The sequence below is a fragment of the Poromitra crassiceps genome, assembly GCF_964638095.1.
Source record: "Poromitra crassiceps genome assembly, chromosome: 5".
In the NCBI taxonomy this organism is placed as follows: Eukaryota; Metazoa; Chordata; class Actinopteri; order Beryciformes; family Melamphaidae; genus Poromitra; species Poromitra crassiceps.
Window position 1 is genome coordinate 3,902,547 of NC_139642.1, and position 105,019 is coordinate 4,007,565.

General features: G+C 44.7%; 1 protein-coding gene and 1 pseudogene across 2 annotated transcripts; one reads left to right on the top strand and one right to left on the bottom strand.

The window, feature by feature from the left end:
- Positions 1 to 3,890: 3,890 nt before the first annotated feature.
- On the bottom strand, positions 3,891 to 97,525 carry LOC310776261 (intermembrane lipid transfer protein VPS13C-like; annotated as a pseudogene). Its single transcript has 43 exons — positions 97,514 to 97,525; positions 95,011 to 95,178; positions 93,740 to 94,044; positions 92,105 to 92,255; positions 89,968 to 90,100; positions 89,748 to 89,866; positions 89,306 to 89,475; positions 88,319 to 88,398; positions 88,011 to 88,243; positions 86,050 to 86,142; positions 84,736 to 84,969; positions 79,128 to 79,259; positions 78,684 to 78,773; positions 78,258 to 78,413; positions 77,313 to 77,580; positions 76,300 to 76,460; positions 74,996 to 75,117; positions 73,641 to 73,942; positions 72,789 to 73,178; positions 70,501 to 70,605; positions 69,072 to 69,242; positions 68,695 to 68,820; positions 62,986 to 63,119; positions 51,136 to 51,262; positions 50,387 to 50,622; positions 33,118 to 33,262; positions 32,161 to 32,301; positions 31,826 to 31,907; positions 30,720 to 30,789; positions 30,260 to 30,371; positions 29,176 to 29,289; positions 25,391 to 25,515; positions 24,401 to 24,482; positions 23,959 to 24,072; positions 22,777 to 22,852; positions 21,090 to 21,253; positions 18,454 to 18,499; positions 17,569 to 17,692; positions 11,165 to 11,279; positions 6,192 to 6,280; positions 5,241 to 5,362; positions 4,415 to 4,498; positions 3,891 to 3,992 (listed from the first exon to the last, which is right to left on the bottom strand). The product of its transcript is annotated as an intermembrane lipid transfer protein VPS13C-like (transcript).
- LOC310777124 (putative nuclease HARBI1) lies at positions 34,877 to 40,141 on the top strand. The gene is made up of 3 exons (XM_083637386.1): positions 34,877 to 35,859; positions 36,085 to 36,199; positions 39,652 to 40,141. The coding sequence occupies exons 1-3, from the start codon at positions 35,066 to 35,068 to the stop codon at positions 40,066 to 40,068; spliced, it is 1,326 nt and encodes a 441-aa protein (XP_083493512.1). The 5' UTR covers positions 34,877 to 35,065; the 3' UTR covers positions 40,069 to 40,141.
- Positions 97,526 to 105,019: the final 7,494 nt, after the last annotated feature.

The following is a 105,019-nucleotide window of genomic DNA, read 5'->3' on the forward strand; positions in this document are numbered from 1 at the left end:
CCCGGGCTGGCCCCTCCTAGGCCACACATGGGTAAAATGTGGCCCCAGGGCCGGACCTAGCCCCTGGACCATCTCAATCCGGCTCCCCAACGTCCTCAAAGAAAAACAAAACCCCCGAAAAAGAAAAATAATTATGTTAATAAATCTCATCTGCTACAGCCATTGGATTTGTATCACTATTATATCGGGAGATTAACAAGAAATTACCAATCACAACGGGAGAGAGGGTTAAAAATAGGGAGGCAGGTATAATCTCCAATGTGTGGCCCTTGGCTTACTTCAGGCATGTCCAAAGTCCGGCCCGGGGGCCAGATGTGGCCCTTTGACCGATCTCAAGTGGCCCTCGACTTGTCTCTCAAAATACATACTATGTGGCCCTCCTCCACACAGTATTGGTTAATCAAGCAAGTTCATTTCACATTTTTTCCATTCACCTAATGATGACAGCACTATCATACAGTTTGTAGACAAGCACCAAGTAGGAACAACACAGGCAAAACTAGTGTTTTCAGATGGTAAACAAAATCCTTAGAGTAGCCATTCATTCTCAAATACACTACTACCGCATGCACTAGGACGTGTCATCAGTGATGTTATCTGGGGTCGTAAGGTGTTTCGGGTCTGTCAACATCATACACCCTCGCCCAGTAGACCCAGCCGAGGCCAATTAAGACCCCGACTCACGTCCCAGAAGCCGCTACGGATCAGCCTTACTACTCTATCTGCAACGTTGCCCGCGGGAGGGGTAAAAGAGAACCCAATCCGCTGCAATAGAGCTAGTGCTACGCCGCAGTATTGGCCCTTCGGTGCATGGAGGATCTAGGCTCTGTGGGTTTCTCCCGGCCGTGCTCCTCCTTCGTCTCACCAGACCCCCCTCATGTCAAAGGCAATCCAGAGGCTGAAGGGATTCCTCAAGGACGCCTCAAGAGGGCCTGTGCGCTGCACGTCATTTACCTGCGTCGAGCACCTCGCTCTAGCCTGGAGGACCCCAGGCCGCGCCGATCTTGCGCAGATTTTCAGGAGGCTAATCCGTAGCGTTTGTGGATTTCTCCCTCACGAGAGAGCCAAGATGGGGCCTACAATTGTATTGTATGTGATTTTTATTTGTATAAGCCATATGATGTGAGAAGCAGCTGGCCAGCCCCCCGGTAATTTCACATTATCTAATCTGGTCCCCATTCAAAAAGGTTTGGACACCCCTGGCTTACTTGATGTACTGTAAGTCAGTGTGGCCCTCTGGAAAACCCCTGTCCTAGGCCTACACAAGAACCGTTGGGGCCGCAGCTGCTATCTATCTTCGTCACCGGCGGTCCTAGCTGACCGTGATCGACCCCTCCCCCCGAAAGCCTAGCAGAGCGCTGAGCTACAGCAGGTGCTCCGACTCTGAAATGTGAGTTGAATGTTCAGCGTCTTGATGCACTGTACTGTAATGTCTGAGATGATGAATGATATATTACAGAGGGATAGAATGTTATAGAGTTCATGTAGTAGAAATAGCTAGTGCTGAAAAAATAAATGTAAAAAAAGAAAACAAAATATTGTCCATATTGGCTAAATAGCTAATGCTGTTGTCAAAGTTTTTTTTGCAAAGTTTGCTGCTCATTTTCTTGCTGGTGCATTATGTGATTGCTGTTTCAGAGCAAAGTAATGGAATTAAACGCACTGAAAGTGACAGAATTGTGTCCGTCTTATTTACATGCCAATATCCAGTTATAGTCACAGCGCCACCTACTGGCAACAACAAAAGTGGTGTGTAACTCGACTGTACAGGATCACAGCTGCTCCAAATGTCATATTTTGATGAGCATGCCAGCCAGAAGAGGCCCACCTGCCAATATTGAGTTGTAGGCATAGCACCACCTACTGGCCACATGAAATCAGCCATACATCTGTGACAAACATCATTCTAATACAAGCAGAGATGTGACTACTGTGGGCCAGGAGGAACAGTACAGCCTCTGCTACACTGTCAGAAATATTTGCCAGAAAGAAAGTAGCAGAATTCAAACCTCAGATAAGTGAAAGTAAAGTACACATAAATCTGGTGTTTGAGTATCATACCACTGCCCCCCCCCACTCCCCCAAGGTGCTGTTGCCATGGCAACAAGGACAATCTCCCAAAATGTCGGCGTGTTCCTTTAACCATAATAACCAACCTTTGGAACATAATTCAACATTTTCAAATAATAACATTAACAATTTAAATATAGCAGCAAGCATGTAAAAAAGTGTATGAATGGGGGAAAGGGGAACGGGCACTACACTAGTAATATAAATATTTCATGAGCAATATAACAGCCTAGTCTAGTAGGACAGGCTGATGTATAGGCCCCTGCCTGGTGGCCGGCGGGTGTTGGGTTTGCGTGTGGGCCGGGCGGGTGGGGGGAGTGGCTGCCTGGCTCGGAGGAGGGGTGTTTGAACAGAATGGGACGGATAAAGAGTGGGCTGGTCGGATGGAGAAACAAACGCTTTTTCCATCATTTTTTCCAGTCAGTTTCAGTCTAACAGGAAAAGCATCACATCTCGTCACATGATGCAAATGATCACATGATGAAGAGCCAACACGGAGGAGAATATGAGAGGAGGAATCACTTCATCAAGAACACAGCTCATTTCCAATATATATTGATTTTCAGCAGAAAAAAAGTGGAAAAAGAGTATCTCTTTAATATTTGTGGTAAAAAGCATCATCTGTATATTAAACTGCTCGGCTCAAGTCTTTTGGCAAAATGGAAAGAGCAAAGTCAAATGAGTGACTGAAGCAGGAATTATGTTGTTTAAGTATTTGTGATGAATCCTTCTGTCTCTTTCACTCACTCACTCTCAGACACACACACAGAATTGTCAGCTTTTAGATCTCGCCAAAATTATTTACTTTAGTTATTTCTTCCAAATCATCGGATCTATCTCGATATTTTCCAGCAGCTTGTTTTTTGACAGAGATGCTCACCAAGCACAAGAGCAGCTGAAACAACCAAGACTCACAGGTGCAGCAGACTTAATAAAATGACTTTATAGAAAATTACCCAGGTTACATTTCATATTCAACTCTTGATATTTTAAGCCTTCAAAGTTCAATTGCTATCAGACATTTACCCATAAAATCAAGTTTAGCTAATAGTCTCGCTGGCCAGCCTCGCCTCCCTTCCGTGAGAGGAGTCTGGCAGCGCTGGTCACCATTGTGGAATTGCGATGGGCGGCGCTTAGCGGCAGTGCCCTTGGAAAATAGCTTCCAACAATCCAAATCTTCGTCAAAACTTGCCATTTTCAGTGTGTAGCAACGAGCTAGCCTGTAGGTTTCTGGCGTTAGCTTGCTAACTAGTTAGCGTTGTTGTTTTTATTGCTGCGGCAGGGGACATTTTCAGCGACACACAGCCGTTCTGATTGACATGGTCGGAGCCAATGACAGAGCTTCTTAAGCGGGGAGGGGAAATGCCCGGCAGCGACTGAAATGGTCGCTCCAATGGGAGAGCAGCTGTAGAGCAGGGGGAGGGCTTATGAGAGAAGCATGTTTCCATGCAGCCAGACTCCTCTCACGGAAGGGAGGGGAGGCTGGCCAGCGAGACTAAGCTAAATACAACCCAATACATCTTTTGAAAATTAAGTTGACAATCATTTTTTTCATTTTGGAGAACAGCCTTGTTACACGTTCTGTAAACATAAACAGCAACTCAACAGTTTGGACTCACTGTTCTCTGACTGCAGCAGATTATAGGACTCTGTAATCTTCATAGGAAGCTAAATAGAAAATCTCTTCAAATCAAACAGTCAAAACAAATAAAACTCTTGACATCTTAGTGCAGAAACATGAAGAGGCAGAGACACACCATGAAAATGGTCCAATGTAAAGATATGGAACATAATAGAATATGTACGATCCTTCTGGTTCTTCAGGGCTTGTTGGAGGTTTTGAGGAAACGTTGAGACTTCTGCCTCGACATCTGGTGCTGCTGGCGTGCCACCTGGGCGTCCGAGATCACCTCCTGCAGCTTCTACACACACACACACACACACACACACACACACACACACACACACACACACACACACACACACACACACACACACACAAAGATTATATTCGGGCCATAAAAAACTCAGAAAGAAAGACCCTGACGACGGCACTAGCAGGAGGGTTTCCCACTTCTGTGGTTTCATCATGCAGCTGCAGGCTAACGCTGAGCTCGTTAACTAGCATCTCGTTAACTAGCATCTACGCTGTGTCCTCATTGAAATGTTTGTTTTGTTTTGTTTTTCTTCAGACGCATGCAAGTAGGCGGTGGTAGAAAGAGAAAAAAACACAGGGAGAATTGCAATTTTGCTTGTTTCGATTTCGATGATCGAAATCGGAACACCCATTTCGATCAATTTTCGATTTAGAATTGAAATGGTGACACCGCTACCGCACACACACCTGGGCAGCGGGGGGGTCTTTCAGATGGACGGTCCTCACTGGCTCCTGTCCGTCTCTCTTGGGGATTTTCAGTTTCTGTTGCTCCTGACAGAATAAAACAGCAAACAGAAATCAATAGAAACGCTGAAAAAGACAATTGTAATAATAAATGGGACCCATTTGCCTCCCTGCTTGGCACTCAGCATCACAGGGTTGGAATTGGGGGGTTAGATCACCATATGATTCCCGAGCGCAGCATTGCTGCCGCTCACCGCTCCCCCAGGGGATGGGTCAAATGCGGAGAACAAATTTCGCACACTCAGGTGTGTGACAATCAGTGGGACTTTACCTTTACCTTAATCATGTGTCTGACAGACAGAGGCTAGTGTGTCGCTGCTCCATCCGAATCACGCACGGAATATTTGAGGTTTTATCTGCTGCTAAGCTAACATTGATGAACATATACTGTATGATTGGAAAGTAATATCCAGTTATGGAATTATATTTATCACCACTTTGGCAGATGTGAAACATGCTGGGTTTGTTTGCTACATCAGTTAGCTAGCCAACTCACTAACATGATGAATTAATAGAAAATGGCCATGGCAACATTAAAGCTATAGTTGGCTAGTGAGTCATCAGCCTGATTGCTATTTACGTGTGAGATGATTACATTTGCCTTTCTAAATGAAGATACACATTAAGCTGTGGCAGTGAGCTAATGGCTAAAGGGGCGTCTGTGCCGTACAACATTTAGGCTCGCGCAGCACGACTCGCATCTACAGCTGGGACAGTGACAGGGCACATGATGCGCAGCTCAGATCAGTGTATGGGTTTGTGTGTGTACCTTGCAGTAGATCTTCAGGTCAGACCCGCTCACAGCCGGAGGTCTGTAGAAGTTCTCAAACAGACACCCACTCCTTACTGAAATGTCCCACAAAGTCCATCTCCTTCACACACAGAACTTTCCTGGGGGACAGACAGAAAACAACAACAATAACAAAAAAGTTATGACAGACAACAATAAAAAAACAACAAACCTTCAACAGCAAACCAGCCCGAAACTCAAGGGTTTATTGGTCGACGCCTAGACGGAGATATAAAATAGTTCTGTGGAAGATCTCGAGGGTGATCTGACACAGGAGCAGGGTGGTGAACCGGTGGAGATGTACTGAGGGAATGTGGATTCCGAAGGAATATAATTCACAATCCACTGAGCAGTTTTAGAACCATCTCGTATAGGGTTGCAGACGTGCCTGGATGTGGTTAATCAGCTCATCAGGGACGCTTGTGAAGGGAAAGGAGAACTGGCTCAACCTTGCCAACAGTGTTGGGCAAGTTACTTTCAAAATGTAATATACTACATATTACTAGTTACTTTCATTTGAAAGTAATAAGTTACTTTACAATATTACTGCCTGTGTAGAGTAACTGGTTATTTATTACACAACTTTTGCATTACTTTCACTGTAATAACAGCAGTAGCAGAATGACATCGTCGCCCGGGAACAACAAAAATAATTTCAACCATCTTGAAGTCAGTGTAAACCGTCCAAAATTCTAAATGTTATCTTTTTCCTTTGTTAGTGTCATCTATAGTGGTTATTTACATAAAAACACACACTTTGATTAGGAAATGACAGTGCTTTCATTAAAAAAAAAAAGTAACTCAATTTGTAACTTGTGTTACTTGACAAAGTAACTGGTCTGGTATAATAATACTGAAATCCTATTGGTAATAAGTTATATTACTGAGTTACTAAAAGTAATGTATTACATTCCGTAAAGTGTCTCCTACCTGTTGGTGATGATGATGTTGGTCTTTCTGTGTCCGGGGTACTCACAGTGACCTCTGAACACCTCGCCCTCCAGCTGCTTCTCTGACCGCTGTACGCACGCGCACGCACGCACGCACGCACGCACGCACGCACGCACGCACGCACGCACACACACACACACACACACACACACACACACACACACACACACACACACACACACACACACACAGAGGATGTCAGAGTGAACGCACTCACTCACTACCAATCTACCATGATTTAATTTCCTTCCTCAACGTCATTTAGGGCGTTCTCACACTGGGAACGATTGCTTTTGTTCTGTGCCCAAAGTACGACTGCCTATCTCCTTCCACATGTTTTGTTCAATTAACACCAAACTTTTGGGAAAGTATCTTCAGACCGTCTTCTAAAGAACGACCCGTCCAGATCTTTTGAATGATCAAAGATTGAGTCCACAGTGCAGCAAAGTGTTGAACTGAAGATGGTACTGTAAACAGTGAGTGCGTTTACATGCAGACAATAAACAGTTTATTAGCGGATTTCTGGAGTTACCTGATTATTCAAATGGTCATGTAAACAGCATAAACCGATAAGCTTTATCCATTTATGGTCGTTATCAGGTTATGAATAAACAGATAAACATACCTAGGTTTTTGGCCAATAACCTGTCTTTTGAGTGCATGTATACAGCGTATCAGGTTTCTTGTGGGTTTATACATCTGCGCATGTACAAGTTGCATGTAAAAAGTTGAATTACCGCCGCCTTCTGGAGAGAAATCCGACTAATTGACTGAATCATGTAAACCCGGGTTTTTCCTATTGTCGGATTATTAAAGTGCAGGTAAACGCAGAAATCAGATTATTGCCATAAACTGATTACTCACAGTTATCAGTTTATTGGTGTGCATGTAAACGCACTCAGTGACTACAAATTCTCGCTAAATAAATCTTTAACGTTCATGACTTTTCTTTTCTTTTACAAAACTCTGCTAGCACGGTAGATGAAGTGTGTAAAATTCCAGAATTTTTGACAGTATTTCATGTCCTCATGTATACTATTGCAGTCAATGGAAATAGAGCATCTTTAAACATCACTTTTTCCATTTATGGAGCAATCAATCTGTGTACAAACAAATGACAGACATCTCTTATGTTGTATAGATGAAGTATGCAAATTGTCAGAATTTTGTCTTGAATACTGAATATTTGACACTAGTTTGAAATCTGCCTGTAAATGCATGGACAGCTGTTAGCCCTCGTTCACACCATATGCCGAAGCTACGCTGAAGCGATGGTTTCAGCTTCTATTCTTCTATTTCTATTTCTATTTTTCAAGTGTGGAGCGCACTGCACCTGAGCTGCCAGGCATGAAGCCGAGCGAGGCGCTGAGGAAAACAGTGCTTCTGGTGTGAGCGGTTTAGCGTGGCACTCAGCTTCTGCATAGCGCCTGGTGTGAACCAAGGGTTACACTGCACCCTGGTGGTTGGTCAAGTCATAGTGTGAAGCTTCCGCTGATTTTCCCACTTCCCAAGTTGCTCGACTTGATCACAACTTGCCATTGGTGGCTAAGGTTGTAAGGTCGAGCCTTGGGGGATGTAGAGTAATCGTGCTTTTAATGCGTTTAAGCAGATTTTTGGTCTGTAAAGTTCTGCTGATGGACCCTCATGTAGGTTATCTCTCATTTGTTGTTGTGCTCTTCCTCCTACTTCTTCATCTACCTCATCTAAATGAATGCTTTCAACAGGAAGTGAGCAACCATTTTCCTGAGTTGACACATAAACGCCATGTTGGCGACATTTTATAGTTGATACTCTGATGTCCCGTTCCCGTGAAAGCAGCATGAAGCTATACAGATTTTAGAATGTGGCAGACCACATTTCTTCTGTAGTAGTTGCAAGTTTCAACTCGTCTCGTTGCAAATCTTTGGTGTAAACTGGCCTTAAACAAATGGGGCCCTATTCTCCCACAGGCCGTCGGCGCTAAAACGGGCCTTAAACGCAAAAAAACGTGCCTTGCGCCTGTTTTGGGACGATATCAATATGGCTTAACGCTGCCAAATGCGCTTTAGGCCGAATGGGCGTGGCGCAGTCCCAGAATGGGCCAAAGTGGGCGTGTCGGCGCTAACTACCGGCCTACTCATATCTTCGCACCTGGCCTACATTTAGCGCTTTGCGCCTTTGAAAAGCAGGCCTATTCAGTGCGCCAGTGTCAAGGAGTGCTCTTCTGCCTCTCCCCTGTCACCCTTCTCTGTCTCTCTCTGAAACCAGGCCTATTCAGTGCGCCAGTGCTCTTCTGCCTCTTCTCTGTCACCCTTCTCTCTCTCTCTCTGACTCCCTCGCTCAGACAGACACAACACATAGCAGCACCCAGCTTCCCATAGGAAATAGCAGTTGTAAGTTTACTGCCTGCATGTCCCAGCATGCAATTGGGTCCTCCATTTCGCTACTAAATAGCAACCAAATGAGCCGAAATAGATATAAAAGGTAGATCTAAAATAATGTGTAATGGTAAGACAACCTGCAATTGTAGAACATTTCAATATGGGACCAAATAAAACATCGAAATGAAACCACCCTATGTGAAATATATGTCCTCTTCAGCCTATATATACCCCTTGTGGGTTTAACGTGATTTAGATAAGTGACAGGGGAACGCGCTGCCGCTCCAATAACTTGGCCCTATTTCACATTTAGTTTTACAATAAAAACACATTTATGCAATGACTTCACATAATGTAGGGTATATTTATGTGCATCATTCTACCTGCAGCAGGGGAGAGAAAACGATATCTTTCTGGACAAACTTTCACCAATATAAAATGAATCTCATCATATAGGGATAGGCTATATTTTTCTAGCTGATGCATTTAGAACATTCTTTTCACTTTGATCTTGCTATAGTGTAGCGTATTTACATGCTTGCAGTATTGAAACTGCAGTTAGATTGGTTTGAGAAGCATAATAATATGGAATAATAGCCTATAATGCAGACACAGACTGGATGAAGGGAGGGGGGGGGGGCAGAGCGTTTGGCTTTCTCTGGTTTTGCGGGATCACTGGAATTGGAGCTAAAAAGGCAAGCGTGCGATTCGTTTATTGCAGTTATCCAATGAGCATGACGGTGCATAATTTTACGCTTAAAAGGCGTGGTTGTAATGCTTTAGGCTGCGTGTAGCGCCAGCACGACGATATCAAGTGCGCTGGTCCACGCCCACTGATTTGCGCTGCGCCAGGCGCTCGGCCTAGAAACAGCGCCGATGCAACGATAGGGACCATGCTCCCCACGGACCTCAACGCTAACCTGACATTGCCAGATGGGGGCGGTATTACCATTCTCTCGCAAATCTCGCGAGGGAATCCAGCTTGCTTGCGAGGTTACCTCAACGCCCCCCTTTCAAAAATATTGCTTCCAGCGCCGCCTGACATTCTCCGAACGTCTGCTAGGGGGCAGTACTGCCCCTGTTGAGAAACACTAAGTTACAGTGACAAAGTGAAAACTATGAATAAGGAAGATCTGTTTATTCATCAGGTTTGAACACACATCACACACTTCACACTGAAGGACACAAACACACGTCTACATCCGTGGATTTTAAAGGAACACTCCGCCCATTTTCAACCAGCTTTGTATCATTAGAACACCAGCAGTAGCCTATATCAGAAAACTGTAAACTGTTTTGAAGTCGGTCGTTTAATTTGAAATGTATAATAGAGTCTGTTACATTATGTGTCATTGCTGCTCCTCATTTTCATTTAAATATGTAAGGAGGGTGCTCTGCTCGTTGTTAAGCTGTCTTGCCATTTGCCAAACAAAAAAAAGTTTGTCGCGGTCCGCCATGTTTCTTGGTTGCATTTTGCCTTTGTGCTCTGGAATGCTTTGAAGGTGGGGGGTGGGACTTTTCCACTGGGAAACACCCACGTCCCATGTGTCTGGAAGGCAGCATGACACACAGGTAACACAGATGCAGAGAGCTAACAGCAGGAAACAGACGCGCAGCGCTGACAGACAGGAAACAGACAGACACACAGCACTGACAGTAGGGAACAGACAGACGCACAGTGCTGACAGTAGGAAACAGACAGACAACAATGGACGATATTGAAGGGATGGTGTTCTTGATTCTCGGGAGGTCCTTGCTCATTTGACCACGGCTTAGTTTTGCGCGTTGCCATTCAATAGTAGTAAAAGTCGTACGATTATGGTAGAAAGAAGTAGTCAGTGGAAAGGAATTGCAGCTGCTACAGTAGCCTGGCTATTTAAATATGGCAGGTTTTTGTGCAGGATATCTCGTGTCGCGCAATGATGACAATTCTCTCCAATCAGCAGTCTGCAGTGTTTTCACCTCACCTTTTGGTCTCACCTCAGCTCGCTTAGAACCTCGACGGAGGTGTTACCAAAAAAAAACTACCAGGTAATAAATGTATGTACCTAACGTAAAAACAAAAAAAACGAGTAGAGTTGAGTCGAGCCAGTGGTGGAAAAGCACCATTAAAACAGAGCTGTACTGTGTGGTTTCACACTCGTTTAGAAATGTTTTGTGCAAAAAAGTGAACTTGTTGTTTAATCAGTTGCATTGTGGAATAACAGATGTAACATCACAGAGTTTGTGCCACACATGGTGTGCAGCACTACAACCCTTGAATAAATCATCTTCTACTCCTCGTGTGTTTCAGAGGCTGTAGAGAGCTCAGGTTTAAAGCCAGAGTGAAGATACTGCTCTCATCTGAAACTAGAAGACCTGTCAGGGCATCCAATGGTCATGACATGTTGTCAGGAAGGGGGCTAAATAATGCTCTAAAGTTAGGCTAAGTTTCGCAAGGAAAAACCAGCATGGCCATTTTCAAAGGGGTCCCTTGACCTCTGACCTCAAGATATCTGAATGAAAATGGGTTCTATGGGTACCCACAAGTCTCACCTTTACAGACATGCCCCCTTAAGGGTTAACCCCCCTTAAGGGTTACAGTTAACTCACCTGGAACAGGTCGAAGCCCTGCGACTCGGTCTGGTCGTACGGTCTGATGACGCCGTCCTCCCTGATCAGCCTGACCGGCCGCAGCTTGGTCACTTCCTCTGTCGACTCCGCCGCCCTGACCACACACACACACGCGCCACACACACACACACACACACACACACACACACACACACACACACACACACACACACACACACACACACACACACACACACACACACAGATGTCAGCCTAAAGACAGTGGCTCTGCCCTCAGTTTGATGGTGGAGCCTACGAGCAGGCAGTTTTCTACTCTGCTTTAAAGATCATTGCTGGCAACTTAAAGGAGGACTTTGCCAATTTTCAACCAGCTTTGTATCGTTACAATGTGGGTTTACGTTGATGAACAATATGTAACTTCCCTCCATCTTCATTCTCAGGCACGGAGGTGAACAGATGTTCTGCTCGAGCGCTGTTGTTTAAACTGCAGATTTGTTATTAGTCTTTTTTCTGTATGCGTTCATCCACTGGAGAATCACATGGAGAGCCTTAATGAGCGTTAATGAGCCATACCAACTGGCAGGGGCGGAGTTTCTGCAGGCAGTTGAACGGAGATCTTCTCGGAGAAGGTAAACATTGTTTATCTGCATATACTAGCCACACTGTAATGATACGAAGCTGGTTGGAAATGAGCAAAGTCCTTTAAATAAGGAAAGTGACTGGAGAATTTGGGGATTTAGCAAATCAGCTCGACAGTTTTCTGCCCAGATTTCTGCCTTCACACTGCTGCCAGCTGCGTGATGCTGCTTTCGGGATCCATCCATTCTCGTAAACGCGATATCTCAGGAACACCTTGAGGGAATTTTGCACATTTGGCACAAACATTCACTTGGACTCAAGGATGAACTGGTTACAATTTAGTGGTCAAAGGTCAAGGTCACTGTGACCTCACAAAAGACCCTTTTTGGTCATAACTCAGCTAATTATGGCAAAATTTCACCCAAATGTCTAATAAGATGAAATGATGACATTTTAAGTTCAGAGCTCAACTTCACTGTGACATATACAGTATATTTTAGTCATCTGGACAGACATGTTAACTGCAACTTGACTTGTTGATGGAGGCATACATCTACAAGGCGGTTATTTATATATATTTTTTTATATACAATGGATTTTGTATAGGTGTTTGTAGGTTACAAACATCTACAGTAAGTTACCATGGAAACTCACAATAACACTAAGGACCACAATGCGTTAATTATGCATTAGTAATTACCTATAATCTCAAGCTCATGAGGACTTTTGACAAGCAGGTCTGGATTGACATTCAGAGAGAACATGAAGCAACCGATGCAGAACATCTCTTTGCAAAGGAAGATGCTTTGTCAGAGCGTGCAGGCAGCGCTGAGCGAGGTGCCACAAGCAGCCACCAGGGAGCGCTGAGCGAGGTGCCACAAGCAGCCGCATTCTCCAACTCAGAGGGACCAAACTCAAACAAAGCAAACTATGTAAAGGCCAAACGGGCGAGTTGCAGTCAAATGTTTGCTGGAACATCTCACCTTATGTTACCTCTACAGTGAAAGCATGGAACAGTAAGTTCATCAGGTTATCCAGAATCCAGCGAGTGGTCACAGTAAAGGATGCAGATTACATGACGGATGGGTCTCCAGTACTGTGGAGGCGGGGGGATGGGGCGGGGGGGGCAGGGGGGTGTCTTTTGAGGTGACGTGAGGTGAGTGTGTGGGTGCATGAAAAGGTGACATATGTGATACCACTGAAAGGTGATTAACTTTACCTGCTGAACTTTACCTGACTTTTTAAAGCATGATTAGCAGGTCAGAAGATTTTAGAACAATATCTATTTTAGCCGTGGGCGGCGGTCTTGGTGTTTCAGGGTTAAGAGACCTACTGTCTGATTTAGCTCCACAAACAGCTGAAGGTACTGATTGGGTTTTTGATCAAACTGACACCTGCATTAATCAACCATATAATGTTGCCTAAAATCTAACTTCAAAGCTGCACTAACCTAAACCTCCTCACACCTAAATGTCTTCTTGTGGGGGGGTGGAGGACTTCATTACCCATAAAGCCAGTGTGGTTCACCCTGTATATAAATGCTGTGGCAACGTCTTCGAGAGCCTGAGATGTCAACCTCTATGCAGATGACACTATTCTTTATTGCTTTTCACATTCTACACAAGCTGCCATTTTTCATCTTCAACATGCCTTCGGTACTTTGCAAAATCACTGTTAGATGTTAAATTGGTTTTAAATGTATTTTATAGAGCAATAAGTTCAGCTTCAGCTCTGCACTTTAACTGTATTGAATGGGTTGTTGTGAAGTTGCTGAAGTGAACTTTGGAATGAACTTGGCACTATGACTGGTGGACAAAAAGTGTGTTACTATTTAGATATGTTCTGATTGGTCAACAAGTTGTCGTAGAAGAAGCACGCCAAACTCAGCATGGCCGTGCCATGCGCTCATTCAGTCAGTCAGCCAATCTCTGAGGAGAGAACAGACGAGGGGAGAGGAGGCAGGGCTTGGATGAATGTTTGGTGTTCTATGTGACTTTAAGACAAAGCTTTTCTTTTCATTAGAGTCTACATGATTCATAAATTTGAAATGTTTAGGAAGTATATACGGGTGTGGGTGCGTTCAGACGACACCTTTTGCACATGTTTACAAAGCAAAGCGCACTGCAAACAACTGAGATGCGTTTGAGGTATAACTTTGCTAGCATTTAGCTAGCATTAGCCTAGCTTGCAGACACTGTTCAGTGTTTACAAGTTCTTAAAAACTACCTTATTGCTGAAATCATAAACACACAGCTAGCCCCCAGTGCCTTGAGTTTTTTTTAACATTCATGTCGTGATGATCATTGAAATGGTAGCACAAGCTCATCTTCCATGTTTGTTTTGCCGTTACTCATGCTTATTGTTTATTGGACAATGCACAGCATCCAATTCCAGATAGCATATGACCAAAACAAAACACAATCATATACCAAATATATTTTACAGTGTACAGTTTTCACTTAAGTGGGTCAGAAATTAATTATTAATTAATTAATCCTCAATCTATCTATTGTAAAGTTTAATATCGCTTTGACCTTGGTTTTCTTCCAGTCTCTACAATTGGATGATAGCACATTTATTATGAGATTCAAAATTCATATCCAATTCCGGACACTTATTTTCCACTGTGTTGTGTATTCATATACTTAATATTAATCAACCCTTCCTCTACCTTTACAATGTTACAGATACTTTTAAGAAGTGCAGGCTATATACTCAAAGCTCTTATTTTTCCATAAATCTACCAGCCAATACCGACTCTCTCCACTGTCGCCCAATGTGGGATGTTGTCCGTGACTAAGTTCATAAGTTAGTGCTTGATATTCTTAAATGTGTAGGCTATAGATACTTATGAAATTTGAGACCTAGGCAGGGCAGATGTTACACATTGGTGGTGGATGACTTGAGTTCCCTCCCATCCCTCCCCTGATATGTGAAGCATTTTGAGTGTCTAGAAAGGCGCTATATAAATCCAATCAATTCTTATTATTACTTTTGTTATTATTATTATTATTATTAAATGTGTAAGAACTTATGTAAATTATCTTTCAGTTGGGAACTCTGTATAAAAATGTTGGTAAACACTGGAAATTACGTGTCCGAAATTCGATACAATTCCGTTTCCGTTTCAAACGCAGAGAGCTTGTAAAAATGTGAGATGCATCACTTTGGCAGAGGAGAGCGCTGATCCTCTCAACATGCTGAAAACGATGAGAAGGAGCGAGCTCAAACATGCTAATGTGCAGAAGGCGTCTGAACGCACGCTGTGTCTGTAGTGAAGGAGCGGTACTGTCGGCTCTTTCCTCAGGTCGGGTCTGCTCAAATCACAATGCTGCAGCATGGCAAGGGGGGCGGGGTTACTCAGGGGGGCGGGGTTACTGGCAGCGTTAAGAGTGATGGAGAGGTGTGTGTGAGGGCGGGGTTACTGGCAGCGTTAGAGTGATGGAGAGGTGTGTGTGAGGGCGGGGTTACTGGCAGCGTTAGAGTGATGGAGAGGTGTGTGTGAGGGCGGGGTTACTGGCAGCGTTAGAGTGATGGAGAGGTGTGTGTGAAGGTGGAGTGTTAATCCAGTCACTTCTCTCTGGCCGCTCACTGAGCACAGTAGTGGTTCAGTATGGAAACACACGATGGATGGAAGTCCTTCAGGTTCTACACAATGCAGACACTTACCTGTCTTGTCTGCGACCTGCGGGGGAAAAACACCTCATGCCAGCACGCTTCCTAGCAAAACTGCAGTCTGACATACAGTTTAAAGCTGCTCTCCTCAATCTGACATACAGGTAAACGAGGGCTGCACAATTAATCGAATCGATAACCAAATCACAGGAGCAGCTGCCGTTTGATAAATGTGTCACAACATACCATTAAATGCAGCATTGTGGTGCTACAGACAGAGATACCCTGGAGGGGCGTTTCTAGGGAGTGGCACTGGCCACCCCTGAAATCTAATTGGCCACCTCAAAATCCTGAGGGTGCTGGCATCTGTGGCTGACATGACTGTATTTCTAGAGGCTGTGGCAGGCCCAATGTTAAAGCTACAGTAAAGATACTGGCATCATATTAAACTAGAAGACCTAAAGCATCCATTACTACCAAGCATGTCATTCTAGCTTGTTGGCAAGGGGGGTAAATATGGCCCCAGATTTAGGCTAAATTTTGGCGAGGGAAAACCTGTCTACATCCTTCCTAAATGCCGCACTCAGTGCCACCCGTGCTTGAGTCTGTGCCCCACCTGGGCCACCCCAGTCAAAATGGCCTGGACACGCCACTGATACCCTGGCCTACAAATCATATTCTCCAGAGGCAAGGGGACATGCTTGTTGGGTACAGACCTCAGTAAAAATCCCATCATCATTTATATATTTCGGTGAAAATGCAAAAAAATTGCATTCCGATAGCTTTGATTCATATCCAATCAATCACAATACCTGTCAATATAATTGCAATAATTTTATTTTTTTTGCTTATGGTGCAGCCCTAGTTTAACCTCAATATGAAATGCATTTTAAAGCTGATCTCCTTAATCTTTATCTTTATTTTTATACTGAACTGAGGAGCTGTGCATTTTCCTGCTGGCACAGCAGTGTTTCCTCTGTGTGTTTAGTGATTAAGGAACGCTGCTTTAATAGCAGTAGCTATGAATGAGTGGACATTCCTTCAAATACTCACACAACAACAAAAACAACAACAAACAAACAAAAAAAGTCCCAGGCATTAACTTATGAGACAAAAAAACACAAGCAGAATGTCAAAATTAGACAGCGCACAAGAATAAGAACAGAGGAGACAACATGGTTAGCACGTTACACTACATGACATGTTCAACACAAAATACAACAAACAGAATGAGCACCGCGTTGCTATGTTAAAGAAGATGGATTTAAAGAAATTCACACAAAACACTGCAAAAATATTTAAATACCATATTTCCTCTAATAGTCGATTAAAAGCCTGGTCACTGATACTGGCCGGCCCCAAACACAGGCCGGGTAAAAAACAAAGGAAAAAAACAACGGTGAATACAGTAAACTCCTGAGCCCTGATTTATCAAGCCAACGTATGATAAAAACTGTGTACGGACTACCGTACCCCCTGCTGCAACACTTGTGCATTATGCTTGTGTACGTGAGCGCAGGACACGATGATATAGAGAGGCAAAGTGACCGCCTACTTCCTGCTTCAGCACTGTACCAGAGATTTTCATCCGCCATTTATTTTCCCTTAGACATTTCGTAAAATGCTTATAATTTTTTTTTTACTTGTTCAAACCAAACGGTACAGATATATTTAGGAACATGAGAGACCACATAACATTTCACTCAGACCAAAACGTAAAAGAATTGCGGATTTAAAGAAAATATTTTTTCAATGTAGTTTTTTTAAGTGGTAAATGGTAAATGGACTGCATTTATATAGCGCTTTTATCCAAAGCGCTTTACAATGTGCCTACATTCACCCATTCACACACCGAGGGTGGTCAGCTGCCACACAGGGTGCTGGCACAGCCATCGGGAGCAATTCGGGGTTCAGTGTCTTGCCCAAGGACACTTCGACATGCGGACTGGAGGAGCCGGGGATCGAACCACCGACCTTCTGATTAGTGGACGACCCGCTCTACCTCCTGAGCCACAGCCGCCCCCTTAAGTTTTGGTCCGAGTGGAATGTTCTATGGTCTCTCCCGATGTCTGTCTCTAATATAAGCCTGCTTCTAAAAAAACTGTAGTTGAAGTTGAGGTAAATAAAGGCCAATATTAGAGGAAATACGGTATTCACACCAAAACACAGAAATTAAAATGACACATTAACTAAAGTAAAGGAAGTCTTAAGGAGCGCTTGTTTCGTACCTCTGGATGCCCTGGAAGGTGGAGCTGGCCATGTCCACGATGCCGCCAGTGGGCCGGGCCACCACCCCCACCAGACCCTTCCCGATGCCCTTAAAGAAGCCGGCCGCTCCTTCCTTCTTCGCCCCTGCAGCCACACAGCAACTCAATCAGTCAAGTCATCACCATCACAAACACCCTGCACTCACTCAGTCAACTCATCACCATCACAAACACCCTGCACTCACCCAGTCAACTCATCACCATCACAAACACCCTGCACTCACTCAGTCAACTCATCACCATCACAAACACCCTGCACTCACCCAGTCAACTCATCACCATCACAAACACCCTGCACTCACTCAGTCAACTCATCACCATCACAAACACCCTGCACTCATCCAGTCAACTCATCACCATCACAAACACCCTGCACTCACCCAGTCAACTCATCACCATCACAAACACCCTGCACTCACCCAGTCAACTCATCACCATCACAAACACCCTGCACTCAATCAGTCAAGTCATCACCATCACAAACACCCTGCACTCAGTCAACTCATCACCATCACAAACACCCTGCACTCACCCAGTCAACTCATCACCATCACAAACACCCTGCACTCAGTCAACTCATCACCATCACAAACACCCTGCACTCAATCAGTCAAGTCATCACCTTCACAAACACCCTGCACTCACCCAGTCAACTCATCACCTCAACAAACACCCTGCACTCACTCAGTCAACTCTATAGAGTAAACTATAGAGTCTACTAGAAATATTGCGCGCTTCGCATGGTCATTTCTAGGTTGTGTGCTCATATCTAGCACGCTTCGCGCTCACCCATCAGCAGGTCAGTTGAGCAGACCCTCCAGCTCAGTGTGTCGTGAGGAAACTTACCCTCCACCGGTTTGGTGATGATGCCTGTGACTCCGCCCACCATGCCCTGCAGGGAGACGAGAGGCGGTGAGTTTGAGACCAATCAGCAAACACAGCCAATTATCTCTGTGTGTGAAGTGAACCAATGCATCAGACTTAATGTTTAAAGACTCTGGCAATCCACTCTCAAATATCTCTCTTTTTTTATAGGATATCACAGCTGATCACATTAATTACTCACCCAAATAAGTCTAAAAAACTTTCACAGCTATTATAAAACCAGGTGCAAACACCATGGACACAACAACCCCTCAGTGTTTATGTCCATGCTGCATGCCCATATCTAATTATGATTGGTTGGAGATTGCTGACATCAGCAATCTCCTGAGATAAATCTGTTCATTTTACCTCTACTTTTTCAAACTGCCAAAAACCAATGCAAGGTCAATGGGGTCACGCTGCTGTATGTACGAGCTGACTGAAGCTCACTAAAACTTTATTCACAGTGCACACAAAGTACATTTCACTGAGCTTCAGTCAGCTGCTTTGGACGCGGGAGGTCGGCGGATCGAATCCCGCTCCACCCCTGTGCAAGCCCTTAACACAGGGGCTCACTAAAATGATAAGGGCTCATATATAACACATATGAGCAACTATTTTTCATGGGGGGCCACATGAGAAACCCAGATTGTTGCCGGGGGCCGAACAAATATTGTCATGCCGTAACCCATGGATGGGCAACTTTGATGATAGAGAGGGCCACAAAAAAATGTCCTCGCTACCAGGTTTTGCTGAGGGCCGAACAGCGCCAGCACGAAAAATGTGGTGCATTTGAAGCCAGGTTTAGAGGAATAACTAATTTTAAATTAACAGTTGTGATGTCATTATTCAGTCTTAACCACCAATATTTTATCCTTTTCTCACTCACTCCTATGTCACCACCTGCTCTGAGGGCTTGAAATTAACTTCTTTGACCACCTGCCAATATGGCTGCTAGATTTTAAAGTTACCAGCCAACTATAATTTCCACTAGCCGAAATGTTTTTCTTGAAATAAACCAAAATATGAGTGGGTTAATTCAAGCATAAGTATCAGTAAGTGGCCCGGGATTCTCAAAGCCTGTGTTGAGGGTCACACGAACAAAAATGCACTCTAAAGAAATCCCAAACCAATGAGTTAATTATTTACATTTCTACTTCAATGTAGCCTTTTAGTCATAAAGATTATTGAAAGATATTCCATATTCCAGACTGAAATGCTATAACAGAAGTGGAGTATTGGCCAGAATGACATGAACATTTGGACACTTGGTATCTTGCATGTTGCGTTCAGGTGCACTGTAATTTTTTTTTTTTGCAATTCGATCGCGGGCCACACAGGTGGCACTCGAGGGCCGCATGCGGCCCGCGGGCCGTATTTTGCCCATGTGTGCCTTAACATGTCAACACAACGCAGGTTACATAAACACAATGGGTCTGTCTGTAACTCAAGTGAGCTCCTATCACCTAGCTACCTAACTAGATACTTGATTAATTAGGTAACTAATTTTAATATAGGTGGATGAAAAAGTAACTAGTTTCAGACGTCCTCATGCTTGAAGGTAGCATTGCACGCGACAGGTCACACTGGTGCTGTTTCCATTGAATATACAAGATTTTTTCTGACCAAGATTGATCAAGTTGAATCTCAAAGCATTTGGCAATAAATTTGTATAAAACTGCATGGCTGGGGGCTGTTTTCTCTAACGTTATACTACTTTTATAATCCAGAAAGGTCGAGGCTTCACAGGCTACAGTGAACACTTTTAATTTGAAGGCGAAAAAGGGAAATGGTACATATGAACTGATAGAATTGACAGACCAGTGTCAATTCAATCTACGAATACACCATTTCCCCTTTCCACCTTCAAATTAAAAGCGTAAAACCCAGCTAACGAAAATGTTACAAACGCTACAAATGGGAAGTAATGACAGCTTATCATTTAATAAAGCACAGTTAAAACGAACTCCACTTACTGTACACTTGAAGGTTTGCAATGGTGCTATCATCCTGGCTGTGTAGTCCTGCTTTGGGGCGGGCGGAGCGAGTTCTCTAACGTTAGTTACATGTATATTAGCAACCTAACTAGCAGCTGCTGTCCAGAACAGTCAGGTAAGATGCTTCCTACTATTGTTCAAAAGTGACTTTCCTGACACTGTACAAACATCTGACTGCACTAAATTTAAGTAAAGGCTGACGTTATTGACTATCCTAGAATAAAAACGAAAAGAAAGTGAAATATGTTTGTTATTTAGCCAACATTGTTTCACTTTTTTCTGATGCGTCAGCTTTGTGGGCGTCGCCATTAGGGGCTCGCTTCGTTCTTCTTCGTCGGTTGTAAGGGTCGCAAGGTATCATGGGATACCCTAACCCACCAAAGTGTGCATGGTATGGTTCCTCGGAAATTATCCATAACCAGGTACCTAGAAAAGTTGCAAATTCAGTGAACTTATGTATCAAACTGGTTTCAGACAGCCTAATTACAACTTCTTACCTAGAATGCCACCTATATTGCTCGTTCACTTGAGAATCAGACAGACCTGAAGTAACAAAACAAACAGAGTGAACCTTGGTTTTGGACTTTCAGGTGTGAAAACACATCCTGAGCAGCAGCATACCTTCAGAAAGCCTTTTCCTCCTTTAGCCAGACTCTCTCCAAAGTCTTTGTGCGGCCGGTTCATCTCCTCCCGCCGTTTCTGCTGGTACTCCTTGTCCATGGTGATGGCTGCCAGGCCCTTCCCCACCGAGCCCGTGATCCTGGACACCATTCCTGCAGCACCACCTGGTGGACAGATGATTCAGTTAAAACAGACAACACTGGCAACACTTGCTTATACAGTAGCATACAGCAACACTTGCAGACACAGGGAGTTAAGTTCCTAACCCGGTTACACAAGGAAACTGGTTTTGAGGTGACGTTAGTCAATCCTGGTGCTTGTATGGCGTGTTCTGCCCCCAAACGGAGTGGGATTCTGCCTGTTCTGCACCTACGCGAGTGGGATCCGCAGAGAACTGGGCAAATGGCCGCTTCCCTGCGTACTACCGTTTCCAAGCTGAGGCAAGAGTGCTGCCTGCCGGCTTGAAGCATCGACTAGTCAGAGAATATGAACTTGTATATTGCTGTAAAACATGTATATTGCTGTCACGCTCGGCAACTTCACAATAAGACAGTAGCCTATTCTGAGTGTTATGGAACACATCTGCAGCCTACCAGCATACCAGCTGGCAATAACAATGCCACAGCAACAACACACTTCGAGAAAACATGTTGTAAACCAGAATCTATGGGAGTATCTGTGGAGAAAAGAACATTTTTAAATCTAGTTGTTTTGTTGTGGATGCGATTTGGCCATACCGGTGGTAATTGTAATAATTTGGGTCTTAATTATGCATCCTAATATTTGATTTGATGGTTAGATGTGGCCTTTCTTACCTCATAGTGTAAGTTGAGCTTTTTATGTGCTTTGCCTACATTTGGTCCCATAATGCAGATGCCCTCGCGCTGCCTATGATTTTATTGACACTGAACATTGTTTCACAAGTGAAAATAGTCGGCTATAACATTTGTTCGGGGAGGGTCAAGCATATATTTCCACGGCAATATTGTGGGATCTGTGTGTGAAAGTAATAGATTACATTCAGGCAGAAGGTCTGTATGTACTTTAGATTAGATTAGATTTATTTCCAACATGGTGAAAAACAAAAGACAGATAAAGAATAAAATAAATATAGGCAAGAAAATGGCGAGCAAGAATAGTCAATTAGAGTTCACAGCATATACAGCAAATTCTCAAGCAATTTACTTTTGCATATCAGGCCCAAAAAGGAGTAGGAAGAAGTACAATACTTGTCAAGTCCTACGCCTTGTTTTTACATCTATAGGTTTAATATGAAGGTAGTATTATAGTACTCATCCATAGTACTCATTCAGCAATATGTTTTTAATCTAGGCAGATGAAGTGTCAGTTGCTCTTGATTCCTACAGCAAGGCGGTCAGACTGAGACTGAGTCTGCACTTTACAGACAGGAACAGACTGGAAACATACTTTAGTGATGTTTGTGGCTGCTCTTCAGACCAGGAGGGAGAAACAGACTGGAAACATACTTTAGTGATGTTTCTGGCTGCTCTTCAGACCAGGAGGGAGAAACAGACTGGAAACATACTTTAGTGATGTTTCTGGCTGCTCTTCAGACCACCAGGAGGGAGAAACAGACTAGAAACATACTTTAGTGATGTTTCTGGCTGCTCTTCAGACCAGGAGGGAGAAACAGACTGGAAACACCAACAGGTATAAATGTCCTTACCCACAGTGTGACCCAGCAGACTCTGCACTCCAATGACGAAACCTTCAGCAAACTCCTCTGGGCCCTGAACAGCTCCCTGAGACACACACACATGCACATGCGCACACACACACACACACACACACACACACACACACACACACACACACACACACACACACACACACACGCGCGCACACGCAGACACACACACACACACACACACACACACACACACACACACAGCACTGTAGTTAAAGTTGGAGTTTGGTGGGCTGATCACATCGTTGCTTTTCGTGGACGATGTGATCCTGATGGCATCATCAGTCTGGGACCTTCAGCACTTCACTGGATCAGGTCTCAGCGGCTGGGATGAGGATCAACACCTCTAAATCTGAGGCCTTGGTTCACAGCAGGAAACCGGTGGATTGTCTCCTCCAGGTAGAGAATAGGTTCTTTACCCCAAGTGAAGGAGTTCAAGTATCTCAGGGTCTTGTTCTCGAGTGAGGGGACGATGGAGCAGGAGATGGGTCAGAGAATCGGAGCAGCAGGAGTGGTATTGTGCTCGTTTTACCGCACCGTTGTGACGAAAAGAGAGCTCAGGCAGAAGGCAAAGCTCTCGATCTACCGATCGATCTTCGTTCCTGCCCTCACCTCTGGTCATGAAGGATGGATCATGACCCAAAGAACAAGATCACGGATACAAGCGGCTGAAATTAGTTTTCTCAGGAAGGTGGCATCTCGCTTAGGGAGAAGATGAGAAGCTCAGTCATTCATGAGCGACTCGGAGTAGAGCTGCTGCTTCTTCACGTAGAAAAGAGCCAGGTGAGGTGGTTCGGGCGTCTGGTAAGGATGCCACCTGGTTGCCTCACTAGTGAGGTGTTACAGGCACATCCAGCTGGGCGGAGACCACGGGGCAGACGGAGGGCTAGGTATCTAGGTCTCCACACTGCACTGGGAACGCCTCGGGGATCCCCCAGTCAGAGCTGGCTAATGTGGCCAAATTTGGGGTCCCCTGCTGGAACGGCTACCCGATCCCGGATAGGACTTGAGTGTGTGTTTATGAGTGTGAGTGTGTGAGTGTGTGTGTGTGTGTGTGTGTGTGTGTGTGTGTGTGTGTGTATGAGTGTGAATGTGTGTGTGTGTGTGTGTGTGTATGAGTGTGTATGAGTGTGTGTATGAGTGTGTGTGTATGTGTGTCACCTGGAAAGGCTCGTAGAAGAAAGCCTCCACTCCCTCTGACAGACCTCGGATCAGTCCAAACGGGTTTCGCAGCACGTCCAGACCCAGGACCAGCACATACATCTGCTTCAGGAACTGCAGGGGTCAAAGGTCACGTCAGTACAACTGGTCACATGACGTCACGTCAAGTCATGTGAGATCTTAGCTAGTGATTTCATTGCATATAGGATAATGAAATTAAGTCAAGAGCGCCATCATCTGGAGTATTGTCGTAAGAGATAATATCCCTAAGATTAAAAGAGTTGACAGTGTTAGCAGCTTTAAAAAAGTATTCCCGGATAAGTAGGTGACATTTTTTCGATATTAAGTTCACAAAAAGTACACAAAATATCATTGTCTGTAAGCTTGAGACAATAAAGACAATTAGCAGCGTGTATCATGTAACATTTTGAAATGTACTTACCTGTTCGCTGTAATGTCGGATCACCGCCCACATCAGCTTGTCTCTGCGGTAGAACTGGTACTTCACCTCAAAGAAGGCCAGTCTGCAGGGAGGATGGTGGACAGAGGACAGAGGACAGAGGAGAGAGGAGACAGAGGACAGAGGAGAGAGAGGACAGAGGAGAGAGAGGACAGAGGACAGAGGAGAGAGAGGACAGAGGACAGAGAGGACAGAGATGACAGAGGACAGAGGAGAGAGAGGACAGAGGACAGAGGACAGAGAGGAAGGAAGTAGGAGAGATAGGTACAAGAGGAAGGGAAGAGAAAAGACATATCACAGTACTAAGTGATGAAACTAGGGAACAGTTTGAAATGTTTATATTATCAACTTTAAATCATGTATAGCAACCGTTTTATAAAAGCAATAAGCCCCATGAGGCTGATTTTACAACGTCCAAGAGGTGTTTATGGCACGCCTTGTTGGCGACGGTCAAAATGCCAAACTCGAGGTTTCAAAACAGGAGTTTACAAACCAATGGGTGACACCACGGTGTCTACGTCCATATTTGTATACAGTCTGTAGACCCACTTGAAGATGAGGTCATATTTTTATACGGTCTGTGGACTCACTTGAAGATGAGGTCATAGTTTTATACGGGCTGTGGACTCACTTGAAGATGAGGTCATAGTTTTATACGGGCTGTGGACTCACTTGAAGATGAGGTCATAGTTGTATACGGTGAAGATGAGGTCATAGTTTTATATGGTCTGTGGACTCACTTGAAGATGAGGTCATAGTTGTATACGGTGAAGATGAGGTCATAGTTTTATATGGTCTGTAGACTCACTTGAAGATGAGGTCATAGTTTTATATGGTCTGTAGACTCACTTGAAGATGAGGTCATAGTTTTATACAGTCTGTAGACTCACTTGAAGATGAGGTCATAGTTTTATACGGTCTGTGGACTCACTTGAAGATGAGGTCATAGTTTTATACAGTCTGTAGACTCACTTGAAGATGAGGTCATCGACATCGGTCAGCGTGGCGCCGATGCTCTTCAGCAGCAGGTTGAGCGACTGGAGGGCCGCCGCCTCCTGAGGGGCGGAGTCAGAGCCCAAAGACAGGCTGAGGTGCAGCTGAGATACAGACAGACAGACAGGTCAGACAGACAGACAGACAGACAGACAGGTGTGTGTGTGTGTACAGCAGGGGTGGGCAACTATTTTTCATGGGGGGCCACATGAGAAACCCAGATTGTTGCCGGGGGCCGAACAAATATTGTCATGCCATAACCCATGGATGGGCAACTTTGATGATAGAGAGGGCCACAAAAAAATGTCCTCGCTACCAGTTTTTGCTGAAGGCTGAACGGCGCCAGCGCGAAAAATTTTAGGCATTTGAAGGCAGGTTTAGAGGAATAACTAATTTTAAATTAACAGTTGTGATGTCATTATTCAGTCTTAACCACCAATATTTGATCCTTTTCTCATTCACTCCTATGTCACCACCTGCTCTCCCTGCTGGGCTTGAAATTAACTTTTTTCACCACCTGCCAATATGGCTGCTACATTTTAAAGTTACCAGCCAATTAGAATTTCCACTAGCCGAAATGTTTTTCTTGAAATAAACCAGAATATGAGTGGGTTAATTTAAGCATAAGTATCAGTAAGTGGCCCGGGATTCTCAAAGCCTGTGTTGAGGGTCACACAAGAACAAAAATGCACTCTTGAAGCTAAATAAATCCAAAACCAACAAGTTAATTATTTAAATTTCTACTTCAATGTAGAACAGTCATTTCTTACACATGAGATTACTTTTAGCCTTTTAGTCATAAATATTATTGAAAGATATTCCATATTCCAGACTGAAATGCTATAACAGAAGAGTATTGGCCAGAATGACATGAACATTTGGACACTTATTCAGCGGGTATCTTGCATGTTGCGTTCAGGTGCACTGTAAAAAAAAAAAAAAAAAACTTTTGCAATTCCTTCGCGGGCCACACAGGGGGCGCCCGCGGGCCGCATACGGCCCGCGGGCCCGCGGGCCGTATGTTGCCCATGTATGGTGTACAGTATGGCCCCTATTCTCCCACAGGCCTTCGGCGCTAAAACGGGCCTTAAACGCAAAAAAACGTGCCTTGCGCCTGTTTTGGGACGATATCAATATGGCTTTACGCTGCCAAATGCGCTTTAGGCCGAATGGGCGTGGCGCAGTCCCAGAATGGGCCAAAGTGGGCGTGTCGGCGCTAAATACCGGCCTACTGATATCTTCCGACCTGGCGTACATTTAGGTCCCTATCGTTGCATCGGCGCTGTTTCTAGGCCGAACGCCTGGCGCAGCTCAAATCAGTGGGCGTGGACCAGCGCACTTGATATCGTCGTGCTGGCGCTAGACGCAGCCTCAACCATTACAACCACGCCTTTTAAGCGTAAAATTATGCACCGTCATGCTCATTGGATAACTGCAATAAACGAATCGCACGCTTGCCTTTTTAGCTCCAATTCCAGTGATCCCGCAAAACCAGAGGAAAGCCAAACGCTCTGCCCCCCCCCCCCTCCCTTCATCCAGTCTGTCTGTCTGCATTATAGGCTATTATTCCATATTATTATGCTTCTCAAACCAATCTAACTGCAGTTTCAATACTGCAAGCATGTAAATACGCTACACTATAACAAGATCAAAGTGAAAATAATGTTCTAAATGCATTGGATAGAAAAATATAGCCTATCCCTATATGATGAGATTAATTTTATATTGGTGAAAGTTTGTCCAGAACGATATCGTTTTCTCTCCCCTGCTACAGGTAGAATGATGCACATAAATATACCCTACATTATGTAAAGTCATTGCATAAATGTGTTTTTATTGTAAAACTAAATGTAAAGTAGTCACAGTATAGCACATGACAGTGGAAGGCGTTCCGCAGCGCGTTCCGCTGTCACTTATCTAAATCACGTTAAATCCACACAGGGTATATATAGGCTCAAGAGGACATATATGTTTCACATAGGGTGGTGTTTCATTTCGATGTTTTATTTGGTCCAATATTGAAATGTTCTACAATTGCAGGTTGTCTTACCATTACACATTATTTTAGATCTGCCTTTTATATCTATTTCGGCTCATTTGGTTGCTATTTAGTAGCGAAATGGAGGACCCAATTGCATGCTGGGACAGGGACATTCACAGGCAGTAAACTTACAACTGCTATTTCCTATGGGAAGCTGGGTGCTGCTATGTGTTGTGTCTGTCTGAGCGAGGGAGTCAGAGAGAGAGAGAGAAGGGTGAGGCAGAAGAGCACTGGCGCACTGAATAGGCCTGGTTTCAGAGAGAGACAGAGAAGGGTGACAGGGGAGAGGCAGAAGAGCACTCCTTGACTGAATAGGCCTGCTTTTCAAAGGCGCAAAGCGCTAAATGTAGGCCAGGTGCGAAGATAGCAGTACGCCGGTAGTTAGCGCCGACACGCCCACTTTGGCCCATTCTGGGACTGCGCCACACCCATTCGGCCTAAAGCGCATTTGGCAGCCTAAAGCCATATTGATATCGTCCCAAAACAGGCGCAAGGCACGTTTTTTTGCGTTTAAGGCCCGTTTTAGCGCCGAAGGCTTGTGGGAGAATAGGGCCCGTAGCGCTTTGCGCCTTTGAAAAGCAGGCCTATTCAGTGCGCCAGTGTCAAGGAGTGCTCTTCTGCCTCTCCCCTGTCACCCTTCTCTGTCTCTCTCTGAAACCAGGCCTATTCAGTGCGCCAGTGCTCTTCTGCCTCTTCTCTGTCACCCTTCTCTCTCTCTCTCTCTGACTCCCTCGCTCAGACAGACACAACACATAGCAGCACCCAGCTTCCCATAGGAAATAGCAGTTGTAAGTTTACTGCCTGTGAATGTCCCAGCATGCAATTGGGTCCTCCATTTCGCTACTAAATAGCAACCAAATGAGCCGAAATAGATATAAAAGGTAGATCTAAAATAATGTGTAATGGTAAGACAACCTGCAATTGTAGAACATTTCAATATTGGACCAAATAAAACATCGAAATGAAACACCACCCTATGTGAAACATATATGTCCTCTTGAGCCTATATATACCCTGTGTGGATTTAACGTGATTTAGATAAGTGACAGCGGAACGCGCTTCTGTCATGTGCTATACTGTGATGTCCGCTCCAATAACTTGGCCCTACTTCACATTTAGTTTTACAATAAAAACACATTTATGCAATGACTTTACATAATGTAGGGTATATTTATGTGCATCATTCTACCTGCAGCAGGGGAGAGAAAACAATATCTTTCTGGACAAACTTTCACCAATATAAAATGAATCTCATCATATAGGGATAGGCTATATTTTTCTAGCTGATGCATTTAGAACATTCTTTTCACTTTGATCTTACATGCTTGCAGTATTTAAACTGCAGTTAGATTGGTTTGAGAAGCATAATAATATGGAATAATATCCTATAATATGGAGACAGACAGACTGGATGAAGGGAGGGGGGGGGGCAGAGCGCTTGGCTTTCGTCTGGTTTTGTTGGACCACTGGAATGGAGCTTAAAAGGCAAGCATGCGATTCGTTTATTGCACTTATCCAATGAACTGACGGTGCATAATTTTAAAAGGCGTGGTTGTAATGGTTGAGGCTGCGTCTAGCGCCAAGACCAAGATATCAAGTGTGCTGGTCCACGCCCACTGATTTGCGCTGCGCCAGGCGCTCGGCCTAGAAACAGCGCCGATGCAACGATAGGGGCCTATGTGTGTGTGTGTGTGTGTGTGTGTGTGTGTGTGTGCGTGTGCACCTTGATGGGGGAGATGTGGAAGTGTTGGAAGAAGTTGATTCCTGACGTGTCGGTGAGCGACGCCTCCATCAGCTCCGCCTGCAGCAGCTCCAGGTCACGCTCTATCAGCCGAGTCTGCACACACACACATACACACACACACACACCCACACACACGCACACATACACACACATACACACACACACACACACACGCGCACGCACACACATGCACACGCACACATACACACACATACACACACACACCCACACACGCACACATACACACACATACACATGCGCACACACGCGCACGCACACACACACACACACACACACACACAGGGTGAAGAGGGTGAATTGACGCTTGACTTGAAACTAGGGTTACTAAGTATCGCTAGTATCGAAAAGTATCAATACTGAACATTTTAATCGGTTACAATACTCATTTGCAACAGGTATCGATAGTATCAAAAGTATCAATACAATTTTTTTTTAAATGATACAATACTCATTTGCAACAGTTTTGATACCATCAGTGCTTTCTTTTAATGAAAAATCACTGATTTTCCCCTCTCTATCATTGGGTATCTGTTGCTTCAACAAGCTAAACGTGTTGTGAGGGCTAGAGCAGGGCTAATCTGCTGTCTAAGTTCAAAGTTTGATCAGGCCTAGATTATGGAGAAGTGTGTGTCTGTCCGTCCATCTGTCTAACTTTATTTTTATGCCTCTTGATGTGTTGTCACCCCCCCTTCCCGTGGTATCGAAAATGGTATCAAGTATCGATATTTTCCTGGGTATCGGTATCGAAGTAGAAATTCTAGTATCGTGACATCCCTACTTGAAACAAACAAACAATCAGAGCCCACATACTAAATTGTAAAGATAATATGATTTGTCTTTCTGTCTGCTCCATGTTTTGTATTGCTGTGATCATTGCGCTGCATAGTAAGTAATCTTGTTATAAATGAGGAATTAGTAATACTAATTCCTAATTTGTAACAAGATTACTTACTACGGCTATTAAAATAATCTAGAATCTTATATCTTATTTCACATTCTATATTTGTAATTTCTTCCCTGGTTGAATCCTGTTATTACCCACCTTCTGCTGGTCAGCCTGCGGATCAGCAGCTGGAGTGAACAGAGCCAAGATGGCTCCCAGGAAGCCCTGATCGATCTTCACTGCCATCTCCTGCACCAGAGCCATGAAGTACCTGCACACACACAAAAAACACAAAAACACATACACACACACACACACACACACACACACACACACACACACACGTAAGCATTACGTGACGCTTCAGAAATCATAAAAGTGGTCCTTATTTGTGAAGATTATCTTGCTCAACACAAATATCATATTTCATAAACCTTTGTTAACCACAGACCTTACTTCAGGCATTTAACCAAAATCCCCATGCAAAAATCCCATTGACTTCCCGACGAGGGAACCAGGAAGTGCGATCATCCGACTGTTAGGACTTGCGGTGCTCTACAGATGGACTAAAACATGAGGAAGGGTCATGTGACCTTCACCACAACATGACTGGACTCACTTGAACTGCAGGACCTGGCTGTGCTCGGTGAACCTGGTGATGATGGAGACGTCGATGAACGGCTTCGGCTCTGAGGAGAAACACCGTTCAGGTTAATAGGCGAGGCAAGGCTAGGCTAGTGTGTGTGTGTGTGTGTGTGTTTGTGTGTATAGCCCTTTTCCCACATGCGCCTTGTACCGCAAAATGACCAGAACGTGGTCTAATGCCTGCATGTGAGAAAGGCGCCGTGCCGGTATAAGCGCGACCCCGTCATCCCCGACATTTCACCACTTTCGACCCAGTCAGAAGAGCGGTATGCGCTTTAGCGGATACTAGTGAGAAACGGGTGCAGTCATTTTCCGTGACACTTTCATGGGCGAGGTGTACACACGTTGCTTAATGTTCACACGTTGCTTAATGTTCCAGCGGGCATAATCTAATCATTCGCGCACATTAAAGCAAACTGGCGAAATGATCTTGTGATAATAAGAGCAGTAGCCTATGTCAGCTTCATGTGTGGGTGTGCTGATTTTCCCCTCTCCTCTCTGCTCGCTCTCTGGCCACAGTCCGTCCTCCTCCTTCAGTCACAGCCCGACAGGGACTAAGCAAATGCACGAAGCGAATTGTGGATGTATTTTGCTTACGTTGCCGACAGCGAAGGCAAGCCCGGACACATCAAACGAAGCCAGTCTGTAAAAAGTGCTTCAACGCGACGCAGGTGAACGGATAAACATGCAAACTTATTTCACCATTCGGAGTTTTGCCGACACGTCACTCCCCACCCGCTCTGCAGTGCCGCCCCCCCCCACATACAGGCAATTTCGCTGATAGATTCCGACATGCGAGAGGAGAGGTTTGAAGGGAAATGTCCGATATTGACTTACAGGTAATTTTCCGGTACGCATGTGGGAAAACGGCTTATGTGTGTGTGTATGTGTGTGTGTGTGTGTGTGTGTGTGTGTGTGTGTGTGTGTGTGTGTGTGTGTGTGTGTGTGTGTGTGTATGTGTGTGTGTGTGTGTGTGTGTGTGTGTGTGTGTGTGTGTGTGTGTGTGTGTGTGTGTGCGTGTGTGTGTGTGTGTGTATGTGTGTGTGTGTGTGTGTGTGTGTGTGTGCCTGCATGGTCTACCTGAGTCCAGAGCGATGGACTTAGGAGGAGGAACAGGGTGGAACACGATGGGAAAGATGGCTCCAGGCAGCTGGTTGTCCACCTGAGAAACACACACACACGTACACACACACACACACACACACACACACACACACACGTACACACACACACACACACACACTTGTTACCCCTTACATCAGACTGTGTATGAGGGTGCGATGATGATGATGATGTGTGTGTGTGTGTGTGTGTCTGTGTGTGTGTGTGTGTGTGTGTGTGTGTGTGTGTGTGTGTGTGTGTGTGCGTGTGCGTGTGTGTGTGTGTGTGTGCGTGCGTGTGTGCGTGCGTGGTACCTGTAGCCAGTGCAGCTGGGCCCTCAGGCTCCTCTGGTGTTTGGACTGTTTGAACTCCACCTGGATGCCAGACAGGAAGTTCCTCCTCACCGGGCACGAGAAGGGTGCACGCATCACCATGGGAACCCGGCCGAAGTTCACCTGTAACGCGCACGCACACACACACACACACACAGTGATATACACTTGGGTCATATAGTCCCACCCCCCAAAATACACACTACGTCACATATGTAGTGTGATTGGTTGCGCTCATGAAAGGTCAGCGATAAGCAGGTCCAAACAGCAGAGCTGTTTTACCGTGGATCATGTGTAGGCGCCTTAACAACGGTAAGCAGTGAAATAATGGTCAGCAGCAGGGCAGAATGTGCAAAACTGGTAAAAAAAATATATTTTTCGAAATTCTGTGAATATTGTGATATCCAATATTATTGAAGATTATGTTGACTGGTGGAGTAGACGATGATGTCATGTACAAATGTACTGTAATACCCCGTTCAAGACAACTCGGAACACAGGAAAAAACTAGCTCCGACCTGTAAAACATGAATTGAACAGTAAGTCGAGGTCGGAATTACAGGTTGGAAATTCGGGTATCATTTCAGAGCTCCGGTTTGTGATTTGACGCCATCAAAATGTTTGTTGACCTACATGTAATTTGAGGTGTAATTATGCAATATGTGTTTACATTCGCTCTGATTATAGCAATATGTTGAATTCAGCTGCTATTTTACCAATTAAATTAGCTAGCTGTGTATGTTTTTGTAACTCCGATTTAAAAACGGCATGAACGCAACTATGCCATAGACCGGAAAATCCAAGTTGAAAGTTCCGAGTTCCAAGTTGTCTTGAACACAGCATTAGCCTGGACATTAAAGCATATGGATAGGATTAGCAGTTAAGACGTTATGTAACACTTTTAGAAGCATAGCAATTTTTAGCCGTGTGTGTGCGGACCTCCAGGTTGCTCTCCAGGCGGACCCAGCCCGGGTCAGTGTCCCCTGCCTGGTGCTTCTGGAAGGCCTTCTCCAGCAGGAGGATGTTCTTCTGGTTGAACGGCTTCCAGCGACTCTTGGGCCTCATCTCCCACACCACACCAGAGCTGAGAGAGAGGGTGTGTGGTGTGTCCATGTTTAAAGTCACAGTGAAATGTTAACTGACTTCCCATGTCACAAAATGAACCTATTTAACAATACATAAATACATGTTCTCATTGTAAAACATCCAATTTCTTCTGTATGGAAGCCCGGTGACGCAAGTGAGGAAAATATTTCTAAATGTCTAATTCTGATCTAAATAGTTTTCTCTCCTGTATTTATGAGTTAAGAACATTTTTTTTTTTATATATATAATTTTTTGGGGCATTTTTGCCTTCATTGGACAGGACAGCAGGGAGACCGGAAAGGTGGGGAGAGAGAGAGGGGGCGACACGCAGCAAATGAGCACAGGCCAGACCTGAACCCGGGTTGGCCACACAAAGGACCAAGCCCCTGTGGCACGCGCTCCACCAGGTGAGACACTGGGATGCCCCGACTTGAGAATATCTGAAAAAAGTTTTGTCAGGATCATCTTAAGTTCCTTGTTCATTTATTTTCATTTGTGGAAACAGTGTTTGTTGTGATACTTATTTTGGCTGCAAGAGTGCACTAATGCTTTTAGTCAAGATATAAGACAGAGTACTGCATTGCAGGAAGGTTGGTTCTGATCAGAGAACTGCACCCAGTTTGACCCGGTTCAGATCCAAACTTCCCTGGTATAGGGCAGAAAGGCATGATGGGACATCTATGCAAAGCAGCCATGGCGTCAGGCGCTCAGGACTGGTGGGCTGCGCGGCAGGGGCGATATTTTTTTTCCCATGATGGCGAAGGCTAGGCGAAGGCATGACCCGCCCCTCTCTGCCTCTGATTGGCTGACTGCACTCGGCTGCTCTCGCCAATATATTTAATTCAGTCACTAGTTGTTCATAAAGTGAGCAGCAGGTGCAAAACAATCGTTAAATCAACAAGCATGAGATGGCAGATGGCAGCATAGAATCAAAAGGTTATGTGTGAGATCAATAGCCTACTTGAATGTGTATTTTTTCTTTTCATTCTAAATGTCATCACCTTGTTTCTTCTGATTTATATTTCAATTCAAATACATGTCACTTGTGTTACAATGAGCTGAATTAAAGTTCAATGTAATGCAGTGACCCTGTTCTTATATCAGCCTTGATCATTCTCATGAGTCTTTCATCTTTTTTTTAGATTTCCCTATAGGCTACATACGTGCACTGCCAAGAGTAGCAGCAGTGTTATAAACCACAGGGCCAGACTATATTAAAACATAAACACACATGGCGTCTTTCATTCAGGCTAGCAAGCAAAACTGCTGTCTGTCTGATCCACTGAGTCTCACCCATTGATGTCTCACCACAGACTGTAGAAAGAGATGCAGGATAGCTAAGCGAATGTGATTGGATGAACATTTGACGCTAGGCCAATCAGAGGCAGAGAGGGGCGGGTCATGCCTTTTTTTCATCATGGGAAAAAAATATCGCAGCCCTCAAAGGATCCAATTCACACTTCCTCCTCCTCCCCCTTTGATCACATGACTCAAATTCCCCAACTCCCCTCCTCCCCACACCCACACACACACAGTCAGTATTCATGCAGCAGGCTGCTGCATGAGGAGAGAGAACATGCGGTCTCTCCAACACAGAGAGAAAGAGGAGCCCTTTTTGCACTGAGAACACGCGATACTGGTGTGAAGAAGGTCCGCCATTAGGAGCTCTCTGTCCTTTCTTTACACAACAAACCAGAAGGAAAGGAGGCGTGCCATGAACCGACGTTAAAAGACAACAGCGTGGACGTCTAGTGTGACGTGTAACAAACGCGCCGCTTCCCAAAACAACAACAACAACAACATGGCGCCGGAGTCGCCGCCAGACATGGCTGCTGTGCTTTTGGTAGCCGTTCATGTTCTGCAAATGCGAGTGAAGTTGCTGACGCTCCTGTTCCACATGATGGGAACAATGGCGGATTCGTGGGAGCAGATCGAGGCGAGGTTTGAGGAGGACCTGAAGAGGAGCCGGGAGCGCTTCGAGGAGGCGAGGCGCGCCAGGCTCAGGAGCCGCAGGCGGAGACGTTTGCTTCTCCTCGCACAGTGCGGACTGATCTCGGAGAGACGCATGTGGAGGAGAGAGAGACCACACGGGCCCGTGTTCTGGTCCAACGTCCTCAACAATTTCAACGACGACGAGTGGCGGAGTCACTTCCGTATGTCGCGGGACACCTTCGGCTTCATCTCGGAACTCGTCGGGCCACACCTGACGCGCAGGACGACAAACTGGCGGCAGCCTCTGGAGCCTCGGCTGCGACTCGCCGTGGCGTTGTGGTGGTACGCTACCCCGTGTGAATACCGCTCCATCAGTTGTATCTTTGGCGTCGGTGTCGCCACGGTGTGCGTGTTGGTACGCCAGGTTACCAGAGCGCTGAAGACGCTGCTCTATAAGCGCTTTGTTGACCTGCCGAGTGGCGCTCGTCTTCAGGAGACGGTGGACGCATTTGCCAGCCGGGGCCAGGGGTACCCACAGTGTGCCGGTGCCATCGCAGGCACACACATTCCCATCCCCACCCCCAATGTCGACGCACCGGCCTACTACAATCAGAATGGGTGGCACTCTATTGTCCTACAAGCTGTTGTTGACCACAGATGCTGGTAAGGAGCAGGGCATTTGTGCTAAAACAAAAATCAACAAGTTGGCCTTGCTAACTTTGTACTTTGTCACTTTAATACTCTGTTTATATCTTGTATTAAGTTGTAAATGTATTTGTACGTATTGTGTTGTCTGTGTATCTTATATAACTTGTACACCAACTACACCAAGCCACTTTCTGATCGTGATGAATGATCTGTACGCGTCTTGTCTTTTTGTCTCTCCAGCTTCACACATGTGTTTGTAGGTTGGCCTGGTCGCTCTCATGCTGCTGAGGTGTTTTCCAACTCGCCCATCTACAGGAAGGCCGAGGAGCAAGACGGGTACCTCTTCCCACGTGAGGTAAATACATATGTACCTCATTTTACAGTCATATTATCTGTAGATCAATCAATTTATTCAATTCTTAAAACTAACTTCTTTATCTCTCTAAAAAAAAAAAAACTAACTTAAACTTTACCACTATTCCTTCCGAAGTTGTAGTTGTCATAGATTGTGTTGCATAGTTAATTGCTCTATTGCTGAAAAAAATGTGTTATTGTAAGTCGCTTTGGATAAAAGCGTCTGCCAAATGTCGTAATGTAATTTCACATGTTGGACATCACCTGGTAGAACGTGTGCCATCAATGCTTACTCCTTCACCCAGCTGACCCGGGTTCAAATCCAACCTGCAGTCATTTGCTGAATTATTCTCTCTCTCTCTCTCTCACTCTCTCTCTACACACTTATGCTCCAAATAATGCTTTACTTCTTAAGACTAAGACAACGTCACTTTTCACATGTAATAATCATACAGGGTATGATAAAACACATACATGTAAAAATCACAGTGATACTGTGGCATATATCTGTACAGAGCTGACACACCTTACACCTTTCTGACAAACTTTCTGACAAAACTGTGTGTGTACTGCTACACGTATTTAACAGAGCTGACACACCTGACACCTTTCTGACAAAACTAACTGTGTGTTTACTGCTACACGTATTTAACAGAGCTGACACACCTGACACCTTTCTGACAAAACTAACTATGTGTGTACTGCTACACGTATTTAACAGAGCTGACACACCTGACACCTTTCTGACAAAACTAACTGTGTGTTTACTGCTACACGTATTTAACAGAGCTGACACACCTGACACCTTTCTGACAAAACTAACTATGTGTGTACTGCTACACGTATTTAACAGAGCTGACACACCTGACTAGAGGTCGACCGATTAATCGGCCGGCCGATTAATTGGGGCCGATTATTGGCATTTTTAATTAATCGGCATCGGCCTGCAAAATTTTTTTTTTTTTTTTTTTTTTTTTTTTGGCAGGCCAGGCCAGGCCAGGCCACCGGGCATTTGCCCGATGTGCCGGATTATGCAGTCCGCCACTGAATGTGAGTCTTCTCATGCACCCATGAGCCTACTGTAACGTTACGTTTCCTCAGTCACCACCATCTTCTGCAAACACACTTCTCCCATCAAATGACAGCAAATCTAAACAGTTACATTATTATTATTATTATTATTGTTAATGTATAGAACAGTGCATGAATGAGTTCTCTGACATACTGCTCTCTCGCTATAGCCTACCAGTCACTACTGAAATCTATACCGCATAACCCAATGTATTTTTCTATTTAATAAAAAGAATAATCAAAAACATGTTACTGTACTGGCTAAGATAACATCTTATATTAGATGTAGGCCTACAGTATAATGTTATATTCGATTTTCAATGTGCATGAATGGATAATGGAAATCTAGGCTACTAGATTTCTTAAAAAAAAAATACCAACAGAAGAATATTGCACATTTTTTGGGGGCGCTACCCACACGTTTAGCTGTGTGTTTCTCATTCCACAAATGCACAATCCTTACAAGTTGTACCCCGTTGTAAAGGTGACTAATCAGGCTTCCAACTCTATAAAATACAATACCAATTGGTATTATTAAAGGGGAGAAATAATCGAGCAAATTAACGTTTCCAAACTTTTTTTGAGGAGTTTATTTTAATCGTATTTTATCGAATGAAAAAAATAATAATAATCGGCATTATATAGGCTATCGGCCATCGGCCGCCCTGCTCTCTAAAGATCGGCATCGGCATCGGCCATTGAAAAAGCAATATCGGTCGACCTCTACACCTGACACCTTTCTGACAAAACTAACTGTGTGTTTACTGCTACACGTCTTTAACAGAGCTGACACGCCTGACACCTTTCTGAGAAAACTGTGTGTGTACTGCTACACGTATTTAACAGAGCTGACACACCTTACACCTTTCTGACAAAACTAACTGTGTGTGTACTGCTACATGTATTTAACAGAGCTGACACACCTGACACCTTTCTGAGAAAACTAACTGTGTGTTTACTGCTACACGTATTTAACAGAGCTGACACACCTGACACCTTTCTGAGAAAACTAACTGTGTGTGTACTGCTACACGTATTTAACAGAGCTGACACACCTGACACCTTTCTGACAAAACTAACTGTGTGTGTACTGCTACACGTCTTTAACAGAGCTGACACACCTTACACCTTTCTGACAAAACTAACTGTGTGTGTACTGCTACATGTATTTAACAGAGCTGACACACCTGACACCTTTCTGAGAAAACTAACTGTGTGTTTACTGCTACACGTATTTAACAGAGCTGACACACCTTACACCTTTCTGACAAAACTAACTGTGTGTGTACTGCTACATGTATTTAACAGAGCTGACACACCTGACACCTTTCTGAGAAAACTAACTGTGTGTACTGCTACACGTATTTAACAGAGCTGACACACCTGACACCTTTCTGAGAAAACTAACTGTGTGTTTACTACTGCTACACGTATTTAACAGAGCTGACACACCTGACACCTTTCTGACAAAAGTAACTGTGTGTGTACTGCTACATGTATTTAACAGAGCTGACACACCTGACACCTTTCTGAGAAAACTAACTGTGTGTGTACTGCTACACGTATTTAACAGAGCTGACACACCTGACACCTTTCTGAGAAAACTAACTGTGTGTACTGCTACACGTATTTAACAGAGCTGACACACCTGACACCTTTCTGACAAAACTAACTGTGTGTTTACTGCTACACGTATTTAACAGAGCTGACACACCTTACACCTTTCTGACAAAACTAACTGTGTTTACTGCTACACGTATTTAACAGAGCTGACACACCTGACACCTTTCTGACAAAACTAACTGTGTGTGTACTGCTACACGTATTTAACAGAGCTGACACACCTGACACCTTTCTGAGAAAACTAACTGTGTGTGTACTGCTACACGTATTTAACAGAGCTGACACACCTGACACCTTTCTGACAAAACTAATTGTGTGTTTACTGCTACACGTATTTAACAGAGCTGACACACCTGACACCTTTCTGACAAAACTAACTGTGTGTTTACTGCTACACGTATTTAACAGAGCTGACACACCTGACACCTTTCTGACAAAACTAACTGTGTGTGTACTGCTACACGTATTTAACAGAGCTGACACACCTGACACCTTTCTGACAAAACTAATTGTGTGTTTACTGCTACACGTATTTAACAGAGCTGACACACCTGACACCTTTCTGACAAAACTAACTGTGTGTTTACTGCTACACGTATTTAACAGAGCTGACACACCTGACACCTTTCTGAGAAAACTAACTGTGTGTGTACTGCTACACGTATTTAACAGAGCTGACACACCTGACACCTTTCTGACAAAACTAACTGTGTGTTTACTGCTACACGTACTTATACATCTGCGTTGCTCTCTCCACAGAAATCCATCACTGTTAACGGAGTGGAAGTCCCTGTGCATCTAATCGGAGACACAGCGTACCCCATCAGGAAGTGGCTGATGACGGGCTTCACACGCGACCACCTACTCGCTGAGCAGCAGAAAGCCTTCAACTTCAAGCTGGGCTCGGCGATGACGGTGGTAGAAAGTGCATTCGGACGTCTCAAAGGTCGCTGGAGGTGCCTGGCCAAACGAAATGACATTTCTACCTCCTTTGTGTCGGATGTTGTGGTTGCCTGTTGTATTCTACACAACATCTGTGAGATCCATAAGGAGCACTTCTTACCAGAGTGGAACACTGAGCATCCAGACCTCCCTGCTCCTCACAGTGTTGCTTACTATGGTGAACATGAACCGTCTCATGAAGCTATCCGGGATGCTATTATGTCCATTTTGTAGCTGTTTACACACGTCAGATGTCAGACCAGACAACAACAAACATGTAGGCTGTTTACACACGTCAGATGTCAGACCAGACAACAACAAACATGTAGGCTGTTTACACACGTCAGATGTCAGACCAGACAACAACAAACATGTAGGCTGTTTACACACGTCAGATGTCAGACCAGACAACAACAAACATGTAGGCTGTTTACACACGTCAGATGTCAGACCAGACAACAACAAACATGTAGACTGTTTACACACGTCAGATGTCAGACCAGACAACAACGAACATGTAGGCTGTTTACACACGTCAGATGTCAGACCAGACAACAACAAACATGTAGCCGTTTACACACGTCAGATGTCAGACCAGACAACAACGAACATGTAGGCTGTTTACACACGTCAGATGTCAGACCAGACAACAACAAACATGTAGGCTGTTTACACACGTCAGATGTCAGACCAGACAACAACGAACATGTAGGCTGTTTACACACGTCAGATGTCAGACCAGACAACAACGAACATGTAGGCTGTTTACACACGTCAGATGTCAGACCAGACAACAACAAACATGAGGGGGAAGCCAGTGAGATGTGTTGTCCAGATGTCTTGACCCATGTTTTAAGGCATAGCTGCTATAATGCACTTGCTATAATAAGCAAGTTGGATGTGTGTGTGAAAATGACTAGGTGTGTGATGTGCAAACACCTTCCATTATAATTGTGCAGAAGTGGATAGGAGGCACCCGAAAAACAAGCTTTACATTCAATGTGATGCTAAGATATTACTTGAGATTTTTTTTCCCTGCTTGAGTATGTAAATATTGTATATCATATTGATACATTAGTTTTTCATATTTTACTTTTTTTACAGCGTGACATTCTTCAAGACGTTGGCTTTCTTTCTATGTATCTTAACAGCCATTGTTACATTTGTTACAAATGTTGTGACATTTTCTAAGTGGGAGGTGGCTATTTCCTGTAAATAAATTTTTTTGATGATTCTTTCTTTCCTTGTTCTTAAATTCTAATCATGGTCAATCACATGTGTGGTGGTCTGCAGAAACATGTTGCTGCTGCACCTTGTTGGCAATGAGCAAAAGACGGTTGAAAATCAGTTTTTCATGTATTTTGAGTGATTTGGTTACTTTCATCTCCGTAGTACTGTTTAGTACATCACGGTGAATAATTATTTTCATAAAACAAGGGGAGAAGTATTGATTTTTATGGTTTTGGTGGAATGCCACTCTAGAAAATAAAATGTGGAATGTTTAAAGCCTTTCTCACATTTTACTTTTAGACACATAACATTAAAATACTAATAACTTTTGATCTGAGAGCTATTGCAGTCATTCAATAAGTTATATACTCTATAGTGGAGAGTTTCTAATTTATGAAGATGTCTAATTCCCTCCATGTGAAGGTTTTTGCAGACCACACATACCAGTGGTTCACCAACTTGTTGATGTTAAAGGAACCATAAACTGATACTAATCAAACCCCCGTTTGACAAGATTTTGTGCCAGCGTCCCCCATCTGATAAGATTTTACCTTTAGATGTTTTATTACAGTGTGTGAAACCCATGAGCAAAACAGCCATACATGTCCTGCTTCCCCTCTCAAATGTCCCTCTATAATATAGATATTATCCTCTTGTCTGCCTTCAGTATGACTTTAGCATATAGATTCTATATGCTAAAGTCATACTGAAGGCAGACAAGAGGAGGATCATTGTTCATGTAAATGAACCACTCAGCCGTTGACGTCACCATGTGCTTGATGAGTGTCTGCTACATGTCCTGAATGTGCCCTCGTCACATCGGCTTGGAGAAAGTTCTCCTGCTTTCCCTCTGAAAGACCATGATACTTGTTCATAATGTCCCTCTATAGATATGCTGAAGACACTGAAGGTGGACAACAGATAGAAAAGAGGATGATCATTGTTCATGTAAAGTGACTTCTCTCACTCATTCATCTCACAATGTGCTTGATGGCTGGCTGTCTGCAACAGTTTGGGGAAGAAACACAAGTGTCCATGAACAGTAAAGGCTGAATTATGCTCACCCTGCCGTGAAGGGCGCGGGGGTGGAGCGAGGGGCGGGCGCGTCAAATTACGTAAATTTGTTGGGCGTGGTTATTCGCTAGCTCCAGCGGCCGCTCGCGTTGTGCCTGACTTTTTTTCTAACAGCGCGAGCTTCTCTCCAAACATGGCCGCATTCAAACCATTGAGCCCTGAACACTGAGTTGTGTTTTCGCCACATTTCTTGACCCATGTGGTAGGCTATAAACTTAGATTTGCAACTGTTCGTTTTTAGTCATTTCACCAAGTAAATGTGTTGTGTTGAGAGCATTATTGAGAGAGATTAAAAGCAGCACAGAGTAGTAGGCTATCAGGGCTGAGTAGTAAAAACGGCTTTCAGTAAAAACAAGTTTGGTGAGTCCTTCATGTGCTGATGTGCGGTCGTTTGAGAGTGAAAGCGCACTCAGTACTGCACAGCGTTTCATTGCGACTTTTCACGGGCTGTTTTCACCATTGTACAATTATGCTGATCACTTTCTGAGTATAATGGCATCTGCCCCAGCGCGAGGTCTGCACGGTGACTCACGGAGACTCGCGGGGCCCCACCCCCACGGAGCTTTGCTCGAGCATAAGAGCACCTTAACAGTGCTCCAGCCTTGATGTTGCAGTGGAACAAGGTATAAAGCCTGGATTATGCTTGACGCTTTGGCCGGCCGCACGGAAATGAGAGACACGGAATCCGACGAGGAAACGTGTGGAGCTTGTATACTCTGTGTGGGTTTCTGCAGGCGGAATTGAGCGCGAGTCTTGAAAACTCCACTTTGTCCGCCCGTCCGCGTCCGCGTAGTTACAAATTTCGGCGTGCGCACGGCCGCTCGAAAACCGTCCGCACGGAGCCTTGCGGAGGGGCGTGTCTGCTGATTTGACGTCACTTTTCCGCGCGGACACTCGCGTTCCTCGCTGATGCGGAAAGCATAATGAGACCTTAAGCCAGAGGTTCTTACCAATAGACGATCTTTGGCGCAAATGCTTAGACATGTGACATAGTTTATTACGGTGCAAGCAGCTTTGTGTTTCCACTGTACACTGAGGATTGTACACAGCTGGAAAAACTGTCAGGAGGGGGGCTTTAAAGTGGAACTGAACCTGTTCGTGCATAATGAGTCCGTTTCAGACTGAAAACATAGTTTGTCTAAGATGACAGGTTGAGAGGCGGGTCATAGTATCATGTCGCTGATTTTATTTGACAATTCTGGGGACTGGATTGGGCTTTGGCCAATCCTGGCGTGTTCCGCCTCCAAATCGAGTGGGATTCAGTGTGTTGTGGCGCTCCACTCGGGAAGAGCCTTTTGACGGGAGGTTAGTGGAGCTCAGCGACCCGCAGGCAGCCAGCTGCCTTCGTGTTGCCGAGCGGAGAGTGCAGCACGTCGGCCTGGAATCTCCGAAGTGCGACCCCTGACAACCAAGCTCTCGGATGCGCGCGCCATTATCGCTGCTATAACGATACGATATCCCTGGAATGCGCGTTTTAACGAGCCAGTTACATTTCTTTGCATTCTTAGAGATTATAGTTTTTGTTTTTTATCCTTATAACAATTGGCCAAGTTAGTAGTTAGTTTATGGGATAGGAATTCTGCCAGATGACAGGCACTAGGCGCCATTTTCGACTTCATTTGGAAGAGAAAATTATCCAGAAATGAAGATTTGATTGACAGCTGCATGTCGTGATATGATTGGTTGAAATGGGGTAGAAATTTGATAGTAGGCTACTGGGTGACGTCAGCAAACTGTAAATTACTGTTATCAATGAAATCTTGAAAAACGAACTTTTGATGTGAAAAAGTGTGAAAAACTAAAGAAATTAGATTGTTGTGATTTGTTTTGCATACATTATTAAATAGGTGCACTGCATACCCAGGTATTTGAACTAAAAGAAAAGAAAAGTCATTCTTGGGTTCAGCTCGACTTTAAGACCCCTTTTGTAACATTCACCAAGTCATATAGTCCATGGGCCAAGGCAAAAATCGGTACCACCTGAGGTGACCGCACGATTTTGTTTTTTTTGTCTTCCTACATGTCTCTAGTTTATATTTTGGTATGATAACCCTGCCGATTTGGTAGCTTAAGGATAGTTATCACTCTGTAAACAAACCTACCCCCATATAAATGACAAAACCCTGATTTCTGTGTATTAGTCCAGATGATATGTGAAAATGATGTTCCCTTTTTCGTAAAAGCATGAAACTTGGTAGGCTTATAGTTTGGGGCCCTGTACAGTTTCAGAAATTGAGCCATCGCAGAAATGCCTTGTGGCGGCCATTTTACTTCTGCCATAAGCAAATTATGTAGTTTGCATTATATCTCCTGAACCACACATGCTAACACTGAAAAGGAGATGTCTATCCCAATGTTTTCATGGTCAAGGATTACAATGATACCATATAGAACATCATAAACTGTTAAAGTGACTAATCAATGGTGAATTTGATGACGTTGTGAGAAGGAAATGACAGTATCTGATAACCGATGCTATAACTTCAAAGCCATGACTATTCTCTGGCTAAGATGTTTTGATGAGTGATTTGACTTATATAGACCTTTTGTTAAAATAGCGCCCAGGTCCCTCCTAAAGATCCTGGGATTTTCCTTGCCAGATGGCCAAATCCAAGATGGCCACTGGCGCCATGTTAAAAAATTGACTTTTGACCCAGAGCACATAGAATAATGTATGAAGACACTTTTCGGTGTAAGTCAACCACGAGGAATCCGATTCTGACATCAGTTTGACATTATGGCATAGTTTTGACCCAGAATTCCAAGATGGCTGCCATCCAGTATTGTGGAAATGTAACTTTTGAATGGGAAGGTATACTGTGCATTTGGGGTTTACCACAAGGAAGGAAATTAACAATGGTGGATGTTTTGGGAGTCATTTCAGAATTATGTTAACTGAAAATATGTTAATGTCAACACCCATTTTACCTTGGTACTGCTGTACCAACTACCCCCAGGATTTCTTGCATTAAAATATTTAAGGAATGTATGACAAGATAACTAAAATAAGCTCTAGCTATAGATTCTGAATCATCAGATTCTGCTCATCATCTTTAGCCAAGTATGCTGTGTCATACCGGTCGATCACACAGATGATATGTCAACATCACCATGGCGGGCAAGGATGATGGATGACACCTTGTGGACATAGTCTGACCACTTGTATGGGGTGCCATCTTGTGTCTGCCGATCCAATTGCTGATGGAATTGCCATCCTCTAGATCATGCCCATGTCAACGAGAGTGATGTAGGGTTCTTGCAGCCCTACAGATTGGAGATAGAGCTTCTTCTAGATGCGCTTGCTCTTCTGCGTCTTCCTGTATGTGATGTTGGAGTTGAATAAGGCCACACATTCATCAAAAACACAATGTTCCAGCAACTCGTGGAGGTTTACAAGTTGACCACAACCAGGTCAATCACTGCCTTGGAGCGCTCCACTCCATCTCAGCAGCTCCTACCTTGAGTTCCTCCCCGGGTAGTCTCGCTTGCCAGACTCCCTCCCTACAATGGCAGAGTCTGGCTGCTAATACCTCCACCCTGGTATAGGGGAAAAAGGCTCCGTTCACCTTTACAACTATCCACCAAAAGTATCAAGCAGGCCTGCTTTATTGCACAATCCAGATCCAACCGTTTTCAGCATGTAGCAACGAGCTAGCATTGTTGATGTTGTTTCACAGTGGCACAGGCATTTGAGATAGACAGATTCGACACGGAGGGAGTGGAAACGAAATCCATAAATGGTCGCCACCAGTCAGTCAGAGCGGGTTGGAGCATGCATGCAGGGAGGAGGATGGAAGATGATTGTGATGCTGCAGACGCAAAGTGCCGCTGTGTGTAAATTCAGCTCGAGCAGGACCCTGGCCATTCACACCAGACGCACTGCTTTGCTCCACGCCGGTGACAACTTGTACTGACTTCCTATCTGGCTTCACACAATCACTCGGTGCCGCGTCTATGTGCCGACAGGCCGCAGTGCCAACAGGTCGCAATGCCGATAGCCCACAAGCAGAACCAGCTGAGCGAGGCGGCGTGCAGCGTGTCGGTGGAGCTAACCTCTCCCAGCCCCCACGCCAAACCTAACCTCCCCCCATGCCTAAACCTAACCTCCCCCAGACCCTAACCCAAAACCTAACCTCCCCACCCCCCACGCATAAACCTAACCTCCCCCAGACCCTAACCCAAAACCTAACCTCTCCCACCCCCCACGCCTAAACCTAAGGTCGGCATTGCGGGTGGTCTGCATAGTGGGTGGACACCAATCACTCGCGGGTCTCACACAAAAATAGATCAGACGCCGAAACAATCTCTGCATGGGGCGAGCTGGCCGCATCACGGCTGGTCTGACTGAACGGTCTAATGTGCTAACAAGTGTGCCAAAATGAAACTGGCTGCGCTTCCAGATGCTTCGTCACTTCAGCGTCTGGTGTGTTTGCACCTTTTCGCATCCATTTTGAGCCATGCCTGCATGCATGAGTTCAACTCCTTCCCGTTTGACCTGGCCTCCCCAACCCTCCGCACCCTACAGTCTGCCTGCCTCTGATGAACTCATTGCAGACTTAAAATCAGCCCATGCTGCAGGAGAGGAGAAGTTGACCAGATTCTTGCAAGTCCCGGGGGCCCTATCTTTGCAAAAGCGGTACGCCGCGTGCAATGCAAATTGGGGGCGTGCACAAGCACATGCCTGTTATAATTTTACTGGACATAGGCGTGCCACAATCAGGCGTTTCTGCGCAGAATATGGGGCAGCACCTCTTACGCGCAAAAAAAAAGCACCTCTTACGCGATAAATACTCCGCTGCGCTTGAGCGCACCATAATCTCTATGCTGCGCAGCGCAGAGTAAAATTCCTTTTGGATATGTCATTACACACGGACGTGCCACGCCAGGACATCAAATTCTGCTGCTAAAATTGGATATTAGCAGATAATTTAGTGAGGCAATCAACTACAACTCACTGAGAAACTTTTATCACATCGCAAAGAGGGAAATTAATTGAGAAAACTTGTTGGACAATGGACATAGGCTATTCACCTTCACCTATCCCATAGTCTCGCTGGCCAGCCTCCCCTCCCACGCAGGTCTCCATAGTGGGATTGCGATGGGCCGCGCTTAGCAGCAGTGCCCTTGGAAAATAGTTTCCAACAATCCAACTTGCCCTTTTCAGCGTGTAGCAACGAGCTAGCATGTAGGTTTCTGCCGTTAGCTTGCTAGCTAGTTAGCGTTGTTGTTTTCACTGAGGCGGTAGGGCACTATTTACAGCGACACACAGAGGAGGGAGCGGAAGCTGCTCTGATTGACGTGGTCTGAGCCAATGACAGAGTTTGTAATAAGCCGGGAGCGGACATCCGGCAGCCACTGAAACAGTCGCTCCAATGGGGAGCAGCTGTAGAGCAGGGAAGGGCTTATCCCAGTTGCCTGTTTCCGTGGCGCCAGACTCCTCCCCCTGTAGGGAGGGGAGGCTGGCCAGCGAGACTAACATAATTATGAAATTACCCTCAAAACACAATAATTGTCATTACTAAACCATGTTTGGTAGGCATGGATTTGCAATTAAAATAGCTATAATTCACCATTGTTAATCTCCGTCCTTACTCTAAAAATGGTAAACCCCAAACACCACATACGTATATGTTGCCATTCAAAAGTTAAGTTTTCACGCTACTGGATGGTAGCCATCTTGGAATTCTGGGTCAAAAATTATGTCAGAATGTTAAACTGATGTCAGAATCAGATTCTTTGTGGTTGACTTATACCGAAAAGTGTCTTCATACATTATTCTAGGTGCTTGGGTTCAAAAGTACATTTTTCAAGATTGTACCAGTGGCCATCTTGGATTTGGCCGTCTGGCAGAAAGTCGCAGGATGTTTGGGAGGGGCCTGGGGGCTATTTTAACAAAAATCCCATAGAAGTCAAATTACTCATCAAAAAATGTTAGCCAGAGAGTGGTCATGGAATTGAGGTTATAGCATCAGTTATCAGAAACTGTGATTTCCTTCTCACGTCATTAAATTCACCATTGATCAGTTACTTTAACAGTTTATGATGTTCTATATGGTATCATTGTAATCCTTGACCATGAAAACATAGGGATAGACATCACCTTTTCTGTGTTATCATGTGTGGTTCAGGAGATATGATGCAAACTACATAATTCACTTATGGCGGAATTAAAATGGCCACCACGAGGCATTTTTGTGATGGCTTAATTTCTGAAGATTTAGGGGGCCCCAAACTATATGCGTACCAAGTTTCATGCTTTTATGAAAAAGTGAACATGATTTTCACATATCATCTGGACTAATACACAGAAATCAGGGTTTTGTCATTTATATGGGAGAAGGTTTTTTACAGAGTGATAACTATCAATAAGCTACCAGATTGGCAGGGTTATCATACCAAAATATAAACTAGAGACATGTAGGAAGACAAAAATACAAAAATTGCGCGGTCCCCTTAGGTGGTACCGATTTCACCATTGGCCCATGAACTAATTGCATTGTATCCTTCTCAAAACATCACTGAATTCATCAAAACACCACTGAATTCACCATTAACTATTCATGTGAACAGTTTATGATGTTGTATAGGGTGTCATTGTAATCCCTGACCATGAAAACATAGGGGTAGACATCACATTTTCTGCGTTATCATGTGTGGTTCAGGAGATATGATGAAATCAGGGTTTTGTCATTTTTTGGGGGTAGGTTTGTTTACAGAGTGATAACTATCCTTAAAGAGCATGGAGCAGGGTAATTCCTTTGCTAAATGTATACTTAACCTTGTCCCTATGTCCATTTGAAAAGTTAATGCATCATTCAAAAAAAAAAAAAAAAAGTTTGAAAAAAAATATGGAGAAAAACACCTTCCTTTTTCAGAAGGAAATAACAGACTTTTAATCTGACAAGAAAAAGCCTGCTACGTCACAGTGGGGAGTGGCTCCCGCGTGCGTGTCTCCCTCTCCCCTCCCACTGTGCTTGTCTGCGCTGTGACACGCTCTATCTCTCGCGCTCTCTCGGTGTGTGTGTGTGTGTGTGTGTGTGTGTGTCTACGCTGTGTGATACGCTCTCTTTCTCGTCTCTCTTCACTCGAGGGAGGGGGAGGCTGCGGCTCCTTCCTCCCCAAACAGCACCGCTGCTCTGCTCTGCTCTGCTCTGCTCTGCTCTGCTCTGCTCTGCTCTGCGCCGGGCTGTCTGCAGCCTGGGGTCCGCTCTGCTGTGCGGGAGAAAGAAGGAGGAGGAGAAACCGCCACCTCCACAGCCAGCCACCTCACACACCCCAACTGTTTAATAGTGCCCGGCTCGCATGCCTCTCGGTCGGCTGGCCGGACAATATGCACCCCGCTGCAGCAGCAGCTTCGGGAGGTTTTCTCACTATGTTCGGGACTTTGGCTCTAACTCGGCCAGATGGCTGGACACATACGGCACTTTTGCGCGCGCGCGTGTGTGTGTGTGTGTGTGTGTGTGTGTGTGTGTGCGTGCGTGCGTGTGTGTGTATCGAATTACAGTCCGCACCTCGGCCCACCTCCGCTCGCTTGCTTTCTCAACTCTCTCCGCGGCCCGTTGTTTCGTAGCTGGGCTAGCCTGTTAGGCTGAGGCCATCATATGCATGTGCATAAACATTTGCTACCTCCTCTTCCTCCTGAAAACCGGCGTTAGCATCCATAGTGTGTGACTGACAGCCCTGACCTAAGTGACGACAGACAGAGGGACAGACAGAGGGACAGACGGTCATGCCTGGCGACTCCCCACTGTGACGTCAGAGTTTTGGGATCCAAGATGTCAAAATAAAAGTTAAAAAAGTAAAACGACCCCAGAAGTCACTGTAGTGTATATGTAAGTGTCTTAATGTGAAAATCGAGTTCCTCCATAATTCACCTACAAATTGACTGATTGGGGTCTCTAACCTGCCCCATGCTCTTTAAGCTACCAAATCGGAAGGGTTATCATACCAAATTAAAAACTAGAGACATGTAGGAAGACAAAAATAACAAAATCGTGCGGTCACCTCAGGTGGTACCGATATGTCAAAATTTCAGCCTTGGCCCATGGACTAATAAACACAGGAGAGAAAACTATTTAGATCAGACTTAGAAAATGGATCGCCAAATTATTTTCCTCTCTTGCATCTCAGGGCTTTGTAGATCACGATCCCCCTGAAGATTTTCCATGGTTGCTCTTGGCCCCGCCCCTGCTCCCTGTGTCTATGTGTGTGTGTGTGTGTGTGTGTGTGTCTATGTGTGTGTGTGTACCTGGTGATGCCGACGTAGGCGATCTCTTGGCGGTTGGTGTTGTTGATGAGCGACAGGCCGAGGTTCTGCAGCGACACGTTCACTTCCTGCTGGAACTGCTCCAGCTCCTCCGCCTGCCGCGCCTTCGTCACCACGGCAACATCCTCCGTGAACAGCAGCACCCGCTGACGCCCATCCAGGAAGGACACCCAGTGCACCTGAGACAGGCTGTCATACGCAAACTGACCACACTCATCCTGCACAGACACAGAGTCAGACGGACAGACAGACACACGCGCACGCACACGCGCACGCACACACACACGCACACGCACACGCACACGCACACGCACACACACACACACAGACAAACAGACAGATTAGATATTTTATTGATTCTTTGCAGGAAATTACTTTGTCACATAATGCAGTGACATTCAAAATCATACATATATATATATATATATATATTGTATTGCCCTACATATTTTGGTATTTTTTTGTACTAAAATACTGACTTCTACTAAAATGCTGAATGTGCAAAAAGTGACTTGAATATCTAAAATCTAAAAGAATAAAAATACAAGTGCATAACTGTTACTCCCACAGCCACCGACTAAAAACTAAAAGTATATATGTTGAGAAGTGCATGTATACACAGCATACAATTATTTATAGTGCAAATTGAATAGCCTGATGGCAGCTACGGGGGGAACATTTTTAAAGTGAGTCAGAAGGGTTTAAAAGTATGTACTGTAAGTGTCTCTTACCTTGACCAGGTCCAGCTGTCCAGAATGTTCACTGCAGCTCCAGCTGAGGGTCCGAACGCCGGCCGGATTCTCCCAAGAAAACCTCTGAGCCTCTCCTGGCTTCAACTGACGAGTCACAGAGGAACCACTGAGAGAGACAGACAGACACACAGACACACAGACAGATAGAGAGACAGACACACACACAGACAGACAGATAGAGAGACAGACACACAGACAGAGAGACAGACAGACAGACAGATAGAGAGACAGACACACAGACAGACAGACAGACAGATAGAGAGACAGACACACAGACAGAGAGACAGACAGACAGACAGACAGACAGATAGAGAGACAGACACACAGACAGACAGACAGACAGACAGAGAGACAGACAGACACACAGACAGAGAGACAGACACACAGACAGAGAGACAGACAGACACACAGACAGAGAGACAGACAGACAGAGACAGATAGAGAGACAGACACACATTCAGACAGACAGAGAGACAGACACACAGACAGAGAGACAGACAGACAGAGAGACAGGCAGACAGATAGAGAGACAGACACACAGACAGAGAGACAGACAGACAGAGAGACAGGCAGACAGATAGAGAGACAGACACACAGACACACAGACAGACAGACACATTCATATAGAGAAAGATAAATATAGAGATACGTATATATTAGGGCTGTCCCAAACGATTATTTTCTTATCGATTCGACTAATGATTATGTTTATGATGATTATTTTTTCGATTAGTCGATTAATCTAACGATTATTATTATTTCATTTTTTTTATTATATAACAATAAATTTACCCAAAACAAATAAATAACCAAAAACTTCTCAATTTCTGTATTTTATTTAACCATCTCATTCTCTTTAACACTTTCAGTGCCACGGCCCTTGGGCAAAAGGTTGCTTGCTGTGCCACATAGGCCGCAATGCATTTTAAAACAGTCATATCATTTCTTTAATAATTACTATGTAAACACTGAACACGCACAAATAACGATGAGACTCTCTTCTATCACCTGCAAAAAAAAGTTTATTGATCCCATTTTCCGTTCTTTAGTTATGAGCCGGAGAAGATAGCTTGATTAGACCAAAAACATCCCTTTTTTTCTACGAGCTGAGATAACGACCCTTTTGTGAAAGGAAGCATTTCAAGCACATCATTGACTCATTGCTAATATTTTCTGATGTAATGCTGCAGCTGCCTGCGGGTCTGTTGTATGCTGTAGTGTCCTGCGTGCCCCACCTCCCCCCCTCCTCCTCCCCCCCCCCCGTTGTGGGAGGAGTAGCTCTCTGCTCTGCTCTGCTGTGAATGCGTTTGCTCTCTGCGTGTGCTCAGCAGTGAAAAGTCCGCTAGTCCAGCTTTTTTACACCCGCGTGTATGTCACCATGCTTCCAGTTGAGAACTCCACGGCTGATTATGCGAATGCAGCGAATGCAGCGGACACGAGGTGCTCAATTGTGACAGCAGATTGGCTGCTGCAGGGGCACAGCTACGTTATGCTTCAATGAAGCAGCTGCATACGGACGGATGCGATGCGATTTCCTCTTCCCAAACGACTTCTTCTGTGTGTTTTACTCTATGGTTTTACTCCACTTTCTCTCATCTGGAGTGCGCTGTCGCCACCTAAGGGTTCTGTAAAATAGGTTAGACACATTCAATAGCTATCATATTGTAAGAGGCGATGTAAGAGGCATAGATCGACACCCCCCCCGTCAAAAAAACAATTTCGAGTTACTGACGCCATTTGGCGTCGCTGGCACTCTACGGTAAATTTCTCTTGACGCCATATGGCGTCGCTGGCACTGAATGTGTTAACAGTCCAACATAAAATCTCTCAAATAAAATTAAAGCAAGAGCTTGTCCTCAAATAAAATGAATATAGTGCAATTCAAAATAAAATAGTAGAATAAATTAAATTCAAGTCACTTTCAGGAGGAATACCAAAAACCTTGTGCCATGTCAACTGAGTTTAGCAGCAGTCCAACATAAAATCATCATCTTACAGTACAATGGTGTGCAATTTTCAGTAACAGTGCACTTAATTTTGGAGAAAGACAAATGCTCTTATAACAAGGCATTTCGTGGCATTTTGCGCATACAAACACTGCAGCCTCATGTCCACACAGATAGAAGTAGGCCATGCTGTGTGTACAGCTGATTTAACGAGACACAAACAAGACAGAAGTGCTAAATAGCATTTATACGATTATAACTACTGTTGTTGCGCGGAGCAGCCATCTTGGATTTTTTTTAGGTTGGGGCTGCTGAGACTCCTACGAGTTTGGAATGGGAAATACCAGCTCTAGTGACGTCACGTCCCAGCTCATGAACTTTGAACCGGTAACATTACCAGTTCCCAGTTATAAAGGAATGCACGAATGGAACATTCAACACTTAATGGAAGCACTTGATATACCACGCCAGGACAGGTCAGGGGAATTGAAAATGTAATAAACACTTCAATATTTGTCAAATTACACAATTATTAATTGTTGGCTCCCCAATGTGATGAATGGAAATGTGAAACCGTTTTGATGTAATTGTGGTGGCCCACCACAATTACATTGGTGGCTATGGCTCAGGAGGTAGAGCGGATCGTCCACTAATCAGAAAGGTGGTGGTTCGATCCCCGGCTGCTCCAGTCTGTATGTCCAAGTGCCCTTGGGAAACTGAACCCCCGATGCTTGCGCCAGCACTCTGTGTGGTAGCTTGCCACGATCGATGGGTGAATGTAGGCATTGTTGTAAAGCACTTTGAGTGGTCGGTAGAATAGAAAAGCGCTATATAAATGCAGTCATTTACCATTTAAGTAAATGCCACTATCATGGTATTCAAGTGTACTATATGTGCTATTGACACTGTTATTGATTACAACATTGTTTACAACATTAGTAAAGTGAACTATTGCTTAGATTTAAGCGTGTGGAATCCCTTCTTTTCATATTGATTACAACCAGGGCCGTAGCTAGCTATGAGGACGGGGAGGTCCGGACCTCCCCTAATATTTCAGAGATTTTTTTAATATTTCAGAGATTTTTTTTTTTTTTTTTTTTTTTTTTAGCCTTTATTTAACCAGGTTTGTCCCATTGAGATCAAAGATCTCTTTTACAAGAGAGACCTGGCCAAGAAACAGCAGCAACACAAAGTTACAACAAACAAACACATAAACACATACAATTGAAAAACATTAAAATGATCAAATAAAACATTTGCATACAGACAGCCTGTTCTCAAGAGATTTTACCATAGCCTTAAAACCATTTAAGGTTACTAAGCTATTAAGTTTAAGATCAGACTGCAGACTGTTCCATGCGGTGGGTGCAGAGAACCTAAAAGCTTTCTTCCCCAATTCAGTTTGCACTTTGGGAACAGAAAATTGTAGAGTGTCCTGAGAACGAAGATTGTAAAAAAATAAAACAATCTGCATGGAAAACAGGAAAAGCATGAAAAACACAGGATCGCTTTTATTTTGAAACGAAAGGCAGGTCAGGCAGGAAGTCATCTGACGCCGCGTCCGCGGTAACTTGATTCTGAGAGAGCAGCAGCATGGTGGTGAGTGATGACTGTCTGTCTGCCTGGCGAGATAATTGAAGGTGAGCGAGCTGCGAGACAGTGAGCGAGTGAACGACAGACAGTGAGTGACACACACTGACAGATTTTTTAGCAACAACCAAGAAAGTAAGTGTCTAGTCTGTCTAAGTAACTTTGTGTGTTGTGTACGGCTTGGGTTGTGTACCTGTGTTTGTAGGTGTCATTTTGATATGAATTTGGCTAAAACAGTTTGTGTTTGTTAGTTACAATTATGTTGACAGGAGAGCTGAGCAGGTGGTGACATGAAAGAGAATATACTGAATAATGACATCACAACAGTATAATCCTAATGTTGATTTAAAATGATATATTACTCTAAATATGGCTTAAAAAGGGGAAAAAAAAAACTCAATTTTTTTTCGGCCGCGCCCGACCTCCCCTATTTCGGAACCCTGGCTACGGCCCTGATTACAACACTATGTTCCTGTAAACTCTGATAATATGGTGTATAAAGTCTACACTCTACAGTACTGTCCTCTCCTTGCTCCTGTTCACAGGGCCACAGGCTGACTTTGCTGTGTGTTCTGGACTGTGCAGCTCATCTTCTGGCAATACCTGAAGAAGTGGAGACCGCTTTTCTTAACCAAACGATACAAATGTTTACCAAGGTGAGGAGTACCTCAATATACAGTGTATATGGCCTTTGTAGCACTATTCTGTGGGTGTTAGTGATATACTGTGTGGGTTGTTTTTTTATTTGTTACATGATCTAATATTTCCTTTTCTCTCCAGATTCACGCTGCCTCTGAGAACAACCAGGCTTTATACAAGACTTTGAAAGCAATCCTGACACCAGTTTTGCACGAGATGCGAGAGAAAGCTGTGGAGGAGAACAAAAGCTGCTGATTCAGCCCTTCAAGTTCATCTGTATCGTCATCTGCGTCATAAAATTCATTTCAGATATTTAAGTAGAAAACACAACAAAATACTTGGGCTCCGGCATCCTCCGCCTTGGACAGAAGGAATAAGACACAAACACCAGACACAACAATCAACCAATAAGACGAGACAGTTGTATGCACCGTATTAGTATGCAGTACCTGTGTGAGTGCAAGTTTGTCCGTGTAGGGTACTGTCACTGAACCCAGTCCCAAACAATGTTCCACTCTGACTTCTGGCTATTATTGCTGGCATCAGATACTGCTGAGTGCCGACCTTAGTCCCATATATATTTTCTTCTTTTTTAACTTCAAATCTGGGGCTCATGCATTTCATCTTTCTTTGAAGCTCTTTGTAGACTGTTTTTCTAAGCACTGCCATTCTCTCTGTTCATGTGCCACAATGCTTGGTTTGAAAGCATTCCTTTGTCATTAAGTGTCCTGTTCCATTGTAATACTTGAGGGATTATATATATATATATATATATATATATATATATATATATATATATATATATATATATATATATATATATATATATATATCCATATATAAACTTTTTTATTAGCATTTATTATCTGTTAGTTGGTCACAAACGACTGAGAAAAAAATCTCATGACGTGAATGGAATGTTCAGCTTATTTAAAATGTTTTGCCCAGCTGTTCAGGCTGTTTAGAAAAATGGAATTTAAACCAAAATATGTTTTTACACTGTGCAGATGCTACAGAGTGTCTTATTTATTTGAATCTTCTCATTGTATGATAATAACTATAGCCTAGATGACAAAATGCAACGTTTTGTTTTAGATTGAAAATAAGGAGTTCATCCTAGAGTGAATGCAAACTGATGCTACTGTTACAGTAATGCAAATTAGCAGGCCACAGTGCATTTTCTTTTCCAAGCAATTTTATGTCCTTAACGCTATGTGCACCAAAAATTACAATTTCTGACTGTACTGTTGTACATAAAACATTGACCTGCTGCGTCTGCTCTGCCTCAACTTAAATGGCCTATATTTGAACTTAGTGTAAAACGCTGCTGTGTGTGAAGTAGGCCTGCCGGTGTTATTTGCATAGCTGTGGAGACGACTCGGACAACGCGGCTCTGACCTCGTGTGGACGCAATGTAATGTAGATCTGCTGACACGTTGTGGAATACTTAGAGAGGTCACCTGCTCAAGCCTCTGAAAGGAAACGAGACATTGTACTGTGGGGAATTTTCAACAAGCACTATTTTTTCATTGTTACACTGGGCTACTTGTTGAAAAATTAAACTTAACGTAAGCCATGTGGATTGAGTCTTTTCCTTGATAGAAATGAAAGGCCAAGAATCCTTCCTTTTTGCCATCTTTGTCAGTTTGTCAGTTTCTGTCAACATCAGTGAGGAGTTTCTATTTCAAAACTCAGAAAGGAAGCATACAGCGCCTCCTGGTGATGCCTGGTGCCGCTGGCAGCGCTCTCCTCCCCTCCTCTCCTCTCCTCTCCCCCTCTCCTCTCCCCCTCCCCTCTCCTCTCCCCCTCTCCCCTCCTCTCTTCTTCTCCCCTCCTCTCTTCTCCCCCCCTCCTCTTCTCCCCTCCTCTCTTCTCCCCCTCTCCCCTCCTCTCCCCCTCTCCCCTCCTCTCCTCTTCTCCCCCCCTCCTCTCCCATCCTCCCCCTCTCCTCTTCTCTCCCCCCCTCCCCTCCTCCTCTCCCCTCTCCACTCCTCTTCTCTCCCCCTCTCCTCTGGTTCCCCCCACCCACCCCGGTCAGCGGTTGCCTTTTATACACGTCCCAAACAGCCAGGACAACGCGATTGGCTGGCTCAGATTTGAACAGATCTGAGCCAGCCGATTGGCTGTTATCCTGTGATGACGTAATGTCCTGTGCCCCATGACCGGATGGACCATATATGGACTTCCTCCCCCCGACTGGCTGTGCTATCATAGCTGCTGACTGTTACTGCACTATCCGTCTCCTCCCCCCTCCTCTCCCCCCTCCTCTCCCCCTCTCCCCTCCTCTCTTCTCCCCCCTCCCCTCCTCTTCTCGCCCCCTCCTCTCCTATCCTCCCCCTCTCCTCTCCTCCTCCTCTCCCCTCTCCACTCCTCTTCTCTCCCCCTCTCCCCTCCTCTTCTCCCCTCCTCTCCTCTCCCCCTCTCCCCTCCTCTTCTCCCCCTCTCCTCTCCCCCTCTCCCCTCCTCTCCTCTTCTCCCCTCCTCTCTTCTCCCCCCTCCCCTCCTCTTCTCCCCCCCTCCTCTCCCATCCACCCCCTCTCCTCTCCTCTTCTCTCCCCCCCTCCCCTCCTCCTCTCCCCTCTCCGCTCCTCTTCTCTCCCCCTCTCCTCTCCTCTCCTCTTCTCCCCTCCTCTTCTCCCCCCCTCCTCTCCCATCCTCCCCCTCTCCCCTCTCCACTCCTCTTCTCCCCCCCTCCTCTCCCCTCTCCTCCTCCTCTTCTCTCCCCCTCTCCTCTGGTCCCCCCCACCCACCCCGGTCAGCGGTTGCCTTTTATACACATCCCAAACAGCCAGGACAACGCGATTGGCTGGCTCAGATTTGAACAGATCTGAGCCAGCCGATTGGCTGTTATCCTGTGATGACGTAATGTCCTGTGCCCCATGACCGGATGGACCATATATGGACTTCCTCCCCCCGACTGGCTGTGCTATCATAGCTGCTGACTGTTACTGCACTATCCGTCTCCTCCCCCCTCCTCTCCCCCTCTCCTCTCCCCTCCCCTCTCTCTTCTCCTCTCCCCTCCTCTTCTCTCCCCCTCTCCTCTGGTTCCCCCCACCCACCCCGGTCAGCGGTTGCCTTTTATACACGTCCCAAACAGCCAGGACAACGCGATTGGCTGGCTCAGATTTGAACAGATCTGAGCCAGCCGATTGGCTGTTATCCTGTGATGACGTAATGTCCTGTGCCCCATGACCGGATGGACCATATATGGACTTCCTCCCCCCGACTGGCTGTGCTATCATAGCTGCTGACTGTTACTGCACTATCCGTCTCCTCCCCCCTCCTCTCCCCCTCTCCCCTCCCCTCCTCTTCTCCCCTTCTCTCTTCTCCTCTCCCCTCCTCTCCCTCTCCTCTCCTCTTCTCTCCCCCTCTCCTCTGGTTCCCCCCACCCACCCCGGTCAGCGGTTGCCTTTTATACACGTCCCAAACAGCCAGGACAACGCGATTGGCTGGCTCAGATCTGAGCCAGCCGATTGGCTGTTATCCTGTGATGACGTAATGACCTGTGCCCCATGACCATATATGGACTTCCTCCCCCCGACTGGCTGTGCTATCATAGCTGCTGACTGTTACTGCACTATCCGTCAGATCCCTTTGCAATACCAACCCCGTGCAATCCATAAAGGTACATGGACGTTACTCTGCAGAAACTACAGTAACAAAATCACGAATTGCTCTGTTTTTGGAGCTCTGCATGTCTGTGTTTGTCTAGTTAACGTGTTAACGTTAGCTAACGGCTAACATTCGCTAGTTAGCCAACCAACCAGCAGCTAACATTAGCTAGCTAGCTAGCTTACCGGAAGCGATATTTTTTTCGGATGATGGCGAAGGCGAAGGCACCCCTGGCCCTCTCTGCCTCTGATTAGTGGCAGCGTTATAAACCTTAGATATGACTATATTAAAAACATAAACACACTGGCGTCTTTCATGCCAGTGCGTCTTTCATGCAGGCTAGCAAGCGTTAACTGCTGTATGTCTGTCTGACCCACTGAGTCTGACGGTCTGACCACAGACTGTAACAGAGATGTAATGCAGGATAGCCAAGCGAATGTGTTTGGATGGAAGTTTGACGCTAGGCCAATCAGAGGCAGAGAGGGGCGGGTTATGCCTTCGCATAGCCTTCGCCATCATCCGGAAGAAAAAAAATCGCCTCCGGGACAACAACGCTACCCAGCGTGTGCACGTCTTTCCGACAAGGGTGGTTGTTATGGCAACTATCAACAACAACAACAACAACTACTACTAACTACTACAAGACATAAAGACCAAAATAGGCTACCTTGTTAATGTGTCTGTCGGAGACACGGCCTAATGTTAACATTTAATATGAGCCGAATATCAGCCTGCGCTCAGCTATGTATACAGGAAGTAAACCGGATATTCAGGTGGGTTGTGATGTGTCAGTTGTGTGAAAATCGGCCTCGGAACTATTGTAATGTGTAATGTCATCCATTACATCCATCCAGACTGGACTCCCTTGATGACAATTGTTTATGAGGGGCTTGTGGTGTAGGCTTTATGGTGTAAGAATTTTAAATCATTCCAGTGTGAATGTGTTGTTCTCATCCTAACAGCAGTCTCCTCAGGACAGACATCTTGAATCAAAGTGAAAGTAATCTACCTCACTAAATTAAATTGCATGAAGGCAAATTTCCATTTGCCCTTTGCCGCTCTTGTCAAAGCTGACATCTTAGGCTCTAAGATTTAAAGTTGGATTTAAAGTTACGGTGATTATTAATTTAAAAAATGATATAAAACATAACCGCAATGTATGGGCCACCATTTCATCCCACAGACTGAAATATAAGTGCATTATAATTTATTCGAAATTTAATTTCCCCCCAGACAGCCAGCATACCCTCCGACCACTAGGTGGCGGTAAAGGGCCTAACCAGTTTGTCAAACGTCAACTAACATTAAAACAAGACGACGAAGAAGAGCAGTCAGAATAGTCAGCAAAGATCAGGACCAAGGAAACAAACAATGATGCAAGAATTTAACAAATATATATATATTTCTACACATGCCGGACGGCCTGTATAACGGAGTCTAAACCGCTGACGTCTAAACCAGTCTGAGAAAGATGGAGTTTGTGCCGTCCTGTGGAGGGCAGTAATGGGTCTAGTTGCATGTAAACTGCTGCAATTTCCAGAAGAACAAGAAGAGCACTCGCTCTATGTTAGCGGCTAACTGTTACTTGTCGTTACTTTAAATGGCAATAAAACGCCACTGAATGACCAAATTGATTTAACTTTTAACACATTCACTGCCAGCCATTTTTTTTTTACTGTAGGTAGCTTCTGCCAGAGGGTTTTTTTGAGGATTCTGGCTCATCTTTCAAGACCCGAGGATTCTTTTCTGCTAAGATTTTGTGAACACAAAATATCTCAAAAGAACTAATAGAATGTGTGCTTTCTCTGTCTAAAAGAGTTAGTTTGTAGAGTTAGTAGTTATGTAGGCATTAGCACTTGAATACAGCATGGTTTCAGCGTCTGAAAATTTAAGCTGAGATAAATAACTTTTTGTGAAATTCGATAGAACAGTCACTTTAACCATTCATTTTTGGCATCAGTAAGACGTCAGACATCTAAACAATAGTTTTGAACAGTAATTTCCTCTATAACAGCAGGAAACCCCCCTCTACTTCAAACTCCTCCCTCCGTGTGTGTTCTTCTTGGCTGCAGCGGGCGTGTCACAAGCTCGTTTCTGCTGCTGCTGCTGCTGCTCCTGTCTGCTGGCGGCCGCTGGGCGAGGATGGGCTCGCTCGTTTCTTGGGGTTTCGGTTGAGAAACCCCAAGAAACGGGGTTTCTTTTGTGATTCTGGTCTTATTTATGCTGCGTGTTTCAAAGTGTGTTGCACCCATAATCTATTATGCAAATTTGCAATCCCCCACCGCCAGCAATCAGCGCGAAAGCGAAAGCGTTTTCGCCAATCCATTTTACAGTATGAGAATGGTTTCATCGCGCGTTCCGCTGCAGTTTTGGCTCGGCTTTTTCTAGAATGGAGAGCACTGTCGCCACTTAGTGGGTTGGTGGAATGGGTTGTACACGTTCGGTGGCTTCAATATTTATATAAGAGATGTAAAAGGGTTAGATCAACGTTTTTTTTTGACGTATTAACACGTCATTGGCAGTCAACCGTTGGATTTTTTTTGACGTGTTAACAACTAACCAATGCTGGGGGTCCGTATTGAAAGTGGAAATCGAAATGGTTAAAAGTTAAATCAATTTGGTCATTCAGTGGCATTTTACTGCCATGTAACGTAACGAAAAGTAACAGTTAGCTGCTAAAATTAGCCACACGTGACGCGTCGAAGCACGTAGCGTGCGTCGACGTAATTACGTAGTCGACGTCATCGATTACGTCGACTCGCTGGGACAGCCCTAATATATATAGACGACAGTGTGGAAACAGTATTCTAACACTAGCCTGGTTAAAACCATCCAGATGTGTGAACTGTTTGGTTCTGTGGATCCGTCTGGACTCAGCGCTGTGCACAGTGATTTCAGTGGGTGGAAGTAGCCAGTCCTTCAGCCAATCAGCATCAGATCCAGTCAAATCTAAATCCACTCAGAACAACGGCGAAAACATATTTTCTGCTGAGAAACCTCGCTGGTGCAACTCCTGCTCTTGTTTAATTGTTGTTATGGAGTCTATTTCTGCAATAACTGCACTTATGGCTGTTTAAACTCAATGAACGTTGATGTTACTGTTCGAGCCGGAGAGCCACGGAGGCAGCCATTTTTACTGCCATGGTTACTGACCTGTCTGTAGCAGACTGTGACCCAGGGTGTGTCGTTACTGACCACTGGCGCCGGAACAAGGGGGACATGGGGACATTTTGTCCCCCTTAAAATTTGGTCCCCCTAAAAAAAAAAAAAAAAAAAAAAAAAAAAAAAAAAAAAAAATCTGAGGGGGCAACTGCCCCTGACGCTTAGAGCCCACTTTACACTGTTTACACAGCCTGTGATGCTTGTTAAAGCTGTGATCATTGTGGGATTATTACACCTGAGACAGACAGACCCAGGGATCAAGTTACAGAGAGCCCACTTTACACTGTTTACACAGCCTGTGACACTTGTTAAAGCCATGATAATTGTGGGATTATTACACCTGAGAGACAGACAGACCTGGACTCTGTACTGCACTCACTGTCATTGGCTGCTGCTATAATCGTATACGGTTATTGTTATTTTATTTTTGTGTTGAGATGACAAGTTTTGCACTGTGTTTCGAAGTGATAATAATAATAATAATAATAAGTTCAGTGTTTCTGCCTGTGTTGCTGTCTGTTGTAGTGTAATTATAAAATTACCTAAAGGGAGAGCAGGTCACCAAGTGAGTGAGAAAAGGAAAAATACTGAATAATTACATTACTACAGTATAATCCTAATGTTAATTTAAAATGAGATATTCATCTAAATATGGCTAAAAATCATCCAAACGTCCATAAAAACGTTAATTTTTCGTCTGCGCCCTGACGGGCGCCGAAAAAAAAAAAAAAAAAAAAAAAAAAAATTGTGTCCCCCTTATTGCAAACTCGTTCCGGCGCCACTGTTACTGACCTCTGTCTGTAGCAGACTGTGACCCAGGGCATGTTGTTACTGACCTCTGTCTGTAGCAGACTGTGACCCAGGGCGTGTTGTTACTGACCTCTGTCTGTAGCAGACTGTGACCCAGGGCGTGTGGTTGACGATGAGAGCCGGAGCCGCTCCTTCATAGTAGTCAGTGAAGCCGATAACAGTGGAGTGATCTGAGATGTTCACGTCCACGATGATCCCTCCATACTGTGAGAAGAGAGAGAGACAGATATTTGTTATTTTTTTAACCCCCAAAATCAAATGTGCACAATATATTATATTATATTATAATATATTATATTTTTGTATAAACTAAAACAGCTTAGTTGGGTTAATTTTTGTTTTTTATTTGGTGTGTTTTATTTTTGGTGTGTTTTTTATATTTTACGATGGAAAATAAATATTTTCTTTTCACCTTTTCCCTGTTGATGATATTTGTGTGTGTGTGTGTGTGTGTGTGTGTGTGTGTGTGAGATTGTGTTTGCGGTGACACACCAAAGAAAACATCATCATCCTGCAATGAAATGTTTGAAATGTTTTATAGCGTTTAGGTGATTGATCTAATTATCTATTAGAAAACATTCCCTTCAATTTCCCTGGCAAAACGATGAGACAAGTAGCTCCACCCAAGCGGAAAAAAAATATACTTAATTATATTTTACAAAAGTATATTTAATATACTTATTTGTACTTTTAACATATTTAAATAAAGTTGTGTTAAATTGGAACCACTTAAGTTGTACTTAGTGTACTTGAAGTTGCACAAAATATATGCTAAAACATATCTTAAATATATTTTTTATGTACTTCGATGTACTTTCCCCCCCCAAAAAAAGTACAATTTGTTTTAAAATATACTTAAAGTATCTGAAGTACACTTGTGCTAATGTGGAAAAAGTATACTAACATTGAAGTTATAGTGTACTACCAATATGTTTTGAGTATAGAACAATTACACTTACAATATACTATCAATGTATTAACAATGTACTCAGAATACAAAACAAATTAACTTGAAGTATATTGTTGGCTGCTTAAAATATACTATCAATATATTAACAATGTACTTAGAATACAAAACAAAGTATACTAAAAGTATACTGTTAATTTAAAAAATATATACTACCCTACAGTATATTATTAGTAGTATACTATTATAGTACTAAAAGTACATTAGTACCTAATATACTGAAACATAATATACTGAAAGCTGCTTATACCGACATTGGATTTATAGTGCATTACCAATATATCCCAAAAACAAATTTACTTAAAATATACTGTCAGTGAATTTAGCAATGTCACTATAGTAGTAATATGATTTTAAAACAATTTTAACATCTACACAAAGTGGGCAACAGAATTCAATCAACAAACCACTTATTTACCCATTCAATGCAGCTATTCAACATAAACTGAATGGGAATAATAGTCTGACTGCAGCATTGGTTAATGACAACAGATGTTTTGTGCGGTCGAGTGTGGCAGGAACTTATGTACACCTTCTCTCTTTGACCATGTGGGTAATTTATTTTGCATGTGCACGTCTTTCCGACAAGGGTGGTTGTTATGGCAACTATCAACAACAACAACAACAACTACTACTAACTACTACAAGACATAAAGACCAAAATAGGCTACCTTGTTAATGTGTCTGTCGGAGACACGGCCTAACGTTAACATTTAATATGAGCCGAATATCAGCCTGCGCTCAGCTATGTATACAGGAAGTAAACCGGATATTCAGGTGGGTTGTGATGTGTCAGTTGTGTGAAAATCGGCCTTGGAACTATTGTAATGTGTAATGTCATCCATTACATCCATCCAGACTGGACTCCCTTGATGACAATTGTTTATGAGGGGCTTGTGGTGTAGGCTTTATGGTGTAAGAATTTTAAATCATTCCAGTGTGAATGTGTTGTTCTCATCCTAACAGCAGTCTCCTCAGGACAGACATCTTGAATCAAAGTGAAAGTAATCTACCTCACTAAATTAAATTGCATGAAGGCAAATTTCCATTTGCCCTTTGCCGCTCTTGTCAAAGCTGACATCTTAGGCTCTAAGATTTAAAGTTGGATTTAAAGTTACGGTGATTATTAATTTAAAAAATGATATAAAACATAACCGCAATGTATGGGCCACCATTTCATCCCACAGACTGAAATATAAGTGCATTATAATTTATTCGAAATTTAATTTCCCCCCAGACAGCCAGCATACCCTCCGACCACTAGGTGGCGGTAAAGGGCCTAACCAGTTTGTCAAACGTCAACTAACATTAAAACAAGACGACGAAGAAGAGCAGTCAGAATAGTCAGCAAAGATCAGGACCAAGGAAACAAACAATGATGCAAGAATTTAACAAATATATATATATTTCTACACATGCCGGACGGCCTGTATAACGGAGTCTAAACCGCTGACGTCTAAACCAGTCTGAGAAAGATGGAGTTTGTGCCGTCCTGTGGAGGGCAGTAATGGGTCTAGTTGCATGTAAACTGCTGCAATTTCCAGAAGAACAAGAAGAGCACTCGCTCTATGTTAGCGGCTAACTGTTACTTGTCGTTACTTTAAATGGCAATAAAACGCCACTGAATGACCAAATTGATTTAACTTTTAACACATTCACTGCCAGCCATTTTTTTTTTACTGTAGGTAGCTTCTGCCAGAGGGTTTTTTTGAGGATTCTGGCTCATCTTTCAAGACCCGAGGATTCTTTTCTGCTAAGATTTTGTGAACACAAAATATCTCAAAAGAACTAATAGAATGTGTGCTTTCTCTGTATAAAAGAGTTAGTTTGTAGAGTTAGTAGTTATGTAGGCATTAGCACTTGAATACAGCATGGTTTCAGCGTCTGAAAATTTAAGCTGAGATAAATAACTTTTTGTGAAATTCGATAGAACAGTCACTTTAACCATTCATTTTTGGCATCAGTAAGACGTCAGACATCTAAACAATAGTTTTGAACAGTAATTTCCTCTATAACAGCAGGAAACCCCCCTCTACTTCAAACTCCTCCCTCCGTGTGTGTTCTTCTTGGCTGCAGCGGGCGTGTCACAAGCTCGTTTCTGCTGCTGCTGCTGCTGCTCCTGTCTGCTGGCGGCCGCTGGGCGAGGATGGGCTCGCTCGTTTCTTGGGGTTTCGGTTGAGAAACCCCAAGAAACGGGGTTTCTTTTGTGATTCTGGTCTTATTTATGCTGCGTGTTTCAAAGTGTGTTGCACCCATAATCTATTATGCAAATTTGCAATCCCCCACCGCCAGCAATCAGCGCGAAAGCGAAAGCGTTTTCGCCAATCCATTTTACAGTATGAGAATGGTTTCATCGCGCGTTCCCCTGCAGTTTTGGCTCGGCTTTTTCTAGAATGGAGAGCACTGTCGCCACTTAGTGGGTTGGTGGAATGGGTTGTACACGTTCGGTGGCTTCAATATTTATATAAGAGATGTAAAAGGGTTAGATCAACGTTTTTTTTTGACGTATTAACACGTCATTGGCAGTCAACCGTTGGATTTTTTTTGACGTGTTAACAACTAACCAATGCTGGGGGTCCGTATTGAAAGTGGAAATCGAAATGGTTAAAAGTTAAATCAATTTGGTCATTCAGTGGCATTTTACTGCCATGTAACGTAACGAAAAGTAACAGTTAGCTGCTAAAATTAGCCACACGTGACGCGTCGAAGCACGTAGCGTGCGTCAACGTAATTACGTAGTCGACGTCATCGATTACGTCGACTCGCTGGGACAGCCCTAATATATATAGACGACAGTGTGGAAACAGTATTCTAACACTAGCCTGGTTAAAACCATCCAGATGTGTGAACTGTTTGGTTCTGTGGATCCGTCTGGACTCAGCGCTGTGCACAGTGATTTCAGTGGGTGGAAGTAGCCAGTCCTTCAGCCAATCAGCATCAGATCCAGTCAAATCTAAATCCACTCAGAACAAGGGCGAAAACATATTTTCTGCTGAGAAACCTCGCTGGTGCAACTCCTGCTCTTGTTTAATTGTTGTTATGGAGTCTATTTCTGCAATAACTGCACTTATGGCTGTTTAAACTCAATGAACGTTGATGTTACTGTTCGAGCCGGAGAGCCACGGAGGCAGCCATTTTTACTGCCAGGGTTACTGACCTGTCTGTAGCAGACTGTGACCCAGGGTGTGTCGTTACTGACCTCTGTCTGTAGCAGACTGTGACCCAGGGCATGTTGTTACTGACCTCTGTCTGTAGCAGACTGTGACCCAGGGCGTGTGGTTACTGACCTCTGTCTGTAGCAGACTGTGACCCAGGGCGTGTGGTTGACGATGAGAGCCGGAGCCGCTCCTTCATAGTAGTCAGTGAAGCCGATAACAGTGGAGTGATCTGAGATGTTCACGTCCACGATGATCCCTCCATACTGTGAGAAGAGAGAGAGACAGATATTTGTTATTTTTTTAACCCCCAAAATCAAATGTGCACAATATATTATATTATATTATAATATATTATATTTTTGTATAAACTAAAACAGCTTAGTTGGGTTAATTTTTGTTTTTTATTTGGTGTGTTTTATTTTTGGTGTGTTTTTTATATTTTACGATGGAAAATAAATATTTTCTTTTCACCTTTTCCCTGTTGATGATATTTTGTGTGTGTGTGTGTGTGTGTGTGTGTGTGTGTGTGTGTGTGTGTGTGTGTGTGTGTGAGATTGTGTTTGCGGTGACACACCAAAGAAAACATCATCATCCTGCAATGAAATGTTTGAAATGTTTTATAGCGTTTAGGTGATTGATCTAATTATCTATTAGAAAACATTCCCTTCAATTTCCCTGGCAAAACGATGAGACAAGTAGCTCCACACCCATGCTCCATGCATTCCTACGGGCTTCGGAGATGAACGTATTCCAGTGTGCAAAGATTGATGAGCAGTGCATGTAAACACTGCAGACTAGAGGTCTTCGGGTATGCCCGACCCCCCGAATACCCGAGGTTCCGACCCAGCCGGGTCTGGGTCCATTCAAAAGAAGTGACCCCGGGTATGGGTCGGTTCCGGTAGCGATTGTCACGGGTCTCGGGGTTCTGACAGTGAAATGCCGGGTCCAATAAGACCCGAGTGGACCCGGCGATCAGCGCTGATCACGAGAGAAACGCATCAAAACAGCACACGTGAGGCTTGTTGTCACAAACTGCAAGTAAATCCATAGAGAAAATAACTGGCAAAGAGCGTTCCCATCTGCAATGAAAATGACTTCCTCGTTTACATGAGGCGCATGTGACCACATGCGCACACATGTGCCTCAGGCAAACGAGGAAGTGATTTTCGTTGCAGAGAGGTAACCCTCTTGCTGGTTCCTCGCTATGGATTTAATTGAAGATGACTGTTTCCCGTACTTTTGGATTATTATTCGATGATCGCATGGTGAGTACACAAGTCACAACATGTATGTGATTGTTTCTAGCGCTGTTGTGTGTGTTTTTGGGCGAAGGAACGGCGGTAGCATAGAGAGTGAGACTGCCACTGTACTATCTAACTAGCGTTAGGCAGCATCAACCAGGGGAGAATGCTATAATGTTAGTTAATAAAGATGCACAAAGTTTCATTTGATATACAACTTGTAGCAGTTAACAAGCAACTTTGACGTCGACACCACTAGTCTCTGCCTCGGTATGTCTCGGATCTGAACGGGGCCAGGTCTCAGATTTCTAATAATAGACGGGTCCATTACAGGTTCGGGCACAAATTCCCCAGGTCCATTAGGGTCCGGGTCCGTGATTTTGGACCCGTGAAGACCTCTACTGCAGACTGACCTGGTCCATGCCCAGTAGGGTGCCGTTGTCCTGCTTGTTGAAGAAGAAGGACTTTGAGGAAGATTCAGACCCGACGACTCGAACACAGAGGCGGCCCCCCACGCTCTCCGGCCACAGAGGCAGACACTGAAACACACAACAGACAACAACTGACCGTTGGAAACACACACTGCAACACACAGACAACAACTGACCGTTGGAAACACACTTGCAACACACAAGACAACAACTGACAACAATTTTCCTCATTTTCGGACCCAGACCGCCTGCGGGGCGGGCCAACCCGCGGGACGGGCCAACCCGCGGGACCCAGTGGGTTCTGGGGAGGCCGCGCGCATCACTAGCGGAGAAGTAAAGGCAGCGTCCGGCTCACTGACCTCAGTGGAGGCGATGTAGTGCCACCTGGTGGCGGAGGCGTGATCTCCATCTCCCTCCTGCAGCTCGCCCACCTCCAGCTCGTATGAGGACTTGTTGACCAGCGTGAAGAACGGACTCAGGGTCACGATACGGGTCAGGTTAAAGCTGCTCATCTGGATACTCACCCCCACCTGCACGCACACACACACACACACACGCACACATGCACACGCACGTATGCACATGCAGACACACACACACACACACACACACACACACACACACACACACACACACACACACACACACACACACACACACACACACACACACACACACACACACACAGAAGTCTGATCTAAATAGTTTTCTCTCCTGTGTTTATGACTTAAAGGATAAGTTCACCCAAAAATGAAGATCAAGTCATTGCCTACTTACCCCCATGCTGATGAAAGGGTGGGTTTAAGTTGACTTGAACAGATGTGATTTACACCCTGTTTTAGCTGAAATCTTCACTGTAGCCACGGATGTGTGTGTGTGTGTGTGTGTGTGTGGGGGGGGGGGGGGGGGGGGGGGGGGTAGCAGTGCTGCTACAATGAAGATTTCAGCTAACAACATGGTGTAAATTACATATTTTCAAATCAACTTGGCATCTCAGGGCTTGTGGAGACTTGGATTAAGCCAAAGTGAGGAGTATATGGAGCCCTTTTTTGAAAATTTTAAGTTGGTCACCATCAACTTAAATTGTTTAGGTCACAGGATGCTGCGACAGTGTTTTGCTGTGAAACTCCACAAATATTTTGAGGACTAAAAACCCTGTCCTTCACTGTCCTATCAGCATGGAGCTGAGTAGATAATAGATAATTATTTGTGGGCGATCTTATGCTTTAAGAACAGGTGACAAACGTTTTGCCAGGATAACCTTTCTAAGTTCCTATTTTTTTCCATCTGTGTAACATATGTAGAATTAAATAGTGTTAAAATATATTGACATTTAGATTGACTAAAGGAGGTCCAACTACAAAAATACACAGATGGGGGGAATACTTGTATTCCTATAATTTGTATATTCCCATTTGGTCTTGCTACCAGTTCAGTTTGGGAATAACAGACCAGTTTGCTTAACAGTCTGCCTCATACTGCTCATGACACAGACATTAACACACTGTCTCTCTGTCAGACAGACAGACAGACAGAGAGACAGACAGACAGACAGACAGACAGACAGACAGACAGACAGACAGACAGACAGCCAGAGAGAGAGACAGACAGACAGAGAGACAGACAGACAGACAGAGAGACAGACAGACAGACAGACAGAGAGACAGACAGACAGAGAGACAGACAGACAGACAGAGAGACAGACAGACAGACAGACAGACAGACAGACAGACAGACAGACAGACAGACAGACAGACAGCACCCTGAGAGGAGTGTATGAGATGTTACCAGGTAGTCCATGGTGGTGGAGGGACAGCGCACACAGCCGTAACTGCCCACCGTGTCCAGAGAGAAGCCGTCTGACCAGGAGGAGGTGGAGACACACAGCTGCACCTGCACCAGAGGAGGAGAGACACAATGTTAACACACTGTTAGCACACAGCTGTTAGCACACAGCTGTTAGCATACAGGTTTATTTGCATACAGTAATCTAGTTTCCCTTTGGTTTGTCTTTGATGGTTTTGCTTTAAGTTTGGTTGATTGTCTGTTTGTTTGGTTGATTGCATGTTTACAGGTATTTATATGTTTATGAGTGCATATTGGGGGTTTTTAATAATAAAAGATAAAAAGAACATCCTGCTGTTAACTCATTGAGTGCCATGGACGAACATGTTCGTCATTTCAAATAGTAACGTAGAGTGCCAAGGACGAACATGTTCGTCAATTGCGTTTTTTGACGGTGGGGCGTCGATCAAAGCCTTCTGCCTCTCCTGTACAAATATTATAGCTATTGGAGGTCTATAACCTATTTTACAGAACCCTTAGGTGGCGACAGTGCTCTCCAGGTTAACAGAAAGGCAGAGAAAAACAGAGAATAAGTCGTTGGGGAAACGGAAATCGCATCGCATCCGTATGCATCGATATGCATGAAGCGTTTTAACGTTAGATGTGCCTACAGCAGCCAATCTGCTCCCACAATTGAGCTCCTCCATGTCCGCTGCGACAGCCCATTCGCATAATCAGCCGTGGAGTTGTTATTATTCTCAACTGGAAGCATAGGAGCCGGTGACAAACACACGCGGAAAAAGCTGGATGTCGCGCACCCTTCACAGTGCAGAGCAAACTCAGCAGAGAGCCACCTCCCATACAGGAGGAGTGTGCAGTTGAGGCGAAGCGAGGCGGGGCGGGGCGGGGGGGGGGGGGGGGGGGGGTGGCACGCAGAGCAGCACACAACACGCAGACAGACCCAGGCAGCAGGACAGGGTTGGCAAACGCAAGCCAGAATATCCGATGCCCACCAGCAGCAAATCAAGACCAGCAAGGAGCTGCAACCAGCAGCGCACGCAGGGGCCAGCGCTGCTGGTTGCAGCTAAAAATATTATTCTGCCAAACAAAATTCCCTGGCCTTCACTGTTTTATTGAAGAAAATTATTTTTGAGGTGTGACTACATCAGAAAATTAGCTTCAGAGTCAGTGATGTGTTTGAAATGTTTAATTTCACAAAAGGGCCATTATCTCAGCTTCTAGAAAAAAACTGCTCTTTTTTGTTAAATCAAGCTATCTTCTCCGGCTGATAACTAAAGAACGGAAAATGATATCAATAAACCTGTTTTTGCTGATGATAGAAAAGAGTCTCATCGTTCTTTTTGCGTGTTCATTGTTTACATAGTAATATCACACAATATTCTGTGGGCCTCGAGAAATCACTGAAAAAAGCTCTGAAACTCTGGCACTGGGAGCGTCCGTTCTCCAAAAGTGGCTGGCACTCAATGAGTTAACACAATGTTTTTTTGTGTGCATTTTTCTATCAGAATGATCGCCTGCATTAACTGCTGTAACCACTTGGCAAATAAATACAACGCAGAAACATCTCTTGCTTTATAATGTCATTGTTTTGCACTTTTTTCTGCTGCAGCAATGTGGGAATGAAAGCCTTTCTGCATTCATCTCAGTATGTGGCCACGCCACACCACGCCACGCCACGCCACACTACGCCACGCTACGCCACGCCACACCACGCCACACCACGCCACGCCACACCACACCACACCACACCACGCCACACCACACCACACCACGGCACACGCCGCATTGATGCAGTCATTCCTGCAAAAGGAGTATTGAGTGTATTTTTTGATTTTCATGAGATAAGCCATAATCATCCAAATTTAAACCAAAAAAGGCTTGACATATTTAACTTTATGTGTAATGAATCTAGAATATATGAAAGTTTCACTTTTTGAATTAAATCATGAAAAAAAAAAAACCTTTCAATGATTTTATTTTTTAGATGCACCTGTACTCTGGTCTCCCTTCAAGCTGTGTCAGATCGTTGAAATGACTTATGATTGGTATCGTGTCATTATCCTAACCTCTTCCAAGGAATTTTCCTATTGACTTTCATCTGTGTTTTTTGGAGTCCAGTACTGATCTTGTTTTTTTTCTTGCTTCCCAGGAATCCTGATTTCCTGCCTGACAGCCCGCACCACATTTTGTTAATAAATCCTTTGGGTTTGTTCAACCACCAACAAGTGTCTGCATTTTGACTTCCACCTGGGTCGTGCGAACAGGCCTACCTTGCTCTTGCTGAACAGGGCCTTCTTCCTGAAGGAGAAGAGCACCACATCTCGGTAGTCTGCGGGGTGTTTGACGGACAGCTCGTCGGCGCGGTACTGCAGCACGCGCGACGTCTTGTTGATGATCCAGTACGGGCTGAAGACCGACAGCAGCAGGCGGCCGTGCGCTCTCGTCACGTGCACGCTCACGTCGGCCGTCAGCCGGGGGTCCGAGTCGCAGGTGAAGGAGACGGGGAAGAACTCGGGCAGGTCCGGGTCCAGGCGCACATGGCCGTGCCAGTCACGGCCCTGGTACTGAGACGGCACCAACTCCATCATCTCTCCAGAGATACGAGCGTTCAGGATGTCAGAGGAGCTGCCCTCCTGCAGCTCATAGAACTCTGCTGAACCCTGGGGAGGTGATTATAAAAACACCTTAGATTTACACATCAGAGTCAATTAGAATAGTTTCAATTAGCTCACTACGGAAGCCCAGAGAGGCAAGTTGTTGTTGTTGTTGTTGTTATTTACTGTATACATATACAAACAATTACAAAAAATACAATATAATCATCATTGAATGTGAAGGAGAATTGCCTAAAAACCCTCCAGGGACTTAAGTGTGGCATTCTCCAGGTAGCATATTATTATAGTAAATAATAAGTGAGAAAACAAAAATAATCTAGGAAATTCTGAGCTTAATATTAATATTAATTATTAAATAAGTATTACAAAGGCCACGATTAACCTGGCAAAAAAAGAAATTTAGAAAAATGATCCTGGCAAAAACCTTTTCCCCACCTGTTCTCAACTCATAAACACAGGAGAGAAAACTATTCAGATCAGACTTAGCAGCATGTGTGGTGAGCGTACCTCCAGCAGGTAGCGCAGCGTGTAGGGCAGCAGGTTGCGCAGCGTGGCCACAGGGTGCAGGTGGATGATGTAGGCGGGGTCCCAGTCCTCCTCTCCGGCGCTGGTGATGTGCTGCAGGCTGTCGGGCTGCGCCAGCGTGTTGAGGCTCAGAGGCAGGAAGCTGCTGTCTGTGGCCGGGCAGCTAGCGCAGCACAGAGCGCACCTCAGAGCTGCGGTGCACCTGCTCCTTCCACGACACGCAGGTGGAGGAGGCTCCGTATAGCCCCTCCAGATGGCCTGCCGGGCGCACAAACAGCTGGGCCCTGGGGAGGGGAGGGTGTAGGCAGAGGTCACACATACTGAATAAAATCAATCAATCAATACTCACTAACGGCTGCCTGCAGGGCTGCAAGGCTAAAGCCCATGGTACACCAATCAAATGTCCTACAACGGAAAATGTCTCCAAACAAGGACAGACAGCCATGGCACACCAAACAAACATCTGTGTTTCTTTCATGTGCCATGGACTTAAAACTGTCTGAAGCAGGCAGAAAACATTTCTGTCTACTGGACACAAAAGTTGAGGATTTACGGTCTGCTTTACAGTTTCACCTGGAAACAAATACATATACATATACATATACATATACAGATCCTTTCCAAAAAAAAAATATATCATGAAAAGTTATTTTTTTTCCATAATTCCTTTCAAAAAGTGAAACTTTCATAGATTATAGATTCATTACACACACAGTGAAATATTTCTAGCCTTTATTTGTTTCATTTTTCATAATTTTGGCCTACAGCTCCAGAAAAACCCCCCAAACAGTATTTCAAGAAATTAGAATAGTGTGAAGAAAATCAGCAGTTACTTCTCAGTTATGACTGAGTCCAGCCTCAGTCCACTCCCTCTGAATCTCTGCAAATTTTTGAATCGTCTTTGCTTGACAAACTGCTGAAGCCCACGTTCATCCATGGTATTTCCATGATATTGTAATTTTTTGGAAAGGATCTGTATATATATATATATATATATATATATATATATATATATATATATATATATATATATATATATATATATATATACACATACATTTTCAAATTCTGACAAACATCTGTCATGGATCTGCACAGTATAACACAAGGTCATTCTGAACAATGAAATTCTTAGGACAAGGCAAGCAACAACTACATGTGGTTACTACAACTGCTGTTTCATGTGGGTTTATGGTCCAGCGCAAGCTATGACTGGAATCTGGAACGGAACGTATTTTGGCGACGTCCGTCCGATATCCGATGTGTGAATTACATCAGTATCGGCATCCAAAACCGATATCCCGAAATATCCCATCACTAATCTGGATTGTATATACCTGTAGGTTTCCAAGGCGACGTGGAACTCTTTCTCGGGCTCGGCGACTCCGAGCGTCAGCAGGCTGCTGGAGGACGGACAGTACTTCAGGATGGAGAAGGGCACCGAGAAATGATTCTTAATCTGAAAGCAGAGGCAGAGGTCTCAGCAGAATTATTACCATTATCTTCCTTTCTATTTTCAAGGTTCTCAATGCATTCCAGAGAACTGAGTACATCACATTGACCTGAGAAAGTATATCAAACTATAACTAAACAGCGAACATGAATGACTGAAGTGTTACAAATTGAACTAAAGGGTATACATCTGCCGTGGCCTGTTACGCCCCCTTGTGGCTAGTGGGTGTGGAAAGTTTATGACTTCTAAGTTGGCACATAACCAACCTTTCTGCCAAGTTTCGTGCAAATCTGTTCAGAACTGTTCCACAATTGTGGATGATTTTTTACAGTGGTGTGAAAAGTCCTTTCTTAAACTTAATGTGTCAAAAACAAAAGAAATGTCAATCGACTTTCGCAGACAGGCTCCCGTCCCCCCATCACCTACCCTTATAAATGGGAAACAGGTAGAAGTGGTCAGCCAGTACAAATATCTGGGGACAATTCTGGATGACAAACTGAGTTTTGAGCCTAATGTGAAGGCAATTCTAAAGAAAAGCCATCAGCGCTTGTTCTTTTTAAGGAAGCTAAGAAGTTTTAACGTAGACAAGTCACTTTTGAAAATGTTCTACTCTTCTTGTATTGAGTCAGTCCTCACCTTTGCATTTATTTCTTGGTTTGGGAACATAAACTTGACAAACAAGAACATGCTAAAGAAAATTGTCAGGATGAGCTCCAAAATCACAGGCTGTAACTTGAATGACCTCTGTCTTCTATATAAGAAGAGGGTTCTTAAGAAGGCTCAGGGTGTCCTGCGTGACCCACAGCACCCTCTTTACCCTGAGTTTTCCCTCCTTCCTTCTGGGCGCAGGTATAGGATGCCCCGCTGTTGCAGGAACAGATACAGCCATTCTTTTGTTCCTGAGGCTATTCGCTGTCTGAACTGTTGAATTGAATAGTAGCCTACTTCATGCCCCCTTTTGTTTTAATTTACATGGTTTCGTGTCCTTTTAAATGTACTATGTTTTAAGACATCCCTATTTTTTACTGTTTCATGTCTGTATGTTTTTAAATTACTTTTTTTTATGCTGCACATGAATTGCCCCAAGGGGGATAAATAAAGATTCTCTACTACTACTACCTTTTGGATGACATTGGGTTTGATGCCCCTGTGGCCTTTAAAGGTTAAAGTGAAGCAGACTGAACCGACCTGCAGCGGCGAGCGGACGGTGATGACCTTGTTCCCCTGGATGGCGTCGACCTGGAGCACCACGGACACGGCCTGCTGCAGCTGCGCCCCGCGCACGTTATACAGCCGCCGGCCCGGCTTGTCCAGAGCGATGTTACAGATCTCACTGTAACCTGAAGGAACTACGGGGAGGACACAACATATTTTACCTGTTTAAATAAAGGTAAAGGTAAAAAAAATAAAAATGTATTCACATATAAAGATGTATTTATAGAGGGAGGCGCACGCAGACTCCCACCTCGGCCTCCTTCACTTCCTCAACAAAATGGATCACCGGATTTGATTTATCTCTCGCCTCTCAAGGCTTCCATAATAGAGCAGCGCAAGGATGACTATTTTTGTAGACCAACCACAGAAGTCATGTACTTCCTGGTTCCGTCGTCGGGAAGTAAGTCAATATGATTTATATCACATTTATATAGTAATATGACAACCACAGAAGTCATAGTCAAGTTAAGTAAATGATGAAACTGCGGCCAGATAACCTTCACAAACTTATAGACTTATATGATTTTGAAGCGTTTTCTGAAAATCCATTACCACATGTTTTCCCTACCATTATGAGGCTCAGGCACAGCACCAAATCAGTTTTGGGCAGCACCAGTAAGCCGAATGAATGTCAAATCAATGTTGGTCCCCAGTGGCGGTCAGCAGGGCACAGGTTTGTCTTTTTGGGTGTTGTTTATTTATTAGCTGCTGTGGCTTTTCCACATGTTTGTACACAGATATGGTCATATAATAATGGTCCAAAAAGTAGCCACCAAGCAGCCCCTGACGACACAGCACCTAAGCCCTCCAAAAAGCCAGGGAAAACCCTGCATCTACTGAAAGAAGTATACATGGCACTATATGTGGCGTACAAAATCCAAGTCCAGACACATCATCAGACGGGCTAGAACATGAAAAGCACTATATGCGTGTCGTGTATAAAATGAGAAGGTGTATGTGAGTCTGGAGCCGACTGACTGACTGACCGATGGTGAGGTTGAAGAGGCAGCTCTCCTGGCGCTGCAGGGTGGACAGTTTGCCCCGGGACGACGAGGCGGACGCTGAGTGCTCCAGGTCCATGCTCTGGCCCACCGCCACCTCGTGCAGCTTCCCCCGCGCCGCCGCCGCATCCACCAGACGCAGGTTGGCGCCGTGCTGCACGATAAGCGGGATCCCCAGGGCGTTCCAGATGGTGAACGGGGCTTTCTCCTTCACAGAGTAGTCGAAGGTGGAGGCCGTTCCTTCAGAGAACGCCTGGGCAAAAACAAGAATGTGTCTGTCCGGCTCCTCTCTAACTCCACAGTGATCCAGCATACAGCCAGCTCATACATCTTTGAAATGTGTTCTAAACGTGTTTATCAATTTTCCAACCCAGTTTAGATGAAATGCACAGACTTCTCAGTAGGAACGGTTATCTTAGCTGTTGGCACAAATGTGTTGCTGTTTCTAGCGGCCGGAAAATCGGTTATTGCAGCTTGCAGTTATTTGCAGCTTATCCCTCTCTACCTGAGCATTGTGGGTCAGTGTTGAGGTTGAGGCTTACTTTGGAGGATGGTGAAGACACCGAGGATGAGGCTTACCTTGGAGGTTGGTGAAGACACTGAGGATGAGGCTTACCTTGGAGAGGTTGGTGAAGACCTTGAGGAGGAGTCTTACCTTGGAGAGGTTGGTGAAGACCTTGAGGAGGAGTCTTACCTTGGAGAGTTTGGTGAAGATGTTGAGGTAGAGTCTTACTTTGGAGAGGTTGGTAAATACTTTGAGGTAGTCTTACCTTGGAGAGGTTGGTGAAGACTTTGAGGTGGAGCCTTACCTTAGAGAGGTTGGTGAAGACATTGAGGTAGAGTCTTACCATGGAGGTTGGTGAAGACGTTCAGGTAGGGCCTTACCCTGGAGCTGGAGGTTGGTGAAGACGTTGAGGTAGAGAGTCTTACCTTGGAGAGGTTGGTGAAGACGTTGAGGCAGGATTGCGACACAGTGATGTTCATGGTGTCTTTGGAGCAGATGGTGATGACAGTGCGAGGTTCAGGGAGAACGATGAAGTCGTCTCCAGGAACTGGACTCTTGTCCTGGACCGGGTTGTTCTTCATCTGCAGGATCAAACATATCAGACACTGTGTCAGATCCACACTCAGTTTGGACACAAAGAATGCAGAATAATTCACCCAGATCAAGAGTGAAGACATGGAATGCCTTAATATAGACCTTTATACAGTATAAAGCAGTGTGTTTGTGTCAGTGTGTGTTGTGTCAGCAGTCTAACACTGCTGTCTGTCTCCACAGTGTTAGCGCTGTTAGCTTAAACAGACACAGTGTTAGTGCTGCTAGCTGAAACAGAAGCTAACTGCTAACAGTCTCACCTCCAGCATGAGGTTCCACCTGCGTTTCCCGCCATCCACTCTCTCTATCAGTGGCTCCCAGACTGCATGGCTCTCATTAAAGTAGTTTACCTGCAGACACACAGGACATATTATTATATCATTATTTATACATTCAACTTCTGGATTGCTGACAAGACTGTTAGGATCAAGATGAGAACAACATTGTTTATTACAAGGCTTTGTTGAATATCAATCAACAAACTTTTTTCACTTTTGTGTCTTTATCATGCAATCAAACAGAATAGGTTTGAGAGCAACACTGAATTTTTTTTTTCAAGTAAAAAAAAGTGATTAAAAAATATATTAATGTGATGTGCAAATCCATCTCATGTCACATGATGACACATCATGAGTGAGCTAAAAATGATTCACTGCACAGGTATTTCCCTGAGTCAGTAAAATGTGAGTGATCCCCACAGTCACCTCCAGCGTCATGTCTGCGTTTAGGTGCAGCAGGGAGGACCAGTTCCTGGCCGAGCCACTGAAGGAAGACTCAGCCAGCAGCAACGGGACGGTCCTGTGGCCCAGCCCCGAGTCCAGAGTCACCTGGACCACCTGTCAAAGACAACACACACGTTACACAGAGCATACTGAACTACACAGGCCCGAGTCTAAAGTCACCTGGACTACCTGTCAAAGACAACACACACAGAGCATACTGAACTCCACAGGCCTGAGTCTAAAGTCACCTGGACCACCTGTCAAAGACAACACACACAGAGCATACTGAACTCCACAGGCCTAAGTCTAAAGTCACCTGGACCACCTGTCAAAGACAACACACACAGAGCATACTGAACTCCACAGGCCTGAGTCCAGAGTCACCTGGACCACCTGTCAAAGACAACACACACAGAGCATACTGAACTCCACAGGCCTGAGTCTAAAGTCACCTGGACCACCTGTCAAAGACAACACACACGTTACACAGAGCATACTGAACTCCACAGGCCTGAGTCCAGAGTCACCTGGACCACCTGCCAAAGACAACACACACAGAGCATACTGAACTCCACAGGCCTGAGTCCAGAGTCACCTGGACCACCTGTCAAAGACAACACACACAGAGCATACTGAACTACACATGCCTGAGTCCAGAGTCACCTGGACCACCTGTCAAAGACAACACACACGTTACACAGAGCATACTGAACTCCACAGGCCCGAGTCTAAAGTCACCTGGACCACCTGCCAAAGACAACACACACGTTACACAGAGCATACTGAACTCCACAGGCCCGAGTCTAAAGTCACCTGGACCACCTGTCAAAGACAACACACACAGAGCATACTGAACTCCACAGGCCAGAATCTAAAGTCACCTGGACCACCTGTCAAAGACAACACACACGTTACACAGGGCATACTGAACTCCACAGGCCCGAGTCTAAAGTCACCTGGACCACCTGTCAAAGACAACACACACGTTACACAGAGCATACTGAACTCCACAGGCCCGAGTCTAAAGTCACCTGGACCACCTGTCAAAGACAACACACACGTTACACAGGGCATACTGAACTCCACAGGCCCGAGTCTAAAGTCACCTGGACCACCTGTCAAAGACAACACACACGTTACACAGAGCATACTGAACTACACAGGCCCGAGTCTAAAGTCACCTGGACCACCTGTCAAAGACAACACACACGTTACACAGAGCATACTGAACTACACAGACCCGAGTCTAAAGTCACCTGGACCACCTGTCAAAGACAACACACACGTTACACAGGGCATACTGAACTCCACAGGCCCGAGTCTAAAGTCACCTGGACCACCTGTCAAAGACAACACACACGTTACACAGAGCATACTGAACTACACAGGCCCGAGTCTAAAGTCACCTGGACCACCTGTCAAAGACAACACACACAGAGCATACTGAACTCCACATGCCTGAGTCTAAAGTCACCTGGACCACCTGTCAAAGACAACACACACAGAGCATACTGAACTCCACAGGCCTGAGTCCAGAGTCACCTGGACCACCTGTCAAAGACAACACACACAGAGCATACTGAACTCCACAGGCCTGAGTCTAAAGTCACCTGGACCACCTGTCAAAGACAACACACACGTTACACAGAGCATACTGAACTCCACAGGCCTGAGTCCAGAGTCACCTGGACCACCTGCCAAAGAAAACACACACAGAGCATTCTGAACTCCACAGGCCTGAGTCCAGAGTCACCTGGACCACCTGTCAAAGACAACACACACAGAGCATACTGAACTACACATGCCTGAGTCCAGAGTCACCTGGACCACCTGTCAAAGACAACACACACGTTACACAGAGCATACTGAACTCCACAGGCCCGAGTCTAAAGTCACCTGGACCACCTGCCAAAGACAACACACACGTTACACAGAGCATACTGAACTCCACAGGCCCGAGTCTAAAGTCACCTGGACCACCTGTCAAAGACAACACACACGTTACACAGGGCATACTGAACTCCACAGGCCCGAGTCTAAAGTCACCTGGACCACCTGTCAAAGACAACACACACGTTACACAGAGCATACTGAACTCCACAGGCCCGAGTCTAAAGTCACCTGGACCACCTGTCAAAGACAACACACACGTTACACAGGGCATACTGAACTCCACAGGCCCGAGTCTAAAGTCACCTGGACCACCTATCAAAGACAACACACACGTTACACAGAGCATACTGAACTACACAGGCCCGAGTCTAAAGTCACCTGGACCACCTGTCAAAGACAACACACACACGTTACACAGAGCATACTGAACTACACAGACCCGAGTCTAAAGTCACCTGGACCACCTGTCAAAGACAACACACACGTTACACAGGGCATACTGAACTCCACAGGCCCGAGTCTAAAGTCACCTGGACCACCTGTCAAAGACAACACACACGTTACACAAAGCATACTGAACTACACAGGCCTGAGTCTAAAGTCACGTGGACCACCTGTCAAAGACAACACACACAGAGCATACTGAACTCCACAGGCCTGAGTCTAAAGTCACCTGGACCACCTGTCAAAGACAACACACACAGAGCATACTGAACTCCACATGCCTGAGTCTAAAGTCACCTGGACCACCTGTCAAAGACAACACACACAGAGCATACTGAACTCCACAGGCCTGAGTCTAAAGTCACCTGGACCACCTGTCAAAGACAACACACACAGAGCATACTGAACTCCACAGGCCTGAGTCCAGAGTCACCTGGACCACCTGTCAAAGACAACACACACAGAGCATACTGAACTCCACAGGCCTGAGTCTAAAGTCACCTGGACCACCTGTCAAAGACAACACACGTTACACAGAGCATACTGAACTCCACAGGCCTGAGTCCAGAGTCACCTGGACCACCTGCCAAAGAAAACACACACAGAGCATTCTGAACTCCACAGGCCTGAGTCCAGAGTCACCTGGACCACCTGTCAAAGACAACACACACAGAGCATACTGAACTACACATGCCTGAGTCCAGAGTCACCTGGACCACCTGTCAAAGACAACACACACGTTACACAGAGCATACTGAACTCCACAGGCCCGAGTCTAAAGTCACCTGGACCACCTGCCAAAGACAACACACACGTTACACAGAGCATACTGAACTCCACAGGCCCGAGTCTAAAGTCACCTGGACCACCTGTCAAAGACAACACACACGTTACACAGGGCATACTGAACTCCACAGGCCCGAGTCTAAAGTCACCTGGACCACCTGTCAAAGACAACACACACGTTACACAGAGCATACTGAACTCCACAGGCCTGAGTCTAAAGTCACCTGGACCACCTGTCAAAGACAACACACACGTTACACAGGGCATACTGAACTCCACAGGCCTGAGTCTAAAGTCACCTGGACCACCTGTCAAAGACAACACACACGTTACACAGAGCATACTGAACTACACAGGCCCGAGTCTAAAGTCACCTGGACCACCTGTCAAAGACAACACACACGTTACACAGAGCATACTGAACTACACAGACCCGAGTCTAAAGTCACCTGGACCACCTGTCAAAGACAACACACACGTTACACAGGGCATACTGAACTCCACAGGCCCGAGTCTAAAGTCACCTGGACCACCTGTCAAAGACAACACACACGTTACACAGAGCATACTGAACTACACAGGCCCGAGTCTAAAGTCACCTGGACCACCTGTCAAAGACAACACACACAGAGCATACTGAACTCCACAGGCCTGAGTCTAAAGTCACCTGGACCACCTGTCAAAGACAACACACACAGAGCATACTGAACTCCACATGCCTGAGTCTAAAGTCACCTGGACCACCTGTCAAAGACAACACACACAGAGCATACTGAACTCCACAGGCCTGAGTCAAAAGTCACCTGGACCACCTGTCAAAGACAACACACACAGAGCATACTGAACTCCACAGGCCTGAGTCCAGAGTCACCTGGACCACCTGTCAAAGACAACACACACAGAGCATACTGAACTCCACAGGCCTGAGTCTAAAGTCACCTGGACCACCTGTCAAAGACAACACACACGTTACACAGAGCATACTGAACTCCACAGGCCTGAGTCCAGAGTCACCTGGACCACCTGCCAAAGAAAACACACACACAGAGCATTCTGAACTCCACAGGCCTGAGTCCAGAGTGACCTGGACCACCTGTCAAAGACAACACACACAGAGCATACTGAACTACACATGCCTGAGTCCAGAGTCACCTGGACCACCTGTCAAAGACAACACACACGTTACACAGAGCATACTGAACTCCACAGGCCCGAGTCTAAAGTCACCTGGACCACCTGCCAAAGACAACACACACGTTACACAGAGCATACTGAACTCCACAGGCCCGAGTCTAAAGTCACCTGGACCACCTGTCAAAGACAACACACACGTTACACAGGGCATACTGAACTCCACAGGCCCGAGTCTAAAGTCACCTGGACCACCTGTCAAAGACAACACACACGTTACACAGAGCATACTGAACTCCACAGGCCCGAGTCTAAAGTCACCTGGACCACCTGTCAAAGACAACACACACGTTACACAGAGCATACTGAACTCCACAGGCCCGAGTCTAAAGTCACCTGGACCACCTGTCAAAGACAACACACACGTTACACAGAGCATACTGAACTCCACAGGCCCGAGTCTAAAGTCACCTGGACCACCTGTCAAAGACAACACACACGTTACACAGGGCATACTGAACTCCACAGGCCCGAGTCTAAAGTCACCTGGACCACCTGTCAAAGACAACACACACGTTACACAGAGCATACTGAACTACACAGGCCCGAGTCCAGAGTCACCTGGACCACCTGCCAAAGACAACACACACGTTACACAGAGCATACTGAACTACACAGGCCCGAGTCTAAAGTCACCTGTACCACCTGTCAAAGACAACACACACGTTACACAGAGCATACTGAACTACACAGGCCCGAGTCTAAAGTCACCTGGACCACCTGCCAAAGACAACACACACGTTACACAGAGCATACTGAACTACACAGGCCCGAGTCTAAAGTCACCTGGACCACCTGTCAAAGACAACACACACGTTACACAGAGCATACTGAACTACACAGGCCCGAGTCTAAAGTCACCTGGACCACCTGCCAAAGACAACACACACGTTACACAGAGCATACTGAACTACACAGGCCCGAGTCTAAAGTCACCTGGACCACCTGCCAAAGACAACACACATGTTACACAGAGCATACTGAACTACACAGGCCTGAGTCCACAGTCACCTGGACTCTGTGTTGTAGTACTTGTAGTCCAGGACTCAGACCCAAAGTCCAATTTTCAGGAGTCGTGATTCGACTTGCACTTGAGGCACTGATGACTCAAGCATTCATGCATTTGGACTCGGACGTTGGAGACAAGGACTCGCCGGTCGGACTTGTTAACTGATAAAGACCGTTTTTTGTCAATTAAGCATTGATGGGAGTGAGCGCTGATCGCCTCGTGTCGTGATGTCGCCACTGAGGACTCAAGAGGATATAAACGTGGCACCTTGACGTCGACGGCGAAGCTCTCTCCCTGGTTGCGTGCGTCCGGCTCGGTGAAGCTCTCCGTGGCCTCGGTGGCCTGGTCCACCCCCAGGAACCAGTAGTTACAGGCGTAGATGTTCATGACAGACCACAGGTCTGTGACGCCGGGCCGCGCCTCCTGGCTCTGTTCGCTCTGAGGCTTGGCCGTCATGGCCGCCGTTATCGTCATCACTGTGTTCAAGATGACCGGAGAGATCTGCAGCAGAGGAGTTCACAGGAGTTCACCTCAAAGGTTCTGCCACACAGCAGCTTTCTCTCATCCTGCTCTCTGGGTGAAGGTTGTTCATCTTTCCTAAGGAGTTGATGGTCTCAATCACTAGTTTCAAGTCTTCTTCAATACAGCATGATGTTCATTTAGAATTGTTGTGTACATTGTAAATATTCTTATATGCATTGGTACAGCACAAGTTAGTATCAAAGCATTGGGTTATTGGGGTAATATTGGAATGTATTATTAGGAATAAGTATTGATAGGGATATGTGGGTTGATTTATGATATTGTGTGTGTATGGGTAAGTTTGTATACGTATGTGTATATATATACATATATATGTATGTATGTATTTGTATACATGAGCGGGTGTGGAGGAGCGTGGGAGTTGGTATGTGCATGTATATGGATGTATACATTTGTTTATGAATGATTTGGGGGCAGGACTCGATAAGCCTACAGTAGGCTTCTTCCGGCTCCTTTTCAAACAGTTCGCCTTTTCTTTATGTTGGAGTTTACGTATTTTCCTTTTGCTGAAGTCTATTGGACTGTTATGTTTACTGTTTTTTTTCATTTTATGTATCGTTTTAACGGTTTGAAATAAATCGTTTCAATCAATCAATCAATCAATCAATTTAGTAAATTATGGTCCCTAGAAGATAAAGCGGACAACACTTTTGGGCGTGATTGACAGGTCGCCTGTCCAGTGATCGCACAGCTGGCCGATCACTTGTCCAAATTCACATCACCTCTGTCTCCAAATAACCAAGATGGCGACGGTGAAAATGCTAACCTCCAGACTTCCAAACACAAGTCTAAAAACCAATAGGTGATGATGTCACGGTAGCTTTTTATACAGTCTATGTTTAATTTACATGTTACTACAAACTATAACAAACACCAGGAGTTTACCCATATCCAACGTTGTTTTTACTCCTGGCCTTTGTTTCATTATCAGTTATTTTAAATGACTACCGGCCACTTTTGGAGGAAATGCATCTATCCATCTACCTATCTATACATACTATCATACATATAAATAAGATACATTTCAGCTGAAAGTACCTTGACGAAGACTTCCTCCACTGTCACAAAGCCGGTCAGTGGTTGGTTGGGCTGGCTTTTGGTTTCCAAAGCGACTGAGCAAGGCCTCAACACCTATTGGCAAAGAATGACATTTCTATCAGTCAATATACTATTGGATTTGCAAAGTAACACAACTCTTTGACTGCATAATAAAGTAAAGCAGGAATGATGTATTGTTGTAGGTTAACCCAGAAGTTAGCATTGTGCTGGTTCCCTCGTCTGGAAGCCAATGGCATTTTTGCTATAGGGATTTTTGGTTAGGTGCCTGAAATAAGATCTGTGGTTAACTCATTCACCGCCAAAGACGTCTTTGACGTGTTATCAGGAATAGCCATCCACGCCAAAGACGTGTTTGACGTGTTTTTGTTTTTATTAGTGCAGCGCGTAGTTCAAACACTTCCCCAGCCTGTGACATGTTATCAGGTCCCTAGCCACAAAGACAAGCCGACAGCACGTTATCAAACACATACCGCAGCTGTTGTTTTGAAATGAGCAGGAGGAAAAACAGAGAAACGCGCTTCCTTGTGAAGTTGTGCAGAGAGGAGAAACGCCATTGAAATGCCCCTCGGCGCGCTCCACGAGCTGATCGGCTTGTTGCAGGGCAGCGGACATCGATCGTTCGCGGTAGTCAAACCCGTGACCAACATGATCGATCCTGGTCCCTCGACCCCGTTCCTGTGTCCCAGCCCGAAAGAGACGAGACGGAGTCACAACTGTGTGAGTTGGAGGAGAACAGCAGCCTCGCCACAGAAATGGCTTTCACACAGAGTGAAGCAGCACGGCCACTTTCCTGTCGAGGGCGAGGAAGACTGGACTGACTCCAATGCGACAGGACCCGGATGATCTCGCGGTAAGGAGTGTGTGTGTGTGTGTGTGTGTGTGTGTGTGTGTGTGTGTGTGTGTGTGTGTGTGTGTGTGTGTGTGTGTGTGTGTGTGTGTGTGAGAGAGAGACTACACTGATCTCTGCATTCTATTCTATGATCACACTCACTCACACTGAGTAAACTGTATTGTTGAATGTAAAAAAGGCACTTCATGTATATATATATATATATATTTTTTTTTTCATTTGTGTCATAACGAATAATATTTACATGTCTGATGTCAATACAGTTCAAAATAAAAGAATTGAGAGCGAGTTCTGCCTGAGATTGTGTGATTTACAAAAAATGCCATTTTCTGCAATTTATCTTCTCAGAGAGACCTTTTTGGTGAAAACAGGGTGTATATAAATGGCTATAAGTAGAGTACAGAACATGCTAAAAGCTCACTTTTTTTCCCCTGGTGAACCCAGAGACGTACATCTTCATTTTGAGGTATTGCAAATCACTTTGGTGCTAATAGATAATTTACTGTGGGTCTTGAAAGATGACCAACAATTATGAAAATCTTTGGCCTGTGCTAAATATTGGCAGTCCTAAACTGGCCATGAATGAGTTAACAAACGTTTATGAAACTGAGACCTTTGTGTTCAACACGATAACCTTCACAAATTATCACCACTTTTATGATTTTTGAAGCGTAAATCTGATGGCCAAAACCCACAGATTTTCAGAAAACACTTAAAAAGTCATAGTGTTAAATTGTGAAGATGATCTTGCTGAACACAAAGGTCTTTGTTTCATAAACTGTTGTTAAGCACAGACGTTATTTCAGTCATTTAACCAAAATCCCCATAGAAAAACACCATTGACTTCCAGACGGGTTTTAGGACTCATCCCTGCGGCTCCATAAAGACAGAGAAATAACTCCATGTCTCTGTGTGTGTGTGTGTGTGTGTGTGTGTGTGTGTGTGCCGGTACGTGAGCGTGTGTGTGTGTGTGTGTGTGTGTGTGTGTGTGTGCATATGTGTGTGTGTGTGTGTCTCTGTGTGTGTGTGTGCCGGTACGTGAGTGTGTGTGTGTGTGTGTGCGTGCATGTGTGTGGCGTGTGTGTCTCACGGTGGTGATGCCCTTGTGCTCTGGGCTGTGGAGGAAGGGGCAGGCCAGGAGGCGGAGCTCCCTGAGGTTGGCCATCATGCTGTGGGCTCCGCCCTCCTCCGTCAGGCTGACGTCACACTGGAAGGAGGCCACCAGCGAGGGGGCGTCGGCCCGCAGCAGGTCGGCCACGAACACCACCTCCGGGTCGACCACGACCGCCCGCAGCCGCGTCCGCTTCCACTGCTGCTCAGGGGCTGAACATTCAAAATCGGTGAGATGAAAAAGTGAATTGCGATGCTTTCCCCCCCAAACTGGCATTGATGTCTTACTGGCGTTGGAGGCGGAGCCTCCGCAGGGCGTTGGGTGTCTTACCGGCGTTGGAGGCGGAACCTCCGCGGGGCTCGGCCAGCTGTTTCAGAGGCGGGACATCAGAGCGGGACATCAGAGCGTGTTAATGTACTACTATATTATTATTATTATATATATATTATTATATTATGTTAATGTGGTCACTTACTAACTTATGAAAACCTGGCTCGTAAATATTACTGTCTAGGAATTGTTATTAGGGCCAATTTTCGACCTAGCTTACAATTAGCTATACGCCATCACCTAGTTCTTACCCTACGTGATGCATTCAACTTGATTATATGCCTCACTTGATTATGTGTTTGTGAGTTTAACCAATTCAGTTGTCTAGGGCCAAGGTTTGTATCTTTTTACTGGACTCTGTGTTGTTGTTTTATTTATTTTATTTTATTCGTTTATTTGGCAGGGACAAAAACATTAAACCCCATAGGCTACTTTCCATCTGGAGTCCCTGCGCAGGTGGATACAAAGGCCATTCAGAGTTAAAGGTTGTTTGCTGACGTATGTGGAGTGGACTGCATTAGCTAACGTTAGCTAATGTTAGCCTGTGTGGATCTTCTTCTTCGCTGGTGTATTTACTGTATTCTGTATTCACCTTTCTTTCCATCAAGCAATCAATAATTAAACTCCTACTCCACTAATAGTAATAATAATAGTACAAAAAAACAGAGTATAAAATCATTAAATTAGATATCAAATTAAATAAAAAAGTAATGGGTAACACTAAAGGGTACCTTATTTCAGAGTTAGTTGATGTTTAATAAGTATTAACTAACCTTTAATTAACAGCCTTGGTCATAAACTTGCTCTAACCTTAACCTCAGTGAGGCCATGCCTCAAACCAACCTCAATACCTTAGTTAACATGAACAGCATAAGTAATGATTACTACACATTGGTTAACTGTTAATTAAGGATTCGTTATCGCTATTTAAGCAGAGGTCTCACCTGGAGCTGACGCGGGTCATGGCAGTGCGCAGGTCGTCCAGCGTGCAGCCGCTCAGCACGGTGCTGAGCTCCATGCTGCCGTCGCTCAGCAGCTTCCCAGACGCCTGCAGCTTGTGGAGGGCCAACTCCCCCAGACGCAGGCTCTGCTGCCGCAGGCCCAGCCCAGGGGACTGCAGGGAGGGCAGGGGAGAGAGCAGGCCCAGCCCAGGAGACTGCAGGGAGGGCAGGGGAGAGAGCAGGCCCAGCCCAGGAGACTGCAGGGAGGGCAGGGGAGAGCGATGGTGAAGGGTCAGACATCATGGGACAGATTCATAGACGTATGAAAACATATGGACTGAGTCACTTGCAGGCTAAAGGTGAGAATGATCCCTCTGTTCTTACCAGAGCCAGAGACTCACCTGTTTGGGGGCGTGGCTGTACAACACCAGAGCCAGAGACTCACCTGTTTGGGGGCGTGGCTGTACAGCACCAGAGCCAGAGACTCAATGTTGAAGTTGAACTTGACAGTTTCCTGAGGCTCCTCCTCCTGATCGCTGATGTCACTCTGCTTCTCCGCGCCGCCTGAGGGCAACATCACACACAGTTTACAGCCAGATCTTCTCGCGCGCGCGCGCACACACACACACGTGCGTGTGTGTACCTGTGTGTGTGTGTGTGTGTACCTGTGTGTGTATATGTTGTGATGTGTAGGCTCTCTGCCTGTGTGGATGCAGCAGGGGCTGGGCTCTCAGCCTCTCCCAGGTTCTCCATCAGGATCCTCAGCAGAACCTTCAGGTCGTCCTGACTCAGCGCCACCTGGAGGCGCAGGAAGCACAGGAGGTACAGCTTTTAGCCTGCTTTCTCCCCACGACTTTCACTTTTAATCCAGAGGTTTAATCATGCTTCAGTCCATAGTTTTCCTCTTCAGGTAAAAATGTACGGAAGCCATGAGAGGCAATTGAGAACACAAATCTGGGAATCCATTTTCCAAGTCTGATCTAACTAATGTAGTTTAGGCAGCATTAAGTTCAATTGTCTTTTCTTTTTTCATCGGTGAAGTAGGGGGGGAAATGGCATAACTTGCTAACACAATGTATGTACCTTGGAAGAAGAAATTGATGCTTTCAGTCCTATGTAGAACATGGTCTAGTGGCGCACTCTTGTGGTCGAGAGGTATTACAGCGACATACATTTAGAAACATGCGCCTGACAAAAAAAAGGCAAATATCCCCCCGCTTGTTACATATATTATTTTATTTTATTATTATTTGAAGGAAGTTAGATTTTTTTTCTTTTCTTAATTGCCTGCCAGGGCTTCCATAAAAAAAACTTTGAATCATCCACTAGAGCTACAGGCTGTCAACAGACATACCAACTGATCCAGCTAAACTAACTAAACACCGTCAGAGTCAAGCTGTCACCGTACAGGAGGGTACAGATCGTACCTTCAACGGCTGCAATGTGGACCGTGTGCAAAAACAAGAGCACAGGAGTTAGTGACAGGCTGTAATTATGCAAACACCCAGAAGGTCCCTTCAGTGAGTGTAGAAATATATACATATTAATTCCAGGGCCGTGTGTGTGTGTGTTTGTGCGTGCGCGCGCGCGCGTGTGTGTGTGTGTGTGTGTGTGTGTGCGCGTGTGTGTTGTGCGCGTGTGCGCGTGTGTGTGTGTGTCCTCCGCATATCTCCCCATTTATCACGGGCTTTAAGGTTTAGCACAAACTGTAAAAATCTAACTCACCACTGTGTTCTCTACCAGAAAGTGGGCTGGCCATCCCTGACTCTACGTAGGCTGAGTCACTGGTATCTTTTTATTTATAAGGCGATATTAAAACAACTCCCAAATTATTTGTGTACATACATTGTCCAGCAGAGCAACAACAATTACTCTTTATGCTCACAAAACCTGTTTTTATTGAATGTGAAAAGGGCTCGTACAGAGTATGGTAAAAAGGCGTTTTAGTTCTCAGCACCGATGGCATGGAATGAGCTCCAGAAGGACCTGAAATTGCAGGAGCTGGTCTCATTAAATGTTTTTAAAACGATGGTTAAAGGTAGGGAGGCCAGTGAAAGTTGCAACTGTTTTTTTTCTTCATAGTTGAACTTGCTTTTATGAATGACTGAATGTATGTGTACCATGTAGTGTAGTAATGTTATGAGATGTTTGTTGTGGCGTCTGCAACTTGTATAATTGTATGCTGCTTTTCTTGGCCAGGTCCCTCTTGAAAAAGAGATTCTTAATCTCAATGAGGCTAACCTGGATAAATAAAGGTTAAATAAAAAAATAAAAAAATCTCTGCAATCATTCGTCCGATCGACTTCAAAACTTGGCGGGTGCGCTGCTGGGGACCGGATGGGGTGCAGTCCGGAATTGTGTGTAATTCGGGCATGCACATAGTCATAGGTAGTGGCTATCAGCCAAATTGTTCTCTTAAACATCGCTATCGGCGCAGAATTTTGCAATCGGTGCGTCCCCAAATTGAAATGTTATGTATTAACATTAACCATAACAACAAGTTAGGTAAAGCAATATTTTAGTGGGTTTGTGGAATGTATTGTGCAAGTCTAAATGTCCCAACGTGTTGTTTAAACGCTCTGAGCAATAACATCGTCTCGGTAGCGTCCATGCTGCTTCCACATTACGACTTAACAGCTCATGAACCCACTGAAGTCAGAAGCTTGAGGATTTCCCAACTCGGGAAATGGGACCATCTGAATCCAGCATTAAACCCTGTCTGTAAAGCAGATGTCCCTCACAGGACAATAACGATGTGAAGTGAACTGAAGGTTCCTCAGCCGGCTGTAGACCCGCTCGTACCTTCATGGGCTTCAGGTCTCCGTCAATCTCCACGACTGCCATCTTGTGGTACCAGGAGGCGGCCAGGTTCCTCTTGATGCTCAGCGTGAGGTTGAGTGGCTCCAGCAGCTCCGAGCTGGGCCCGCCTGACGCCACAGGGTCCATGCAGATCCTGCAGAACCACAAACCAACAAACCAGTGAGACAGTCTCTTGCTGAATCCAGAAGCTAGGGCTGGGCAATAGATGGATAGTATATGGATATGGTGATATCAGACTAGATATGGGGCTCTATTCTCCCACAGGCCATCGGCGCTATTACGGGCCTTAACCGCAAAAAAACGTGCCTTGCGCCTGTTTCGGCAAGATAGCAATAGGCTTTAGGCTGCCAAATGCGCTTTAGGCCGAATGGGCGTGGCGCAGTCCCAAAGTGGGCGTGTCGGCGCTAAATACCAGCCTAGTCATATCTTGGGAGCTGGCCTACATTTAGCGCTTTGCGCTTTTGAAAAGCAGGCCTATTCTTTGCCTTCACTGCTTCTTCTCTGTCACCCTTCTCTCTCTCTCTCTCTGAGTTCCCAGCATGCATTGTGTTTCTTCATTTCGCTACTAAATAGCCACCAAATGAGCCAAAATAGATATAAAAGGTAGTTCTAAATTAATGTGTAATGGTAACACAGCCTGCCATTGTCAGCATTTCAATATTGGACCAAATAAAACCTCGAAATGAAAACACCACCCTATGTGAAACATATATGTCCTCCTGGGCATATATATACCCCTTGTCGAGTTAACGTGATTTAGAGAAGTAACAGCGGAACGCGCTTCGGAACGCGCTTCTAATGGCATCTGCTATACTGTGATGTTGGTCCAATAACTTGGCCCTATTTCACATTTAGTTTTACAATAAAAACACATTTATGCAATGACTTGACATAATGTAGGGTATATTTATGTGCATCATCCTTCCTGCAGCAGGCGAGAGAAAATGATATCTTTCTGGACAAACTTTCACCAATCTAATAGGCTATATTTTTCTAGCTGATGCATAGAACATTATTTTCACTTTGATCTTGCTATAGTGTAGCGTATTTACATGCTTGCAGTATTGAAACTGCAGTTAGATTGGTTTGAGAAGCATAATAATATGGAATAATAGCCTATAATGCAGACAGACAGGCTGGATGAAGGGAGGGGGGGGGGGCAGAGCGTTTGGCTTTCGTCTGGTTTTGCGGGATCACTGGAATTGGAGCTAAAAAGGCAAGCGTGCGATTCGTTTATTGCACTTATCCAATGAGCATGACGGTGCATAATTTTACGCCTAAAAGGCGTGGTTGTAATGCTTTGGGCTGCATCTAGCGCCAGCACGACGATATCAAGTGCGCCTTTCCACGCCCACTGCTTTGATCTGCGCCTGCCGCTCGGCCTAGAAACTGCGCCGATGCAACGATAGGGGCCATGGTGTTCGATTTTGGAGGTGTAGCTTCGAGAGACAGTCTCTAGTTTCCTGGCTGGGCGGGGTCCTTCGGGCCAACACTGTGTTTAACACGGAAAAATACCTCCACACTGTTCTTTGGTGAAATGTCCCTTTAATGAAAAATGCAATTTTTTCCACCGTGGTTTTTACAGAACCCAGAGCTCATCCCTGCAGAGCGACTGACCTGGAGAGTTTGAGCTGCGTCAGCTGGAGGTCCATGTTGTCGATGACAGCGGGCAGCGGGCAGCCATCCACGGGCAGCAGAGAGAAGCTATTCCCCAGCGTGATCAGACCCAGGTCCACCTCCAGCGCCTGGTGGGAGACGGAGGACTGAGGGATGAGGATGAGGGGGGCCTTCAGCCTGATGTCCATGGACAGACGGAAGCTCTTCTGGGCAAAGTCTCTGACGCTGGACGCTGCCTTCTCCGCCGCCTGGGCCGTCGCTGCACTCAGGGCCTCCTTCGCCGTCTGGAAGTTGTTGGTGAAGTTCTGAACGACAGGGCGCAAAAATAACAATGAGTTTATTTACAATAAACTACTACACCATATTGTGCGGTGGCCTGCAAAAACGCTTCACATGGTGAAAATTGATTTTCTTTTCTTTTTTATTTATTATTATTATTTTATTTCCATAAATTAGAAACTCTTCCCTATACAGTATATCACTTTTTGAATTACTGCTATAGCTCTCTAAGATCAAAGGTTATGAGTATTTTAATCTGTTATGTGTCTAAAAGTAAAACGTGGGAAAAATGGGTTTCAACATTCCACAAGAATTTTCTACAGTGGCATCCCACCAAAACCATAAACATACTTTCCCTTTTGTTTTATGAAAATAATTATTCACCGTGAGGTTCTATGGAAATGAAAGTAACCAAATCACTCAAAATCTCAAAATACCTGCATAGCGCGCCAGATGCCTAGTATATATATTTCCTCTAATATTAGCCGGGTCTCCAATAATGGCCGGGGGCATAATAACACATAAAGACCAGCCCCAAATACAGGAAAAAACTGCGATTGATCCAGGTAAACTCCTAGTGCCTGTTATAGAATGTAACTGTAGTTTGTAGTAACGTACAAGTGCCAAAAGATGGCGGCAGCTACATTTGAAGTACCATGGGGCCCATGCTGTCTCTGGAGCAAAGGCCTCATCTAAGCTAGTTTCAACTCCTTTTCAAGCTTTTACTCCTTCATGCACCTTGGTTTAAAGTTAAATAACAACATCTTTGTATTCCCAAGTGTCACCGAGTGAATTGGAGTCCTCGTGATAATTTCTGAGTCTTACATATACGGCATTTAAAACGGAAGGTGAAGGTTTTTGTTAAGAGAACAAAACATGACTTCTTCATATCCGTTTGATTTAATTTGCAAAGTTTCGACTGTAATGCTTCTCTGTCTCTATCCTCACATTGTTAGAGACACTGGACAGGTGTGATGTGGTGCGAGGCTCACCAGCAGAGACATGAAGAACTTGTGCAGGTAAACCACCTGGATGCAGCCCACGTTCAGCTTCACCCGCCCGTCCGTCTTGCTCATGTCGGCATACCCGGCGCCCTCTGTGGCGCTGGCAGTCAAACTCATGGAGAAGCTGAACACCTCGTCGCCCACGATGGAGATGGCCTGCCAGACGCAAAGATGATGAACTGAGTCAAGAGGAAAGTGTTGAGTGAAGAGTAACAGACTGAGGAGTATTTTCAGAGCAGCTAAAGTGATGAATCTGTTACACCAGTGATTCCCAGAGTGTGGGCCGTGGAGGTACTGCAGGTGGGCCGTGGAGGTACTGCAGGTGGTCCACGGGGGGGCATACCTGCCAACACTCATGATTTTTTTCCCTTTCTCCCTTTGCTTTCAGATCCTGCCCTCTGGTATGCTGCCCCTATATTTAAAACTAACAGGGACATCACTGGTCCACACTAACTCAAATTAATAACTCATTAACTCAAATCAACTCTCAATAACTGTCAAACTAGATGAATGATGAATAGTTTGACAGTTATTGAGAGTTGATTTGAGTTAATGAGTTATTCATACATTATATGTTATATTATATGTTACATTATATTATACTATTCATACATAGTCCTTAGCTTGCTCCTTGCTATTCGTGTTGCTGTAAGTTAACTCCAGGGTTCATGACAGAGTATTGGGAATGGGTGGAGTTCAGATATTGGCAGAGTATATGGATGGAAAAATATCTTGAAGCTTGGTATTCTTAAAGAGCCCAACACCAAATAGGGCAGCTATTGTCTAGAGGACATCATGTGTATCCCGTCAGTTACAGGAAAGGACTCATTCAACCTGCCTGTTCTCTTTCTTCCTTGAAAGGAAAAGTCAACCCAAACAGTAAAAAAAATAGGCTTTATATATTAGTAAAACATACTCATGCACTAATTGTGTATCAAATTCAAGCTAAAGTTGTGATTTATGGACATTTGAGCTGGGTGCCAAAACAGTGATGACACTTTTCTTTGCATACGATCCAGAGATCCACTTATTCAGTGTGATGGTCTGCAGTCTGAGGGTCCAAGGCAAAATGCTCAGCAGATCAGCAGGTTGTCAGTCTTCTCCACTCCAGGGAGCACAGCAAACAAACGGAAACAGAAACAAGACATCTGAACCACAAATTCTTTCAGACATACCTGTGGTGCTGCACTCATTCATTTAGGGTGTGTCTCGAACATCAAAAAGAGCTTTTTTAAGCTACAAACAAAAGGACAATCCAAGCACTCCAAATATAAAAATATAACCACCAGGAAGTAAATATTTAAGAAGCATTTATTGTAGGCTAGTGGCTGAATCATTAGAAATGCCAACATGTTTCGACCCAATTTTTTCGACCCTTAAATGTTCGTGGGTCAGGGTAGTATGCTATGCCTTCTGCATGTTCATCTCCAAGATTGGATTATGATGAAGAAGGGGGAGGGTCCATAGTGTAGTATTTTAAATTAAATCCAAGTTTTTTTTAAAGGTTTTGGTCTGAGTGAAATGTTATGTGGTCTCTCCTGTTTCTAAATATATCTGAACCGTTTGGGTTGACCAAGTAAAACTATTTGTATAAGCATTTTACGAAATGTCTATGAGAAAATAAATGGGGGATGAAAATCTCTGGTACAGTGCTGAAGCAGGAAGTGACGTTCACTTTGGCTCTCTAGCATCCAGTGTTGGGGGTAACTCATTACAAAAGTAACATATTACATGTAAGATATTAATTTGAGCAGTAACTCAGTAATATAACATTACTTATAGGATTTCAGTAATATTATACCAGTTACTTTGTCAAGTAACTCAAGTTACAAATTTAGTTAAAAAGAAATAAATCAAAGCACATATTTAAAAAAGATACAATCATTTCCTAATCAAACTGTTTGTTTTTATGCAAATGACCACTATAGATGACAATAAAAAAGGAAAATAATAACATTTAGAATTTTGGATTGTTTACACTGACTTCAAGGCGGTTGAATTTATTTGTCGGGATGGTTCCGGGGCATCGTTGTCATTCTGCTGCTGCTGTTGTTTTGGTAAAAGTAATGCAAAAGTAGTGAAATATGTAACGAGTTACTCTACACAGACAGTAATATTGTAAAGTAACTTATTACTTTCAAATGAATTGTAAAGTAACTTATTACTTTCAAATGAAAGTAACTAGTAATATGTAGTATATTACATTTTGAAAGTAACTTTCCCAACACTGGTAGTATATTACATTTTGAAAGTAACTTGCCCAACACTCCTAGCATCACAGTGATGAAGAAAAATACACAGAAAACACAAGATGCTAAAGCTGGCCAGAGATATACCCACCCACTCATTTGATTCCATCTGCAACAGGATCCCAGGAGTCTAGTCTGTTTAAAGCACTTGACAGGCAGCCGATGGAGGCACAGCTGAAACCAAAGAGAGCTGCAATGAGTGAAAAGGCTCCAATCAGTTGTCATGGTGGTGCCATTTTTACCTTCCTCAACATGGTCATACTTATTTTTGCCACTAGAGGGAGGCAAGCGCTAACAAAGTCAGTCTCACAAAAAGGAACATGAAATAAAATCCAACAATTTGCTCCAGAATGGCATGCATTTGTAACAGTGCGTACACAGTAATTTTTAATTACATTAGTGTCAAGCTGCTCACTCAAAAGTTACATGAGAGCAGTGCAGAGACTTAGTTACTTACTTAGACTTAGCTGACAGTGCGATGTCATAGAGGAGGTCTACCCGAGCATGTGCATATGGTTTGTGCCGACACCTTGGACACAGGGGTGTCCAGTGTCCAATTTGTAAAGGCTATGCAGTCCAGTGAACAGTATTTATCTATTTAGATAGCTACTGAGAAGAACGTTCTCTATGTTATTGGAACAGTTATTGTCATAATTTGTATTATAGAGCTTTGTTTAAACTTTAAATGCTTAACTTCGTTTCTGTAGTGGAGAGAACAAGGGACTAGGTGCTAGTCAGGGGTTTTGTAACCAAGTTCACGCCGGTGTGCCGGCCAGGACACCACTTAAAGCCTCCGGCCGGGTATGAGTAAGAAACAGCTGAGAGAGGATGCTGTTTCAGTCCTTCTTTACTGGTATTTGCAAACAACATATACAGGTGGTGAGTCAGGGATATCTTTGAACAGTTGTGGTTTTCTATAAAGAAAAGAATAACAAAAAATTAAATGAGTGATACCAAATATAAATAAATCCCATTAATATCCCCATCTGCATAAATACTATTACTCCCCTTATCATTACAGAACCAGAAATAAACGACATTGACTTATTAATAGGTTTCCAAAAACATATTAGCTACTGGTCCTTTTACTGGTGAGACCTTTATTCTGAAAATCCACACTTCCTGTTGCAGTTAACTATCCGAGCTTAACCTCGATATAAATGCAGGCATCAATAATAACCTCGGAAGGCTCGCTCCATCACAGAACATCACTCCACACAATACCAACAACAGGCAATAAAGAATAGCCTACAACATAAGAACATGCCCAGGACAATAATATTTACACTCCAACTTTGGGGCCTTTTCTACAGTTTCACTGTGTAAATGTATCATTTTTCAATGGCTTCTGTGTGCTCTAGGCTTGTGTAAAAAGGCTCTTTTACTTTGAAAAACGCCCACCGGAAATGCTTATTGTTGCTGCCTTTCCAGGCAATCAAAGCACGAGGGCGGGAGCGTTCGTCACTTCTAGGCGCTAAACTGGATTCATTCCCGCAGACAGACGCCCAGAGCGGAGCACAGGAGCGGATAAACGACACTACAGAAGCGTCTTTCAGTGTGCTGCTTGGGAGAGATAGTCGAGCGAGGCACTGCGAGGCACACCTCCGGCACAGGCACCGAGGTATGGGGAGAGAGCTGCAGCTGGGGGGTCGGGGGTTACTTTTCTATAACTTTGCACCATTTATTTCTCTAAAAAAGTAATGTTATTTAATGTAGCTAATGTTGGATAGGTCATTGGTTTTCTAGCCGGTTTTCTAGCCGCTAGACTAATCAGTCATTCTTCCTTCAGAGTCTCGGATGCGCGGTGGGAAACTACGGAACCTTTTGGAGTACCATGGCCCCGTAGGGTTGGATAGCAACATTGTGTCTGAGGTAGGTACAGTTTTATTGTGATTGATAAGGTGTATATCGCGTGAAGCCATTGCTGCCGACATCCCAATGAGGGATCAGCCGAGCAGCATTTTGGTAAACAAACCGCAACACTGGGCGGCAACAGCAATGGAACCCTATGGAGCACAAGTGGCCCCAAGCGTGAGTGTCTGACTCTAGCCAGTCTTATATTTAAACACTGTGACAGTTCACACAACTTTAACATGACATTATACATCAAACTCTTGAGCTACTTCTGCTCTCACTCAGAATGTCAAAATATAAGCGATGTGATGTATAGTTTTTGAGATATTAACGTTTGTTTGGCACAACTCATACTATTAACTGCCGCGGGGTTCCGCATTTCTGGGTGGCAAGTGACGTCACGCTGATTCGTCCTATAGGACCCGCGCATCCGAGACTCTGAAGGAATAATGACTGATGAGTCGTGTGTTGAGGCTAGTGGGTTTCAAACTTTTTGTGGCTAATGCACACCAAAGGTCAAGCCAAAATCTCAACGCACACCTGTATTAATATCCATGCAAAACAATCTGTAAATGCTTTTTATTTACTAGTTACCAAGCATATTTAACAAAAATAATTCAAGAATTAATTTGAAACTTAAAATGACATCAAACCAGCAACATAGCCTACCATTTCATCAATCCACTTAATTGTTTAAGCAAGATATCTGCAAGGAGACGTTTTTGGTGTGTCCCAGGCGTAACTTTAACAGCTACCTGTTTTGAATGGAGAGAAACACCTGTTTTGAATGGATGATTCTGTACAGCTAATTTACTATACAAGTATTGTGGACCACTCACTAGGAGTTATGAGACACAGGGCCCTATGTTCCGACAGGCGCTATCCTAAGGTGACCAGATTTCTCAAATGAAAATTGGGGACATTTTCAGGTCCGGTAGGGGGGCCCAGGGGGGGCTGTGCCCCCCAGCTTTTAGAAAATTGTGTACATTTTACAGTAAAATGCATCAATCTGGTGCACTTTGAGAGCAAAAGTAAGAGGCTAGATCTATGAAGAACTTTGTGATTTTTCAACAATTGAAAAAGAAGCAGTTTACAATGGTTACTATTTATCTGGCACATTTTACCACAAATTAGACTATGGTGGCCTAGGTAATTAATGGGAAATACTGGTGTGTTGTGTAGAGTGGCAGGAACATAGAGAGGGACAACTTCTCTCTTTGACCTCACCAACTGGTGGATCATTTATTTCCACAAAACAAAAACCATCTGCTGCATACCATCCGGTCTGCTTAGAACACTGCATAGCTAAAACTAAGGAATTCAAAGCATGTACTGTACAGATCCCTTCCAAAAAATTAGAATATCATGGAAATAACATGGATGACCGTGGGCTTCAGCGGATTGTCAAGCAAAGACGATTAAAAAATTTGGTGGAGATTCAGAGGGAGTGGACTGAGGCTGGAGTCAGTCGTAACTGAGAAGTAACTGCTGATTTTCTTCACACTATTCTAATTTCTTGAAATACTGTTTTTCCATGATATTTTTTGGAAAGGATCTGTATATCCTCACTCCTTTATCTATTAGCATACACTATCAGCATTGATTAGATGGCATTAGTAGACATTTCCTTAATGTTAATGCACCAAAAAAATACAAATAAAAAATAGGGCTGGGCGATATGGCCTCTAAAGAATATTGCGATGTCTTTCGGCTATATCGCGATACAACGATATATATCTCGATATTTTTTAAATCTCTCATAAATGCTCAATTTAACCCTTCAGGGTTCATACACATTTTGACCAATGGATTTCCATGACTTTTCCATGACTTTAAACCAAATTTCCATGACCAAACATTTTGTAAAGTCTCGTGTAAGAAAGGGCAGATGTAGTGAGCAAAGAAGGATGATTTAATATTCCATAGCTCTGACCTAAGCAAATCTGACATCACTATTGTGAACACAAACAACACTTCTGATATAATATGATTGTTTTAGTAAAGTGTATCACTCAATAGTCAATACAAAAAATAATGGCTTTTATAGAACCAAAAGCCTAGCTGCTTAGTCTGCAGATAAAACATAAAAGGCATACCGTAAAACTGCCAATAAGGGCCCGGGCGTTTATTATGCAGAATCGAGTTTGACCCCAGGCGGTTAAAGGAGACCAGGCGGCAATTGGGGGGAGGCGGTTATTTCTTTATTGTACCAAATGGACCCAGGCGATTATTATTTTTTGTACAGAATTCCTGGTCAGAAGTATTAAAAAGTATCAAAATGCTCAGTAACAGTAGAGGGTGGGTACAGGCAGTTGTGAACATGCCTCTAAATGTACCTAGTGCAACAAATATATAAAATAAAATACAGTACGGTAATGCTCAGTAACAGTAGAGGGTGGGTACAGGCAGTTGTGAACATGCCTCTAAGTCTAAATGTACCTAGTGCAACAAATATATAAAATAAAGGTAGTAACATGCAACAATTAGTGCAACAAATGTACCGTATACTGTAAAATACACCATACCGTACAGTACAGTAATACAAAAAATAAAATACAGTATCCTCTTTCTTTCTTTTTAAATAAAACAGCACCTATCGGTAAAACAAAACAAAGAGCAGCAATAAAATTCAAGTATGGTAGACCTCCCTCACACACAAACAAACCACAATTGTAATATGGCCTCTAGTCCTCCTCCTCCTCCTCAACCACACCCTCATCATCCTCTTCCTCAATCAACAGTTCATTATTGAACTCCTCTTCCTCGTCCACTTCCTCGTCCACCTCATCAACCTCCTCCTGCCCCCTTGCCCTCCTCAGCATCTCCCTTCCTGCCTCACATGGCATCCCTGGCTTGAAACAGTGGATCTCTCCATCCTCGCTGCCATCAGCCGTCAGCCCACACACCTTGAAGGATAATACAATCAGCAAATTAATTACCATGTACTATGTACTAGGCTACCACGTACACACACACACACACACACACACACACACACACACACACACACACACACACACACACACACACACACACACACACACACACACACACACACACACACACACACACACACGTAGCCTACCTTGAATGATTTCTTCACCATGGCTACATCCAGCATGTCCCAAGCTCTCTGGACCCAGCTCACCAACAGACGATGGGAAGGGGCTCATAAGTTCCCCCCCCGGGTGTACTCTTTGTCAGTGTCACCAGCCATCCAGTCATCATAAGATGCTTTGAGATGGGCTTTGAATGGTTGGTTCCACATGACATCTGGTGCCTGGATGTGTTTGGTACACCCCCCAGGGATCACAGCTGATTGGATCTTGTATCCTCCTCTTCTCAATTCAGCCTTGGTCGCTTGGCTGATGTGGCATCTGTATGAATCCCACACAAGGAGCCGCTGCGTGAAGCTGAATCTCCCGACGACTTTCTGCAGCCAGTGTGTTGTTAAATCGTCATTCATCCACCCATTCTTCGATGATGCTATGACAACACCAGCAATGCTCTGCATCGCTTTGACATCCCTGACAGCAGCCTTAAACACCACGTAAGGCTTCAGCTTAGTGCCGTCTCCCTTGGCAGCCAACACGACAGTCAGATGGCTCTTCTCATGGCCTGTGCTTTTCAACGTTACCGTCTTGGCCCCTCTTTGATTCACTGTGCTCGATCCGACCATATCGAACCACACGGCCGTTTCATCCATGGCTATGATGTCTTTAGCCTGGATCTTCTTGCTCTCAATCATTCGAGTTGAAAACACAAGGAAATTAACAAGCTTCTCCGTGTCCGTACTCTCGTCCTTTTGGGCCACGGTGGTACGTCTCCTCACAGAAAAGTTGTTACGCTTGAGGAATTTATCCACCCAACCGCCACTGGCATGGAACACTTCCCCGTCTAGCTTGTCAGTTGCAGAAGCGTAGATCTCCTTGGCTTTTGCCCTGATCATTTTCCTTGAAACTCTGTTGCCACACGCTCGCCTCTGATAGATCCAGTCATGCAGTTTCACCTCCACTTCCTCGCTGGCCTTCTTCCGCCCTGCTCCACTCAAACAAGCCCGCTTGGGGTTCCCCTCGGCCAACGTTACAAGTTCGGCTTTGTTTTTCTTGGCTGCAGCCTCACCAGAGGTCTGCTGTGCATATGCCACCGCTGCCAGTTTGAACTGAACATCGTACTTCTTATTCTTTTTCTTTCCTAGACCTTGAGGTGCATTTTGCTGCATTCAGATCTGCGTTGTCGGTTTCGTCTGCACTGACATTAGGTGACTTGTCTGTGTCTGTGCTAACGTTAGGTGTGTCTGTGCTAACGTTAGGTGTGTCTGTGCTAACGTTAGGTGTGTCTGTGCTAACGTTAGGTGTGTCCGCCATTGTAGCTTGATAGCTCTCATCTTGTGTGTTCGGTTCGGACTTCTTCGTGTGTTCGTTCTTCTTCGTCGTGTGATTACCGTAAATGTTGTTGTAGAGGGGCATGCCCCTCTAACCTTAGATTCAAGATTCAAGATTCAAGATTCAAGATTTTTATTGTCACTCCATGGTACAAGTATCACGTGTGAAATTCTTGTGCTGTAGACTCCGTTTACGACATAGTACAAATATAACAATGAGTGCAAAAACAATAAGCAATAAGGCAATAAGCAATAAGCAACAATAAGCAATAAGGCAGTGTAGTGATAAGACAGTCCGAGACAGTGGCATATTCACTGCACATAGGTGCACCTTACATGTCATGTGCATACGTTAGACGTGCTTAAACATTTTAAATTCGACGTATTTGACATACAGGTGCAAATAGCATGTACCTTATTAAACATACAATTAAACATTAGACATACGTAATGGTAGCAGCTGCAGTACGGTACGGTACGACTACTACACTATTTGTGTATGTTAAGGAGTCTCGTGGCCTGCGGGAAGAAACTGTTCCTCAAGTGATTTGTGCGTGCTTTTGGAACCCTGTATCTCCTCCCTGAGGGTAGCAGGGAGAACAGGCTGTTGTGGGGATGGTTTGTGTCTTTGATGATCTTCAGGGACCTCCTGAGGCACCGCTGGTTATACAGTTCATGCAGTTCTGGCAACTCACATCCTGTTACGTGCTGGGCCGCGCGCCTCACCCTCCGTAGCGCCCTGCGGTCCATGGTGGTACAGTTCCCGTACCAGGTGGTGAAGCCGCCAGTCAGCAGGCTTTCAATGGTGCCTCTGTAGAAGTCCCTGAGGATTTCTTTCCTTAGCCCAAATTTCTTCAGGCGCCTGAGTCCGTGTATTCGCTGTTGGGCCTTTTTGACAACAGTGGCGGTGTGACCGGCCCAGGTCAGGTCCTGGTGGATGTTGACTCCCAGGTACTTGAAGCTGTCCACCCTTTCCACCACTGTGCCGTTGATGGTGATTGGGGGGTGTGCGCCCCCCCCTCTCCTGTAGTCCACAATGATCTCCTTGGTCTTGGAGACGTTCAGAGAGAGGTGGTTGTCCTGGCACCATTGTTCCAGGGCCCTCACCTCCTCTCTGTAGGCCGTCTCGTCGTCCCCCGAGATCAGCCCCACGACTGCTGTGTCGTCTGCAAACTTCACGATGGTGTTTGAGGTTTGAGTCGCCACGCAGTCGTGGGTGTAGAGGTCGTACCAGAAGGGGCTGGAGCACCCCTGGGGCGCTCCTATGCTGATGGTCAGTGGGGAGGAGGTGAGGTTGCCCACCCTCACCACCTGGCGGCGGTCTGTCAGGAAATCCAGGATCCAGTCGCACATTGCCGTGTTTAGTCCCAGATCCCTGAGCTTGCGTACCAGCCTGGAGGGTACTATGGTGTTGAATGCTGAGCTGTAGTCCACGAACAGCATTCTTACATATGTGTCCTTCCCCTCCAGGTGGGACAGGGCGGTGTGGAGCACGTGTGCTACTGCGTCC

Coding starts and splice junctions, on each gene's coding strand:
- LOC310777124 (XM_083637386.1), top strand. CDS start 35,066: ATGGCGCCGGAGTCGCCGCCAGACATGGCTGCTGTGCTTTTGGTAGCC. Junction 35,860..36,084: donor GTTGTTGACCACAGATGCTG/GTAAGGAGCAGG, acceptor TTGTCTCTCCAG/CTTCACACATGTGTTTGTAG. Junction 36,200..39,651: donor GGTACCTCTTCCCACGTGAG/GTAAATACATAT, acceptor CTCTCTCCACAG/AAATCCATCACTGTTAACGG.